Source organism: Lytechinus pictus, chromosome 11 (assembly GCF_037042905.1).
Source record: "Lytechinus pictus isolate F3 Inbred chromosome 11, Lp3.0, whole genome shotgun sequence".
Taxonomy (NCBI): Eukaryota; Metazoa; Echinodermata; class Echinoidea; order Temnopleuroida; family Toxopneustidae; genus Lytechinus; species Lytechinus pictus.
Genome location: NC_087255.1, coordinates 16,400,401 through 16,526,387, shown reverse-complemented (window position 1 = coordinate 16,526,387; position 125,987 = coordinate 16,400,401). Strand labels below are relative to the sequence as shown.

At 37.4% G+C, this 125,987-nt stretch overlaps 5 protein-coding genes across 6 annotated transcripts; 3 read left to right on the top strand and 2 right to left on the bottom strand.

Moving 5' to 3' along the window:
• Positions 1-1,046: 1,046 nt before the first annotated feature.
• On the bottom strand, positions 1,047-6,918 carry LOC129270890 (uncharacterized). The gene has a single exon (XM_054908227.2). The coding sequence runs from the start codon at positions 6,161-6,163 to the stop codon at positions 4,346-4,348; it is 1,818 nt and encodes a 605-aa protein (XP_054764202.2). The 5' UTR covers positions 6,164-6,918; the 3' UTR covers positions 1,047-4,345.
• Positions 6,919-15,046: 8,128 nt separating this feature from the next.
• On the top strand, positions 15,047-44,643 carry LOC129271518 (ciliogenesis and planar polarity effector 1-like). Its single transcript, XM_064106875.1, has 9 exons — positions 15,047-15,260; positions 17,977-18,395; positions 25,055-25,241; positions 34,947-35,181; positions 36,260-36,486; positions 36,899-37,125; positions 37,689-37,856; positions 38,472-38,708; positions 39,485-44,643. Exons 1-9 carry the CDS (start codon positions 15,047-15,049, stop codon positions 41,927-41,929), a joined length of 4,359 nt encoding a protein of 1,452 aa, XP_063962945.1. The 3' UTR covers positions 41,930-44,643.
• Positions 44,644-49,131: 4,488 nt separating this feature from the next.
• On the top strand, positions 49,132-73,747 carry LOC129271865 (uncharacterized). 2 transcript variants are annotated; one of them, XM_064106872.1, is made up of 20 exons: positions 49,132-49,253; positions 52,192-52,336; positions 53,178-54,526; positions 54,979-55,294; positions 55,523-55,616; positions 57,778-58,014; positions 58,608-58,756; positions 60,022-60,145; positions 60,507-60,789; positions 61,419-61,569; positions 63,740-64,041; positions 65,611-65,769; positions 66,226-66,517; positions 67,093-67,151; positions 67,626-68,491; positions 69,016-69,189; positions 69,765-69,902; positions 70,492-70,626; positions 71,321-71,526; positions 72,002-73,747. In XM_064106872.1, exons 2-20 carry the CDS (start codon positions 52,199-52,201, stop codon positions 72,185-72,187), a joined length of 5,358 nt encoding a protein of 1,785 aa, XP_063962942.1. In that variant the 5' UTR covers positions 49,132-49,253; positions 52,192-52,198; the 3' UTR covers positions 72,188-73,747. The 2 variants fall into 2 exon arrangements, with proteins under 2 accessions (XP_063962942.1, XP_063962943.1); XM_064106873.1 differs by having other exon boundaries at positions 49,188-49,266.
• Positions 73,748-82,847: 9,100 nt separating this feature from the next.
• On the bottom strand, positions 82,848-97,500 carry LOC129270887 (HMG box-containing protein 4-like). Its single transcript, XM_064106874.1, has 6 exons — positions 97,337-97,500; positions 91,285-92,639; positions 90,067-90,154; positions 88,499-88,866; positions 87,697-87,819; positions 82,848-85,730 (listed from the first exon to the last, which is right to left on the bottom strand). Exons 2-6 carry the CDS (start codon positions 92,557-92,559, stop codon positions 85,686-85,688), a joined length of 1,899 nt encoding a protein of 632 aa, XP_063962944.1. The 5' UTR covers positions 92,560-92,639; positions 97,337-97,500; the 3' UTR covers positions 82,848-85,685.
• Positions 97,501-104,493: 6,993 nt separating this feature from the next.
• On the top strand, positions 104,494-108,034 carry LOC129270889 (dynein light chain Tctex-type protein 2B-like). The gene has a single exon (XM_054908226.2). The coding sequence runs from the start codon at positions 105,513-105,515 to the stop codon at positions 106,086-106,088; it is 576 nt and encodes a 191-aa protein (XP_054764201.1). The 5' UTR covers positions 104,494-105,512; the 3' UTR covers positions 106,089-108,034.
• The last annotated feature ends 17,953 nt before the right edge of the window (positions 108,035-125,987 follow it).

Genomic DNA, 125,987 nt, shown 5'->3' with positions numbered 1-125,987 from the left:
CAAATTTGAGCGAGAAGTACAAGATGAGAGAAAAACAAAGAAACAAAGCATTGTGGAAATTCAGGAATTTGATGAAATTTTTTGTAACAAATAAAAATTTGCATTTAAGGGTCATTAAAAAAAAAGGTCAATTAGTGAAATACATGTGTATATTGAAACCTAAAGCGCCAAATACCCTCTAGAGGCTCCAAGCGTACAGTATTAAACCAAGGAATCGCTCACTGCATTATAACAAAAAATATTGAAAATTGCCCTTTCCAAACTGTATTGTGAAAAAATAGCAAATCAGCAATGGGTAAAAATCTCTTAAAGTTTCTCTTTACCCTGCCCATGGAACCAATTACTACAACTCATTACAGTTTCGGAGGATGGATTGGGCAGCGTGCGACACTGGCGTGCAACACGGTCCAATGGTCCCAGTCCAGTAAAAATTGCTGTTGGGCCAGTATTTTTTCAGAAATAGCCAGATTTACTGGTACGACATGACCATTAAAAATATATATCAAACTGATACAAGTGATATTTTCTCCTCTTTTGTAACTTATAAAAATGGCTCTGGCATCTTTAAAAATGACTCTCCAAATTTGAGAAATGGCTCTCATGAATTATGTTGTGTGCGTGTACTGTTTGTTTGTATATTTTTTTTGGGGGGGGGGAGGGGGGGCCAGTAAATTTTAGGTTCGGACCAGTAGAAAATGGAAAAAACTGGGTATCTACTGGTCCGACATGAACAGGTTGGACCAGTAAAAAAAAAGGGTTAGGGTGGAGCCCTGGAATAGGGATTTTTTTTAAAAACATGTTGAGGATTATCATGGGACTCTCATACAGGAACCACTTAAACCTCCTGCACTTTCATTCATCTTGATTTTTTGTCTTCACTCTTCCTTCATTCAAATACTAATTAATTTATTCTTTCATTTGAGTCTGTTTGAAATTCTGTCAATTTAAACACCATTGCTTCTCTTGATTTGTTTGAAATATGGTATCTTTAAAACATAACCTTTAGAGTAATAATGGAATACAATAATGAATATGGCATCAGGCACTTTGATTCCAACCTTTATACATTTATTCAAGTTTCATTCTTGCATATAATTATAAATTTAGGTTTTATCAAAACTGCAGTTTCATCAAAAACATGCACATAGTACTGATCAGTGGGAAATATTGTTAATTACACCATGAAATATATTAAACACACAAACATATCCTATGTACACAATCAACAGATTCAATTCTTAAAAATATTTGTAGGAAAAATAAATTCATCTCAGTTTATGCCCTAACCATTTCACATCCACATAAAATTGTTAATTCAAGTAAAACTTTTGAATATCATATCAATTACCCATTTTTTGGTTTTATATAACGTGTACATATCATGACAAAACCAGAAACTAGAAATGAAATTGATTGGTACTATACTTACTACAAATAAAAAGAAAATTATATTAAAGATTGTAAGGTCTTAGGTAGGGTAACATGCAGGCTGGGGTTCAAATGTACAAGGAATGCAAAAGATTATAATTAATATCCAAAATTTGCCATGATGAAGATATATCTGATTTAGTTAACTAATTTTTTTATCAAACTCAAAGTTTTAGTTTTTTTATACTTGATAATTAATGAAATAAATTCATTAACTTTGTATCACAAATTGAATAATTAAGACTTATTTATATCTTTGTAATCACATTGAATGAAATTCCAAAAACAAACTATACATGATGGTTGTTATTGTGACTTATCATTATTGCAGATATTCAATTAATTCAAATCCAATTTGTATGTTCTTTCAAGATATAGATTGACTTCAAATAACTTCAAATATCAAATTAACAAATTGTATGCGTTGGGTAATTTGGCCGCACACAATAATGATTGATGTGAAATATTGGAAAAGCACTTTCAACGACAAATTACTTAAAAGGAAGAAAAGTTAAAATTGTAGGATTGTATTATGATTGCACTATAACACCTCAAGTCTTAGCTCAGGAAACATGGAATGAAATTCCAAGATTTGTTTGTAAACTCCTGAAAAGATGACACATGTAATTTTGGGCTTCCCTTTGTGGTTTGTTTTAGCTGAGTAAACTCGAAATGCGAAAAATAAATTTCAGACTGTCTACTCGGTCATAATCAGAGTCAGTGTCCCAAATGTTCGTCGGATCTTGCCAAGGCAAACTTCTTGGGAAAAGAAACCAATGAACCTTCGAATAGTGCACTGGTCAATAGTTTTGATATTGAATGACTGAGAGGTCAGTGTTTGTGAATTGTTCGTATCACCTGATCTAAAACAATGGCCGACAGAGTGAGATTTCATTAGCAATCGATAAATGTGAACGTGCGATGCAATGATAGTTTTGAGTCAGTTCAAACATTTCAAGGTGTATTATCTTCTTTAGTATCAAAGTGACGTAACATAGTTTACTCCAAGTGTGAGCTGAATGGAACTTTTAAATAACAAATTAACTGTTTGCTAATGATCATCATTGCATTTTTCAACATTTAGGAAAGTGAATTGATTTTTGGCATTTTTGCTTATGCTGATGACAGTGTGTATAAGAACTTTTGGCCAAATGGTACAAATCGTCTCTTACAATATTTTAAGTCTCTCATTTTAATACGTCTATTTCCAACTGTCCTGTGATGCACAAAGGTTTAATACAGTGATTAACAGGTCCACTATTTAAGAAGGATTGGTCAAAATAACAAATCTGTTATATCCAACCCTTCCGAAACTGTAAAATCAACCAACTCATTAGGTCTAATCTAATAAAACTTAAATTAATTTCGACAATATTCCGAATCGGACACATACATGTATTTACCAACATATTTATTTTGGCCAATCCAAACAGTGAATTGGTATTCAATGAGTTAAATCTTAACTCCCATGTGCAGTGCAATGAGTAAGAGGATATGGCACATGATCATAGGTTCCAACAGAAGAGTTTCCAGCTGTCTTCTTTTCACGATGATTAGGAAATAACATTAGGCAATGTGATCAGAAGAAGGGCCAGAAAGAGGATACTTATGATGAAATTATGAATGTTTCCTCAGTTTGGAGGTAATATCATCTACCTTCTATTTATAGTTCTTACACTTCATTCGGACAAATATTATAGACTAGAGGGAATGGCACGGTCCCCTATTCTAGATTTTAATTCGCAAAACATTGAGTGAAAATCTATCAAATATTCACAATATAGCTATTGACATTTAGAGAATACTCTTATGATCTTTTAAAGATTTTTTTTTCAGAAAGAACACCGTGCCAAACAAATGTTGAATTGCCTGTTGACCATTTTCTTCAAACAGTTTGAAACAATCATTTGTAGAAAATGAGGAAATTTTTTGAAATTCATAAGTTAGATATTTGTTCCCCATGAGTCTTTTTTTTTATAGATACATCCTTTTGATTAATTATTAAGCAACATGTGACAACTTTTCACTTGATGTAATATTATCACTCAACTGAGAAGAGAAAGAAGCAAAATTTTGAGTATTGTGAAATAATTGAAAATCTGTTCTTTTATCTCCCTTGATTGTGTGATAAGGAGACTACATGTAGGTGATATAAGACCAGATTAAGTCAATTGCTCTGATTTCAAGCTGATTTGGATCTTTCAACAATTACCAATTTCCTGTTCGCATGATCTTGACTGTACCGACTTTAGGCTTGTAGGTCTCCAATGTAAATATCATGGATGAAACGTATGCTTGTACTTGTGTTCTTATGCACTACATCTGTCTCATTTTCTCATAGTAAACTGAATTTTCCGCACGATGCCGTTGCTTGATTAACTATTGGAAACATTGACAACTATTAAAAGTTTATGTAGCATTAAATATTCTGCTTAAAAATCCATTGGTTAAAAATAATGTGGCAAAAGTGAATTTTGTTTCACTCTTCATTCACTTTATTTGCATGAATATTGCAAGTGTCCAATAATTTTTTAAAGAACAGAATGAATTTTAAAATGTTTAGTCCATATTCATTTGGAATACATCAGCTCTAACATCCTCTGTCTGAGTATTTTTGAACTGCTAAAGACAGGAAAGACATGGATAAAAGTTTTCCAACTTTTCCCCTATTCAATGTATCGTGAAAAACCACTCAAAATTACAGAGATTTCATGCTTGAGAAAAACTACTATTAAAAGAATTGAATTACGAATTGAAATAAACAAATCTTATATTACTTTAACAAATGCACATTAATTAAACATCATATAGAGCAATAGAAACATGCAAAGTGTCTTCACCTTTAAACATCCTAGATCTTATCATGTTAAAAAAATACCCTTTTTTATCAGCGAGAGAAGAGTTACGTTTTTAACAATCACGCTATATTTTCATAAATATGAGAATCATCATGCTTTTGCTTTTGCTTTAACTTGGTGTAGACGGAGTCTTTGCTCTGTATTTCACTCTTATCCAAGCCCTGATAGTCATGGCTTGTCGTGGCTTTCTTGCCTTCTTTTCTTGGCAGTGTTGGTGCCCGATCCTCCAGAGAAACTATGATGGGCATTTCATCGTCAAGCATTGGGGCACTTGTCCGGATTGTTTGGTAGTATTGATGATTGGGATCCACGCTCTTCAGAAGAGTGCTTTCTGACGTGCAAGTGCTGTACGCACTCCCCCTACCGCTGTCTGCGCACGTTGTTTCAGTGTCTTGGTACATACACTCATACTCATCCGTATCCTCACTCGGAAGTGCACGAAGCGCAGGTTTATTCATGTTGATGTAGTCATTCTTCATGCCTGAAGAGACTGTATACGGAGATATATCTTCAGTACTGCATAGTTTCTGACTATCGCTAAGTTTTGAGACACCTGTGTTCAAGTAGGGGAAATCATCGCTCAAGCTACATTGTTTTGATTTCATATAAGGTGTTTCGGCATATTGGTAGATATTTCCTGCATCATCATCTGTATCGTAGGGAATGAGCTCCGGGTGTACAGGTGGTCTGTTGTCAATGTCTGGGGTAGGATGTCTCTGGAATCCTCTGCTGGCCTTTCTTGTTTTTCCTTTCATGAACCAGAGAAGAACATTGACAAGGATCACAAGCGAGAAAGCACCTGCAACCAGAGCTGTGATGAGTGTAGTATTGTAGTGGTTCCCAGATTTATTCTTGAACATGGTGTCGGTGTGGTCATTCTTGATGATCATCATGGCGTCAGCTGTTCCGTTACCGAGAATCGAGGTTACCAGACACTGAATGTGCTCGCTGCCATCCATTTGCGTCACATTTCTCACATGCAGCTCGCCTGCGTGACTGTCTACCAGGAAGCGATCATGAACATCTCGAGGGTCAATCTTTGTTCCATGGTAATACCAGGTCCGTTTGAAGCCAATACCTGGGATACTCATGTTGACGGAGCAAGTGAACGTTGCATAGCTGTCCTCTGGTGTATCCTTGATGTGGTATAAAGAATTGATGACCACTCCCATTGTTGCTTGGATGGTGCAAGATTGATCCAAGCTAACTTGGTTGTACACCACTTCGCAGATGTACTCATGTGTGTCGTTAGGAATGACCTTGCTACCATTCATGATATATTTTGCCATCATCATTCCATTGCTGATGTTAGTCTTGGTCTCCAGAACCTGGTAACCATTCCTCCATCTCAAAGACATACCCTCCTTCATCGTTGCCTCCGACCGACAGACAAAGGCCAGTGACTTATCCCCAGCTTCCGTAGTTGTAATTTTCTTGCTGCAGATTGGGAACTTGGGGTCCGGACGTTGCACAACAAACACTTCGGACATCACTTGCTCGTAGTGGTAGTAACCTTCATACCAAATAAAGATACAGGCGTAGTTTCCAGCTTCTTTGACGCTGATTTCATTGATGTACAACGTGTAAGTACACTGAATGGAATCATTAAGATATTGCTGGTCAAGGGAAGCAGTGTATTGAGGCTTCCGGGGTGCGGTATTGTTCATCACCATCACATTGTTGCCGTGGTACCAGAAGAGATAACTTCCATCGCAGCTTAGCCGATGGTTGATGGTGTAGTGGCACTGGAGCTGGACAGTCTCTGAAGGTTGGGCCAACACCTTGGCTGGAGAAGTGCTCAAGATTCCAGCATGAGTTAATGTAATCACCACACTAATGATGAGTAAAGAGGCACCAATTGATTCCTTGTTGTTCATGTTGACAAACGATTATCAGACTGAAAATTTGCAAAATGTCACAACAAAGTCGACTCTCTATGGAATTGAAAATTAACAGCGTTTTGACATCACCAGTTATTTGTTTGTGTCACTATTTGCCTGTCTTTACTGAATTGCCAGTCACTTTATTCTTGTACAGAGCAGTATTACAACATTCAGAAGATAATGTGATATCCAGGATATCAAAATAACATTGTCATTACAAGTCTGCCGATTGCGGAGTTGAAGAACTAGTGTCTGATTCACTTTCCAGTTAATTTTCCCGTTTCGTTTTCTGACATTCTGTGAATTAGATGCGTCCAAATCAGACGCTAGTGATACATCTGCCTGTGATGATAATTGCCCTTCCCTAGGTCCTTATCTTCCTATCGATAAGCCAGCAGTATGTTTAAGTCATCGACCTTCCAAAGATGGAAGTTAGCACATCGATAACAAGTAGGGATCCTTGTTGGTTGGCAGATAATTAGAGACTGAAGCGAGGGGGTCTTTCTGCTTTGCTTTTATACCCCAGATCACCTGTTGACGATGCTCTTCCTGTACGTAGCGAGACAATGACAACGCAACTGAGAATCCTGACTGATGACTGGACGGTGTCAGGAAATTTGAGTGTGTTGCCGTGTTTTTCTCAGTCTCACTCTTACATGTACCATTGCAGCATGAGGGACGGGGAGGAAGTCGGTTGAAGGGTTTGGCAAATGTGAACCCGCACTCCAGACTGCTGTGCTGAAACTCATAATGAATGGCTATTAGCAGTTGCATGGGTGACACACTTGTTTGTTCAACTCTGATTCCCCACCTCACATAATCATTTCCCATGAGCGCCCTCTCTGTCATGTCTCTCCGTTTGCTTGACAAGCTTTATGTTTCTCTTCTGCTCTTTGGAAAATAAGTCTTTTGCTAATCTGTTCGATAGCTCTTTCTCTAACCTGATAACTAATGATACCAATTAAAATAATTGTTTAGCAATTTCCTGTAGATCTGTAATTTTATATTGCTCTAAAGAGCATAAGAATTCAGAATGCAAGTTGATTCAAACATAGCCTGCAGACACATACCCTGATTGAAACTTGGATCAACAAGTGGGTCTTCACACAAGACTAGCATGTAAACTTTTCAGGGTCTTCGTTACACAAGTCATTGTTGGGGGCATGTTCAGACGACTTGACTAAAGTGAAGGGTTAGCACAGCAAACTAATTCAAGCATACTGGTAGTAAAGTGAATATGAATAGGAAGTATGTACTGGACAATTTTGAAGAAAAAAAAGTACGAACGACTTACTTACAGTAAGAAAATACGAATGGAGATGATAAAGCCAAAAGAAAGGAAATTAAAGAGAGACGTCTAACAGATCATCTATAAAATCAGGAAACACAAGAAGGACATGATTATGTTCTCTTTTCAATTTTCAAAATAAGAGATCACTTCTTGACATGTTGAGATGTTCTGTTTTATGAAGATACTTGCAACATGACAAACTAGCTTCTGAAAAGTGGACATAGTTGAGATAGTGGATAAAGTTGAGAATGATTCATATATATCACACCTTAATAGTCAACACGTCTGCAAATTCTTGATCAATAGAAAATATGTTTTAAAGAGTGTTGTATAACTTGTAAGATAACTAACATAATAAGGTATATTTAGATAACAATTTGCGAGCAGATCTGATAAATTATGAGATTAAACTTTAAATTCTTTAGATGAAAATGAATGGACCAAGTTTTATATGCATTTCACACTGCATTTCCTTAACCCCATACTATCCTTATTACTCCAAAATATCCTTAACCCTATACTATCTTTTTTGGTTTCACACTTTCTTTCTTAACCTCATACTATTTGCTTAACTGGGGTTAATGCCTTAACCCCGGACTATCGCACAGCTCATGAATATTGATGATTTCGACTTCTGTGATTGGCTAATGCTTAGCCCCACTTTTCCTTAGCCCGGTTTGGTTTCGCTCTGCATCTCTTAATAGCACCGCAATTAGCCGGCTTACCCTGCTTTTTTGCAGGACCAGACAGTACCGTACTATTTACCGTGCTAGCCAACTTTGCTAAAAAAAAACGTAGTGTGAAACCGAAATGGGCTAAGCTCAACGATTAGCCCCACCAATTTCCTGGGGCTAAGGAAAATATGTGCAGTATGAAAAGCATATTAGAGTGGAGTAGGTGCTTGAAATAAACTTTGCCCAACATTTTCAATCTCTGTCATTTCAATTACTTAATGATAGTGATCAAAATAGAGAGTCTTCTATAAATATACTTCCTGAACTTCGCCATAAAGTAAATTTAAAGGTAAATGCTAGTTTTGGTAACGATATCAAAATGAGTTCGTACAGAATCCAATGAAATGACCACCAAAGTGTCTGTTTGTATAAATAAAACGCATGTGCCAAAGGATTCTGGAAGAAATTGTGTAATTGCTGAGAAATCAGCAAATAAGCACAGGATTCGGGTAGAGCGTCGGGCCCGACGCTCAAAGCAATAATTATACACTGTCCCACGTGCGCTTATCTGTGTTGGGGAAGTTCAGTCTGAACATTTTTCAGCGTAGATTTCAAGATTTCACAAAGTTCAGTTTATGTAACTGTACCAGATCTAGATCCTCGATGATATACTGACAATTAAGCCTGGTTTTACAGACTTTCTCATGAAATCAGTGTTTACTGCAACTACTGGAATTTCTCTTTAAATGTGGAATTGACAGGATGTATTCTAGTAACCTGTGATGTCAATATTTTTGTTTGTTTACCTGGATCTCTCTCGTAATCAGACATCATTTTTGACGACGTTTAGCTATCATTTTTGTTTTCTTTACCTTGTTTTACTTTACTTATTAATCAGAAATAGGAAAGTGATTTTCTATGGTGACTTAGCATATTTGAAGTTATGCTCCGGATGTCTATTGTTTGCATAGCAATCATTTTGATGGTTAATTCGTTGTTGCCGATGCAGACCGTTTGGCACCTGATGAAATTTCCCCTTTCACATTGAGGATTTAAGATGTGCCTCTTTTGTTGCAGAGTTTGCTGAAATTGTTTTAGTTGATGCTGCAAACCTTAAAGATAAATACCAGTTAGTTGTGGTAACCATCTCAAAATGAGTTCAAACAGAATTAATCCAATAAAATTATCACCAAAGTGTTTGTATGTATAAATAAAAGATATGTGCCTAATAGCTCTGGAAGAAAATGCGTAATTGCTGAGAAATTAGAAAAAATAAGCACAGAATTCCATCAAATGTCTGGTATTTTTCGAAGCAATATTAATACACTGTCCCATCACATGCTTTTCTGTCTTATATTAGAATTATCAAATTAGAGCTAAGAATTCATGATTTTATAAAGATAAGTTTACATTTATCTACCAGATTTAGATGTCTGATAATATTTTGACAATTAATTTTGATTTAAAAAACTTTCTCATGAAATAATTGTTTGCAGCAATTACTGTCTTTTACCTTTATGGCTGTTGTCTTCTCTCCTTTTCCACCACTGAAACACTATTTATCATGACTTCATGCACATTTTTTGAAATCTAACATGCATGTTCTCTTTGCAGATTGTACTGGGCAAACCATAGAGGCAGTTCTCATTACGCTTTCTAAAACTAGTTTACTGGAAACCGATTCAGGAAACCAGTTTGGAATCTATCGCTTTGCTGGCGTTCCCACTTGATAACACAAAAGTGGTTTTGAAAATCACTTCACTTAAAGCAATCTTGTTGCTATGGAAACGCTCTCAGTGGGGTGACACGTTTCGCGCGAGATTCGAACCCGCAGTTTAGGCATTCTACACCTGTCATGTGGAGTAGCGCACTCAAAATGTGCGAAGATTGCTTCCCGAAGAACGGTTGTGTCCTCACTTACGCTAAAACCAGTTTACCGAGGCGAAGCGATCTTGAAAACTACATGTACATCGCGAGGTGGTTTTCCGGACTGGTTTGGAAGATCGCTTCCAAGACTGCTTCGACCGTTCTCACTATGCTTTAAACTAGTTTTCACTAAACTAGTTTTGCAGTAAACTAGTTTTAGGAATGTAGTGAGAACAGTGTCCTTCTCACATAAAAAGAAAAGTATAAGATGTGATATTTTGTAGCACAAAATGTTGTATCCCTCCTCTCAAGATTGACACTCTTTCTCTGTTCTGGCAGGGTCCCATTTCATGAAGAGGTTACAACTTTGGTAACTCTGCCATTTAATTGCAACTACCATAGTAGCAGGACTCTGTAGTAACGGTCACTAATACCCCTACCCCTTTCATAAACCTACCCTCCAATTAGCCGCCTAATAGTAATGCGGATAATTCAATAAAAATTGCGTTCACAAACTCCGAAAATTATCCGCATTATTTTTACGAGCGCCCGTCCTGAAAAAGGCGGATAATCGTCATGACAACTGGACACGCCCCCTCCGATGCGGTTGTGTTGGAAAAGGGTGACCTTGTGACCGCACCATGGCAATTATCCGCATTATTTAGAAATACGTTCATAAACTCAAAATCTTGTCCCGATGCTGCTATTATGCGGATAATTGCAGCATCAAAATAATGCGGATAACTCTGGTCCTCCTCCGATTTTACGACCAAATTATGCTGCTATTAGCCGCATAATTGGGTTTATGAAAGGGGTATAACAATCAAGGTTTCCATGGAAGTTAAACACTGTTCTCACTACCTTCCTAAAACTAGTTTAGTGGAAACTAGTTAAACATGTAGTGAGAACGGTCGAAGTGATCTTGGAAGCGATCTTCCAAACCGGTTCAGAAAGCCACTTCGCGATATAATTTTCAAGATCGATTTGCGTTGTTAAACTGGTTTTAGCGTAAGAGAGGACACAACCATTCTTCGGGAAGCGATCTTCGCACATTTTGAGCACGCTACTCCACACGACAGGTGTAGAATGCCTACGCTGCGGTTTCAAATTTTGCGGGAAACGTGCCACCCCACTGAGAGCTTTTCCAAAGCAACAAGATCGCTTTTTGTGAAGTGATTTTGAAAACCACTTTCGCGTGATCAAGTGGGAACGCTAGCAAAGCTATCTTCCAAACTGGTTTCCTGAATCGGTTTCCAGTAAACTAGTTTTAAAAAAGCGTCATGAGAACGGCCTCTTACAGTAATGACAAAGTGATCAAATAGACACCGTTCTCATTACAATCCTAAAAACTAGTTTACAGGAAACCGGTTCAGGAAACCAGTTTGGAAGATCGCTTTGCTAGTGTTCCCATTTGCTGCATCGCGGAAAGCAAAAAACGCAGCATTCTACACAGAACATGTTAGAAGATCGCTTCCCAAAGAATGGTTGGGTCCTCATGCATAACGAGGCAAAGCGATCTTGAAAACTACATTGCGAGCCGGTGGTTTTCCAAACTGGTTTGGAAGAACGCTTCCAAGACCACTTCGACCATTCTCATTACATGTAAAACTAGTTTTAGGACAATAATGAGAACTGGGTGTTTAATTGTAGGGTTTTTTTACCCCTGGTAATGTGATGACCCTTGCCCCATTTACAATGAGAACTTGGAGTCTATACCTCATGGCGCCAGCTTTTCCAGACAATTAAATTCAGTTGTAGTCAGTGAAGGTCCTTTAGGTGTGGGATATTTGTGGTGTAAGTGGTCAGAATACCTGTCTTCAAGAAGGAAGGTTGGTGGTTTGAATTCAGCCCAACAAAATTTAAAGTAGTGACTATTTAACCTTGGTGAAGGATATTGATTATACAGCAAAACTTGCTTATGTAAGGTTCTTGTGATATTATGTCAGGACCCAGTTTGAACATTGAGCTAGAATCAAACAAATGAAACAAAATATAGTAAACCTGTGTGCTTTTCATGAAGCTGCTTGCCATTGAATTTTACTGATGACTATTACCAGCTTTATTATTGCGCATGTCAGCTGGGCTTGCTCGCCAGTGTCAAGCAGTACCCACTGTATTTGTATCAGGCCCAGTCACGGACTGCGAAGTACTCGATCTGCTGCATGGAGTGTCCGTGGTCTGCTAGCAGACAGCCAACTGCCGCGTTGGCGATAAAGTGCAATTTTTTTCAAAATCAAACTAGCGTTAGTTATGCTTTAGCCGACAGGGGGCGTAAGACAATTTACGGATTTGAATCGAGGTGATCTGGTTTTTCGAGCTCTGTAACGGTACAAATTTGTGGTCATGTTTCATTTATAATTATTCCAAATGTGATAAATATGTCAAATATTATATATTTTCGGATCCCATTTTATATTTTAGTCCTCATGCAAGAATCTATGATCGATAATCATTGGTTTTCTCGTCCATTACCACTAGTGGTTATTACCTTTAAGTGAAATTCTTGTTTTTGATTGGCGGAGAGTAAATTAGCCAGTGAAAGCCGACAATGAGACCACATTAGACACTGCCCTCGTTTAGGTATCCTCTGTGATAAATTTTTACAGGTCATGTGACTTCTCAAAGCTTATTTGATTGGCCAAGAGCAAATTTTTCAATGAATAGCAAATGAGACATCCCTTGGGCCTATTTCATGAAGAGTTATGAGGTATGGTATCTTTTTCATTTTATGGCATCTATTATGGTATACAGGGATCAGCAGCCAATCATGATCAAGTTTTACATGAAACTTGAAAGTTTATAATGGAAAAGTTACAATAGTTGTCTTTATGAAATGGGCCCTGGCCCCGTTGCATAAAAGTTATAACTCTCTTGGAATGCTTGGATTTGACAAGTTGTTGAGCATTGTTACCATGGTAATTACCATTGAATGGCAGAGCTACATGTACTATAATAGTAACGGGGCCTGGTTGATGTATCTTCTGTGATCAATTACTTGTCATATGACTCCTCAAACTGATTTATAGCTGAATCGACGAGCATGCCACGTTACGTAAGATGGGAGCATCCTGGTTGCCAAAGAATCTGTAATGATCATTAGATATATCCTTCCTTGGGTCATAGGCCAATTAAAGCAGTAGTCTGCAGAAACAGACCATGATTGAATCTGTGATCAATGAGTGGGTCTGCGCATTAGACTAGTGCCAGCAAGAGGGCCTTCTGTACACACTTCATCATTGTACATGTAGGCTGCATATTCAGACCATTCTAATTCAAGTGAAGGGTTTACATGTATTTGCACTTTGCACAGCAGAAGAATTAAAGATAAATGCCAGTTGTGGCAACAATTTTCAAATGGGTTTTTACAGAATCCAATAAAATGACCAGCCAAGTGTCTGTATGTACATGTATGAATTGAAATGTGCTATCTTCAGTATAATGGTTTTTTTGGCTAGCTTACAGTATACATGTACATGTATATCTTGATTTCACAAAGTTCAGTCCATATAAGATCTTGGATGATTAGATGACAGTCGACCTTGGTTTTATAGACTTTCTCATGAAATCAGGGTTTACTGCAACTACTTTAATATATCTTATTGGGGTAGCTAGCCCCCCGGGGGGGGGGGGGGGGCACTCACATATATCGGTGGTACAGGGAGGTGCTGCTTTGATGACCCTCTTTTTCAGACCTAATTTTCAGTTCTCGAGATACTCTGAATGACAAAAGTTCAGTTCAGAAGCCGCCACGCTCGCTAGACCCCCATTACGAGACATCTCAGTTCCCCAGCCCTGCCAAAATCGTCAAGCGCAAGCACCGCATGCGAGAGGATGCATGTACGGCTTTGCAACTCCCTGCATATAACTAGTAGCCGCTCCATGCATGGCTAGCGCATGCACAGCGCTATAACAGTGCCGCGATCCTGTTCTGTAGTCACTGTTTTTCACACCGCGCGGTATATATTTAGTTCCCAAGACCCTGTACTCTACCCTTTTAGTCAGTTCCTTAGACCCCCATTTCAGAGTTCCGTGAGGCACACCCCCATCAAAAAATAATATGAGTGCCCCCCCCCCCCCGGGGGCTAGCCATGCAGTGTACATGCTCGTTCTTTTAAAAAGACTTGATTGAGTGATAGCCAGTCTAGTGACTTTACATCTTGTTTACTACATGCAATAAACTTAATTAATATCCCAGGGTATGATTAAGCTACAGTGCATGACTACCCTCTAAAAGAAAACTTTCCTTTATTATGTCTATCCATCTATCTGTCCCCTGGTCTGATAGACTGTTGGGGCACCACATGACCTGGCAATCAGTTTCTGCCATTCTTTCCGTTCCTCTGCTTTCCTCACACTGTCACCTAGCCTAAAGCTTTTGTTCTAAGCGCCTTTAAATGTAATTTCAATTGACAGAGAGTGATTTGACAGAGCATTTACACTTTGATATTTAAAATGAAAGTAAATATTTTTGTGATTAAAGAGATGGGACCCTTTAAATACATCCATCTATTTTTTTTTATTGATATAAGTTTTTCTCTGGTTATTACAAATTTTCTTATGTCCTCCATTCCCATTTGATAATCACATTACAAACTCAGACGGGCAAGAGAATAGTGAATGAAATGAAAAAGAAATTGTTTTTAAGAATGAGCTTAGCCCATGAAATAAAGATTATATGAAAGTAAATATTTGCATACATTGTCCAAGTGCAGGAGCCTCAAATTTCTATCTCCTTTTTTGATTGCTTTAACTTTGATCTTATCAGTTATGAAAACAAAAGGACATCAAGTAGAAATAGATACATATAAACAAAGTCACTTACATAGTTTTTGTTTTCTTTTTTTGAAGATTGATTGGTTGATTGATGAGAAATCAAAGTCGTACAGTGTTTTTGTTTTCTATTTTTGGAGATTAATTGGTTGATTGATGTGAAATCAAAGTCATTTACATAGTTTTTATTTCTTTTTAAAAGATTAATTGGTTGATTGATGTTGAATACAGTTCTCAAAAGACTTTTTATTCTTCCTTTTTTTTTCCTGATGCAGAATGATCCCAACATGGAAGCGACTCTACAGGCATGTTAACAAACTTCTAGGACGTTCCACTCATTCCAAAGGGGTGTCCCATTTCACAAGAGAGCAGAGCGAGCTTCTCCAGCTGTTGTGTTATGTACAGAGAAAGCTGCACCTCCATGGCTATAGTGTTCCTCTCCACCTCCACAGTAAATGGACTCGGCTCTCCAATACAGCATATCTGAAAGGTATAAGTACAGTACTAGATAATATTCATTAGGAGGAAAACATTTACTTAGGTGATTCGATCCCCCCCCCCAAAAAAAAAGAAATTAGACTATTAACCTGTGGAGACTGAATGATTTTGCTTTAAAACACATGTTTCCATTGGCCCGTATTCTGAAGTCAGGTTTGACTTAGACCACGGTCTAACTCTGTACTAAAATTATGGGAAGCCAAGAAATAAAAAATTAAGTTTATATTTTATATTTCTTACATGTATGTGTAGTATTTTGTTTCCTTTTGCTTTCATAATGAAGAAAATACTTCAGTTATCATTCCCAGACAATTATGAGCAATTTGGGTGTGATATGAGTTAATAAACTAAATGTTTACTGTTAGGGATTTATGCTCCAATTGGCTTTCCATACTTAACCACAACTTTAAACCGGGGTTTAATTTAAACCCGACTTCAGAATACGGGCCATAGACTCCATCCCGCAGTTATGCAGGCTCAGCTTCTAATGGGCTTAAATTGATGTATTTGCGATCTGCATCAAAATTGGTTTTGGACGGGATCCTGACCAAAATAGAAATAGCCGCATATTTTTTTTTCTAATATAAAACCACATTTAAAGTGTGGAATGAGCTTAAACTTCAACTTACTTGCTTGTGCCTTTGTAATGAGTCATCACAAAGATACATGTACATGTAAGTTTTCAAAAGGAAGAATGAAAATGTCAGCAAGAGAGAGAGAGAGGGGGGGGGGGGGAGCACTGTATACTCAAATGTATTGTAATTTTCACAAAGAAACAATGTATGTGGGAAAAAACCATATTCTGCAGTCATTACACTTTTGTAAGACTGGTTTGTTAGATGATACTCCAGTATAATTCACATTATTGATTTCTTTTATACCAAAGCTTTAGCCAGGCTTCAAAGGGTGGAATTGTATGTTGCAACCACAATCAGTTTTAGTGTTGAAGAATTTACACAGGATTACACCATAGAATGATGGTTGAGTGGTTAGAGCATTGGACTCATGATTTAGAGGTTGTGAGTTCAAATCCCAGTTTGGCCATTATATCCACTTTAACAAAGAAGGCCAAAGAGTAATTTCCATTGTCTATATAACAGTCAGCCACTATGACAGATTAACCTAGACTCAAAATGTTCAATATAAACTGGTATATACCAGCTTGGCGTTACGTTGGTGGGGCAGAAAGCTGCTTTGCCGAGTTCCTATGGGAGTCACCTCAACAAAAACAAAAATGGTCCACCCCCTTCTACATGTACATGTAATTCTTCCCCATTTTGGCTTGACAAATTCCTGATGCTCTACTTCTATAAGACAAAAAATATGTAGATGTGGAGATCTATACTCATCTTGCAAAATTCTACATTCTTCACACTGAAGTTTCGCACAGCGTACAGATCTAAGAATAAGACAAAGATATCTTACAGGAAAGTAGCGTTATCTCAAACCATAAAGAAAGAATCAAATATCAGAAAGCTAATCTTCAAGATTCGTGTAATAACAGACAATACTTGATAATTCCTGGAGGATGTCCTTTTTATGTACTTTCTTCAAGAAATACAAAGCATTCTTAGAAGTATTTGAATCCTGGGGGAGTGTTAGATTTCCGGATACAGTACTTTAATTACCACTTCCACCCGCAATTGTCAGCATGATTAGATCTAACAATGTCTTGACAGTCAATTCATTGCTGAAATTGATGCTTGTTAAGATGATTTATTTGATAAATTAGATGACATTCCTTCATGCATTTCCTCTTATAGTTGATGATTCTGCCAAGCATTAGATGGTAAACCCTATGGAGCCACTAACCTGTGTATATTAAAATTTGATGGGATTAACAGGTTGTGTACTAGATTGATTACTATTTGAGTCAGGGAAAAATTAACCTTAAATAAATTAACATTTTGTGCCATGAGAGAAAAGGTCTCAAATTCTGTACAGTCCTACATGTAAAAATCTACTATAAAAAGACTTTGTGTAGCAGTCTTCTTAAAAAATATAATTGGAGGAAATTGTGATATGATACCAGGAAAATTATTTCCTAATGTTTGTACAATGTATTATGTTTTTTGTTTTTCATATTTTTATATCTATAGGTGATGGAGCTGTTTGGTAAATGTTCATATTTACTCGTTCTATTGAAAGGTACATGTAGAGCACTGGCACTGACCCTAATGAAACAATTGATATTAACCAAAATTAGTTTGTTTAGTTTTAGTAAATGGTAGGGCTGTTGTCGATAACGTCTTTATCGATAGTCTTGTCGATAATCGCTTGTTTGTGCCACTTAGCGATATCGATAACTTTTCTCTCATTGTTTGTTAAAAGATGTTATGTAATCATTTACATCCGATGAATGCGGATTTTAAAGCGTTCTTGGTACTGTGGCAGATACAAATTTTCACCAACGCGAGTATGTGATATCACTATAATGTATGTAATGTATGTAATGTAATGTGTATTGATTACACTGTATGTTCTTTTGTCGATAGTTATCGATATCGATAATATATTTTTAGCGCGATATCGACAGAGAATTTTCTTAACGATTACAGCCCTAGTAAATTGATGATCTAGACTTAACAAGAAAGTGAAATTTCTAGCAATACTCTGGGAAAAGTTCTGGCTTATCAATCGGATTTACTTATTAACATGATCTATTACTTGGTATGTTTCTTTGTTTAATTCAATATTAATCTGTATAGGATGTGAGTGCTACATCAAGAATCTTCCAACCAAAGCAGTTCGTTTGTGGCACTTGGCCATTGCTGACCCCCTACCCCACCAGTCCTGCAAGAAACACCCATCCCGACGGTTATTCCAAGAGGATGCTTCTACCTCCGGGACCCACCTACGTTCTGAATCCTCCAGTCTTCCAGGAGATGTACCTGCCCAGGGTGAGGCCACAGCTTCAGGCGATGCAGAGGATGAGGAAGCATCTCTTCGGGATCAGATCGTTGAAGCGTCCCTGCTTGCAATACTTTATACACACCTGGTCGAAGGTGAACTCCAGAGGGCGCTTGAGCTTGCGGACTTGCTCATCACGTGTCAGAACGTAGGGAATGTGACGGCCCCTGAAAGGAAAGGGAGGAGACTCCCTGACCTACCACGTAAAGATATGCAGGTTTGTATGTTGCACATTGATCAAGATCATGTACGGACAGTGATTTTCCATTTAAAAAATTGTCTTTTCATTTCTGAAAACCTGTAATTCTGTTTCAAACTTGATCGAAAATGGAATCAATGTTTTGTCATAAAATATGTACACAGCAAAAATATGAAAAACAGATTTTCTGTTTTTATTTACCGGTAAATGGAAAATCACTGTCGATAATTCATGCGCTGTTTGTTCATGTTTATCAAGATTAAGAACAATATTAAGAGACATTTCCTGACATCATGAATCTACTATTGATTGAGATTATAATCATGTATTTGTCTCTTCCTGTTTTTCTTTCCATCTGTCATTGTTTTTCTTGTCTGTTTGCTCATCTTTCTCTTTCATTCCTTCAACCTATCTAAATTTTCTTCTCTCCTTATTATCTGCCCACTTTACTTATAATAAGTGGCAACTTGTGCTGTCGCTCCCTTGTTTTCTCTTCATTTCTCAATTTGTTTTCTTTGTCTCCATCTGTACCAATAGTTGTTGTTGCATGCTATTTTACAGTCTCCTTCCGTTTCACCCTTTAGATCATTTCTCAAAGATCTTTTTTTCCATCTACTTTTCTCACAATGCCTCCCCATCTCCATTTCCAGAACACCCTATCATCAGTTTAAAGGACAAGTCCACCCCAACAAAAAGTTGATTGGAATAAAAAGAGAAAAATCCAACAAGCATAACACTGAACATTTCATGGAAATCGGATGTAAAATAAGAAAGTTATGCTTAATTTCACAAAACAGTTATATGCACATCCTGGTCGGTATGCAAATGAAGAGACTGATGACGTCATCCATTCACTATTTCTTTTGTATTTTATTATATGAAATATTAAATATTCCAATTTCTCCTCATTGACAAGTGAAACAAAGGTTAATTCCTTCCTGAACATATATGGAATTAGCATTTTTTTATATTATATGGTTCAGTCAAATTGGTCCTCATTGTCAAATCTGTAAAAAATGAAATATTGTGTTATTCAAACAATAAAACACAAAAGAAATAGTGAGGGATGGATATCATCAACTGACTCATTTGCATGTCACTGAGTTGTGCAAATAACTGTTTAGTGAAAAATAAGCGTAACTTTCTTATTTTACATCCGACTTTGATCAAATTTTCAGCATGATGCTAGTTTGATTTTTCTCTATTTATTCAAATCAACATTTTTCTGGGGTGGACTTGACCTTTAACAACCTGTTTTGATAGGCTTTATACAGGGGTCACCTGTTTCAAGTTGGCAATGGGTTAGAGAAAATCTGGACCTCTATCATTGTGTAATTTTTCTATATTCTATTTTTGGGGGGTGGTGTGTTTGTGTGGGTGTAATGTGTGTTGTGGGAGATTATGCTACGTGAGTTAATGCATGATTATGTCCATTAACTCTAGAGCTACAGTACTGTACCTTTCTCTTTCATAACTCCTCCCTCGTCTTTTTTCCCCACCAACTTTTACTCTCAAATTCAGTGCTTCCCCCTACATCTTTCCCTCTTTTTCAGTCTTTTTTTTTTATTTGACACCTTATCTCTTCCTTTTGTTTTATCATCCCATTCCCACACCACACCCACATTTCTCCAGTAGCCATGTCATTAACATGTAAAAGACAATTAGGAAAAGTCTATACAGCAGGTGATGTTTTTCACTCATGTAAAGATTCAAGTTTTCCCTGAAAAACAAACATGTAATCAAGTTACATTTTGTGAGTCACAAGGTTGATGTGACAGTACACTCTCACTTCTTTCCTTTTTTCTTTCTTTTAGGCCATTGAACCTACGATGAATATGAAAGCATTCCATCATTATTTCAATTTTTTCCCCCACAAATTTGTTTTGAGGGTTGTTTTTAAAAAGAAAATGTACCTGAATATTTGTGTCGCTAGAATGACGAATTTGGGAATTACATGTACATATGTAAATCAACAAGTAACAGGTTCTTATTCCTCTTTATTCCCAAAACTTTCAGTCTTTGTTGTAAACCCAAAGAAAATTTATAGTACTGTATCTAAAGATCCAGTATACTTTAATTGGTTAACGTCCATTCTTTTCTTTTTCTCTCTTAAAAGAAAAGTACATTTTAAATCGCATCTCTCTTTTGACAGATGGGTTGAATGTTGTTTTAAGATATCTGTAAAAAATTGTGTGATGGTATAAATTCCAGCACTGTACTGAAAATACATTTCATGTGTAGCAATCGCTTGTGCATGCTCGAGGCAGCGTATATCCAGCTAATAACAGACCCTATTCTGTGCCGCCAGAAGGCGTTTGTAAGTACCCTTGCGTTATTTTAGTTGCTTTGCTTCAGTTTATAGCTGGTACTAAGCCTAAATTGTTTACCTTGGCAGCCAATCACAGCTCACCGTTTAACGTCCATTGTCTCTTTCGATTCTATTATATATTGTTTTGCTCTAGCATTCTAGTCATTCATGCAATGTTACTCCGATGAGTGCTTGTCGAAAAGCTTCAGTATGTCCGATTTTAAGGCTATTTTACATCATTCTGTAAACACTTTCAAAATATTAAAGTCAGAACCCCCTCCCCTCACTCACTCTGTTTATCAATACATGATTTTTATTTATATTTATTTTCTGTCATATTTGCCAAAGCTATTTTGTTTACTTCATAACCTCCAAAACAAATATACTTTTGGAATAACTCCAGGGTGATCTTTTATCACGTAGCCTTTGATTTTTTATGTAATAGGTTGAAGTATAAAATATGCTATGGTATTTAATAATAATAATAATATTAATACACAGTTTTTGTATAGCGCATATCACAATTATGAATAATGTCTCTATGCGCTTCCAAAGGACTTGGATATTATTACCTAAGCTGTAGCTTGGTATTTATATTAATTGATCATTAAAATGCAATCCAAATATAAGTTGAGCAGTACATGTACATAATCATAAACCTGATGATATTATTCCACAACCAAATACATGTATGTCAAAGAAAAGCATGTTCATACTTCTTATATCATCATGATATTGATTCAGTGCCTACTGCATGTACATTAATTAATTGTGTAGTTCAGTATGATATGACACGAACCAATATTTTTACAACTTCATTTAGAGATAAAATTAATGCAGATTAGAGCATGAATACAGTATATACATACATGTATCAATACACGTCAACAAGCTGATTGTTAATTAAGAAAGATTTTATGGTTGAATTTTGCCAGTATCTATTAGGCCAAGAGCAAGTAAACAAGTTTTTCATTTCATTAGGGATTAACAAAGAAGTTAATACCCTGTAATCTGATCCACGTTCTGACTTCGAAACCTCGGCTCATTTAAGTTTTCAGGATTGTACTACATGTAAGTTTGAAGAGCCTACAGGAATTAAAAAGTAATTAAAAGACTTATTTTATTCAAAACATGCCCTTGGTTGTAATTTTGTGTGGGGGTAATTATTTCCTTTGCCAAAATGAAGTTGATCATATTAATAGGATTTATGAACAGTGATTCATTGGGTTAGAGTACTGATCCTGTTTTTCTTAGAGTTGACTGAAACATGTGTCAGTTTGTTCACCTTACATGTACGTGCGATTATTATATAGAATGTTTGTTTATTTATTTGTTTCTCTGCATTATAGATAGGTTGGCGGCCATCTTGAATTTACTATAATGTGCAATGTACTGGTCAATACCTTATGTGTTTTTGATAACTTCAACTTTTTTCATATAATATTGCATTCATGTATCTACATGTACATGTATTGCAATTGACCAAATACTAGAGGTTGATTTTATATAGATAGTAATTACAGAGTAAGATTCGTGTTTAGATGCAGAGCAGCGCAAAGAGTAGCCATTCAATTAAATTCCTTACAAAAATCTTATAAAATCCAATACTTTCAAGTGAATGCTGACCATGGAAGGTCTGGTATGTTTCTTGAAATAGAAGCATGGTATTATCTGGGAGCCAATGTACTAAGTAATAAAGATAGCAGGAAACCTTAGAAAGGAAGGGTGTTAGCGTGTAAGAGCATAGATTATCGAGGACTTAAGGTATTCACACCAGTGATTCTAGCCTTTCCTGTAGGTCATTCTACTCTAATGATGATATTTTCATGGGGGCGTGGTGGTCTAGGAGTAACTTCTCTCGTCTTTCAATCGGAGTGACGTGGGCTCCAATCCCAGGCATGGAGTGTCTTTCTTCAGCAAGAAATTCACCCATATTGCTGCACTCAACCCAGGTGAGGTGAATGGGTACCTGGCAGGATTAATTCCTCGAATGCACCAAGTGCCTTTAGCAGCTGGAGCTACAAACAGGGCAATATAGTGCACCATTGAATAGGCAACTAGATAATCACCGCCATAAAATGCTATATTATTTTAAAAGAGATATTCTGACAAAGGAAATAGTGACATTTTAGTGGAAATTTTCTTTATTGATAATTTGCATACAATATGGTTCAAGGCCTACTTTTGTACAAGTCAAGTTTTTCTTGTTGACAAAATTTTTAATCTTTTTTTTTTTTACTTTCAAGTAAGAATTTATTGTACTATTCATGCGGGAATCAACACAGTGTTAGACTTGCAATATTTTTTTTCAAAAATAACAACCATAAAATATGTGTTTTGACCATTCGAGTGCTTCTAAAGTTCAGTTTTTTGTGGTTATAGTATTGTCTCGTCCAAATCTGTGATAATTGATTGCAAAAGTGATGCAAATGGCTAGAATTTGCTTCGAAAAGTTCAATATTTTGGTAAAATTTTATTGAATTTTTTTTTCCGGGATATGTCAGGCTTGCTCCCTGAAAGACAAGAAAGCTGAATAATGTAAATGAATGCTATAAAAAGTATTTGGCAGCCTTCCAAAAGTGACCTCTCCTCTTGTGTGATATCAAATATCAGACATGTATTGCACGTACATGTAGGTACAGATCTAGAGTGCCTGTTACCATGTTACACCTACAAATTAATTTAGAAGAAAATAATAAAATCATTGAAAGGATATACTCTTGGACTCCTGAAGGAGCTATAATTAACGACTTCTCTACTAGTCACTAGGCACATTGCGTAGGGGTAGAATTTCAGCTGTTATTTTTAATCTTGTGACTTTAGAGAAAGAATTGATGTTTGATACGTTGATGTTTATTTTCGGTAACCAGGTTTTATGTACTTAATGGAGGAGAGTTTGACAGCAGGTCATTTATTTGCGAGAACTAAAAAAGCAGAAATGTCAAATGCATGAAATAAAAATTGTATCAGGGCAACTCCCTTCTGTACAGTTTGTTGCACAGCGATACCCCTTGCCCTTGTGCAGTATCCAGATAGAACAATTTTCCTGAGGGCTAACTCTTTGAGCGTAGACACCGTTCTTCAATGACATCTCCCCAGGGACTACCTGGAAGTTGCCCTTTTTTAGGGTATTGTCATGGAACCCATCTTTTTATATGTACATGTAGGTTTATGATTTAGTTTGTAGATGAAAAATGAATAAAAACAGATTTTTCCTCATAAATGTTTCTTTTTCTAAATATGAGCTATTTTTCATCCAGGAAAACTGCATGCATCTATTTGATTATTTTATGAAATTAGGTTGATACAGAGAAAAAACATTTCTTTAGTTTCTTTAGCCATTTCTTTAGCCATTCTGGGAAAAGCGCTTTATAAAAATTGGCTATATATATATTTAGTTTCAATTTCTAAGCATTTATGTTATTTTGATATTTTGTTGAAAGATTAAACCACCATTTTTCATGACAGAGGATCAAAGTTTGTGTTTGGCCCCATAAACTTAAGTTGCATATTAAATCCAAAATGCAAACTACATCAGAAGAAAGAGAACAAATTCTACCAACTGACACCATATGTATATTCCATTCAATGGTTAAAAAAATTGAATTAAATGATCACTAAAATTTCTTAATTGGCAATGAAATTCACACCTATAAATCATTGTTTGCACATGCAAGTTCAAACATTTTAACATTCTCTATCAATCTCTTTTTAGCAATCAGAGAAAATCATTAATGTTGCCAATTTGAAGAATAAAAGCTGATCAAATAAGGATTGAAATAATTAATCGTTCTGAGTAGGTTTTATGGGATTTTTGTTATGCAGAATGCATACCGGTAAATGAATGGTACACCAATCAGAGCACGTTTGCAGAGAATTACTTTTGATCTTTCAGAGGGTGTGGGAGGGTTGATTAGTTAATCTCTAGATTAATATTTAATCTCTCATGTATTGAATATAACACCATGGTTATTCAAGTAATGCTCACCAGTACTTCGGACTCTGACTGCATAATTGATTAATATAGGAGAGTAGGAAGATTACATTTTTTAAAAGAAATTAAGAAATTGATGCATTAAAAAGCATTAAACGCACAGCGAATCAGTATTTAGTACTACCAACTTAATTTCCTAGTGTTGGGTTTCACAAAAAAGTCTATTAAAAACTCAAATGTTCTTAAAACAGGTAGGCTTAAAATAATCCTACATGTACATGTATACATGTATGAACATTAAAGTGATTATCGCACTCTAGTATGTACATGTACCTGTATGTGCTGTCAAGTATGTTATATATGTATACAAGTATTTTTTTAATCTCTGAAATATACTTACATTCCACAATTTTTTTTTTTTCACTCTCTTCACAGAAACTGCCACCTGCATCTCCCATTTCAACTCCAATCTATGTGCCTTACTTAGCCAACTCTTGCCAACAGAGGGCAGTGCAGAGCCTTGCTCGTTTTATGGCCCTTTACTTCACCAATCGGCCACTCTATGTCTTCCCACCATGCTCAGCGAGCCCTCTTCCTTCACTTCATATCCAGGCAAAGACAGGTTTGTAATGTTATTCATAGTTACATAAAAAATTTATTAGCATTAGCAATGTCACTATGCCACACCCATTTTGAACAGCATCCTCTCAAAAAATCCCACATATGGGCCCTGCATCCTAACCGAGAAATGAATTTTTTTTAATATATTTTTTGAAATACATGTATTTACCTATTACAATGATGATTGATTTCCTTCTTATCTTTTCTACATTCACATCACAATATGAAATATTTCTAGTGTGTTTTCAGGCATTTCTATTTATATAAAAAAAATTATCCCAGTGCATTAAATTCACCCTTGTTATTGTGGTGGAGTCCACTGTTTGATTTAATTAATTGAAATAAATAGCAACTCATTAATTAAAAATGGTTGACTGTTGAACTGTAGGATTAAGCGTGAATTTTAATTGCACACTGTAACAAAAGCACATTGGACCCCTTCTCCATACGTGTGTGCCAGACTTCTAGTGTTCATAAAATTAAGTTAATTAACGCATGAAATTTGCATAAACCATGGTATCAGATTGATTGAAAACCTAGTTTGTTTTATTTTAGCTACTAAACTATCTAGTATAAGCCCAAAACTATTATCAAAAGTGGAACACAAACCCTAGACAAACCCTAGACAACATCTTTAGAAAAACAAGACCAGTTGCAGGAGCAACTGTGAAATCAACAGATAAGAGAGAGAGAGAGCTTGAGAAAGCAAGAGAAAGATTGCAAGAAATCAATATGAAGATGTTTCAGTATGCTACACTGTAAGGTTTATTCAGACCGCCTCAACCACAAAAATACCTGTTAGATTATGAGAAGGAGTTTCAGGCCTCAAAATACCAGATAATTATTTTCGCATTCACTGACTCAAAGCAGACCCAATCCAGTTGAGTTTTTGAAGTTACGAGCGTACTCTTTATGGTCTAATTAGCAGGCAAGGCAATGGTATGGTACTCCTGCTGAAATGCTACCTGAGTTGAGAAAGTTGTTGCAAGTTGCTTTTACATTGCCAAAGTATATGTGACCATGGAAAAATCCCTACACAAGTTCTTGTAATTTTCATTAGTATCTGCTATTTAGGAGGTATTTTCTTTGGGGGATATTACAAGTATTTTGCTTTCACATTGGCAAAACTACCTGGTATTTCTGATCAGGGGGATCATGGTAAATTTCCCAATCAGAGAATACCTGGAACTCACAAACTTCCGTGCGGTCTGAATACGCCTGTGGTGTACTGCTAGAGGAAGTGGGCGATTAGTGAAGTAGTGGCAGTGAACTCTTAGCACCCTGGTGGATTCTTACAGCGAGGATTAGCCAATGAACGATGAGGCACCTGTCCTCCAATCTCCTTTACAGAGTAGTCTCCGATTCTGGCTGTGACACAAGTAGTTCATCTGATCCAAACGGTTCTTTTTAAACTCGTCGGGCACTCTGTCCCATAAAATTTACTGTTGATAATGATGATGAAAAATTAAGATAGTAGGCCTATATAAAACAGTAAACTGGGGGAGGTTTCCATTTGAATGAATGAAAACCAAATAAGAAGAATTAATAATGAATATTTACATGTACCCGTAGGTGATTTTGCTACAGACCTCATTACATAGTGCCATCTACTGTAATAATAGACCTCTATTAAAGCAAGGTGATGACATACTGTACATTTTGTATGTTTAATAGACATTTTAATGATTTTTTCTCCTATCTAAATCTAGTTGGTTACATATTGTCTTTTAGCTAACAGTTGGTATGTTATCCAAGCCTTTTTAGAAAGAGTTTGTCATCTTTTGGGAAAACCAAAGTCAAACGAAGTAAAGTACAAAGAATAAAACAAAAACAAAAAAGTAATCTAAAATTAAAACAAGTATGCATCCAAGAATTCTCTTAGACTTCAAGTAAAAGTTGCCCTTAACTGAATATTGAAAAACCCTGACTAAAAGTGTAGGGTATCTCACAATCAACCCCCTTTAACCAACTGATTCTTGTGATAAACACAAGTCATCCCTGAAGACTTGACAAGGGAAATAACATGATGAATCCTACCACCCTAGTTCTTGAAGCAGGCAGGTGGCAAGAGTTTGTTGAAAAACACATTTTTGGCATAAATGGTGCATCTTACCAAGCCTAGACAGATGCCTCCACAAGAGTTCAACGCGGAGTTGAAAAAAAATGCTTTTACGAGTTGTTTGTTTGCACCGCAGACAACAGCAAGCCGCCACCTGTTGGGACTTAATCCCATGCCTTGTTTCTGACGAAACTACATTGCCATGGTTACTTGGGATTGTAGATTAGTGTGGTGTAATGAAGCAGATTTATTTTCCCCCCGTTCTCTTATGACGGTTGAGAACATCGATTGTGTCACATGTTTACAGAAATTAATTTTTGTCATTGAAATCAGATTGTGGTTATTTATGCTTCAGCAATCAAATCAGAAGAGGAACCCTGTTGTAGAAAAATCAGTATTGGTGGCATACATGTACTTTGCTTTGTGGGCGAGTCGTGGTCTAGTGGTTCTGACTCTGGCCTTTCAAACAGATGGTCGTGGGTTCGAATCCTAGCCATGGCATGTTTTCCTTCAGCAAGAAATTTATCCACACTGGCGCTGCACTTGACCCAGGTGAGGTGAATGGGTACCCAACAGGATTAATTTTTTCATGCGCTGGTAATGGTAGCTCAAGCTAAAGCCAGGGTAATAATAGCAGCGCTTTGTATCCTCAGGCAAAAAGCGCTTTATAAATCCAGCTATTATTATTCATTATTATGATTAATATCATAAACCCATTGACCGCAGGATTCTGGTGGGCCCTGGACATGTATTAAACTTACCAGAATTCACAGGTACAAACCCTTATTGTCGTTTTTTGATAAGAAAATGGGTCTTTGAGAAGTCTAGCTCAACTTCTGTCTTGTATAGGCTGTTGGAGAAGCTGCAGTTCACAATTCCAAGCCCTAGTAGTCTGAATATTCATACCTCTTTACCGCAGTATACATGCATTTAAAATCTTGTAAGGAAATAGCAGAGTACATGAATTTTTTAGGAGTCAGGGAGTTCCTAAAAATCTGGGAAGTTTGAAATTCTTTTTCCAAAAATCAGGGAATTCCTCAGTTTCTTTTTAAAAAAGTCGGGGTTAAACATTCATGTACAGTACGTGTAGAGTACACGAGTTTGAGACTGCTCAAGATTATGTTTTCCTTTGATTTGTAGTTGTACTCATATCCAGTTTTGATCAAATTAGGATATGATTAATATTTCAATGCAATCTATTCTTTGGTCTAGATACTGTCATCATTGGGATTATAAAACTGTAACAGGATGAAGCTTTTCTTGGTAAAGAATTTGGTGATATTGGTCTGTATTTTAATATTCAACCTGGGATAATTGCCTCACGTCATTAAGTGGGTTTCATTTCAGGATTTCATGAAAAATGTAATAATTATAATAATAATAATAGCCAATTTTTATAAAGCGCTTTTCCCTGAATGGCTCAAAGCGCGTTACAGCATATTATTACCCCGGTCATTGGATTCATTTCAATCCCGCACGAAAAGTGCACAATATCCACTCCCTGGGGAGCATTCCTTGCATTCATCGCAGCCTCATTATGGCGCTGGCAAAATCAAACATACAATATCTTTCGCATCCTACCGGGTACCCATTTAGCACCTGGGTCGAGAGTGGCAAAGTGTGGATTAACTCCTTGCCAAAGGACGCTAGACCGCGGTGGGATTCGAACACACGACGCTCTGTTTACAAGGCGAGAGTCAGAACCACTTCACCACGGCTCTTCCATTTCCTTTTTATTTAACTGGCATGAGTAATGCTAGGCTTTGTTCTTCTATGGGTGATTTTGAATGCAGTAAAAGTAATTGATTAATTTCTCCCCCATATATGTATACATGTATGTTCATGCATACATACATATACATTTACATGTAGTTACGTTTTATTGTGTGACGAGAGACTACTAATTTGATGCACTATGTCAATCTTCATATAGACAATTTGTAATTAACTTCATTTGCAGTTGAAGATTTAAGTCCTTAAAGTATACACACAAAGAAAATTCACGAAAGTGATGATTATAGACAAATTATATATGAATGGAAAGGTCTTGTCTTTTTATACACAAATATGTCACTAAAAAGTCTTATCGATGTCGTGGAAATGCAAGAAATGAAATTATTAGAGACCATTCTAAGCCCCCCAGCCGCCCCCCAGACCGACAGTTCACGCAGTGAAAACAGTCGAGAATAATGACGTCACACAATAATCGAGCTCATCATCCCTCTGTGCATAATACTCTGAATCACCTTACTGACCTCTTCAATATCTTCCGAATTTACCGTTTTCTTCATGTAATGTGACATCCGAATTCTGTTTTCGACAACTTCAGACTATAAGGGAACCAGAACTGTGTTATTTTGCCCGTTTTTTATTGAATTGTGAACTGGAAAGATCGATTTTGTCCACTCGACAGTCTTCGTTGTGTTGCTCTACTAACTATTGAAAAACTCCAAGCTGCACGGTCCCATTCACTTGCTCCCGATGCATGTTGCAGGCTACGCTGTTTGATCCAGTCAAAAGTCAAGGTAAGCATGTTTGGAAACTGTACTTGTTCTGACGATGCATTCAGGTCAGATGACAGATACAGATCTGATATAAGTTTAGAATCATGCATTTTGGCATAACTACTATTAAAATTAAAAAGTTTTTATTTTAGAAATAATGTTTTTGTACAATTCCACCCAAGGCAAGGGTTCATTACATGCCGCCACGCACAGAAAAATCAAGCCATAGAAGTCGTGTGTTGTGGACCCAAGAAGTGAGATCCCAGACGCCTCCAGGCTAAGCACGCGCGACCCACTAGTTAGAAATCCACTGCCAAACGCGGTTCGTGGTGCGGGGTTAGTATACTTAATACGTGTGAGTGGCACAATTCCAGCAGATTTTTTCTTCAGATTTCTAAAACTGGTCAGGACTCAGGCAGGCAATTAAATTATTTAGGAGCACTGAGACTGAGTGGTATGGACCATGGCTGAAAATCTGCTGTTTCAGAGGAATGTTTAAGTTTTTATTATACACAGAATTATATCACCATGATGCCGATGTCATGAAGCCAGACAAATTTTCAGCAGTGATTACCCTGATTCCTGGCCAAAATCACTCACACGTATTGCGAGGTTAGTATTAGTATACTACTAGTACGTATTGCGAGTAAGTATTAGTATACTAACCACGAACCGCGTTTGGCAGTGGATTTCTAACTAGTGGGTCGCGCGTGCTGGGATCTCACTTCTTGGGTCCACGACTTCTATTGCTTGAATTTTCTGTGCGCGGCGGCATGTAATGAACCCTTGGGTGGGCCAAAATTAGAGTCTGGTGTTTCTTTCTGATTAGAGTGTTGCTGCATATATGTATGCGTAATGCCTTCAACAATGAAGATAAATGCAATCTTTGTAATGACACAGAGACTCAGAGAGCACCGTACCTCAAGTGATGTTCGTGTAGTCTCCACTTCACTACTGGAGTACTGCTACAGCCTACACTACGCTACACACTTACCCGGGTAGGTGTGGCGTACATGTACGGTAGTGTAGCGGTAGTGAAGTGGAGTGGGGCCTACACAAACATCACTTGAGGTAGAGCACCAGTGTTCTGAGTGGAACTTTTCAGGTGTCTAAACCTACTATCATTTGTTGTTGACCGGGAATTACATGCCACCGCACGTCATCAATCATCACGATAATTAAATTCATACTTTGATTTGATTATTTAAACTATTTCTTTTTTTCTCTCTTCTACACACAGATCTGCACAATTGCTAACTCTGGTGACTTCTGGTCTCTGCTTGCTACCTCAATCTGGGAGATTCCATCATGTCCTTTTACTATGATTTGGATATAGCCATTTTTTTCTTCACTCTTTCCAGGACCTACGGTTTGCAAGTTGTGGAATGATAATGATACAAAAGAAAAAATTTCTTTATCAATCTTGGAAACAATTTTGAGCACAGTTTTGGAGAGAACTAAGAAATTTTACTCGGACAGGAATACAGCTTGTCAAAAATAATAACACACAATTTAAAACGAAAGAACAATTTTAATGTTTCTAGGGCATTTTGCGAGAAATGTTATACTCAATCACACGTCCCAAATCAAGGGAAAGTCCTTTGATTAAACATGTAGTTGAATTGCGATTGCAACTCGACCTTATTACGCTTAAATTTGAATTTAAGACTTACGCTTGATTTGCAATTGAACATAAGTTTCTTGCAGTGCCCCATAATTATGTTTTGTTATCAGATATTTAACGTGCTGATTTTTCTCGAAAGGTATAATATATTTGTCCTTTTAAACGGTATTTGAATATGGGTACGCCTTTTATTTGTTTTCCACAATATTTATTGCATGTATGAACAGAAGTGAAATATTTATTGTGAAGCACTGTGAATGTTGTGTGATGGTTCATCATCAGACTGAAAGCCTGGTGGATGTGAGGAAGTGGCCTGGATGAAAGAAAAGTGAACATGTGTCCAATTACTGATTTGCATATTCTAAGACAATTTTGTTTCTGGATAAATTTTGCTATGCATTCCCTACATTAAGAGTAAAGGAGAAGTCCACGCAATCAAAAATTCATTTGAATTTAAAGAAAAATAACAAGATATTGCAGGAAATTTCATAAAAACTTTGATTCAAATTTATATAATTACTATTTTAACAGTTCCGTAAATATAACCTATTGTGATCAGATGAAGAGTTTCCTATCGTCAAATCTGCAAAGAATAAAAAACAAAATGCCACAAAAAATAGAAACGAATGTGATGTGAGTGACAACTCTAATTGGCATATCATTGTTTTGTGTATATGACTGTTTTGAGTAAAAACACAGGCATGAAAATTCTCCGCGTTCGCGTTTTTTGTTTGCTGAATTTCCCAAAAAAAAAAAAAAAAAAAAAAATCATTTTTTTTAATTTTCATTACAATCATTCAACTCAAACAGGTTTTTGGAGTTGTAAAATTGATAAAACCCAGGAGCTTAAGGGGGCGTTGCCCCCTTGACCCCACCCGTTAGCAGCGAGCGGCAAGCCGCTCGCCCGCGGTGGGCTTCGCCCACCGTCTTGTCAACGACATTTCCAAAACCCTTTCAGCTTTTTTTTTCATACCCAATTTTCATGCCTGAAAAACAACAAGGGAAATCACTCTATTCAAATAATTTTTAGTTGATGTGGACTTGACTTTTAACTCTACCCCTCCCATCCCAAATAAGAGTAGAAATAATCTAATCAAGAACTTGAAAATCAAAAGCAGCAATTAAGAAGCAAGATTTGATAAATACAGGTCTGAATAGAATTTCACAAGAAAATAAAAAGAGAAAAAAAAGATGGGTAGGGACGGGGAAGGAATAAAAAAAAAATACCCAGAAAAAAAAAACCGAGTTTTGAACCAGGGTCCTCGCACATGACAAAACAATGGCCAACGCATTTGGCCACAGACCATCGCCCTAACAGGAAGGCATTTTTAAGATATATGAAAGAAAGTCCGCTCGCCGCTGTTTCCTAATAATGCTTCGGCAATTCAACTGCAATTTCAGTCATTTCGCGATGGATATTGCCGTGTTTTTTTTGTGATTCCTGACTTTGCTACTTAATGAAATTTCATAATTTTTGTTCAGTCATAAAGAAGAATGTCTATGCTTTATATTGACTATAACATTAATGTGACGCAAGTGTGATTTCTACGTGAAAATATGCTTTGTTTATTCACCTATATTTCTTGAAAAAAAAAAATTCTAAGCTAAATATCGGTCACCAAAATACGTTAAATGTGCACTTTTTTTCACTGTTCAGTAAATTCAAACTTTTATCTATATAACAAGACCAATCTTAAGAGGAATAAACAATTCTAAGAGCAAAAAACGCTGATTGGAAAGATCGTCTCCAATGGGCTGGTGTCAGCTCAGCTACTCACTGCTCATTGTGTGACGTCACTCAGCTGGAGCTCGCAAGAGGACCGGTGGAAGGCAGAAATATGGCATGAAAATAAATCATTTTTGAGAGCTGATTTCTGCAATCTCTGATCACTATTTTGAAAAGTGAAGTTATATATCTGATTAGTAATACTTCCCCTTTACAATGATGACCACATAAAGTCATTATAAAATACTTTTGATTCTTTGGATGTATACTTTAAGGGTTTTGTCCAAGCACCAGATACTAAAATGAATATACATGTTGTATTTGTCTTTGCATTGTGATGTTTTTGGAAAATGGATGCTGTTTGTTTTATGATGTGGCTTTTTTTAAGAACTGAAGTTTGCCATTTTCAAGGTGGTGCAAAATTTAGTCAGCATTGCTCTATATGATGATATTAATATGCAACATTCATATGCCACTGCAACTTCACATCAAAGTCTCTTTTCCAAGGAAACAGGTAAGAGAACAGGAAGCGTTGCTTGAACTGTGAGCTTGTGCCATCAGAGAAAACATCCATGTGCTGGATCTCGGGGTACTTGGATTTTAGATGTGGAAAGATGGACGACATGAAGGCATGCACACCAGGCTTGGTGGGCTGTGGTGGGCTGTAGTTCACTTGAAACAATTGTATTGCTTTCACGGACATTTGCTTCAATCCATGCATAAGCTATGAAAAGGGTTGCCTGCTTGTGACCCCAGTGGCCTGAGTTGACTTCATTTTGTAGAATGAGGGATGCAATCTCAGCAAAGTCAAGCTGAAGGACGATATTGACTCCATTTGTGTCAGCTTTCAACTTTTCGAAGTGTGCTGACTGCTTCCTCTTTACATTGACATGTACCTGTATTAGGAAAGATTTCAATTGGTGCTTCAATTCACTGAATACATCTACCACACCTTTCACAGCTCCCTCCTACATGTACATGTACAGTGTATGTAGCAGCTAGCAGCTCCATGCACTGCTAGCGCCCACATGCACAGCGCTAGCGTGCATCATACATGTACATGTACCTACTGTACAGTACCGCGATCCCGTTCCGTAGACCCTGCGTTTCACACCGTCTGGTATATACATGTATTTAGTTCCCAAGACCGCGTACATGTATATTACCCTTATGGTCAGTTCCTTAGACCCCCATATCAGGGTTTCGTGAGGCACACTCCTCATCAAAATATAATTTGAGTGCCCCCCCGGATGCAAGCAGTCTGCTCAGAACACCACACTACAGTACATGCGTGATATATGTGCTCTTAGGCTGCATTCCTCAGGCCATTTGCTCTTCCACAATATACATTACCATATGACAACATAACATTTCCAAATTATGTGCACTTGACTTGAACGTACACCCCCTATGTGTGAAAAGGGGCGGGACGTACTTTTGAAAGTACAAAAAGTTAAGAAATTCTAACTTGTTTTTTAGAAACCTGACATAATAACAAATTGGGCAATATCCAACTTTGATTACTAGTATTTCAAAGTTTATATCAGATTTGAAATGTGTTGCAAACTTGAGCTATTAATATAAGTAAAATTATATCTTGTTGCTATGGCAACTTCAATGCCTTGCCAAAATGAAATGACACTTGGTTTGACATTATTTCTTTCAGATTCATACATGTACATTTCACTGTCTTAGCTGCTTTCAAGTGATATCTACATGTTATTAGTTCTGTTTGTAGGTTTTTGCAATTTTCTGGAACAGCCCATTTGTATATCTCTCTATTTTGCTTGTAGGAATTACTGAAAGGCAAATCCAGATAACCCATGAGTCTATCACCTCCAGTGTCCGGCAGCAGGAGCTCTCGGACAAGTGGACAGTCAACATGACATTGAACCTGTTGCTGGTGTCTGGGCTGGTACCCGAGGCTGTCTGGCTTGCTCACGAGCTAGGGGACTGGAAGAGTGCCTTTGCGTTGTCAGCAATTTATTCAACACAGATTCAAAGCCAGCTTGGAACAAAACCTCCAAGGTATTGTTGGAAATAAGTTAAATGTTTAACTTGCATAGGTTGACCTTCCATAAGTCAAAGTAATTTTTAGACCAAAATTTAGATTAGATTGTTATATGGAGTGAAGTGGCCCAGTGGACTAGTCTCCTGACTTTCAAACTGAGGGTCGGGGGTTCGAATCCCAGCCATGGCATAATTTCTTCGTCAAGCAATTGATCCGCACTTTGCTGCATTCAAACCAGGGGAGGCAAATGGGTACCTGGCAGGAATTTATTTCTTAAAATGCAGTGCACATGTGAGGTGCCCGCCTATAGCCAGGGTAATTATGCTGCATTACTGTAGAGCGCTTTGAGACTTCTGATAAAGTAAGTGTTGAACGCCATATGAGCAGGTATAATTAATTAAAAGGTCAAGTCTAGCTCAGAAAAATGTTGGTTTGAATCAATAGAGAAAAATCAGGCAAGCACAATGCTGAAAATTTCATCAAAATCGGATGTAAAATAAGAAAGTTATGACATTTTAAAGTTTGGCTTATTTTTCACAAAATAGTTATATGCACAATTAAGTCACATGCAAATGAGAGAATCGATGATGTCACTCATTTACTATTTCTTTTGTTTTTTATTGTTTGAATTATACAATATTTCATTTTTTACAGATTTGACAATAAGGACCAACTTGACTGATCCATAGAATGTTAAACAATGGTACATGTAATTCCACATTTTCAGGGAGAAATAAAACGTTGTTTCACAGGACAATGGGGAGAAAATTAGAATACTTCATATTTCATGTAATAAAGTACAAAGGAAATAGTGAGTGATGTCATCAGTTCCCTCATTTGCATACCGACCAGGATGTACATATAACTATTTTGTGAAATTGAGCAAAACTTAAAACGTCATAACTTTCTTATATTACATCCGATTTTGATGAAATTTTCAGTGTTGTGCTTGTTTGATTTTTCTCTTTTTATTCAAATCGATTTTTTTTTGGGGTGGACTTGTCCTTTAAGTCAAAGTCTCCACAGTCAGGCAATCAATTTTTTAATATACAATCTGACCTTTAACTTTATCTTCCCTGTTTATTTTCATCTCAGCATGCTTGATGAATCCCTCATTCTACCACCGAACCTATCTCCCACCAATCTCCTAAGGGAAGGGCTCAACTCCGTCCTCCAGACCCCTATCCTGGACCCCCAGGCATCCCCTACTCCAGGGAAGAAGGTCCAGAGAGCCGGATCCTTCTCAGGGAGCCAGAGACGAGGATCCTATGGCTCCCTTCTAGACTTGCCGGCGATGCCGATGAGGAAGAGCTCATCAGTGTGTAAGTGCAGACAGGATAAATGTGACCTGCCAACCCAAAACCATCAATAACTTTCCCAAAATGAATTTTGTGATTTCCATTGAGCTTGAAAAGGCACATCCTATTCTTTAAATATATTATACAGCTTGATTGATTAAAAAACCCTCGCAAGCATTTGATTGAATGCAGAAGAAATTCAGTAAATGCTTCAAAAATATATAACTTGATCGATCAACAAATATCCGCACAAGTACTTGATTGAATGCAGAAGAAATTCAGTGAGAGCTTCAAAAGTAAAGAGAGAATAAGGTCTATTTGACTTTATACACTTTCAGTGGAATCAAGCAAACTTCAAATCTAAATTTGCTGTATGCTTAAAAGGATGCATAAACTGGTAAAACTTTTCTCAAAATGTGATTAAAATTATATCCAGGTTCTTTGGTAGAGGAGGACAAGCTGGCCCAGGTTCAGTTGAGCCAGACCTTGACTGACATCCTGACAGCAGCCACCTTGAGCAGGCAGGACCCAAGCCACTGGCTCCTTGAGAGTATGATGGAAGAGTGCCTCGCCCTGGCCAAAGGCTTCACTTCGTTGGTCCCAGAAGAATTCTACCTTCCAGCCCCACCGTACTACTGCCCACAACCTGATTACATTCCAAATGTAGGTTGAAGTCATGTATATTCGTAAACGTCTCCTGCGACCTGTAACATAGAGGTTTGCAATGAATTGCAAGTATGAAAGAATCTCTCTGATTGGTTCTTTGTCAGTGTTATGAACAAAGTGCGCAAACAACGATGATCTTGATTGGTAATTGGCCTTTAGTGATTGAGTGCAAACATTTATGTTACAGAGTCCTAGTACATACTCTATCTTCATAGCCATTACATCTTTATAACAAATTTGTAGCTGAGCAAGAGTCAAAGGATTCACAATCGCCTCACCATTGATGTTGGCAATATCAGTCTTTTGCTTTAAGGTTAAATCACAAAACTTAGATAGATGGGAGTGTAAATTGCACAAGATTTTGCAATCCTACTATGGCCTCTTAGTAAAGAAGCACAGTCTTGTTTCTTTTGAAGAGGATGACAGGAGACGTGACATCAATGCTGATCCCCCACAATGCTCCGGACTGATACGACCAATGATACCCCAGTATCATACTGTTTATGAGCTCTCATGTAAAATAGTCTTGTACTGAAACTGTTTTTCTTTATTTTGTATAGGACTCTGATCCTCCAGAAGTTCTTGAAGAGGATGACAGGAGACGTGAGATCAACGACCTGGTGCAGCTGATCCTACTGGTCCTCAATGCCTCTCACTGCAGTCTGCCGTGTGCCAGATGGTATGTGGAGCAGTTGAGAGAGGTGCAGGAGAAGGAGAAAGCATGGAAGGTTAGTTGATTTACCTATTCCATAACGATCCATAGAGTATTTGGTATACATGTAGCGCCTTTTCCTTGCAGTTACAAAGTGCTTCAGAATTGTCTCCACTAGATATGCATATTGGTTTATCAATATTGATAACATTTCAAAAGAGACCGGCAGGTGTTTCATAAAGCTGTTTGTAAGTTACGAGCGAAATTATTAACGGTTGGTGATCCTTTCTTAGGCGCTAAATCACTATCGATGTGAAATTAATGTATATCATCTACCACAACAAAGAATCACCAGTCGTTTGTAAAGTTGCCTGTAACTTACAGACAGCTTTTTGAAACATGTACCAGGGACCCAGTTCATAAAGAGTTACAACTAGGATAACTTTGCCATTATGACAACAACCATGTTAATAAGGCTCAGCAGCCAATCACAATCAAGGGTTTTTTAAGTCTTGATGGAATGGGCCCCAGATGAACAATAGTAACAGTGAAAGTTCATTTATGCTTTAATTTTTGAATTAGTGAAATGAATGGGAAAGATAGGTGTAGTAGACTGGAAGAGAGAATGGAACAAACATCATAAGATCATGTGATTATTTTAATATCTTTTATTCCTGAAATGTCCCATCAGCCCAAAGAATCTTCAGTAGAGCTACCAGCTCAGCTTCAGGCCCACCTGTCCTACCCAGTGGACATTCTCTCCGGTATGGATGATCCTAACAACAACCTTGACAGCAACACCAAGGGATCGGTCTTGAAGTGCTTCAGGGATCTATGCTGTCTCCTTTGGATGCTGTATGTGAGAGACAAGCTATCTTTAGCTGTCCGCAAGTATCAGACAAGCAAGGAGAGATCCACTCATGTTCAGGTAGTGATCCATTTCCTTTCATATTTCCATCTTCACCTCTATCTTTCACTCATATTCTCTAAAAAGGTTTCAATTGTACCATGGTACAAAATCATAGACCATGCAGATTTTCTACATAATTACACTTATTTCATTGCTCAAAGTGTGTGCTAAAAGGGAAGTGTGATAATATGAGAAATATGCTTAAGCCATGGTTTTGTACCATGTCGCAATCAAAACCTCTTTTGAGAATATGGGCCTTTTGGTCCAGAATTATTCAAGTATATACATGTGCTAAATACATGTATGTCCCTTGAAAAGCTCATGATCCAATCATCTAATGGCAAGAGTTAAGTTCCTAGAAGCCGAGAATCCCACTTGAAACTCCATAGATCTTTGATGCTTCTGATTCAATTTACTTCATATGTTATTATCATGAAGCTGCAATCCGTCCTTTGAAATTGAACCTATTTGAGTATACACAAACAAATGCTCATTAAATGAAGCAAAGAACCTTTTAATTTTTGTTTTATTTTCTGTAAGGATATTTTTGCTGGATTGTCATTATGTGGGCATTCATAAATGTGATGAAAATACATGTATGTGTAACCATGTAAATGTAGGGGCTTTGATACTTTCTTTTCAATATAAGCTGTACTCTAATAATTTATTCAAACTGGCACTTTTATAAGTTTTCCATCAAAATAAATCAATAATGTGATGTATCCGTTTTCAAGATTTTTAAAGCCTTTTGTTTTAATTTATCTGTTTCATGTATCCTTTGATATTTCGTATAGCAAACTGCTGATCTGAAGGAACATGAGAAGACAGAGAAATTACTGAAACCTGTCCTAGACTGGGCGGAGTGCCTCTACCCATTCTCAAGATTTCTTCAGCTGGAGAATGAAGTCAATGACATCCTCATGACAGCAATTGCTGAGCTCCCTCTCACTAAAGAGACAGTGTCAATACTAGGCAGGCACTTCTATGACACACGCGATCTCCCACCTTTCCTGGAGGAAAAATTTGGACGGCTGAAGGAGAAGCTGAGGCGTAAGAAGGTCCCTGCGGATCAGAAGCATAAGAAAAAGAAAGACAGCAAGGAAGTCCCTCAAGGTGAAACTACTTCTTTAGTCTTTGAGACATTGATGGCTCACTACAAGAAGCAGAGCAAAAAGAGGATGCTGGAGCGGAACATCCGTAAATCTTCCTTCAGGAGTTTGGATGACAGTGTCTTTGAGGCTAATGAAGACACGGCACCAAGAAACCGTATTATGTCCAAAGCAGAAGATGATTCTGTATTTGATACGACAACAGAGAGTAATGGTGCCACTCCTCAGAAGAATAATGGAAGCCGTCTGAATTCTGAGGAAGTGAGGCAGTTCCAAGTCGGTTCCAGGGAGTTTGAAGGTAGTTCTGCCTACCTTCACTTTCTGGAGACTTTCTATTTGGTGACGTTCGGAAAGCAAGTTCAAGAAGATGCATTCATGTCTCACACTGAGCTCCCCTTGATTAGGTCTTTCCACAAACAGGTGTTTAATACAGAAATAAAAAAGAATGCTGGTAGACAACAGAAAGTGAGTCTGCCATCCTTGAACATGAATGATCTGCAGTTTGGACATCAAGCTTTAGATGTTAGTGTGGAACATGGTGAGATGAAGTCGGTTCCATCCAAAATTCATGGTCCAGGACTATTCAAAACGCTATTTGGTGGGCCTCTTGAAAGGGAAGATGTCACAGAAATACCCAGGTTACCACTTCAGCGGAGCAACAGTCAGACAAGTTTGTCTGGATCTATTAGTGAAAGCCCAAGGAGACAAAGGGAAAGGCGATCATCAAGAAGTAGGAACACTGTCCAGCTGAAGAAAAAGAAAGAAGACTCCTGCTTTACGGGCATCACTGTTGCCGAGGGATTTAAAGTAATCAGGCTGGGCTTTGGGAAGGAGTTTCAACAGCTTGTAAAGCTTGTGGATTGGTTGAGCAAATGGTCAGGAAGACAACCTTCTCAGAGATTCCAGAAATTGGACAACCCTGCAGAAGAGTCCAAGGCAGTCATGCAGGTTAAACTTCCTCAGCAGCTGATCCTAGTGAGCATGTGGCTCCTGCAGCAGGTGTATGCACCTGGTATCTTGCAAATTGAAGAAAGACATGCTCATATATCATCAAAGGATACATCAACTCATGTCAAAGTGCAATTTACCTTTGCTGGTAAACGTAGTAAAAAGAAGGATTCAGCGTTATCAGGGAGACATAGGCATTCTGGAAGGCGAAAGAGAGTCTCTTCGGTCAGTAGACAAGACAAGACAAAACTAACGGGTCATGAGAAGGCTTCTGTAGAGGATGATCACCTTCTAGGGGAAGAAGTTGCACCAGTAGATATGTCAAGACCCATCAGTGTTGGGAGTATACCTGCAATAGTTATCGAGAAGTCAGGTTCTAGTGAAAACCTTGTAGACTCTCTTCCATTGGGTGCATCAGTCAATGCAAATGACAATCATCCTCTGTTGGAGAGATCCCCAAATGAAGTTGGAAGCGAATTCTTGGATTACACTGAAGCAACCAGTTGCAGAGAGATCACTCCAAAGGTTAAAGAAACTGGAAAGAAGCGTCGTCAGCTGCCTGTAGTTAGCGAGGAAAAGCGTAGGAATTCCCCAAATATCAGCCAGTTACTCAAAGGAAAGATGACAATGTCTATTACAAAAAAACCTAAATCAAAAGCCAAATCTATTGATGTAGAGGACAGAAAATCATCGAAGAAGCTGACTCATAAAAAGAGAAGCAGCAGTGACCCTAGAAGGATGAATGACGTCACTGAATATGAAATGGCTGACTTCAGTCATGAGAGGAGGAACAATGCAAGTAAATCTGATGCATCTGATGATGTTTCCCAAACACGTCAAGACCAAAGTTATCCAGGTTCTGCAGAAACTCCAATTTTGGGCAAACTGCAGGTTGATTCCAGGAACAACCTACCTACATGTATGGCCAGTGATGACACTCTGTTCTCTAATCCGCACCCTGATCTATCAGACGGAGTAAAGATGAGGAGGCCTTCTGTGGAGATCCTCAGGCGGAGTCCCAGTGGGGGTGGTATCCTCAGCACCGAAGGCCACTTCTACCAGAGCTCTTCTAGCACCAGTTCGCCAGATGTAAGTTCTCTTGAAGATTCTGACGAGGACGAAGGTACCCTTGGTCATCCCCATTCGACCGGTGAGACACCCAGAAAGTCCGAGATGAAGTAAGTAGAACTCTCCTCCAAAAAGCTTCAGCTTCACCACAACCAACACACCCCCCTGGCATCTTGTTCGAGTCTGCATGAATAACCAACCCAAGCTCCAAAATCCATAGAGTTCATGTGCCTAACGAATGTCGGCAATCAGCGACACTTGTTGCCACTGCACCACCACACTCCCCAATCCTTCATGTGTTCACTGTATCATTTTAGTAGTTGAACCAAGCATGTTTCGTGTAGTTTTCTGTTTAGTTATGTGTATGTGATGGTGGGTGATTACAGATTCAATGTTTCCTGAAAACAGAGTTTATCTGATGGGTGACCCTTACCTTACACACTTCTTAACTCATGATGATCAAGATAAACATATTGTACCTTGTAACAAAGTTACTTTCAATGGCATGAAAATGGCTTTGAGAGTATGGGATCGAAGATCTGTGAATGAAACAATATGTACTCAATATTCAATAGATTTCTCTTATAAAGATTGCTGTTGGCTTCAAGTTCTCATAAATTGAATACGGGCAATTATGTTGATTATGGTTGAATTTAGAAAGTGGGTGGTCTGTCGAGGTTATTCTTTATGGTTTATAAGGTATGGAGCATGGCATTTTATAAAGCATGAATCAATCCGCTGCAATCTACACATCACTTGGTGTTTAAACATATGTTTGACATTCATGCAGTCTTTGGCGTTCCCCACCCCTTGATACTAATTTCTATTCCGTAAATAATTTGTGACCAGGAGCCATGAAACCGCAAAAGGGAGCCAGAAATTATTTTTTAGGAATTGATTGTGAAAGAGGAGATTCTCCGCTACAAAAATTATGATTTAGCAGTGGATTATCCCAACCCAATTCACAAAGAGGGGAATGATCACTGTCATAGAATGTGCAGAATGTACATGTACCTTTTGAGGAAGATGGAATTCAGTGTTGCCAGTCACTTAAAGTATACCGACTCTCTCACTCTATTGTTCAAAGGTGAATGAATTAAAGAATCTTCAAATTTCCCCAAAGATAGCATAGTACAGTGGATATTGTTTTAATACTAAAAAAATATGACTACTATAAAAGAAATACTGTTGTTGAGCTCCTACTGAAAATCACATAGAACAATATTTGGGTTGTTTTATCGTGCTGGGTTAATTGCATCGAGTTTGAAAATAAAAGTTTGGTACAAGAGAATTTCATCAGGAGAGCATTTCAAGCAGAGGTGTCTCAGTGATTTTCTCTGATAACTGTTATAAGCTTCTGAAATCCTTGCATCTGATTGGCTGAGAGCAAATTAGTCAGTGAAAATCACTGATAAGACTCTTCTTGAAAGTGTCCCCTGAAATTTGCAGCAAGTAGATCCCCGATTCTTTGTTGGGTCAGAAGAGAATGTCATGAATTCAAAAAGTGGTTTCCATCAGTGAAGAATGTATTTGCTCATAGTCATTTAAAATCAGTCTTAGGGGAATTAATTTTCAAAAGTACATGTAAGTCAATGATCATGTTTGATAACCTTCATTTATATCATGAATTAGATTATCTCCCTTGTAATTTGAAGGTAAAATAAACCATCTCCAAATTTTTTGTTACTAGTCCATTAAAACAATGGATTACCATCTATTCAAGTCATTTAATTACCTCTATTCCTTTATGTAAGCTTTCACAATTCATATTTGATCAAAAACATAATAAGTTATGGCCCTGTCACATCGTTCTGTGCAAGCCTGCATGCGTGTGACTTGCAGGTAACTATTTTTGCTACCTGCAAATCGCCTGCAATGACAGTATCTCGCACGCATCTCACACGCAGTTGCCCACAGAAGCGCACACAAGTCTGATTTGCATGCAGAAATGTTTTGAACATGCTCCAAACTTTGTTACAGGTGAGTTGCGGGCAATCACTCGCAAGGCTTGCACGGAACGATGTGACGGGGTCTTTATGATTCATTACATGTATATGTTTGCAGTAAATCAATTAGGTTAGCAAGTACTAGTATACTCACATTTACATAATCATACTCCCTTTCCAAGGTACATCATGTACCAGGGGCGGATCCAGCTTTTTATAAATGGGGGGGGGGGGTTGGGGTGGTATGCGAGGGAGCGTAGCGACCGAGTCCAAGCGAGCGGAGCGAGCGAGGGGGGAGGGTGTGGGAGGGGGTGTACAGTAGGGAAAATTTTTGAAAATCTGTGTGTGAAAATGGCGTTTTCTTGCATCTAAAAAAGATAAGATTTAAAAAAATGGTCCCCGGATTTTTTTTTTTTGGGGGTTGCAACCCCCCCAACCCCCCCTCTAGATCCGCTTCTGTGTACTGTATGTGTGTCAGAACTTTCAGAGTAACATGAAATCAACCTACATGTATCATGTGGATGACCATTTCTCTACCTTCAAGAGAATATGGATACCCATATGCAATTTGCAGGTCCACATTTTCTAGCTATGTAGAGAGACATATCACTCTCCTTTCACCATCAAAATGGACCAAATTAAGACCTCGAAATGCCTTTCACAAACCAACAATTTTGTGCTACATTGTATTCATATCACTCATGTCATGTCAAACAGAAAATTGAAATTATGTGAGATATCACTCATACTTTTGCAGGTTATAAAATCTCATTTTTTTATGTTGCAGCCCTGTATTGAGACCATTAGATATACATGTAATGAATGATAATAGTAATAAAATTTCCAAAATGCTTTATATGATTTAAAAAAATTATAATTAGACAACACAAAAAAAATATCAAATTACTCTTTAAAAAGCATAGCAAATTGAGCCAAAATTATGTATATGTTCTTCTCAGTAATGTGCCTATTCCAGTGACTCAATATCATGTACATGTAGGTTCATTTTGGAAAATTCTGAAATATAATGCTGGGCCTAACTGAACTTAACTGTATGTGTGGATGTGAATGCCAAATATAATCTGGAACTTGCATATTCTTGCAGTATAATTTGAATATATACTTCTATTCCTTTTTTTATATTTATTTTGATTTGTCTATGAGACAAAAATATGTAGTACTGTACACTGTGTTGTAAATAATTTTAGAGGAAAGCTTTCTGCAACATTTTTTTTCATATACACCACCTTTTGTGCTAAATTATCATTTATCTGCAACTCTTGTATAAGGCAAGTTCATATAATGTAAATATGAAATTAAATTCATTATTAAGTAAATTATAATAAGTAAATTATTATTAAAGCTTCAAGCAAAAACACTGAGACATTGATTTGTACTGCCAACTATATATATACTGTACTAGAGTATGTACAATACTGTAATACGTTTATTTTATCATGTACATGGTGTACAACCTGTATAATTGACATACAATATATACCACGGAGATATGAATCATCTATTTGAAATTGGGTAGTAGAATGTAGTGTCTAGAAACACATTAAGTGCTATATACATTTAAGCATTGCATAATGTTAATTACTATCATTATTATGTTTTAGTAACTGCATTTTCTTAATTCCTTTGTCATTTCCATACGATTGTTAACCTAAAAGATTGCTGTGTAGACTGTGTAGTAAATGGTATACTCACCATTTATACTTTTACTTTTACTTGGGAAGTAGTCAACCATTTTCACAAAGTGCCTTTTTGAGAAAAAGAGCTAATAAGTGATGCTGATGATGATCCACAGCATTTATATTGCGCCATATATATTTTTTAAACAGTCATAGGCGCAGGCTCATCAAATCAAGCTACATGTAATTACTTCACATCTGCTGTTGTCAATTTCATAAGTATGCAACACTTTAAAGAACAAAACTCGTATGGAAATGTAGAACTTTGTTATCATGTCCATCTCATTTTTTTTTTTTTTTTTTTTTTTTTTTTTTTTACTTTTGTTGGGTTATGCAAGTGTCTAATTTTGTACTATAGTATAGAGTATATAATTTCATACTATAGATATAATTTGTGCATCTTTGCTGCATTAACAAATTTGATTTGTGCAATATTAATGGCCATGTTCATGTATGTGTATTAAGAAGTGAACAAAACAGCAACATTGTTTGTTGCAGGCACTTTAGTTGATATTTTATTTGTTCATAATTTCAGCAGATATGCTTTATCAGGTTTCGTTGGGTTATAGCTTGTGAAGGAATTGTGAAACAAAAAATATACTTTTTTTTCGCAGTAATGTTATTAATTTGGGTTAAGGCAAAGTCACAAGATTATTACATGGAACATTTAAATATTTAATATTTTATTAAATGAGAAGAACTTGACCTTAAATTACACAAAAGGACACTATTAATGGAAACTTGCATGTATGGGAATCATGATTATTAATCAACAGGTTAATTGATTTAGTAAACTCTCTACTGTAATTGGGTCTTAAAGATGACTAATTTTATGATTTTATTTGAACTTGAAGTAGACTTTCCAACAGTAACTAATTAAACAGTACAACTATATTTCATGATGATAACAGTGCCTGTAAATAGGCTTGAGATAGATTATATTCATTGCTGAGACTTTATTGTTAATTAAGTCTTGTATTTGTGTACTAGTGCCCAGAGACACCAATTGTGGAACAGCATTGTAGAATATGATTTAATTTGAATTTGAAATCAAATCATTCCTAAGAACATATAAAAGCATTGCCATTTGAAATGTGCAAACATTGCAATATATCTACACATTTGTTTGTATGATTTAATTTTCCCTACATCAAATGTTTGTGTATTATTGTGACTGTGACCTTTTGAAGTAAACAGTCCATTGCTTCAATGTTTCCAAAGAAGAAAAGTCAAAATAGAAAAGATGCTTTGCTTGCCTGCAACACTCATTTAATGTCCAGTAATGGTTAATCTAATTATTTTCTTTATTCATAATTTTTCTTTCTATCTCTTGAGATCCAAGAGAATATTGTGTATTTTTTGTTGTTGTTGTTGCATGAATAAGGAGATTTGTGGAAAACAGAAAGAAATCTTGTGATATACATAGACCCATAGCTTGTCGATGTGATAAAGAAGTACATGAGATATTGATTGGTGCTGTATAAAAGATGAATAAAATTCAGCATGTTACAACCCACATGTTTAGTATACATCATTTCACTTGGTAGTTTGTGAATCATGGTTGGCCCTTGTTATGAATTGCACTCAGTCTAGCTGTTGTTTGTCTTTCTCTCCTTTACCTCCCTTCCTCCACTTTCTTATCATTTTCAATCCCTTGCTTGTTTTCCTTCTTTTTCTATTGTTCTTCACCTTGCTTCCTCCTCATTTTCTTCTCATCTTTTTTTGCTGGTTCTCCTCCCTTTTTCTCCTTCTCATCCCCTCCTCTCCTTCTTTTCTACCTTTTCCCCTTCTCCCCATTTGTGTTCTTCTCCTTTCCTTTCCTTCTCCTTCTCATCCTTCCCATTCTCCTATGCTCCTTAATATTCCCCCATTTTCTTAGAGTTTAATTGTATTCTTTCCTCATCATCCTTTCCCTTATCCTAATGTATTAGGATTGGCCTTCCCCCTCCTTCCTCTTCCTCCTCTTCTTCTTCTTCCTCTTCCCTCTCCTCTCTCTTAATATTGTTCCCTTTTCTTAGAAATCCATATTATTCTTTTCTCTTCCACAACTCCCCCCTCCTTTTCTTAAATATCATATGCTAGCTTCACTCATGCCACACCTCTCCCATTGAAGCATTGTTCAAAATTAGCTCAGTTGTGAATTGACTAAATCGGTCATTTGTTTTCATTTCTCCCAAAACATATTTAACCATGAACACAATATGCAGTTTATTCCAAACTATGCTGACTTTTATTATGGTAACTATGCACGCAGTTCTGCGTCAACTACTAAAACATCCAACAAGTCCTGTCATGGAAAGCTCTGAAGGTCCATCAGCAAATGGATGAATCTAATTTCAGGTATAAAGATATAGGTCAAAGGTCATTTTGGTTCAATCCATGGTTAAAGATTTTAAATGAAAATTAATGAAAAGGTTATAGTTTTGAAATTCATAGATTTACATGTATTTTTAAATTATAAGTCATGATTCTGTTAAACTTTGATGTGGCTAACAGTTTTTATTATCCGGTCAGTGTCGAAGGTCATTCCAGGGGAGTGTTTCATCAACATTTTCATCCGACAAGTTGTCAGATCTGACATCTTTCTCTGATGTTGATTGGCTGAGAGGTACTGTTACTATGGTAACTGTCGGATAAAATGGGACTTGTCGGATAAAATGTCCGACAAGTCCTTTCATGAAACGCCCCCCTGATCAATTTACTTTGATAAATATCAATATCATGTTTATTATGTTAAAAGTATTTAATCAAAGTAGAGGGTTTGGGATGATAATTTGATGTCACAGATGATATGAAATGACTTATGTGAGGGGGGAAAAGGATTTAAGGTACAGAAAGTGGATCAAGGTTGAAGGTCCTTTCAGGTGAAAATCTTGATAGGAAGTTTTAATATTCTGTCCAAAAGTGAATGTTCGTATTCATCATTTCCCTTATTCCTTGTGTTTCAAGTATGTATGTTTCCATTTCAAGGGAGGGGGAAGGTAGGGGTGTAGAATGGATATGAAGAGGAGAGGGGGACTGAGAGTAGGCCTATAGAAGTGAAGGATGAAGTAAAAGGACCGAGATAGAGAATGAAGACGTATGAGGGAGGAGGTTAGGGAATAGAGAGAGAGAGAGATTCATGGAGGTGGAGGGGGGGAATATATTTTGCAATTAACATACACAACAGAAGTATAACAAGTTAAATAAGATTTTTTTAAAGACAAATTAAGCGCATTTATAATCTCTGGTTTAATATTCCTATATATTTTATGATGCTGATGATGGGGGTTGTGTTGGTGGCGATGATGGATTTTGTATTGGTTGAAAAAACTGTAAAAAAAATATGGGTAAAGTTTTAACCAGCACGAGGGTGATTATGTGTCCAACCAATTATTTTGGGTAGTATTAAATACCCACTGAATGCGGGAAGCGTATTGCCTTCCAGTATAACTATAAGGTTGAAAAATAAGCAGCAATTACTTTAGAATGGGCAAAATTTTAATCACACTGGATCAATAAAAAATGCCCCCAAAGAAATGCCCAATGTTGGTTGGACACATAATGATAATTACCCTCATGGAGCATTTTTTGCCCAATATTTTTTTTAGAGTGAATTTGGGGCGGTTCGTGAAAACAATGTAATTTTGCAATAATGAGCTTCGATCATACACGCCCTCTCGAGTTTAGAACAGTATAACATATTTGACAACCGACGTAAACAACGAACAGTTCAGTTTGACTTGTCACGGAGAAAAAAGTGCCTAAAATTTCCGAATGAACTATATTTTGATAAGCTTTGTAGAGTAACCAACAGTAAGTTGTTGAGGTATCACTATCAGTTGATAAATTGCATCTCAATAGTTTGTTGCGTTATTGTGTAGAATGTGATCCCGAGACCGTGTCTGTGATTGAGAATGCGGCATTCCTGTTTGGTCCCATCTGTTATGATTTATGTAGTGTTTGCCGAAGTTAGTGGGTGATTTCAAAATTCAAGCCAGGTGTTGGCCTTGGTGTTGGTGTACCTCAAGTGATGTTCGTGCAGGCTCCACTTCACTTCACTACTGCTATACTACGCTACACCTTCCGGAACATCAAGGTCCAAAATTCGCTCTGATATTCTGAGTGGCAAAAAATGCATACCGTATTGTAAAATTAAAAATAGGGCCTACAGTGTCAGTAGTACAGGCTACCACCGAAACTAGCCAGTTAAATTTTCATTAAGATTTATAAGATTAACTCATTAAGAAGCTTAATTTCTTATTTTTCATCCCAATTTCACTCCATATCCATCCTCCAGTTAGCCTCGAAATTGGTGATTTAGAGCCAACATCGAGTTCCTCACACGTATAAATAATTCGCTGCCGATTTAAAAACAATGCGCGTGCGATGTTTTGAAATCGGCAGGGAATTATTTTTTACGTCTGTACGTCGAACTCGATGTTGGCTCTAAGACTAAATCACCAATTTTGAGGCTAACCGGAGGATGGATATTCAGTGAAATTAGGATGAAAAGTAAGAAATTAAACTTCTTATTCTGTTTAAGCTAGTTTCGGTGTAGCCTGTAGGCTGTAGGATTTTTACAATAAATATGCATTTTTTCCCACCTTTGCCACTTGGAGTATCAGACCGAGTTTTGGACCTTGATGTTCGGGTAGGTGTAGCGGTTGAGAAGTGGAGTGGAGCCTGCACAAACATCACTTGAGGGTTGTGTTGGTGTTGAAATTTGGATTGCTTCCCCTAGCTCCAAAACTTATTCAGAGTTTGTAAAACCGATCCAGGACATCTCAACAACGAGTGACTTTTCGGGACCATCTTCATTTTACGTTTGGTGTTTAATCGTGTAAAAATTGACCTAAGTAGGGCAAGTCCAAGAAAAGGTCACCCTAGGCCTAGAAGGCAAAATTTCATCTTTAATTTAAGAAGTTATCTTTGGTGGGGTAAGAAAGCCCAAATGTTGAATTTTAAAATTTCATAAAGAAAAATTTGATAATATACATATTTATGCTAATTTGGGGCACCTAATTTGCATAATTGGTAAAATGGGCGTTACGTATGGGACAATTATAAAAACTCATAGAAAATCAAAACAAAACTTGTAAGATTTAGTCATAGGTGGGACATGGACCCCATAACAATGGGGAAAAAAGTGGTGTCATCTAATTAAATATGCAAATTAGGTCTTGTCCAAGGATGGAATGTCCCATACGTAACATTTTGAGGATGTTTTTTTAAGTTATTTCTCATAATACAATACTTGTATTGTTGTATCTCTGGGAAGTTCTAATTCATTAAGTAGGAAATTGTTATATATACCACAAAAAGTTTCAAAAATAAAGATTACTTTTTAATTAAAACTTAATTTAAAAATTGTTACGTATGGGACAATATGTTACGTATGGGACATTTACACACAATGTCAATGGGGAGATTTGTGTACAAAGTGAATGGAGAAAAACCAATTTCAAGAGTGCTCTAAAAAGTGATTATTTAACTTTTCTTTAGTGTTTAAAGACTAATTTGTTATGAATACTGATTGATGAAAACAATCAAAAGTGAAAAAACTGTGAAAATGGAACAATATGAAAAAAATAAAAAACAATAGAAATACATGAAACCATGAAAAACAAGAAAAAAAATTGTTGAAATGGCTAATTTTCTTTTCAGTCATATCAAATATGTCTCAATAGAACATTTTAAAAGAAAAAAACTCTTGTTATTTCCATATTTTTTATTATTTGGATTTTTGAAATTATGGGGAAAATTATGTACGTTCTCTATGAGGACAAAATGTCATGTCATTAATTTGTTTAATTAGAGTCTGTAATTAGAGGGTTTGGGCTTATGACATGAAACTTGCCATAGATATACTAGAGTGTAGTGACTTCTATCACACTAAGTTACAAGCTGTCAAATGAAATACTTTCAGAGAATTCTCAACTTGAAAAAAAGGTTATAAAAATTGTCTTTTTTCTGCGTCCCATACGTAACGGCACATCTTTTCTCTCTAAAAAGTCAAGGTCAAGGCCATATGACACAATTTTTTGCATGATTATTCTTCTCCTAGATGTCTACCATCATGAGGGTATTCAATTTAATCAAAGTCATTTAACACTATTTTTCAGGTCATTAAAGCCTCTGAAATGTCCCATACGTAACGCGCGCAAATTCTTGGACTTGCCCAGTAACACACCAACATCAAAACAAAGGTCAACACCATAGGCCTACTTGAAATCACCCAATGTATGTTCAAACTTCATGAATTTTTAATAAAAAGTCAATTCAACTGGTGAAGGGGGGGGGGCGGACGACAACCTGAAATTGAATGAAAGTAAAGTTACATGCAAACATGAATTTCTTTTAAATTACACAAATCGTTTCAGTTAAAATCGGTTCTACTTCTGATATTCCCAAGACATACTTAGAAAAATTAAATGTATGAATTTCATGAGAAAATCTATACTTGATTTTTGACGTCATATGTGAGCAGCTTCCCCAAATATCGCGTAGCAAATGCAAAGAGTCTACATAATGAAATCCTTGCGAAATACTTGGACATTTAATGCCCAGGCAAACTGAAATAAGATGCTTTATTTCAAAATATATTAAACTTGTAATGATTTTCTGAATATCAATTTGCAAAATTAGATAACTAATAAAGTGCACTCGGAATATCATGCATGATTCTGAATCCTTTAGCTTAGTTTAGAGGAAGCTGTAATTTGATTGTTTTTTTGTTTTTTTTGTCTTTCAGGAATGCAATGCAAGAAGATGAGAGGAGTCGGATGTCACTGTCAGACATGCAGTCTGAGGCTAAGGCAACTACTGCTGGAAGAGGGAAAGGGAAAAATGGAGATATCAAGAAGCTAGTTAGATCTGAAGTCAAAAGGATTATGGAGGTGAGTGGTTGGTAATGAAGACATTGACAATGACATTGCCTCCAGAACCACCTATGGTTTTTCTGGGGATTGTCTGTCCGTCTTTTTTCTTGTGATAACAAGAACCATTGATTTGACGTATCAATTTCAAACATGGTCGAAGTATATGTACATGTATAGTGACATTGATTTGATCATTTTTATTGAATATATATAATTTTGGTATGGGGGGGGTGTTGTTGAGGTCAAAGGTCATGCATAAAAATACCTCTTTCTCTTGGTAATTGAAGAATGTTTTGAGGGATGATCTTGCTAATGTGAGTGAGGATGATTTATTCATGTTATGTGTAGAATAACCCACCCAGATTTCTTTGAGGCATACAGAGACTAAATAACTTTCATTAAATATCTACACACTCCCTTCTGCTATTTATCTTATTTTGAAAGTTAATTTGAACATAATTTATACATTTGTGATATATGTAAGGAATTCTATGCTTTTTCTTTTGCAGGTGGTGTCAGGAAAGAAAGTTGGGTGGAATGCGTATCAGTTGACCCTTCTTTATTCTTTCAAATTTATTTACAGTAATTTTTATCATTGTTCATACCCAAGTTTTTGATAATACGCTATCCAGAATCAGAACAGAGGGAGTGAATGCTCTTTAATACCAATCCACTTTGAGTAATTTAATGGCCATTAACCATGCCTACAATATATAGGGTGAGGGTTAGTTGATGTTACTTTAAAAACTTGATTTGAATAGTTTTTACTGTAGTGAAACATTTGATAAAACACTAATGTCTGGTCCAATTCTGTGATGGTATAATCCTACATGTACATCTTTGTTTATTCCCTTCAAAGGCACAACACCAATCCATGATGAGTATGCTCGACACAGCAGGAACATTAATACTGAACAATCTAGAGCAAACGACTGATGGACAGCATCATGCTTGCACAAATGGTTCCATGTCCTCAAACGGAAATGAGGGCCATCAGAACAAAACTGATCAAGATTTACCAGACCAGGCTGAACAACAATCAATAGCAGGCCCTTCATATGTAACAGAAACAAAGAAAAGTCACAGTGTTGGAGAGGATAGTTCTAGAGACAAAGGTTCACGCACTCCTGATGGTGAAGTTCAGGTTGAAACTTTCGCTGATTCTGCTGCCCAGGCGAGTAAAGGAACTAATGGAGTTCCTCCTTTGAAGCTTGAGGACCTGGCTAGCTCTAGAGAACCCAGTTACCATCACAAAGGAAGACCTCCAATGTCTGCAAGAAGCATTCCAGGAATGATGACAGGATTTCCACTTCTAACCATTCCAAAAGACGATGGTAGGGGTGAGCAGGGTGCTGTGGGCATGGTAGGGGGGAGTGAGTATGACTTGATACCCACCAGGGAACGGGACAGTGCGAGAGGTCCCAGTCATGACAGAAAGGACATAGTTCTTTTGAAAGTGTTACCAGAAAGGACAGTTGCTTCCTCACCACCAAGGAGGGGTCGAGTCGAACCCCCTCAGTACAAGCAATCTTTTACTTTTGATAATCGTACACCGCGTGGCCCACCGAACTATGCCCTTCAAGGAATACCGCAGAAGGTGATTAGTGGGATGCCTCTGCTGAGGATACCCCCAGAAACAGATTACAAATTTCCTGTCCCTCAACATTCCAATGTCCCCTACTCACAAATGAATCAGCCTAAGATGATGCACCAAGGTGACCAGACACATGCTCCTCCATACGCGATTGGTCATCATGGCCCACCTGGGCATACTCCACGTGAAGCATGGGGGAATCGACCGGCAGAAGGGGCATATTCAGTGTACCCTCTACAAGGGAAGATTGATATCCCACTTTTGAGAATTGACAGTGCCAAACCTACCATGGCTGCACCACAGTCGATGCAACATGCTCCTGTGCGAAGTCAAGTGCCATCAAAACCTTCCCAAACAGAAAGAACTAGAATCAACCTCCCGCTCCTGCATCTTAAAAACCCCGAGCCGCAACATCTACTGCAAGCGAACTTTAAAAGGCCTCTCCAGCCAAAGCTTCCAATTGTTTCTCCAGAGGAGATCCTTGCTTACCAACAGGAGAAAAGGAGGCAAGAGCTGGCAAGGGAGGAGGAATTTAGGAAGCAAAATGGGGGACAAATGCAACTCTTGCATCTGGAGCCAGAACAAACTACAGATGTGCTTGCCACAACCTCTAGGTAACATTCAATATCTATTCTTCCATTCATAATTGTAGCGTATGATAAGTTTACATGAGAATGCCCTTTTGTTGATATAAATTGGGCAATTTGTCTCACCATAACAAATATGAAAATGTTGATGAGTTTAAATTTTAGTCATGTACAAAGTTAATGCATAGTATTCTTGTGGCCTTTATGGGGTGACAGTTGTAAAGTTATTCATCAAGTTAAAATGACTTTAATCCTGTTGTGGAAAGTTGTCCCAAAATTAGATTTTGTTATGAAATGAGAAAAAAAAATTGAGGAGTAAACAGTGTATTTCAATAAATCATTGTCTTAAATCATGAATGTTAAAAAGAAGAGTGTAGTCTAATTTTTTCAACCAGAGATAAAACTGGGTTTCATTAAATGGGAATACCATCCACTGTTATTAATCAAATTGTTTGTTAAAACCTTTTTAATGATCACAGACAGAGAAGAAGAGAGAGATTGGAAAGCAAAGAAAATGATTCCAGGATGGACCTCGAACCAGGACAAAAGAATGCAAAAATCAGGAAATCAAATACCCAACCCAAACACTTCCAGAAAGGCAGGAAGTCTTCAAAGGTTAATGATATGATTTTGAAGGAAGTTTCGTCTGATGAGGAGGAGGTGATGGAGAGGGTGCCTCCCATACCATCTCCGAGAGGAAGGGTTGTTATGGTGATACCAAAAGAAGATGAGACGGAGCCCTCCAGGCAGAAAGAGGCAGAAGAGAAGGTTATGCAAGTGGGATCAAACAACAAGGTTTGTAAACCCTCTCCATTCTTAAAGAAAGTCTTAATGCATTCATGTACTGAATATGTTTCTATTGACTACCAAGAAGCAATGATATACATGCAGATTCTGATGGATTAACTGAAAGCTGTTTCACCTAACAATGTTATTGTTATTTAAGTTTTGTAAATTTTTTGGTGGTAAGTTATTCCATACTACAATTAATTTCTAAAATTTTCTTCCATTTTTTTTTCCTAGATGGAGACTGATGTCAAGGAAAGACCTAAACTGACCACACATGATGTAGAGACCCAAGTATCTGCTGTAGGAGCTGGCTATGCCATAAAACCAGGTAGGGTTTCATTCCTCAAGGATATCCCATGTCTCCAATATTATTCATGTAAAGACAAATATATATATATGTACAAAATGTAGTTTATATGTAGCAGATATATTTGCCATATATATGGTACAACATGGCACTTACAAGGACTTCATAGAGTCAACAACATTTAGAATTTCGGACTCTGCACAGGTGCCCCTCCAAAAAATATGAAACTGTTACCAAAATCTGGGTTACTCTTGGGCAACACAACCTATGGTACATGCAGACCTGCCAACCAGTACGTTTTAGACGTTTTTTTTTTGTTTTTTTTTCAAAATCGTAATTTATTGAGAAAAATCATCTCTATATGTCTCTATTTTTATAAAACGTACACAAATATGGTTATTAGATCAATGTAATTTCAGGTAACTTGTTTTTTTTTCAATCATTTTGTAAAAACCAGGGTGAGATATACCGTAAGTAACGGTGTATTAACCGCACCTTTTTCTCGGCGGGATATAAGCAAAAGTCGGGGGTGCGGTTTATCCACGGTGACGGGTCTGAGCCCGCCCGTGTAACCCCTCCCGAACATGTAAGAAGTCTGCCAGTTCACAACACATCGAGTGGCCGGGCGTAGCCGCCCAGGGCAATGTCGTTTAGAGGGGTATGAGCCGCGGGTAATGGGAAGCGATTATTACGATCTTAATCAAATAGTGTCCATAACAAATGCACCCACCTTCATGACACTAATTTCGACTTTATTCTCAATTCAAAGCAGTGAAGTTCCCTGGCTAAGTTCAAAGAGACGCCAAGCATTCTCGGTAATAATTTGTCACAGCTGAGCAAGAGCGCGAGCCGAGAGCTAGCTTGCGTTGTATTGTGGTTTTAGTGCGACTTAAGCTGTCGCTATTCATTTTAACCCCTCAATGTCCCGTTTCGCGCCAGCTTATTTTTTTCTTTCCTGTTTGCTTTTCATAAGATACCATGTACACCGTGCACTACCACTACTGATGGAGAGATCAGTGTGCACCACGTATGAGAGAGACGGCACGAAGCCGCAAAACAAGCGGGAAAAATGCAAATTTCTTTGTTTCTTGAACCTTCCTGTAATCCTGTATCCAAAATTTATGCTAAGCCATCGAATGCTAGACAAATTCTGAAAGTGATTGTGAGGTTGTGATGCAAGAAATGTGAAAGACACAGTTCTCAATTTGATAAGATGTACTGGTAGTGGTACCGTATCGAAGTTTGCAATGCACTACATGTACAAGAACGGCAGTGCTGTGTGTGTGCATGTACACTGTGACTGAGTGTGTAAGTGGCCAATATTGTCGGGACCTTTCTTTCTTGCTAACATTTGTAGATGAATTGATCAAGAACAGCAGATTTCCGCATACCGGTAATCTCTTTGAATACTTTGAAATCTTTAACTTAGTTTTTGTTTCTTCGTACCTCAAATATGCATGTAAATGTGAGAAGGATTTTTTTTTTTTTTTTTTTTTTTTAGTCCAAAGTTGGGGGTGCGGTTAATACACGGGTGCGGTTAATACACCGTTACTTACGGTACACAAGTTTCAATGGTTTTTTTTTTCATCTGCAAGAGCAGTGCGCATTTTAGCTTGCATGCAGCTTGAGCGCAGTGATGGGCGAGTGCGCCAAGCATTTTATTATGAAATACACTTTTTGGGGAAAAATACAAAATATTTATCTCACACGGTAAAAATACTGATTTTTTTTGTCAAAATACTGATTTTGGGGGATAAGAATACTGAAAATGTAAAATACAACTTGGCAGCTCTGTACATGTAGTTTATGCATATGGTTCTCTCTTAATCAGCATACATTCTCAAATGAAATTGGGTACCCACTATGTTCTTTAATAGTTCCATAGATTATTCCAGAGTGTCCAAAGTGTTTTCAGACAATAATACATGTACATATATATATATATATTTTTTTTTTTTGGGGGGGGGGCTCTGGAGATGCTTCCCCAAAGAATTTTACTCTGAACAGACATTTTAGATGTTTGGGTTTGGTCTATAGAGCTTGCCACATGCTCTCTCTATACCACAAGATGTTTACTCCATCGTTACAGGGCTGAGTATTATAGATACATATATCATATGTGAGATGTTAGATATCGGCCTGTTTAAAAAATAAATTGGAATATCTTTGTTCGTCTTTTTAGGAACGTATGATGAAGCACTTAGTGACCCTGATGCCCGCCCTCTATTGCCAACCTCTGCCCAGATCCACTACGAGACTGTCATGAAGCTTCAACAACCCCCTCCTGTGGTCACAACAAGAGAGGCTGAGACACAGGTGAAGGATGTGAGGGAAACAGGCACATCGACGGAAGGCAGAGAAAGCTTGGATATCATACAGGAAAGACTTGCCAGAAGGAGGACTGATCGATCACAAGAAGGTACTTCATATAGGATCTGTGTCTTGAGACTTTTTTTTAATTAAAAAAATGCAATCAACTTGTAACATTATTCTACACATTCTTGTTGATGTTATGCATGCAGCAATTCTTAGCTTTGTATCTTTCATGATAACCCATGCAATAATAGGTTTTTCTTGACCAGTTATCATGAGAAGATTGTCATCAGCGATATACATGTACATGTATATTACTACTGTAATTTCCAGATTTTGTTTTAGACATTTTTTGGCACTCACTACAAAGGAAGAATATGACTCTTAGATACTTTGTCTTCATCTCAAATAACTCCTTTTTATACATGTGTATGAAGGACATTTCAGGCAAAGTTGTGGTTCGTGGTTATTGACCTACTTATTGATGATTGCTTCAATTTGGAATTGCATGTGCCCCATGAATTTGTGAAAATAGTGATCCTATGTTGCTTCAATTAATGATAATTCTGAGCAAGCCTGATTGATACTGAGTTGTTGGAAAAAGATTGTGTAGTACATCATACAAGGAAACTCAATACTGTTGCTAATATACATGTATAACGTGGTGACAATTTTTAATGTACTATTGCTTTAACATAGCTAAGCCCACCATTGAAGAAGTAGAAGAACAATACACCCAAGTTGCGACAGGTCTTAACAAAGCTGGTAACATCATTGCACCGGATATCTTCTTTGGACTAAGATTCAGATCAGGAGAAGAGCAGACATCCAGTGCAACAGGACCTGATGTAAGGAATTTAGTCCTATTAATTAAAAAAAATATAACCATTATAAACTTTCATTTCAACAAGTGCAGGGAAAATATTTGTGTACTCTATTTAAGCAGGTAGTCAGTTCCATAAGGTACGTGCAACCTTTGTTCTATGGAACTACCTTTATTATTTGTCTCTATTTTCTAGTTCATAGTTGTAATGATCTTAGATCATCATGGTTTGAGCAGTTTGGGATGTAAGTATGAATGGAGGTCAGGCGTACTAATTGATGGATTATTTTATTTGGAAATGCGCAGATGCAAGCTGTTTCTATGCTTTAGTCAGTGTATAACTGAATTTACTATCTGTACATTCTGTAACTTTAATCAAATAGACTTGTTTATGATTCTTTTCTAGTCTTAAATGTATGCCTCTGCTGGAGGAATAATGTTTTCGGGTTGTCCTTTTGTCTTTCTGTCCCATTCTCATTAATAATAATAATATGCAACATTAATATAGCACTTAATACAAGTGTTTCTAAGCGCTGCATATTATTACCTCGGCTACCGTGAATGGACGCTCGAGCGCTCAAGGAATTCCTTCCTACCGGGTACCCATTTACTGCACCTGGGTGGAGAATGGCAAATGTAGATGAACTCCTTGCCAACGGATGCTAGCGCTGTGGTGGGCTTTGAACCCCAGACCTTGTGGTTTAAAGTCCAGAGACTTATCCACTGAGCCACAGCACCTCTTATTCTTGCAATAACTGAAGAACTGTTTTACAGACAAATTTCAAATGCTGGCCACATATGCGAACATAAAAGGAGTGATGCTAATGATAATAATAGCTAGTTTTTTTTATAGTGCTTTTCCCTTAACGACTCAAAGCGCTTTACAGCATATTATTACCCCAGTCATTGGATCATTTCAATCCCGCACGAAAAATGCACAATTTCAACTCCCTGGGGAGCATTCCTTGCATTCGTCGCAGCCTCATAATGGCGCTGGCGAAGTCAATTCAAACATACAATAACTCTTGCATCCTACCGGGTACCAATTTAGCACCTGGGTCGAGAGTGGCAAAGTGTGGATTAACGCCTTGCCAAAGGATGCTGGATGACCCTCTGTTTACAAGGCGAGAGTCGGAACCACTACACCACGGCTCTTCCACCGAGTAGATTTTTGGTCAAGAGCTCAAATGTAATATAGAAATGTATATAAAGTCATTCATGTTTTGATTCACAATGCTCCAGTATGTTGCTTGATAAAATAGAAAACATTATTTCTCCTTCTATTTGTAGACCGGTCAACCAGGCTCATCGGGGCGAGATTTCATTCATGTTGCTGATATTAATGCTGATGATGTATTCAGAGATATACCTCAACATCCGGACTCCAAGGATTTCAAAGGGAGACGGAGAAGAGGTGAGATAAAAAGGGAGTTATAGTTGTTGTAATGGTGGTGATGATTGTGGTGGTGGTGGAGATGATGATGGTGATGGTAATGATGATGACATTGAAGATGAATGTTGATGGTGAGAGATGAGGAAGATGATACTGAAAGATGGGTGAGAGATTAAGATTTTGACGATGATGGTGATGAATACGATTGTGAGTATAATGGTAAAAAAAACGATTAGGAATATGATTTTAAATCACGATGATATAGATTTGGTGATGATTATGAAACCAATGACAAAGAAGATGATACAGATAATGTCTTCAGTTTCTAACATGCGCACTTCCAATACACTCTTTGCCACCATTGGTTCCACCCATCTCACAGAGGATGACGACTACCAATACCCTGAGAAAGATGGCTCAACCAGAAGATCATCCGGAGAGAAAGGATCCAAGAGAAGGAGAGAAGACGATGGCACGGAGGAGGAGGATCAGGCGACCATAGCAGAGCTCCACTATAATTCCCTTTTCCACCGGGATGCGGTCCCTGCTGATGGGCTAGCTCTCCTGGAGGATGATGGGGATGGGATGGATGGGGCAGAGAGGAGGAAGAGGATTGGTGATGAAGTGACGAGGAAGCTGCTGGAGGCAAAGCTAGATAAAGCAGAGTGAGTGGAAATACCAGGATATTAAAAATCTGTTTGAAATGAAATTGTTTGAAGTTCCCCCTGAATCATAGCTACAAGTCATCCACAATCCACCATTTCTTTGAAAAAAAAATCTTGGATCAAATAAATTAACATGGATTATTATGAAAATATGAATGATGGGGAAAAAATTATAATAATGATGGGAAAAATAATAAAGTTAAAAACGATATTGCAGCTTATTTTCACACCTGTTAAATATGAGCTTGAAGGGTCTGATAAAAGTGTGAAACAGTTTATTCTCATTTAAAGATTCGAGGATATTACAATTTAAAAGATGGGTTGGGTCAATTTGAGTGCCTGCATCAAATTTATGGCATTTCAGGACGGACGGCTGAAAAGGGAGAGGGGGGTTCAAAAGCCTAGATAAAAAAGGGTTTGGTTTCGATGCAACTATTTCTTGTGATATTTTTAATGCTAGTGCATATGAAGACTGACATTTTGCCATGGAATTTTTAGCTATGGTATAAACTTAACAGAACTTGAATTCTCACATGTTTGTTTCTCTTAATAGGTCCCTTTATGAAATTACCTTCATTCTGCTTTTAATACTAATTTTGAGGACCCTGTTTTCCTTTCCCTTACTCTAGGAGAGGAATGAAGCTTGCCTCAGAGATCAGTTCTTCTCGCAACCAATCTAAGAATCGTATCCAGAATCAGTTAGCCAACATGAATGAGCGATTGGGAGCTATTGATGAGGTTTCTCAGTCCATGCAGAGAGATTTCAACAACACCAAACTGGTAAGGTTTCTCTTCTGTTTTCACATTAAAGATATACGGCAGAGTTGCCAATTCGTGTTAAACTGTTGCTGTTCCCTATTTGACAAATATGGTTTATACATCACAGTACATTTTTATTTGATCATGAATTTTAACAGAAAAAAAGGGGGGAATAAATGATTTTCAAAGCTTGGCAAAAAATAGTTGCCTTAAAGGTCAAGTCTACACCTACCATTAGATTATTATTAATTAGTGGAAAAAGAATCAAACAAGAAAAACAGTGATTATTTTATCAAAATTGGATGTACATGTGTAAAATAAGAAAGTTATAACATTTTCAATTTTCCCTTAATTAAAAAATAAATAGAAATAGAAATAAATATTACAGTAAAGAATGAATAAATGAATGAATAAATAAATGAATGAATAAATGAATGGATGGATAGATGAATGAATGAATGAAAAGAAGACAAGACAAAACCCCAACAGATGTCTTTGAATTGAGAAAATCACATGTATATGACACAAAATGACTACATGTATTTCATGCTTCTGCAAATCTCCGAAATAGATGTAAGAAGTTACCCTAAATGTAGTCACGTGACCTTCTGTGTACTGCATTTGATATGCCTCTCGGTCATAATAGTTTGTAATCGATGATCAGAGTGCTTGGAAACGGTAAATGTTTACATTTGTTTACCAGTTTATAGACCTCTTATATGCTTGTAAATCGGCCATAAAGTAAATATACAATGTCATTTGCAAGGTCATCTACATGTACATGTAGGTGCTATTACCTGAAATGTCAACAGTGTGGATTTGCTAATTATGTACTTGAAAGAAATTTTATTTTTACCATTGTGATTGTCATAAAAATGAAAGCTTACAGGGTGTGGCATCTCTTGCTTGTTCAAAGTGTTTTAAAGTATGTATGTACCAGGCCTTTTTAATTATATGCACCTCAAAAGCACTGTCTATAGATACAGGTGCAACATTACAGGCAATACTCTTCGGGGAATACACATCTTGTTTTGTATTTCATCCTAATTTCTAATAATGAATTACTAGAATTAGTAATAGTCTTATAATATCTGCATGCAGTTTTGAAATGCTATTGATCATTGTAATTTCCTTGAGATATTTGCATGATTCAGTAGAAATACCATGCACCAAGGAGATGAGTTTTCTGGAAGTCTTTGACATGAGATATGAGTTGTGACATCAAATATGAGATTTGTCATCTGATACGAGACATAGCTATTTTGGAAGAATTCATCATTGAGGTTATGCCTCATCATGTGTATGCTCTGTAATGGACATATTGGACTTGACTTTGTGCCTTGATATCAGGATTCAAAGGCGCTAAGCGTCTTTTACAGCAACCTTCCCGGATCCCCCATTGGTTTGTGTGTGTTGAATGTGTCAATGTGAGGATTGGTGATGGAAAGACGCTTGCGGGATTCCTCTGGGAAAGACCTGGCTCTGCTTATGGGGAGTTGCAAGAAAATATTTGCAATCAATTCAGTTTCACTTCTGTTCCTAATTTACGATTGATGCTTATATTGTAACTACACCAAAATTGATTTTGACATTTTGTTGCAAGAAGCAAGCCAGCAATCAAGTGCAAATTTGCAATCAATCACCAGACTTATGATTGATTTTGGGACCTAAAATTGACTTGCAATTCGGTGGATTCACAATACAGTGCGCCATCTATCGGTTGCCGAAATTCGCAATGCCTCATAGGAAAAAGTCGACATCTGTTGCACGCGTTAGTACTAAAGTGCATGCATGCATGCGATTATTCAGTGCTGGCCGACGTGGCTCAACTGGATATGCTGTTTGCTACGGTCCAGGAGGTGGGAGAGAAATTTTGCCTAATATTTCTTTGAAATTTAGACTGTTTTTGATGGATTCTTACCGTATGGTTTTCATTCTTTAAGCATCACAGTCACATTCAAATACACAAGCACTTTGCGCTGTGCCTGCACGCGATGTAGACCCTGGAGTTACAAGTTTGGCCTGTTCGCTGCACCCGATAGATGGCGCACCATTTTGTGAATCCACCAAATTGATGGTAAGTTTCTTGTAACACCCCATAAGATGCCTAAAGTGAAAGCAGTTATACAATTGTCTTTTGTCATGAAATTTTTCATTTTTAACATATTTTTCCCTTACATTTTCTCTTCAGCTGCTTCATACTGTTGAAAACCTGTCTGAAGCCATGGCCCAGCAACTGGGCGACGCAAGACCAAGACCTGACTACTCCCTTAAAGACTACAAACAACCCAAGACTGTTGTGGAAAGCCCGAAGACACCTCCACTGTCAACGGATGATCTACCCATTGATGTGGATGCTGAGAAGGAAGAGGAGAGAAAGAAGGATGAAGAGACGAAGGAAGATGAGAAGAAGGATGTCAAGTTTGAAGTGGAGAAACTGGAGGAAGATGGAGAGGTGGATGAAGAGGAAGATGATCATGGAGACATTGAAAGGTAATGATGATGATATTGATGATGATGATGATGTAATGATAATATTGATGATGATGATGGTTATGGTGATGATGATAATGATAATGATGATGATGATGATGGTGATGATGATAATGATAATGATGGTGATGATGATGATGAAGATGATGATGACGATGGTTATGGTGAAGATGATGATGATGACAATGATGATGATGATGGTGATGATGAGGAGGAGGAGGAGGATGAGAATGATGAGGGTGAGGAAGAGGAGGAGGATAAGAATGATGATGATGGGATAAGGATGATGATGATAATTAGGATCATGGTGATCATAATGATAGTAATAAAAAATACTACTATTCTACTACTTCTGCTTCTTCTACTTGGGTAGTTGGGAATTTCAAACCGACTTCGGGATTGACATAAATTTCTGTGACCAGTTTGGGGAATGGATGTGCAGTGATGTAAACAGGCACACTTACGGAACAGGTCCATTCGCGAAGCTAACCGACCTTATTTCTTGTCAAGATTGCAACCGGACTCGGGCCGGCCCTGGGCCATTGATTTTTGTCTCGCCTGCATAGCAGAGCGAGACTATAACTTCAAAAGTATAACTTAAAAAGTATATGGACCTAGTTCATAAAACTTAGACATAAGGGTAATAGTGTATCACTGAATATCTTGCCTGAGTTTCACGTCACATGATTAAGGTCACTTACATGTAGAGTCAACAAACTTTAGCCATGTTGGGGTTATTTGAGGGATTGTCATCATAACTTTAGAAGTTTATGGATCTAGTTCATGAAACTTGTACTTAAGAGCAACCATGTATTCCTGAATATCATGCCTGAGTTTCAGGTCACATGACCAAGGTCAAAGGTCACTTAGGGTCAATGAACTTTGGCCATATTGGGGGTATTTGAGGAATTGTCATCATAACTTTGAAATTTTATGGATCTAGTTCATGAAACTTGGACATAAGAGCAATCAAGTATCCTTGAACATCCTATGCTAGATTCAGGTCACATGATCAAGGTCAAAGGTCATTTAGGGTCAGCAAACTTTGGTTAGGGGTATTTGTGGAATTGTCATCATAACTTTAAAAGTCTATGGATTTAGTTCATGAAACTTGGATAAAAGAGCAGCAATGTATCCCTGAATACCCTGTGTGTTTTTCAGGAACATGGCCAAGATCAAAGGTCATTTAAAGGTCATTGAACTCTGGCCGTGTTGGGAGTATGTGTTGAATTGGCATTATAACCTAGGAAGTTTATGGTACTTGCTCATGAAACATCGACATAAGGGTAATCAAGTATGAATGATTGTTTTGCACATGTTTTAGGTCACATGATCATGGTCAAAGGTCATTCTGGGTCAATCGACATAATATTTTATTATCATATTAGTGTTTTCTTCTGTGAATAATTATTCATAAGCTGTTTTTCAAAGGAAGCACTGCTGCTATATCGAATTGCGTAATGCAGGCGAGACTGCCAGAGGCGTTCCATTTGTCAGATGTAACATTGGTTATAGTGTGTTATGAATTCTGTATATCATCTAGTTTGAGTGGCGTGTGTCTCTTTTCAGGACGTTGGTGACGGAGGGGAACCTGACCCTCGGAATCTCAGGCATCAGTGGGGTCAGTGACATCATCGCTGAGGTCATCGCCGGGGACGACGTGGACGCTGATGAGTTTGGACTCACCGAGCAGCAGAAGAGAGCTGCCAAGAAGCGTGTTCAGACTCGGTAAGCGATAAAGGGACTGTAGCAAAGTCAGAGTGAAGTCTTTTCCCACAGGAATCATGCAAGCATCTTTTCATTGTTAATCCTCATTCATCATATCCAAACTATTTGGAATATAGGGGGAAAGATGCCAGGTGACTTCATAGCGGATTTCATCCTATAAGAACCTGGGCAGACTTCAGACGTGATCAAGTGTTTGTTGTGTGTAGGCTACGTGTTAATTGTGTTTTTGAAAATGAGTAAGGCTTGCATGGCATCATTTCACTTCCTATGCAATAAAAAAATGAGGGATTGAAATATAAAGATGATATCAGTATGTAGTGATCACTCCTCATGTAATTTTTTCCTTCTTCTGGGTTTAATTAAAAAAATGAAATTAAATGATAAGACAATATTGACTATAAACAGCATTTGTGAAAATATTTCACCATCCATGCTTTTCACTGAATTTTTTTCTAGGCATGACAGCTTCACCGAAGAAGACTTGGTTGACATCCCCCTCACCAGTCTGACGGACAGACAGCTCCGACAGATCTTCTCCCCTCGGTCGGCCTCTTCCCCCGAGGAGAGGACCAAGCCCTGGCCCTTCGCTGCCAAGCCTGAGGGGCGCTCTGCTGAGGAGAGACAGAAGATCAAGGAATGGATGGAGAGAAGGAGAGTTCAGCAGATAGAGGATTATAAGAAGAAGAGGGGAGAGAAGAGTGAGAGGGAGCATAGGCCGTTCAGACCCAAAGGGGACTCCTTGAAGCAGGTGAGCGTGGTTAATCCAGGATTGACTGGTAGGAGGTGGGCAGGAGAAAGTTGCATGGGGCCTCTGGGTGATTTTTGCCCCCCGAAATGCTACCAAAGTGCCAGAGAAATCAACTAAAAAGAGCACTCGAAAATCCCATATGCTGCAATGTTGAAGCTTATCCAGTTTGTCAGATATAGGCATAAAGTTTTGAAAAGTACCCCTCAAAAAGAAAAAATCTCAGAGGGTGGGGCCATCAAGGGGTCCATTTTAATTCGGAAATTCTGTGAGAAGCATTAAAGAGAAGGTCCTCAATGTTTAGGGAAGAACTATTGAGAGCATAAATGTTTCCCATAAACATTTACTTAAAGTGAAATTGCATTATCTTTTACAGTGAGTGTAGCAGGTGTATCAAACTTTTTGTGCACTTACAAATTTGCCTTCATCCAAATCTGTACTTCTTTTTTCGTGTATTTGTGTTTCTGTTGTTCAATGAATTTTTTTTTTTTCATTGGGATTTGATTTCTCTTGTTGGATCATAAAAAGTACATTTGCCAATAAGAAATAATATCGTTGACATGTATTTTCCTATTTAGATTCCAACATCAACTATAGAAATCAAAAGGGCAGAGGTCGAGAAGAAGACAAAGAGGCAGTAAGTTTTATATTTTCAAATCAAGCTTCATTTCTTATTGCTATAGTCTTTAATTGCTAAATTTACATATGATTAAAGCAAGAAAAAAATGTAAGCCCACATTTCACACCATGATTTTGCAGAAAAGGTAAAGGCATGAAGGAATACACTAATACTATGTGGATCTCGTAAAAAATCAAAGTCAGACCAAATCTTAGTGTGTTACATTCTATATACTTGTGTACATGTATGCCTTTAAATTTTCTGCTTAACAAATTGTTTGACTTTGGCTCTGTGATTATTTATGATATTGCAGCGTGTATTTCAATAGCCAGAAGTAATTTTTTTATAAGCTCATCTTTATTGAATTTAAGAATTGTATGTATCAGGAGAAAAATGTACTTTCTTATTTGCAAATTAAAGAGACAAATCGTGATTTCCACAGTGTTTTGTAAAGATGAAGACTGGTCATTTATTTCATTTCTCTTTGGACAGAATCAAGTCTCATGATCACCATGAGGACAGAATAGCTCAGGCTAAGGACCTGATGGCAGAGATTTTTGAGGACACACCAAATCTTCCTCTCAGACCCTTGATAGAACCGCCGTGTAAAGACCGCTCTGACAAGCTGAGAAAGCAGGCGACATCAGTGCGAGGTACAGCTACTCCAACAGCCAGACAGCCGTCATCCAGAGCAGCCGCAACTCCACAACCGTCTACGAGAACTGTCGCAACACCACAACCCAGGGCTGGTGCTGACTCCAGAATGTCAGGCACTCGGGTTCTTGGCGATAGAAGCAATGTGGCGAAGAACGATGGACGAGGTCAGCAAGGTGGAAGAACACTGCCCAAAGGAACCTACATGTTTATTGACAGTGAGGCCTATCAAGGTCCTGCTCGGGAAAGAAACAGACATGATGATTATGACCACCACCAAGAGAGAGATCAGACCGAGAATAGGCAACATGAGCATCCTGCGTTCAGGGGAAGCACCGACAGGAGACCTCCTCGAAGATCTTTCCAGGCTAGCATGGAGCGCTCTGTCCAGTTTGCGGATCCCAGGCGATCAAGCGATGAAGACCTGCAGCTGGTTCTAGCAGAAATGTCCGACTTGGTCACACCACGTAGCGAGGACAGTGACCATGCAAGCAGCCATCACGAACTTGAGTCTGCGGCTGGGACGTACTACAAACCCAAGTCGTTCACCGAGGTTGTACGGGTGCAAAGACCGGAGGTGACAAGGAAGAGGGAAGGGACTCCCAGGAAACCAAAGACCTATACTGATATGCTGCAGGAGATGAAAGCTGAAGTAAGCTCTAGCAGAGCTCCATCGTCTGTCAAGTCAAAACAACGGCTCTATGGTATATAATTAGTGGTCCACATCGTACTTCAAATCATGTTTATGCAAAAAAAAAAAAAATATGCAGTTATACTCCATAATTAACTTTAGTCAATATGTCTGTTCAACTTTCCACACTCTCTTTCTCTCTATCTCTCTCTGTTAATTTCCAGTGAAAATATGAAATGGTTAATTTTTCATTGGCTAGTTGTTTTGTTGCCTACAATAGTTATTTCAGTTACAAAGCAGTGTATCACTGGTGTACTAGTGGGGAATTTTAGGGGGCTCCAACCACCCCCCCCCCCCCCTCCCCGAAAAGAGAGGGGAAAATGTTATATTGGGTAAAATCAATGTATCAGATTTCACAATTTGATAATTTTTTCAAATTTCCTGAAATTTTTTTCTTGCCAATTAAACCCTTCGTTCACTCCCAATTAAGAAAAAAAAAATTAATAAATGATGAAGTAATTGGTTATTGGCTCATTCGTTTTGCTCACTTGCAAATTGAGAATAAAAGCACCTTATTATATATTGTTGTTGATTTAGGTACAACAAGATTGCCAGGATGGAATAAGAACAGAAAGCAGTACACAAAGACACCCAAGACATACACAGAGAGGCTGGCAGAGATGAGAGGCGCCCAAGGCACAGGGGGTCAGGCAACCAGATTGGTCCAGAGGCCCAAACCGAAACCACGTCAACAGGAGAGACCAGGCACAGGTATATTAAAGCATCCATGAAATCATTCTTAAGAACCAACAATAATCTTTAGTGTTAGAATGTCAGATGATTTGATTTACCTCCTTTATTTTGTAACCTTCGCCAGCAGGACGTATTTGAGGCAACCTTCCACAAGTCAAGTAAATTCCTCTGTTGGTGCTTCTTTTCCAGACCAAGATATGCAATCATTTTATTTTATTTACATCTTACCAAGTTTAACAGATTGAACAGATTCCATTGGTATATCCCAGTATTATTGCTAAGTGTGTCATTCATTGTTAGGAAGCAACCTTTATAATTTTAGTGCAGTACATCAACATGAATAATGTTATCTGGTTCACTGGAGCCCTATTTTGTGAATATTTTTTTCAGTTGCAAAGCTACTACCAACTGTTATAAGCTACTAAATTGGTGCTTTTGGATTGGCTGAGGGTAAAATTTGATAGAATTCTAGCACTTTGAACAAGTTTATGAAAAAGGGGGCCATGGTCATTGTATTAGTGATTGAGGATTAACAGGAACATATTCATGGAATATCTCCTACATCTTTTTTCTGTTTTCTGCTCATTGTTCAGCTACCATGACGATTGGACCCAATAGACGTCAGCAGGTCGAGAGACGAGGAATCACTCCTGAACCAGGACCAAGATCTTCTACTCCGTACACAGCCATGTTGGCACAACTCAGCAACTCAGGAACTCTCAGGGGCAGAGGTATGTGATACTCTGAAGCCCTTCTAAATTGTATATCAGCGGTTCATGATTTCGATATATGTATTCTATTTTCCTTATTGTATGGTTTAAATAATTAAAAGTACTTTGGAAAAGGAAGGTGTGTGTTTTTATTTTGACATATCCACCCATATGTATATATTTCAATTACCGAGGAACCCCTATTATATATTTGAAACCATTGTTTGTGCTTTGAATAGATCATAAAATGTATTTAGTGTTATGATGTTTACTTCTGATAAATACTGCCCTCTTTTAATTGTTTATATTTCTGTAATTTAATTTATATTCTTATTGAACTGAACAATCTACTCTGGATAAAGATTTGTAATAAATGAATAGATAAAATATGTGTATATAATGAGTTTCTTGGTATCACATCACGGTTTGGCCCACTTTTTAATGACTGCTACACAAAATGTCTTTTAGTGTACAGAACATAATTGGAAGCTTTTTTTCTTACGATCAGAAATGGTAATCAAATGTAGAAGATGAATTATTCCCCGAGTCATCACATCCATTTAAAAATTTAGAATACCACTTTTATTCTTGTCCATTTTTTTCCTTACAGAGCCCGTAGTGAGTCCTCGTATCAATCCTGGTATGAAGGCTAAACCCAGAGCTCATGAACCTGTGCCTTATGTAGATAGACTCAAACAGAGCGCAGCTGAAGCTTCACCGACGACTAAACACAAGTCTGTGTATGGTGAGTATACTCATGTGGCTAAACTCTGCTGTCGAATATTGGGGAAAATAATTATGTACCTATTTATTTATTATGACCGTCAAGGATAATGTTATTTTACAAAGAACGATCGAAGTGAAAAGTTTCTGAATAGGATTCCTGCTATTAAAACCATATGTATTCATGGCACAAATTGTTGTTGGATAATATACTTCTCTGTTTTGAAAAGAGTCTGAGAAAATCTGAAATGTATATTTCAAAGTTATCTTCAATAACTTTCAGTTAATTTGTTCTTCACTCCGTAAAGTGGGATTCTTTGTTATTGACTCTTTGCATGCCATGGACATAATCCCACCTGTGCCACTTTAATTTTAGGGTGCAACTGAATTTTTGTTTTTTACATGTGCTAACTCAAATCATAACATTTGATTGGGTAATTGTATTAAAAGAAAAGTTTTGTGTGTACACTGTGCAATGCGATGCACACATCACTATTGTGTATGTGCGTACATGTATATACAATTGACTTAGCACACTCTGTGTATTTTGTGAATAAAATGTGACTTGGCAATCCGCTGTATGTTACTCTAGTCAAACCAAACGGGCACAGAGTTAACATGGATCAAAACCGAGGAAACCATCAATTCTTCTTTTACTGTTACCCTTAAATATTTTCTATATACTTTAAATCATTTACCATATTTTTCTATTACAGGTACAAGACCAGTACCAACAGGAACCTATTACACCCGTAAAGCAGCACCCCTCCGAAGCCCCTCCCCGAGACACCAGCCATATGAGATGGGTACGCGACAAGCAGGAAGGGGGGAGGAAGAGATGTCTGATGTGAGCGCGCTCAGTCCATGGAGTGTCTCGGATGACGTGAGGAGATTGTTGGAGGAAGATGATGACTTTGATGAAGTGATTGTTTTCATTTTTTCTTATTAACAAAAATAATTTCGGGAATTTTTATGTATATGTGAATGGGTTGATGTGTCTTTTGTAAGCCATTAGCATTTTCATTTAAATAATGATGATTATATTAATATGCAACATTTACGCTTAAACAATGTTTCTAAGCACTGCATACTATTACCACAGCTTTTAACGATTTAAAACATTTAATATGTATGTCCATCCCCCTATGTGGGACCTTATTGAAGTTATTTGTCTCTTCTCCAGTTATTACATGGAAATTTATTTGCTCCGAAATGATCGTGACTTAGGTAGTTTATGAAGTAAGAATGAAAAAAAGGGGGGATGTATTTAGTAGACACGCATTGCCCATAGACACCATGGTAGTGGTGGTTTGGTAGCACTTTTTATAGAAAGTCTACACCTATGTTCTGATAATTCTTTCTGAACAGATTGATTTTGATTTATTATATTTTGTCAGGGTCTACCCACGATTACCGAGCCCCAGTACGAGATGAGTGACCTAGGTGAGCAGGACTATGATGGAGATTACGCTGCCTCCGTTGATGTCCGTGAACTGGAAGAGATCGCATCGATTGGAAGCGGTAGCATCATGAGCAACATTGACTGGGATGCTATTGATGAGATGATACAAACCGTCAAGTGAACAATACCAACCATTACAGACCCCAGTACAAGATGAGCGATGTCGGTGACAAGGGCTCTGATGCCGCTTCCATTGATGTCCATGAACTGGAAGAGATCGCATCAGCTGGCAGTAGCATCATGAGCAATAATGACTGGGATGCTATTGATGAGATGTTTCAAGCTGTCAAGTGAACAGTGGTAATTCAGTGCATCTGTGATCCTGTGTACACCGGAAACTGGAAAAATGCAAGCGGACACTCCTCAAGTTCCATACTGCCTTTTTTTTTCTCATGCATCAATGAGTCCTTTCTTTTACTCATAAGTTATGAAAAGGCAAGAGATAATTCACAGTGTTTATATGAGCCCTGTTGCAATTGAGAATGTTCCAGCAATGCATTTTATCACACCAACTCGTAATTTCCCAAATTTTCTCAAACATAGCATCACAGCTCCCAACGTATGTATGATATTGCAGCAAATTTCTCATGTATATTTTGTCGCATAAGCCCCATGTATACTAAAATAAATATCACAGTTGCAGTGATATTTCTTCCACGACTAAAGTCACAGATGAGTTTAAAATATTTTTTTCGATCAAAATTTGTTCACGAATTGCTGGTGGAACAAATTGAAATTGAATGTGAACCAGGCATGTGCATGATCGATTGATGCCGCTTCCGAGGTATGGGCTCACGACCAATTGCCAATTGCCTCTTCGATCAAACCTTTTTTTTCATCTGTGTATCTACATCTCATACTCCATCAAACATGACCTTGTAAGGTTGAGCTCTGTATTTTCTTTAACAATATTCAAAAGAATCAAATGTGAAGTAAGGTCTTCCCAATCGATCTGAGTGTGAGTTTGTTTGGCCTCCTTGGAAAGCAATAGACTTCAGAGAGCTACTCAGTGGACAAACTTGACCTCATCGTCTGTCTGAATGAGACTCCACTGCCTTTTCCCTAGCTCTTTTTAGCAGTTTCAGTTCTACTTGTGCTTGACAACCCAATAGTATTTGCTAGTTTAGGTATCACAAAGGTGTCGGTGAACTGATTATCACTAGTCATGCCTGCAAAGCCTTCTCATTCACCTCCAACCTTGCTGTTTTTCTGTGCATTCTCCAGCCTCACTTATGTGCTGGAGGCCCGTACCACCCTGTGGATGCCCTCCAGTGAAAACACCGTATTCACTGGACTGGAGGTGATGTAAGCCTATCTTTCAGGTCCCTAAATGCTTGTTCTTGCTTTTAACCTCAGTGCCACCGAGGAAGGACTGGCCGACCTGCAACCTTCCTTCTGAAAGTAAGGCCAACATGGTTACTCTCAAGGACACCTCTCTTAGCCACTTTGAATAGCCATCTTATAGCCTAAATCAATGAATGCAAGTGAAAAATGTTGCTTGCCTTGACTGACTGATGCATCACTTACCTTTCGTTTTACCAATTTTATCAAAACTTGAAAAAATGGAATCCATACCAGTTAATGTGTTAAAAAATACATACATTAATTAAAAATGTATCTTCTTTCTTTATTTTTTATTGATGATAAAAAAAATCAATATATGAATCAAACAAAAATGACCCCCCCCCCCAAAAAAAAAAAAAAAAACCAGCATTACCAACATAATACATTTCCCCTATACATGTACAGGTACTATTCATTCAAGTAAACTCGTATCTTGTTGGTCAGGCTTCCTGCACTCAAACAGGCTGAACGATGGAAGAGGATTAACGTCTGGGTGTACACAGTTAAAACTGAGAATTCACAGCACACCTTAGCATGTATAGGAAATCTGCTTGTGTGATCTACCAGATCTACTTCTGATGACATCAATCCTTCTACCATCATCTGGTGTGCTCTTTAATTCATAACTCTGTAACTCTCTATAAATGCTTGAACCTGATGACCCTTCCACGGGATGAGTGAACATGGTGCGATGAGTCTCAGCGAGCTGTGCCACCATATCTTCCAAAGCTATGAAATGTTTGTCAAATTCAGCATTATCAGTTTTTGACAATTATTATCAGGGCTCTCTGTGGTATGTGCTCTTCTTCATGCAATTCAATCGGGTTGCTTAACAAAATCTTGTGAGCATCAGAATGTTCATGGCTGCAAAATTCTTGGATCGCCTTTTCCATTTTTAGAAGCCTTTTGAGACAAAAGCATTTCCTCTGTATTTCGCCATTGCCATTAGATTTTCCTTTGATGCTTTACAACAGTTGTAGCACAAAATTTCCTCAACATTTGTCTCAAAATGTAAGTCGAATGGATTTTCTATTCACAATGTCATGTCTGAGAGCTGTGGCCAAACAATGAATACTGTGACTTTGTAACTGATCAGCCATTGCTTCAAGTTGGCAATTGCCTCCTGGTTGGTTATACCCATAGGGTCGTAAAATATCAGCTAGTCTGTTTTTGTGTGTTTTAGCAATGAGAAGAGTTCCCTTTAGATTTTCTCGCTAAGACGTTCCATAGGTCTGATGTTTTCCTTGCCTCTTTCCATTTCATTTTGTCACATTGGTTATATCCTCAACAGGAAACCACATACATTTCTTCTTTGTCTTGGATATGTGGTGAAACACACTTTGTATCTGTGGTATTTTCTGTTATGCTTCAGAATAACTCCTGAGAGCACTCGATATCTTCTAGGCTTGTGATGTTTGCAGTGCCCCATGTTCCCAAGGATTTCTGTCCGCCTTTTTGAAGCTACATGTAGATCGCTGCAAAAAAATTTGTTTGATCATCTGCTTGGCAATATGATGACTAGCTAGCAACTGCTATTGTGTTCATCATATTCTTTTCTGGAATTGCTTTAGCATTCATCGTCTTCTTTACCAGAATTGCTTTACCATTTGTCAACTTTTTTTATTTCCTGGAGATTAAGCATTTGTCTTCTTTTCCGCAATTTTTTTTTTGGTATGGTTAAATTTTTTTTTTATTTCATGATCAGCATAATAACAAGCAAATGAAAACTAAGTTAGATCTATGCCTTGGCTTGTTGAGGATGATAAATTACCATTAATGTGAATTCTACATGTACAAGCATAAACTTTAATATTTTTTCACAAAAAATAACAGACGTTAGCCTAGATTAGATTTAGTTATATGTAGGTCTATAATGTTAAGAGTAAAGGAATTTACATGGTCACTTTCTGCTTCTGCCAATTAATTTGGCCCAATGCCACTTTGGACCAAATTTTACCTCGACATCCTGCCCGATTTCTGCCTTCTTACATGACTGTCATAGTGCCAATGTTTTTAGGATTGACAAGGTGTTTTCAGCAACGAAGGCAACTAGGATATACGTTGACGTTGTGCCACAACTTGTGGGCTCTGGGCCACAGCCCCATGTTGTCGACCTCGAGCGCCGCATTTTAATGGCCGACAAGCAATGCACGTCTTTCTTGTGTCGGGGGGGGGGTGGATTTCATTGAATCTATTTTATTTCAATTTCTGCGTATGTTGTATATTGTCTTTTCACTTAATCAACTTATTTTTTGTATTTCTTTCCCCCCATTTCCCTTCATTTTTCTTTTTACTTTTTAGGGGGTGGGGGGGGGGGGGTTGGAGGCAAGGCCCCTTCGGCCACCCCCTGGATCCATCCATAGTCGTATACAAGTAGTATAAAAGGAAAGGAATTCTCTAGGTTGCTACTGCTCAAGAATTGATGTTGAAGGAATTCCTCATCATGTCAGTGAACTGATCATCACTAGCCATGCCTGCAAAGACACCTCATTCACCTGTTTTTCTGTGCATTCTCCAGCCTCACTTACCATGTATGTGTTGGAGGCCCGTACCACCCTGCGGATGCCCTCCAGTGAAAACACTGTGCATTCACTGGACTGGAGCTGATGTAAGCCTATCTTTCAGGTCCCTAAATGCTTGTTATTGCTTTTAACCCCAGTGCCACTGAGGAAGGACTGGCCGACCTGCACCCTTCCTTCTGAAAGTAAGGCCAACATGATTACTCTCAAGGACACCTCTCTTAGCCACTTTGAATAGCCATCTTATAGCCTAAATCAATGAATGCAAGTGAAAAATGTTGCTTGCCTTGACTGACTGGTGCATCACCCGATGCATCACTTACCATTCATTTTACCAATTTTGTCAACACTTGAAAAAATGGAATCCATACCAGTTAATGTGTTGAAAAATACATACATTAGTTAAACCTGTATCTTCTTTCTCTATTTTTTATTGATAAAAAATAAAAAATCAATATATGAATTTAAAAAAAATGAAGAAAAAAAACCAACAAACGCAAAAACCCAGCATTACCATCATAATACATTTCCCCTATGTATGTACAGGTACTCTTCATTCAAGTAAACTTGTATCTTCTTTGTCAGGATTACTGCACTCAAACAGGCTGAATGATGAAGAGGATTAATGTTTGGGTGTATACAGTTAAAACTGAGAATTCACAGCACAGCTTAATTAACACGTATAGGAAATCTGCTTGCGTGATCTACCAGATCTACTCATGACAACATCAATCCATCTACCATCATCTGGTGCGCTCTGTAATACATAACTCTTGTAACTCTCTATAAATGCTGGAACCTGATGACCCTTCCACGGGATGAGTGAACATGGTGCGCTGAGTCTCGGCGAGCTGTGCCACCATATCTTCCAAAGCTTTGAAATGTTTGTCAAATTCAGCATGATCAGGTATCATTTCTTTCACTTATTGACAATTATTATCAGGGCTCTCTGTGGTATGTGCTCTTCTTCATGCAATTCAATCGGGTTGCTTAACAAAATCTTGTGAGCATCAGAATGTTCGTGGCTGCAAAATTCTTGGATCGCCTTTTCCATTTTTAGAAGCCTTTTGAGACAAAAGCATTTCCTCTGTATTTCGCCATTGCCATTAGATTTTCCTTTGATGCTTTACAACAGTTGTAGCACAAAATTTCCTCAACATTTGTCTCAAAATGTAAGTCGAATGGATTTTCTATTCACAATGTCATGTCTGAGAGCTGTGGCCAAACAATGAATACTGTGACTTTGTAACTGATCAGCCATTGCTTCAAGTTGGCAATTGCCTCCTGGTTGGTTATACCCATAGGGTCGTAAAATATCAGCTAGTCTGTTTTTGTGTGTTTTAGCAATGAGAAGAGTCCCCTTTGGATTTTCTCGCTAAGACGTTCCATAGGTCTGATGTTTTCCTTGCCTCTTTCCATTTCATTTTGTCACTTTGGTTATATCCTCAACAGGAAACCACATACATTTCTTCTTTGTCTTGGATATGTGGTGAAACACACTTTGTATCTGTGGTATTTTCTTTTATGCTTCAGAATAACTCCTGAGAGCACTCGATATCTTCTAGGCTTGTGATGTTTACAGTGCCCCATGTTCCCAAGGATTTCTGTCCGCCTTTTTGAAGCTACATGTAGATTACTGCTAAAAATTTTGTTTGATCATCTGCTTGGCAATATGATGACTAGCTAGCAACTGCTATTGTGTTCATCATATTCTTTTCTGGAATTGCTTTAGCATTCATCGTCTTCTTTACCAGAATTGCTTTACCATTTGTCAACTTTTTTTATTTCCTGGAGATTGATTAAGCATTTGTCTTCTTTTCTGAAAGTTTTTTTTTGTATGATTAAATGTTTTTTTTATTTCATGATCAGCATAATAACAAGCAAATGAAAACAAAGTTAGATCTATGCCTTGGCTTGTTGAGGATGATGAATTACCATTAATGTGAATTCTACATGTACAAGCATAAACTTTAATATTTTTTCACAAAAAATAACAGACGTTAGCCTAGATTAGATTTAGTTAGATCTATAACGTTAAGAGTAAAGGAAGTTACATGGTCACTTTCCGTTTCTGCCAATTAATTTAGCCCAATGCCACTTTGGGCAAAATTTTACTTCTACATCCTGCCCGATTTCTGCTTCCTCACATGATTTCCTGAGTGCTGTTGTTTTTAGGATTGATGATGTGTTTTCGGCAATAAAGGCAACTAGTATGAACATTGATTTTGTGCCACAACTTGTGGGCTCTGGGCCACAGCCCCATGTTGTCGACCTCGAGCGCCGCATTTTAATGGCCGACAAGCAATGCACGTCTTTCTTGTGTCGGGGGGACTTCATAGAATCTATTTTATCTCAATTTCTGCGTATATTGTAGACTGTATTTTCACTGTATCTCCTTATTTTTGTATTTCTTTGCCCCCTTTTCCCTTCATTTTTCTTTTCTGTACTTTTTTTAGGGGGGGGGGGGGTTGGAGGCAAGGCCCTTTCGGCCACCCCCTGGATCCATCCATAGTCGTATACGAGTAGTATAAACGGAAAAGAATTCTCTATTTTGCTACTGCCCAAGAATTGATGTTGAAGGAATTTTCAAACTAGTGTTGTCTGAATTTACACAATCATTACACAAGTTTTCTTTTCACCCTATCTCTACCTCAATTCCAAATAATCTATAAATAATCAGCCACTTTGATTGATTAACCTAGACTTAAGATATTTCCTAGGTACTGTAATTGGTGATATACCAGCTTTACCTTTAACAGCAAAACGCTGTCCTGCTGAGTTCCTACAGGAGTTATAAAAAAAAATAATTATAAAATATTATAGTTAACTATTGAAAGAAGGTGGAGGGTATCTTTGTACGTAAAACTGACAAATATAATAATTGTGGTAAACAAGTGTCTTAATTACACATATTTTCCCAATTAATGAGAGGCTTCTCATATGCCAGCAATTGATAGTCTGTTTGATTTGCTTAATTTAAATGAGGACGAGCTGGATACTCCATACAAGTCAACTTCATTTCTTGTTCTATGTCACCAAGAGTTCTGGTCATATGACGGAAGTAAGTCGCAAAACTGTTTCAAGCATTCACCAACCATACATCGATATAGGAGATTTACCTCATTTGGGTCCAAAAAGCTATGATTTCTTACTGCCTGATCAGCATGACAGACAGCTTTCAGGGATATGTGTCCTTACGTCATGCCGTAGATTACATCAATTAGTTCCTTGGACACTGGTGTGACAGGCATTTTTGGTGAGCACGCCCACAGACTGAATCTCACCAATGTGAAAGCTGGTGGCTGACATGAATGGGTAATCAATGCTGTATGAAGATGACCTATGTGCGGATGGATGATCATTCAACAATTGTAGGGAGCATTCTGATGAAGACGATTCCAAAATTAAGTAACATCAAGGCTGAAGGCTTCTTTGGGGTCTCTCTTCAAGATTCTTCTTGAGACAGCCTCTTCTGATCCATTATGTTAAAAACTCACAAACCGTCACGTCAGATTCATCCTCTTCTGTCAAGTCATTTTTCCTTGGTGTGTGCAGAACCCTGTTATTGCAGCTTTCTTGATAAACTTTGCTTTTACCAATTTCAGCAGATACGAGGCAATTGTTTTCTCAGCCGAAATATACTTCAAACAGAGTTCTCCGTAGTAGCTTTTTTGCGAGCATCGTTATTCAAACACATGTCGTATTTCGGGCCGATGACTTGCCTAGTTAACTCCCTCTTTTTTCATTATGCTCTGTGTTTCAATGAAAAACTTGAATGGTCCTTGTACTAAGTTCAAGACTTGTTCTATAACTATGCCAATTAAACTCTAGAGAATGTAGCATAAATAGACCTTTCTACCAATCTGAATTTGAGCCAAAACTTGGAATTTTTACCATTCGGAGCTTGTGTAGATAGGATATTCCTATATTTTTACATACCTGCCAGTCTTGTAAGGCTAGAAATAGCTTCTTTTTTTTGGGGGGGGGGGGAGGAGGGGTACATACACCTCCCATGATAGAAATTTATTCTATTCTAATACTGTATGAAAGCCTTTTTTTCTTGTACTTTAAAAACTCCTTTCAACAGTATTTGATCCCTAACTATACATAAAAATGATAACATAACTGTTGGGCCACTATTTTGAGTGATCCTATCTAACTAGAAATCACTGTCTTTGTGGTACTGCTGTGACATGCTTGGGCTTAAGACATGTGATGTTATGTGTGACAAATTATCTGTGAGGTTATTCATCAGATGTGATGCTGTGTCTGAGAAAAATTTGGAAATATTGCATTGGTGTGGTACTATGCGACACTGCAACATTATTGTTTATAATAGGCCCTGCTAAGCTATAAAGAACTAAATTGGGTGTTATCACAGGAATTGATAAAACAAAATTATTAATAAGCATGACTAATTCTTGAAAAGGCAGGAAGCATATTTGGTGAAATTTATTTGCCCATTCATCTGTGTACCTTTGTACATATTATGGTGCATCCATTCTTAGCCAAACCCATGACAATTTTTGCTTCCAGTACTACAGTATTATTCCATTGCCATTGTACAGGAACATTGTATATGTTCTATTTAATCTTTTGAGGAACATTTTTTTTTGTTCTTTAATATGTACAGTTATTCTTCAAGTTTAAATTTTCCACTGATATATCTGTTTGAAATATATGTGTGTGCCTTCAGCCTATGATTGAAATATTTCTGAAATATCTGAAATCCATAGACTTTTAATAACGTTTAATAGTCAATTTTGTCGCATAGCGTCTTTAAAAAAATGAAACTTAAGGGCACATTTTACGCCAACATGATATATCAAAGGTTACCCACGATTCAACCAGGTGCCTGTATCTTAAAACTCGTAACAAGTTTGCCATAATAGCGATTCCATGCTAGAAAAATCAGCCATTTTCACAACACTTTTCAACCTGCTGTCCAAACAAGGAACTTCAATTTGTTTTGTGGTAATATTAAAGTACTACTGGGTAGTCTTTTAAAAAAAAATGACAACCAACAAAAATATATTTTCCATTGATGAATTGGGGTGAAATTGTTTCTTGTCATATGGGACATAACTGAGTCCCGTACGACACACAACATTTTCACCTTTGATTCACTCGTACGTAACTATTTTTTTGATTGGTTATCTGTTTTTCACATCACTACTTGCTTTAACTTTATCATTGACAAAAAAGGAAGTTTTGATGCTCAAGCATTCAGTTAAGAGACTATAAATTGTTGTCAAAATGTCTCGTATGGAATCACCCTTAAAGCTGCTGAAATCAATCTGATTGGGCGATAGCAAACTTGGTTACAGAAAATTGTGCAGTTGTTGTTATAACAGGTCTTTATGGAATGGGACCTAGCTCTGAAAAACACAAATGTCCATCTCACCTCCATTCAAGGTTTAGAATCAGTTCTTGTGTATACAAAAAAAAATTACAGTGTAGGTTTTCACTTCATAGATATTTTCCTATTAATAAGCTTGAACAATATTTTTCAGGATATAAACAGTTCAATTCATATTTTGTTAGCCTAGTTGGGGGGGCATCATGGTCTAGTGGTTCCGACTCTCATCTTTCAATCAGAGGGTAGGGGTTCAGTTCCCAGCCATAGTGTGTTTTCTTTCAGCAAGAAATTTTTACCCACATTGTGCTTCAGTCGACACAGGTGGAGGTGAATGGGTATCCGGCAGATGGCTGCTCGAGCTGAAGCAGGGGAAATAGTGTGTCTCAGAAAAGATTATTTCTAGATAGATGGCGCTATACATGTACAAATGGTGATTATAAGTCTGTGTCAAGGAAGGTGTGATTTTGTCCCAGGGGGGGGGGGGGGGGCCACTTTCATTGACAAGTGGATACCATGCGTGACCCAAAAAACATGTAAAAAGGATGTCTTTTTCAAGATAGGGCACGTTACGTACGTAACGTGATAAGGGCGTCAAAACACAAAAATAATGAAAAAAGGGTATCTATTTCGCTAGGAAAGCTACGTGTTTAGGGTCAAATTTGCGGGGATAAAACAAAATTAAAATATTTCATTAAGGATGTCCTTTTTGCCCCAACACTACATGTTTAGAGTCCGATTTGCGCAAGGTGGGGCCGTACTTAACCAAATGATGTGTAAAGGTAAAACCGACGACCGACGGACCCGTGACATATCACTGTATTGTTTAGGGGTTCATTTCAGGGAAAACTTGTCAAGAGTATCGTTTTGTTTCCAATACTAGTTAAGGGTAGGGTTTCACACGCCAATACTTGTTAATGGGTGCATTTTCAGAATATGGAAAATACGTGTTTAGGGTGCTTTTCGAGACCCCATGGTCGCGCATGGTATCCACTCGTCAATGGAAGTGCCCCCACCCCCGGGGATTTTGTCAATTGATAAAAGTACCAGAGGATATTGATGGAAAAATTCAGAGTACTAATAATATTAATAAGAGAAGTTCTACTAGAGGGCATGAATTCCATAAAGTACATATTACTCGAAAATAGAATTTTACTTCACCAAGGACATTAATTGGTTGCCGTTTCTACAGAACTACACCCGTATCCTCAATCTCTAGATGGATATCGAAGTGGGAAGTGCTTCATGAAAGAATTAGTCTGTGATTTTCTCTAATTTGCTCTTGGCCAATCAGCTGCAATATTTTCAGTAGCTTATAACATCTGTCAGTGAAAATGACTTGACAAAAGTCTTAATGTCATGTTTCCATGGGGAAGCCTTTCATGAAACAAATACATAGATCAATCTTCACCAACTCTGACATGTTATAAGCTACTGAAATCCATTCAATTGATTGGCTCAGACTGTCAAATTTGTCTACGGACATGACAGACAAGGTGCTTTAATGAAACACTCTTGGCCATGTTACATTCTAACATACACAACAAAATAGGTACAAAATATTTATAATGTACAGATTTAATATTGATCCAAGGCAAAGTAACAATGTATATACATCCAGTTGTACTAGTAGATTCTTCTGTACAGTACTTACAGTATAGGAAATGTGAAACCCAAAATAATGTACATGTGCAATGAAGTGAGATTATTAAATGAAATAATATTTTACCATATATATCACTATTTTTGTCTCTCTTTCTTGTGTAGTCTCTTTGCTCATTGTGATTTAAGGGGAAGTTCACCCTGATGGAAAGTTTATTCTTAAAATGGCAGAAAAAATAATTTAAAATAATAGTGAAAGTTTGAGGAAAATCCATTAAAGATAGAGAAAGTTATTGCAATTTTAAGTTTTTGATTTGTGATGTCATATATGAGCAGATGCCCCTTTTGTAGTGTGATATAAAATGGATGAATTTCATTGTCATAAAGATTCATGACTAAAAATTTTCTTCTTTTAGGAGCGGTTGTGAAATAATTTGTTGATATACTAAAGGTACAATTTAAAAAAATCAAATTTTTTGATAAAATAACATTTTACTGATTTTTTATAATTCAGTACATGTGAAGCTGCTCACATATGACGTCACAATTAAAATAATTAAAATTTTAATAACTTCGACGGATTTTCTGAATATTACTTCTAATAATCTTTGATGGATTATCCTCAAAATTCACCAATATTTTTAGATTATTTTTTCTATATTTGTACAATAAACTTTTTGTCAGGGTGAACTTCCCCTTTGTGTAGCCATTACATTCAAATTAGTTCAGAGGCAAGGCTAGTGTAATGTAATGTAATACCGGAGGAGAAATGCTCATATGAATTATAATATATGGTGGGTGTTTCACAAAGTCGTTTGAAACATACAAGTGAATTCACAAATGATTTGTGACCCTTACGAACTAAAATCTGGCAATAATACTTCACCACAAAAAGGATCATCAGTCGTTTTTTAAAGTCAACCATACCTTACGAACAGCTTTATGAAACACCCATATTGGCACAGGAACACAAAGTTTAGCACTTGATCATAGAGCTGATTTTTATGATCGATCCATTGGACATTATGTATAATAAAATCAAGTGTACAATCAATCGCCCAGCTTTTGTATTTTGGGTGTTTCATGAAGCTGTTCGTACGACTGGAACTGAACATGTTCTCAGGTGCTGCATGTAAGTCAGCTACACATATAGCACAAGAAAGGGTCACCAGTCATGGGATAAGTAATTTGTAACTTACAGTTTTATGAAACACCCACCTAAACAGCCATCAAGAAATCTGATTAATTTATAATCAAATAATGTTGTTAAGATTGACAAATTATCTCTTTTGGTTTTTTGGAGGGGGAGGTGGCAAATTCTTTAAGTGATTCAACTGAAAGTTCATAATTTTCATTTAAATATTTTCTTCTACTATTCTACCTTTTCTGAGAAACATATAGTTCAAATATCCAGATATCAAATTAATCAAACTTTGTCAATGGTTAAAATGACCAAGGCTGCCAAGAAGGTAAGTCATTTATCCTGATTACCAGGGCCATGTTGCATGAAAGTTACCATTATGGTAACTTTGCCATCAAATGTCAACTTGCATGGAATCCTTGTTTATAATTGGCTGTTGATCAGCGTTACCATGGCAGTTGCCATTGGATGGCAAAGTTACCATAATAGTTACTTTTATGCAACAGGCCCAGGTCCCTAGGAGAGGACCTTACGCAGTTGTTCCTCTGGTTGCTGGCTTACATGTACAAACATTCATGCTTTCTTAGCAATCAGGTGAAAAAAACAATCACCACCACGATGTATCAAGTGAAAGAAGTGAGAAGGCTTGCATAGAGAAAGAGGGAAACAGGAAGAAGATAAATAAATGAATGGAATCACAGAAAAAATGAAAATGAAACACAAAGGTGAAGCACTGAAGGTATGTGAAACGGATGACAGGTAGCAAGAAAGATTATGGAGCATAAAGAGATAGGTGGACAGAAATAGGGGGGAGGGGAGGAAGGGGCAGGGGAGAGAGGGAGGATGAAAGAGGGAGAGATGTGAGAGGGAGGGAGAAATGGAAGGAGAAAGAGAGGGAGGAAGATGAGAGGAAAAGAGAGAGAGGGAGAGAGAAAGGGAGTGTGCCTTGCAAGTTACATGTAAGTGTAATGGTAAATCACCACTGATTTTGTCAATAAATGCAGAATTCTTTCACCCTTGAGAGAGACTAATTTCTTCAATGTTTCCACCTGCGTTTCCATCTTCTTACATCAAAGCTATCACCAGGGGCCCGTCTTACAAAGAGTTACGATTGATCCAATCAATCACAACTATGGACGGCCAGCAATGTCAACATCTAAAATGCATGTTTGTTCAAAGTATTTTCGAACTATGATGTGTATTCATGTTTTTCTTGAAAATTCACTGTGTTTCTCTTTGTTTACGAAGGACATTGTGCAAATTTCCTGTAGAAAAACTTATGACACTAATGGATTTCCATAGAGTTACGATTGATTGGATCAATCGTAAGTCTTTGTAAGATGGGACCCAGGTGTCCCTGGGTACATCTGCTAATTTCTCACAAGCAGAAGGGCATCGAAGATAAAAACATGGGGAAGGCATAGGCTAGACTCTATGGACTTACGGAAAGTAATGTAGGGAGAGTGGTATGGCATATATGTTTCCAGTCCTTGTTTCCTTGGATGAAGACCTTCGCACATTGACAAAATTATCACGAGAATGTGATATTAAACTTGGAACATGCGGCGAGCGGAAAATCAGGATTAATCATCATCACCATGGAAACACCATGATAGCTTCTATTGATCCAATGTACAGATGGCCTTAGTGGGTACAATCACAGTCCGGGCATGATGTATGCTATGTTCTCGAGTACACCAGCCTGAAAGGGAAAGAGAGATACATAAAAATTCACTTTACACAATGTTCATCTTGCAAGAGATGTACCTGTACGTGTACACTTACAGTTGTGCTCAAAAGTTAGTGAACCCCACCAGAAAATGAACACATTTAAAGTGTATAGAGTACCGAAGCGATTACGTCAGTTGCCATGGTGTCATGGCAGCCTGGTTCTGAAAAAATGAATCCTGGGGCTGTTTCATAAAGCGGTTCGTAAGTTAAAAGCCACTTTATGAATGACTGGTGATCCTTTCTTACGCGCTAAACCATCGCAAATTTATTATACCACTTTAATACGAGAAAGGATCACCAGTCGCTTTTAAGTTACGAACAGCTTTATGCAACGGCACCCTTTTATGACTCTCAGAATGATGGTAACAACCAAGGACAAAACACATCACCATTTTTGCAAATACAAATGTGTATAGACGATCGTGCAGCTGCGACTCAGTTTAGAACCAGCCGGTTCATTGTCATGACATCGTGACATCACACTCCGGTACTCTATAAGTTCTGCTATGTTTCAGATATTCAACTTTGAAGTCAGGGGTTAAAATACATGTTCACCTGTATTACAATCAGTAAAGTTAATTTTCTGGGCTCGCCTATTGTAGTGATGTTGTCTACATTGAACACTCAGCATGAAGGAACGTATTTTGTTGTTGGGGTCCACTTACATGTACTTTTGAGTACAACTGTATGTAGTTAAATGTGAAAACACTGAATACCAAAATATCAGAGCCATGTCTTTCCAAGTAGATTAAAATTAAACTCAATTTGTGACTGATCTCAAATTCCATCCTCTCTACTACACAAATTCAGATCAATTCGGTGGATTCACAATAGGGTGCGCCATCGATCGGGTGGCAGCAGACTGGCCAATTTCTAACTGTTGGTCGACATCACGTGCAGTCTTGGCGCAGCCAGCGCATAGTGCTGGTGTAAAGATGCTTAATAAAATTGAAATCAAACAGCATGATTTTATGCGAGTCGCGTCGGTCAGCGCATAATCACATGCATATGCACTAAATGCACACAGCAGATATGTAGACTTTTTCCCATGAAGCATTGTGAATTTCAGCCTGTCCGCTGCAATCGATACGTGGCGCATCATATTGTAAATGATTTCAATGCATTGCAACTCTTGTACGATGGGAACCAGTTAAATCATTCTTAATACTGATGCAATGGGTCATAACTTTAATAATACAAGATGAAGCACAGAGTGGCCAATGTGCATATAATTTTGCAAGTTTTATATCATTGAGATATGATCAATGCAGTCAGAACAGTCAAGAGAATCGCTTTCACCTTTTCCTGCACTTTCTGTATTTCCTTCGTTTTAAAGGATAGTATTGAGGATCCAATTGCATGCTGCAAGTGTACTAATCAAAACCCTCTACCTTGTGTTCACACCTGCAGTCAAGTGTTGAAATATTAAAGGGATAATCTAGACTGAAAATAATAGTTTCTAAATAAATAAAGTAAAATTCATCGAGCATAATGCTGGAAATTTCTTCAAAATCTGATAACAAATAATGAAGTTATCGAAGTTATTGAATTTTCAAGTTTAGCAATATTTTTGTGAAAATCTAAATAGCATGGACCACATGACCCAACCCGAAAACAGTTACTTAGTATATGCATATTCATAAATTGGGCTGATGATGTCACATCCCCACTTTCCTTTAATATTCTTCTGTCACTACGTGAAATCATAATTACAGTGTATTATCTGATTAATTAAATCAGTTGTCAATCCAATTATTTTAGTTCTTGGAGGACAAAATTTGAATGATACATAATTTCATGTAATAAAATATAATAGAACAAAAGGTGACATCATCAGATTACTCATTGAATATTCATGCCTTTCACTGGTCTGGTTTTTTTTCACTCATTGCATTGTGCAATCACGGACATGTTGTTTTCATAAATCATTCACTCACCTTTGTTTTCTTATTGATGGCATTCAGCTCCGGAACCTGTTCCGTAAGACACATTAGAGGGCCTAATGCACACAGCATGGAGTCGAGTAGAACGGACACACTGCCATGAACCTCAATATCATCCTGTATGAAAATGCAAACACATTTTTTAAATACATGTACAATAAACAGAGACTTCGGAATTAAAAACAGTGCCACAACATTTGACAATTGCTCCAGGCTTTTAAGTTGGTAGGGTTAGGGTTGCAATGTATGTTAGGTTTAGGGTAGAGTATTGTATTAAATCCGGGGTTGAAGTTAGTCATTTGATTAATGTGTGGAATTCATAGCGGAGCAATTGTCGCCGGAGCAAATGTCATGGAACCTGTAAGCTACTTGGCTGACAAAAAATGGTCTCACATGCCAATATTCTCAAGTTCAATTAAAATTTTTGCGATAGTATATTTCTGTCAAAATGTTGTTTACATTGTATGTTTCATATCTTTACTATGCCCTTTCCTGATGCTGTAATGGCGATTGTATCATCATCATCATCATCATCATCATCATCAACATCATCATCATTGTCATCATCGTCATCATCATCATCATCAACATCATCATTACCATTATTATTCCCAGATATTTTAGGGTTTGAACGTCAAATGAGCTGATATACTGATCCTGTATTGTAAGAGATTTGTGTCACATTTTGGTATCCATAATCACAAATTCATTAAGACCGAATGGCACTGAATTCAGAATATGAATTACCCCAGCTGAACTTCATTGTGTCAGGATAGAGAATAAATGAGCTACTCACCCTGTGAACCTGCAGCTTGCCTCCTACATCACTCAGTGACTGCCCGAGCAGCCTCAGGTGTGCTGCACAATCAATGGGACTCCACTTGGGCGGGGTAATCCTCACCGGAGTGTTGACCTTCTTCTTAGACACCATCTTCTTCTTCTTGGCACCGGCAACCTTCTTAATCTTGGCCCTGGACTTGTCCGGTGTTTTGAGGCGGAAGGGCGGAACATCCTGATGCGTCGTCGTCCCGCCCTTGCCCTTGGTGAGCCGCTTCACTGGGACCCTTGTGTTAACAGTGATCTCTCTCTTGCGCCAAACTTTCTTTTCCTCTTCGTCCAGCGTTTGCCAGAGAGCCCCCATGCGACGGCTAATGGTGGAAAAATCTACATTGCATACACGAATAGAGAATGAAAACGAAATACATCTTGAAATCTATTTAACCCTAAAATGGCCGGGGGGGTTGAATCAACCCCCCCCTCAACATTTTCTGCGATCATTCCGCCGCGCAAAATTTTTTGACCGCGCCACTCGCAGAGTTTATACTTTTAAGTCTCACGCATCTTTTGAGACCAAATTTACGATGCACGGGTACGCGATTCCGAAATTACGCAACATTTTGTAAGTGCATGTCAGACCAAAAATTGTTCCAAAACGTGATTTTGTGTACAAAGTCAATGCAAATTGAGTTTTCTCATCTTATTCATAAAGATATGATTATTTTTACTTTAAACAGCTGAAAGCAATTGATCTTTGCATAATTATGCTTCAAAAAGGTTGTGCAATAAATCTGGTGAAAAAAACAAAGAAAAACAAAAGGTTGAAAAACAGAGAAATACATAAGAAATTCATAAAACAATAAAATACATAGGAAATTGATTTCCAAACCGAAGTTTTTTTCAATTGCCATTGTGAAGAATGCTACAAAGAATATTTTAACCAAAAATTAGCATTCTAGGAGCTTTATTTAGTGAATTAGAGCAAAAAGAATGATTTATGCATAAATTAGCATAATTAATTCATATAAAATAAAATCTCATTATTTTGGAAAATTTTACCATACAGCCTTGTAGATTACATCGCACACTACCAGCATGCCAATTTTTGCGGCGCTCGCACAATCGGCGGCCAAGATCTCAGGGGGGGGGGGTTGAATCAACCCCCCCCCCCCCCCCCCCCCCCCCCCCCGGCCACAGAACAGCCAAAAAAGCCCGGCCTAGTTAGGTTTAAGAGTTTCAATTTTGCTGTTTTGGTCATTTTTTCTGTTCCACAAAATTTGGTGAGATTATCACATTCCAAATACTGATACTAAAATTACTAAAAAGGTGTTATAATAAAATACGATGCAGGTTTGTAATTGAACAACTTATTGGCCTTTCGTATTAATCATGCATAAGTATGAACTATGAAGTAAAATGTTAAATCATGACCAAGTGCAGTAAATGTATGCAATAAATTATTTTGTCAGTCAAACCATTTAGTTTAATACCTTGATGAGATGGAGAAAAAAATAGGGGAAAGAATATACTTCATACACTACTGAAATCCTCTTAACACATTTTCGGGGGAAAAAAATCTGTTCTTACCGAGTCCGGGGTTCTGTGAAACAAATGTTGATCTGTAGCTTCTGCACCATAACATGTATCCAGATAGTTTGGTTTTCCGCATAACATACTGTAAAATGAATAAAAGGATGTGTCACGCATCTGAATTACATGTACTTGTGGAATAATTGTACGACTTCCCACATCAGGGATGCCCCTTAGATCTGACAAAAAATCTGAAATTCACCTAGAATAACCTTTTCCTACAAGAAAATTTTTTCTAGAGCCGAAAATATGTTGACCAAGTCTAAAATCAGACTTCAGTCTGAAAAGTGCCATCCTTAACAAATGTCAATCAAAACAAGTATGTAACCAACATCACCCAACAGACTCAAAGCAAAAAAATACAAATAAATAATCTTGAATCATTATGTACACAAATGCTGTCTCCACGAGGATGTTGTCATCATACTTAAATATGATTGTGCTAACTAACAATAATATCGGCAAGAACGAAAAACTTCCAACGAAAATGATGCCCAGAAATATCAAACGAAACCTGAAGAATGTTTTTTTAGCACTCACAAAGTTTACCACTTTTAATTGATAACCTTCAAAGGAGCTCCATATAATTCCTAATAAGAAGATGTTGGACTTGAAGTACAGTGCATCCTGATAAATTAAAAGAGCAATCTACATGTACACCCTCAGAAAAATTTCTTAAATCAAGACACATCAAAGGAAATCTTTGTATAATGGGGCAGACGTAACAATGGTCATACAAAAGAATATTCCTTAAAGTCTACTAACTTTTGTCTCTTACATTTTTCCCTCCATAATCTGAGGAAATAAATTTCTTCTATAAAAGGTAATTTTTTATGGTGACAAGAACCACATTATACCAGGTAATAATTTTCCTTGTATCGCATCGTAATTTGCTCCACATTTTTGAAAGACTGCTATGCCTTAAGTATTTTGTATAGCATATTTTTACATAGGACTGTACACTACTTATACCTCGGTCACATTTGCTCTACGGTGGCCATACGGCGAGTCGAAACAGCCGTTTTAACATTTTTGTACTTGCTGAATATCGGTGGTTTGAATAAAAAAGGATAAAATGGCTGTTTTCGACTCGGCGTACGGCCGCCGTAGAGCAAATGTGACCAAGGTAGTAGTTGAGAGCTTTTTTCTTATGACCAAAAATGCTATTCAAATTTGTAAAGTAAAATTATTCTATTATTCTGAGTTACATCTCACCTTCACATTCCCATGTTCATCCCTCTCAAAAAGATTTGGTTTCTTCTTCTTTTTCTTCTTCTCCTTGAGCAGTTTCTTCTTCTTCTTTTTCTTCTTGATCCAACCTCCATCCTCTAGCTCCTTATCCTCATCCGGAGCCGTCATGTAACTTGGATAGATCGTCTCCATATCAGAACCAAACGCTGTAAGCTGGGAGATGAGGTCTTCGGCGCGGGACGACTGAAGCTCACCCTCATTCCTATAATCTTTCTTAGACTTGGATTTGATGCTTGATGAAAAGCTCTCCGCAGCCTGCTTCTCCAAGCTGTAATCTGGCACCGGCATTTGAGGCATCATCATCCTGTCCATCTCCTTGGACTTTGTCTTCTTGATGCTGCCATCGTATTCATCCTCAAGATCATACGTGCCTCCTAAGCTGTCTTCATCCTGGACTGACCTTGAGAAACTATCATCGCCTTCATCATCAGAGGAACCCCTGACATTCAGAAACCGATTACGATCTCCTTTGAACTTGAACATCTTCTTCTTCTTCTTGTCCTTTTCCTTTTTCTTCTTCTTGGGAAGTGAATCCCTCGACACGTCCGAAGCTTGTGGACTGGGAACGGGTTGTTCCTCTAATGTCTGCAGCTTTGCTTTCAGCTTTTTAGACTTTGCCGAGACTGGAGGGGTATCGCTGTAGCCACTATCAGATTCTACTTTGATGGATTTAATCTTGGACCGTTCAGCACTCTTTGGCACCTTTGTAAAAGGTGGCATCATAGGCTCTTCTTTGACTTTGGACTTGTCAACCTCCTTCTTTTTCTTTTTACTCGACTTTGTGTCTTCTACAGTCTGTTTTGTAGTTTGCTTTCGTTTCTTGCCAGGTGTTATCATATTTTGGTGAGTCACTGTTTCGCCATCAAGCGTAAGCACCTGATCCTCAAAAAACAACTTTGCTTTGATCTGCTTGCCCTTTTTCTTCCCCTTGGCAGTCCCTTTAGGAGAGAGCCTCTCATCTGTTGTATCGCTCCTTGGCGATGCGTCAACTTTTGTCTTCTTGGGTGATAAAATAAACTTCATCTTTAGTCCTCCATCTTCGCCCCAATCTCCGGTTGGTGACACACTTGTGGTAGGTATCGGTGAGACATCTTGTTTGCGCTTTTTTGCAGATTTCTTTCCGCTGGAGGACTTTTCTGGAGGAATTTTTGGCATAGGTTTAATCTTCAACTTTTGGATAGGAGGAGGACCTGGTTCAGGGGATAAAGACCTCTTCCGTTTCTTACTCTTGCTGGCCATGTTCCTGGTGCCAAGAGAACAGGCAGAGACTTGTCAGAAAAGAGGCACCTTCTTTCAAACTTCTTATATCCTGTCCACGTCTGTAAAGAAATACAGGAAATGCAGAAAATAAAAAAATAGTCCAGGGACACAGGAAGTTCGTTGAACCATGCATTAATTAAAAAATAACTCAAATAAATGGAGCAATTGTTATACAATGTCCTCCCTCTGAGCCAAATTTTCCTGATATGCTGACCTGAAAAAGGGTCATTTGCTGTAGGAATTCATGACAGAGATCTCTGTCACAGAAAATACGAGTTGATTTTCTTTCACTGTGACCTCCTTTTACTTTATATTTTCAATTATTTTATACCCCTGGGGCCCATTTCTCAACACCTGTACAAGTTAGTCATATCTTTATCCACCAACCACGGAGTTAATTTCAATCTTGCTAAACCTGTTTCACAAAAGGGTTCCTAACTAGAATACCTTGATATCGATACTATCGGTAAAAAGAGCAGACGAGACGTAGCCTTAGTAAAAAAATAGCATAATTTTCAAAAAGAAAAATTATGACAAAATTGCAAATATTGTGATGAATTGGGAAATACATCTTTTCAAAATAATAGCACAGGAAAAATTATACATCAAAAATACTTAGACCATGAAGACTGGAGCATTCAATTGCTGATGAAATTAAATTATGAATAATTTATTTCATGACTAGAAAATCACATTAGAGATTTATCCAAAACAAATACGAGTCCAGTTATGGATGGCCTGACATGGTGGAATCTTTATTGATTAAATTATTTTAGTATTTCAAAATGAATGGTTTTGTGGCGTTTTACCACCAGTTTTTGTAGTTTCTTTGTATTAAATTATCATTGAATGCACTTGTTTTGTGATGTAATTTCAACCTCTGTGATTGATTACTTAAGATTATCATTTTTAAATTTCTGGGCACTTTTGCATCTCATAGTCTACTCAAGTGATGCCACTATGTCATGAAGATAGAAGTTATGACAGGTTCGGAGGTGTCATAAATATTTAGTGAGGTTGTTGTACCTGATCTTGGCAAAGCAAAGAGGGCTTCGTGAAATGGTTAGCGGACAACGGTTTAGTCAAGAAGTCAGATGGTGTTGAGAAACAGGCCCCTGGTCTGGATTCTTTCCCTTCCTTTGTTTCCCCTAAAAAGGAGGTCTGTTTTTCTTTAATTTATTTTGCTGCTGCCAGCAACAGGCCCGATCCAAGGGGGGGGGGGGATGCAGCCCTTCCATATAATTTCCACCCCAAAGTCAAAGAAAAAAGAGCCAATAATATCCTCATTTAAGAGTGATGACCTAAATGTATCTTTTTTAATGCATTTCCTTCTCACCGACTGTGTCTGTGCTGGGATGTGCATTTCGTAACTTTAAAAAATTAACAAGTTTGACTTTGAAGTTGAATCATTAACTTTATAATATCATGCCGTCTTCATTGACATCGTCTTAACTTTTTTGTAGATCAAAAAATTCAAATGCACTTCCTTCATGTCCTTTGTGAATGATGACCATGATGACCTTTTCATTGGCTTACCCGATCCCCTCCATGGACCCGTACCTGGGGCGGTATTCTGAAAACGTTCTTATCTTTTTCTTATCTTGCTTTCCATCTTATGCTGAGCGCGTAAATTTATTACACGCGCATATAATACAAAATAAAGATAAGTGGTATTCTGAAAACGTTCTTATCGTATATCTTTCTTATCTTTCACGATATTTATGATAATATTTAAGATAGCTAGAGGGTTATCACATCTCACGATGTTCGTGTTCTTTCTTGCTCAAAATAGATGGCCACTGGTAATAACAAGTATTCTTTCCACCCTTTCTTTCATCCACCCTTTATTTTGTTTTTGACCTTTTTTCTATCCTTTTTTTCTTTATTTTTTTCACTTTTCTTCCTTTCGTTCATTCTTCATTTATATCTTTTGCTTTATTCTTTTGAATTTTTTTAATATCTCCCTTATTATTATTTTGCTTTGTTTCATTTATTCTTCATCTATCTTCCTTTTTTATTTTCCCTTTTCGTTTTTTTCTGTTCTTTTTTTCTTTACCAAGTCTTTATTTTTGCTTTTTTTCCCCCTTTTTCTGTTTCTTTTTTCCCCTTTTTCTTTCTTCCTTCACTCTATTTTTTGCAATTTTTTTTCTTCCTTTATTTTCTTTCTTTCATTCATTCTTTCGTCTTTATATTTGTTTTCCCCATTTTTTTCAATCATTTTCTTTTTTCCTTTTTCTTTCTTCCTTCCCTTAATTTTTAAATATTTTTGTTTCCTTATTTTTCTTTAATATCTTTTATTTTTTGGTTCATTTTTTTTTCTTTTTCGTTCATTTGTTAATTTTTTTCTGCTTTCTGTCACTTTCGTGTCTTTCTTTCTTCTTTTTTAAAATTAATTTTCGCTCATTCTTTTTTCGTTCGTTCGTTATTTACTCTTTCTTTACTTTCTTTCTTCTCTCCGTCTGTCTTCTATTAATTTCTTAAAATCTTTTTTTCTTTATTCTCTCCATTAATTTTTCTTTGTTTCTTTTTGTTTTTTGATTCATTCTTCATTATTCCTGCCTTTTTATTTTCCCTTTTTCGTTCTTTCTTTGAATCAACATTTCCTTCGATTTCTTTCTTTAGTCTTTATTTTTTGCTTTAATTTCTTTATTTCTCTCTCTCTATGTTTCATTTTCCTTTTTTATCTCTTCCTTCACCTTTTACATTTTTTTATTCCTTCTTTTTCTCTTTCTTTCTTTCACTCGTTTTCTCCGTTTTCTTTTTTCGGTTCTTTATTCCTTCATTTTATCCTTTTAATCTTTTTTTTTTCCTTTTTGGTTTTTTTCCTTTAAGTTTCTTTCTTTCATTTTCTTTCTTTAAATTTACCTTCATTTTTAATTGCTCACTTTATCATTGATAATAGTTCTATTTATCCTCCTTTTTATTTCATTTATTCATTCTTTTTCCTTTCTTTTATTTTTTAATTTTCATTTAATTTTTTTTTTCGTTTACTTTTTCATTATTTTCTGCTTTGTTCCTTTCATTTTTTTTTTTTCTGCTTCATTTTGACCATTTTCTGTCTCCTTTCTTACCTACTTACTTTTTTTTCCTGTTTTATTCTTTATAATTCGTACCTGCTTTATTCACTTTTTTCTTTCTTTTTTTTCTTTATTTTGTGCACGTGTCTCGAAATAATAATCAGTCATTGCGTATAAAATGCCTATTTCGCGCAATGCGCCAGAAACAGTGTACGCGCAGTGCCCACGATTGGTAATATCCTAAAAATGGGCGTGTTGAGTATAAGAAGGAGGCAGTCCTTACAGACATAGGCGGCAGAAGCGGGGGGGACACGTCCCCCCTAAATTTGAGGTGGGGGGGACGATCCCCCCTAAATTTGTACTTTGTAGTTGATAAACTTTTTCATTTTTTTTTCCTTGTCAATTTTGTTTCCTGCGTCCCCCGTAAAATTTTGATTGATTACCTTTTTTTTTTTTTTTTTGGCTTTTAATTTTTTTTATGGTCCCCCCCCCTAAATTTTTTGGCTTCCGCCGCCAATGTTTACAGAGATAAGAACGCGTTAAGAAGATTTTCAGAATACCTATTTGCAATGATTTTAGTAGACTGAAGGGGATGGGGCCCCGTACCTACAGCCAACGTATAGTGAACTAGCGTTTTATAGATCGCGATTTAAAACTGTTTTTTAAGCAAAATTGAAAGTTTCATGGTTTCCATTATCAGGGAAATATAAATAACTTAAGTAATTGCATACCTTGGGCCGGAGTTATTGAAAAAAATCCTCTGGATGATTGAGAAATCTGTCATCTAAGACATTTTCACCTGACCTGACGGTTTTTCTTGCAAGTTGCCATCTTGAATGACGTCATTATCGTTATTAACTTAATGTCTCGAATCGATATATCGCGATTATAACTAGTACTAGTACTAGTATAACTAGTATCGTTTATCTTCGGTTTCGTTCGCATATGGAGCAGATCGTATAATATCGAAAGCAATATCGATATCACATTCGTGATTGTTGACATTCGTTTGTAAATATTTTATAGTTTGGCTGCCATTTTGACCATTTTTATCGTGTTCAACCCAATTAAACATCGGTAAAGTATATTTTGCATGCCTTTTTCATCTATATCGTTTAAAGTATTTAAACATTGAAATATCAAGTTTTAAAAGTTTGTTGTTTATACATCCTTAGATTGTAAATTTGATGTGTAAAATTATTTACATCAAACTTTGGACTGTGAATTGACAAAAGGGAGGGAATGAGAACACATGCGAGCCCACACGTACACCCTACCGTCGGTAAATGGGGATTACAGTAAAATGTCAGAAATTGTTGAATAAATCCCCAGAAACGACGGTTATTCCCATTTCCTGTCTATGATTTTAGCGTCTTCTTATCTCAATGAATGAATGAGATAAGATAAAAGATAACAAAGATAAGAAATTAAGATTAAGAACGTTTTCAGAATACCACCGAGGAAACAACCCCGGCCCGAAGAACAACAAAATGTCAATATATCAATATCATCTAAGACAAGTAACGTTAATTTCTGAATTCTGTCAATCGCTCGCAAACACAGATCGCGATCGCTCTATGATCTATCTATAATCTAAGCTATCTCTTCACAACAAACACAAAGTCTCGCATATGGGACCAAGCAAACGCAAAGACACAAGAAATCCACTCATGCAATACAGCTCATTTGAACACCCTTGTAACTCATCTCTAACGGCGCACTCAACCTTTTTTTCTTACCTACACCTGTGATATCTGCATGTGGAGCTAAATGTCGCTAATGTGGAGAATTGACGAGGTCATTATGCTTGTTAAATTTTCTTGAGTTTCCAAATATCTGTCAGACTCAGTCAGAGTCAGAGAGAGTTTTTTTCGCAAGATCAAGAAGAACGAAGACTAGACGTAGACGCGAAAATCGGCGCGTTTAATGGGACGCCCTCTGTCGAGCATGCCGGCCAGGCAGCGCTGCTGCTGGGAAAAATCCAAGGAACTGTCAGATCCCACCCCCCCCCCCCAAAAAAAGAATAAAATAGAAATAGATAAATAAAATAACGAAATTAAAAAAATCGGACACTTTATGAAAGTGTAAATAACTTAATTTCATCTTAGCCATATAGTCCAGTCAATATAGGGTTTGACCATAGAGATGTATAATTAGTATACATCTCTATGGGTTTGACCCACCACTAATTGCAACACTGGATATTCCACTGAAATGCTTTCCAGGAAGGTCCCCTTAACAACATACTAAAAGTCCCCAAAAATCCAAGCTGTGGAAATTTGCATATTATGCAAATTAGCCATAAAAAGTTAGAAAAATAAGGAAAATAGTCCAAAAATTACAAATTAAGTGTAAAAAACATTTTTATTTGAGCAAAACTAAACTGTATTCAATGTTTTTAATCAAAAGTAGGCCTACAAACAAATCTACCTCATTTGCATAATATTCAAATAAGCATCTGTATATGGAAAAAATCGCAAGATATTGTGATTTTTCTCACATTGACTGCTTGGAAATGTCATTAATGTTCAAATTTACATGCTGCTATTACTTATATTAAGCTTAGTGTTTGTAGTGTAATTTGCATATTATGCAAATAAGTATCTAACATGCTATAAATACTCAAGAAAACGCACTGGTGATACATTCCTAAAAAATTGCAAGTTGATCATTAATTGAAATTGGAATATGGCAATGCCTTATATGAAATTTTCCTTAACACCATATTAAAAGTCCTAAAATAGACAAGCATAGGAAAATCACAAAAGTTGCATTTTATGCAAATTAGCCATAATAAGTTGCAAATAAGGAAAATAATCCAAATATTGGAAATCAAGTGCAGAAAACAAAATAAATTGATTGGAAGCTCATGATAAGTTTTACAAATTTATTTATTCTTTCAATTAAACAAAATCGTAAATAAATCTACCTCATTTGCATATATATGAGCATCCTTATATGGAAAAAAATCCAGAAATTTTTATTTTCAATATGATGTGATCACTAAGAATGCCCAATACATTACTAATCAGCTTCATATCTGAAGTGTGATTTACTTATTATGCAAATAAGCATCCGGCATGTTATAAATATTCAAGAAAACTCGTGATACTTTCCTCTAAAATTCCATGTAGATTATGTGTAACCATGATGACCATCCCTACACTTCTTGCTTGGTTGATATTGACTTTTTTTCGTGAGCAGTTACCCCCGGGGCAGTTACTCCACTCATATTGTGCAATGATGAGTCAGTTCTACACGGGTATCACTGCTTGAATGCTTCGTATTTCTACCCAAGTCTTGCTCTCCTCTTGACTTCAGGGGCGGATCCAGCCTTCGCCAATAGGGGGGGGGGGGGGGCCCGAATTTTTTTCAGCCATATTTTCCCCGATCGGCCGCTCGAACATGATTTTTTTTGTTTCTTTGAAGGGGTAGTCGTAATAGTTACTTCTTCGCTTTATCCTTATAAATCAACATAAATTTATATCATCAATTCCTATTTATATAATGCGAGCGCGAATCGCGAGCAATTTTTTTTTGTAATTTTATGTATTTTTTCCTAAAATTTGGAAATTCTAGGCAATGATTGTTATCCTGAAAAAGATGTGTATGCAACTATACTACTACAAACGCGAAGCGCGAGCAGAAATTTTTGATACACGTTTTTAACTGATCGAAAAGGTAGGCCTACCTACTGCTTGCAGTTAGCCATGAAGACGTTACAAATTTCAACAATCAAATAATGCGAGCGCCAGGCGCGAGCTGAAAATTTTTGACACTTTTACCTAAATAATGGTAATTTTTTGCACTATTTGTAACTTAAATAGAATAGATATATAACTTAACAATTGATACGAGCGCTAAGCGCGAGCCGACAATTTCGAGATTTAGACCTAACAACGAGACACTCTATTCATGTTTTGTAAATAATGAAAAGGATGAGTAATTGGGATCTTCCTTACATCAATGATGCGAGCGCGAGCAGAAAATTTTTAGATACGTTTTGAACTGATCGAAAAGTAAGGCCCTACCTGTTAAGGACTGCTTGCATTTGGCCATGAAGAAATTAAATATTTCAACAATCATATACTGCGAGCGCGAAGCGCGAGCTGAAATTTTTTGACATTTCTACACAAAGAATGGAACATTTTAATCAATATTTGTAATCGTAAATAGGATAGCTATAAAACTAAACAATTGATGCGAGCGCGAGCGGAAAAATTCGAGATTTAAACCTAAGAACGGGACACTCTATTCATGTTTTGTAAATCATGAAAAGGATGAGTAGTAGGGGATCTTCCTACAATAATAATGCGAGCTCAAAGCGCGAGCAGATGCACGTAACGTCGACAATAAGAAAATGAATGGACTTATCTTCCTCGATTTACGTCGAGCATTCGACACTGTGAACCATGAACTCCTTTTAGATAAATTAGAAATGTATGGTTGTAGTGCAAGTAGTCTTAAATGGTTTCACTCGTATCTTGCTCTTCGCAAACAATATGTTTCTGTAGAAAATAACAAGTCCACAATTAAAGATGTTAATATAGGTCTTCCCCAAGGGTCGGTACTTGGCCCACTAATGTTTGTTTTATTTATAAATGACCTACCAAAGAGTATTCCTAATGGATCTGTGTTCATGTATGCCGATGATACGACCATTTCTGTATCAGGTACATCTAAAAATGACATTGAAACACAGCTTAATGAAGTAATGAAGCAAACACATGAATGGTTAATTCGAAACAAGCTTATTCTCAATGTCGATAAGACTAAGACAATGCTACTTTGTTCACGTCAAAGAATCTGCACATTGCAAGATAAAAACTTAGATATTATTATAGACGGAAAATCCATAGCATGTGCAAATGAATAGAAATGTCATGGGGTCATTATTGACTCATACCTAGACTTTAGAAGTCATACAAACAAAGTTGCAAAAGATGTTAAGCAAAAGTTGGGTATTTTGAGGAGACTGAGATCTACCTTCTCCGCTGAGCAATTGTCACAGATTTACTGGGGGTATATAATGCCCCATAATCTCTATTGTTGTAATGTATGGACAGGCAGGGGCGTCGATCCATTTTTCAGATTGGGGGGGGGGGGCGAAATCATTAACGTTCCAAAGGCGCTCGATCGTACAAAACACCCACCCACACACACACACACACACGTACATATATATATATATATATTATATACACACACACACACACACACACACATATATATATATATATATATATATATATATATATATATATATATATATATATATATATGTATATATCTATATATATGTATGACTCATGAGACACAGACACGTATCTCACTACACAGATAGTACGAGTGCCGAGAGTGAGCTCAAATTTCTTTATATTCTGAGCTGAAAACTTGATATTCTAAGCATTTTTGGTACCAATGATTAAGATTTGTATCTAAAAGAGAATAGATGCGAGCGCGAAGCGCGAGCTGAAAATTTTGATATTTCGATCTGAAAAAATGACAGTTTACTGGACGTTTTTGATAAAGAACAAGCTATATATCCAAGAAAAGATTATTGCAAATTGAAGCAGTTCTTTTGAGGCTTAGAACTGAAAATGGGACATTTACATTCACCAATTTAATCATGAAAAGTATGGGTTTTTGCTACAGAAATGATGCGAGCGCGAAGCGCGAGCTGAAAATTTTTATATTCCAATCTGAAAAGCGGACATTTTGAGCACGATTTTAAATAAAGAACGAGTTGTGTATCTCAATTTCGCTTGCTGAACATTACAATCTTGTTTTTTTTTAATGCATATCCGGAATTTTATTGGGGGGGGCAAAATGATATGTTTGTCCCCCCCCCAATATTTTCATTGGTGGGGCGATCGCCCCCCCCCCTGCCCCCCCCCCCCCCAGGATCGACGCCTCTGTGGACAGGGAGAAGTGATGCCAATTACGATATCCTTAATCGCCTACATAAAAGGGCAGCATACTTAATTTCACACTTAACTTGGGAAACCCCGTCCAATGAAGTATTTAATAAATTATCTTGGCCAACATTGGACAAACTCTTTTGGAAATCTGCCTGCTGCACAATGTTTAAAATAATCCATGAACTTGCCCCACTTATACTTTCACGTATAATTGTATGTCTAGACACCGTACTAATGAGGAACTCTAGACGATCAAATAAAATGAATTTGAGACTCCCAAAATGTTCCACCTCTTTCTATCAAAATTATTTCCTTTATTCAGGTGCCACAAAGTGGAACAACCTTCCGGACGCTACGCGGCTAGAAAATCGACCAACTTCCTTTAAATTACTCCTAAAATAATATAATGCAATCACAGATAGGAATATGACATCACTTCTCATACTTACAGCCCATGTATTAGGTTTTATTATGAATGCATGATCATTTCCTCAATTTAGTTTTTATCCTATGCTATATATACATAAGAATAGATTATGCTTGATATGTCAAATATTACATAATATTCTTTGCTCCTGAACTCTCTCTCTGTATCTCCCCCTCTCTCCCTCACACATTTTTCTTCCCTCTCTCTCTCTCTCTCTGCCTCCCCCTCCCTCTCTGTTTGCCTCTGCCCCCTTTCTTTCTCTCTCTCTCTCTTTCTCCCTCTCTTACCATGTCCTTTTACTCATTCTGAATCTTATTTTGATGTGTATATATGTCTTCTTTACTTATGTTTACTTTATGTTATGAATTATATGTTTTTAGGTATTAATGCAGAGCCCTGTGGAAGACCAGCGATTTTTAATGAACGTTTTAATTGTATATATTGTGTAATTTTACATATTTGTTTGTATAAAGCTGAACAGGCTACTCTGGATAAAGATTTGAAATAAATAAAAAATAAATAAATAATTTAATCCTAAAATCTAGGCATTCTAAATACATCTTTTATCATGAAAATCAAAGCCAGCGCGAAGCGCGAGCATAAAATATTTGATATTCCGATCTAAAAAAGGGTTAATTTCAGCTCTATATTTTAAGCACTTTGTAGGAAAATTGTGGGTTTGATATGGATCGCACTTAATAAAGAGCTGATATTTTTTATTATTATTATTTTGAGTTTTGACATAGGACCGGGACATCCTTAGGACATGTCATCATATATTCCTCTTGCTAAGCGCGAGATGAAACAAAATGTACAATGTAATTATTAAATTGATATCTTATTTATTAATGCATAATGAGGGCGCGGAATTAATGCGAGTGCAAATTGCGAGCCGAAATTTTCGATTAACTGTCATGAAAAGGGGATTTTAAGTAGTTTGTTGTGTAATCGATACTGACACATACATAACTCGCCAATCAAAATGCGAGCGTGCAGCGCTATAGCTGATACGTGAAAAGGGATATTTTGAACACTTAATGGAATACACGAAAATAATAAGTACCTGATAATAAAATCAAAATTTGCGATCGCGCAGCGCGAGCAGAAAATGTTAATATGCAGACCATAGAACTGACATTTTTGCAGAGCACTTTATAAAAATAAATTTGTAAATCACACAAAATAATGAAAGTTCGATTTCCAAGGTGAAATATGTTTTGTATATTGACTTCCAAACTTGATATTTAAGCTCCATATTGAACAAGTTATGTAAATCACCTAACAGGCAATGCGAGCGCGAAGCACGAGCGAAAATTGTATATAGTGACATGAACGATTTTTTTATTTTCCAAGTCTTCCCCTCATTTTAATATTTTTTTCACTCGTCTTCCAATCCCATCATCTTGTCAGACTAACAACATGGCTTTAGGAAGCGAATAACATAATTATTTCCAGTATTTTTCCTTCAATATATAAATTATATTAGGATAAATTATCATGCTTAGTGAAAGCAGCATGTTAATTTGAACAACTGAAATGTTTTCACTGCAATCAATGTGAGAATTGTATTTGACATTTTCCACTTATTTGCACAATACGCTAATTAAGCAGATTTGCTAGCTTTTTAAAACTAAAAACACTGAACTTATTTATTCATCATGAACTTTCATTTAAATTAAATTGTTTTGGACACTTAATTTGTAATCTTTGGACTATTTCCCTTCTTTTTCTAACTTTCTATGGCTAATTTGCATAATATGCAAAGTTCATAAATTTCAACTGCTTGGATTTTTTGGGACTTTTAGTATGTTGTTTAGGGGACCTTCCTGGAAAGCATTTCAGTGGAAACATCCAGTGTTGCAATAAGTTGTGGGTTACCTCCCTTTTCTGGCTAGATTGACTGGACTAATAGATAAACCTGGGTTGAGTGCAGCACAATGTGGGTAACAATTATGCAGCACAATGTGGGTAAATTTCTTGCTGATTTTTTTTATACTTATGATTTTCATTATAGATCGAGCATGCGATCTTAAACATAAAGGAGTAATGCCAAAAATTTGTTTACAAATTATAATTTATAAGTTTGATCTTGCTTTCTGATTATTGTGCCTTTTTTTTTTTTGGGGGGGGGGGTTAAATCTAAAGATGAAGTTTTTGATGGGTCACTTCGCTTTCTCGTAGCCGTTTAGAAAATCTGCCCCTCTCGAAATATCTTGTCCCTAAAGATATTTGGCTCATTAATCCCACTTTTTAGCAGTTAGTTAATCGTTACTTCAATTTCAACTTCGGCAAGTAGAAGAAGTATCAGGCATCGTACAATTTCTTTTTAATAAGTTTGATTTAAATTTCGCACTCTCCCAGTGTCACTCTGAATGTTAAATATATATTTTTGGGTATATCGTTGTCAATGACATAATGCAGAATGTTCATCCTTGAATCACTCAGATATTATCGATCTATTTTCTTCGTAAAATGTAGTCTTTCTAATAATCAACACACTTAGATTGTCATTTGAAAGGGAAACCGCAAACAAAATGAAAACAAATGACACAGTTACAATTTGCCGGGGAGACCGGGCAGGAGGACGGCTTCATGACTTTGTGTTTCGTTGCAAGAGGGTAAAACCGTGAGCATTATAAAACGAATCCTATGCAATGCGTAAACAAGGAAAGCGAATGTCTGTGGAGAATTGATAAAGATGAAGACAGAAAAAAGAAAGTCTGTATTTTTGAATTGTGCCTCATTATTTGTTCAAGATCTCATCGCCCATCGATTAGTTGTGCCGTAAACTAATTCCAGATACTCCACAACGGGGTGCCAGAAATATACCTATTGTTCACTCCCCTTACATAATAGTTTTGTTCTGGAGAGGGGATTTGACCAATCGAATCTTCATTATGCAAGGATAATAGAAATGGGTGCAATCGAACCGAAAAGGATAATCTCAGTATTGATGGACGTTAAATGGAAATGTGGGGCTATTCGCGCTAAGTTGGCAACGGGATAAACATCGCGTACTCTTTAAGAAAACTCGTCAACAGCTTGTTAGCATAGTAGTTCTATATTTACCATCAGTGTATTAAGTGAGTGTTGGAGACATTAGTTTCTCTTTCTCACAGTGTCAACCCATTTTTCTCGTGAAATAGTCTGGATACTAAAGGGATAACGACCTAATTAGACACGTGGAATCTATTTTTCAAGACTATAAGTAGAGAATATATTCTAGTCATCTGTCTTTGTTGGCATGACCATTTAACAACTGTTTATTCTTATATCAGTTAAGATCACGCCAGTACCACCGGCACAAGTGCCAATCTTGAACAAAACTATTATACCACAATCTGTGGTTTGGAGAGGCGATGTGACTTCATTCAACGGCTCATTATACGTTCCATGATTAGTGATTAACACTGACATTGAACAAAGTGCATTGATTGGGATTTCTAATCTGAGTGGATCCTTTGTGACGCGCGAGGACCACTTAAAGTGGAAATTGATATAAGATTGCGAAGTCCATCTAGGTTCTTCTGATAATACTTCTTGAAGACTAAGAGAGTATAAAGCACGATGTTGGCCAAGAAGCTCCTGAAGATTGTTCGAGAACCCTCTGCCGTTTCCCAGAAGAGCGGTGAAGGCAACGATTCTAGTGGCGACGGAACCATCTCAGAGACGAGTGTGACCTCTACCAGACTCGGTGGCCTCTCTCGGAAAGGTTCGGTGTGGTCACAGGTAGCCAAGAAACTCTCGCAGAAGGAAACGCAGAAAGCCCTGGTGCCACGCGTCAAGTACGAGAACACCTATCAACTCTCCCCGGAAGACAGCTGCAAATTTGACGCCACCAAGGTGCAGAACTTCGTCGAGGAACTCCTGGCGATACGCCTGAAAACGGAGGAGTACAACCCAAGGACGGTATCTTCCCTGACGACGAACTTGTCGGACGTCATCAAGGGGCGAATCAAGAAGATGGGGTTCAAGAGGCACAAGATCGTCTGTCATCTTGTTATTGGAGAACAAAATAGTCAAGATATGCATGTCACAAGTCGCTGCGTCTGGGATACTAACACGGATAATTCAGCAACGGCAAGGTACTCGAACACATCACTTTTCGCCGTGGCGACTGTTTTTGCTGTGTACTTCGAGTAAAAAAAAAAGATCTCAACAACCAGAGGAATAATTGCCAAGAACATGATCTTGAACCGCACATTCACAGTACCGGTGAGTGTGACACACGGGTATGTGCCCTATAGATTGGACGTCTTGGTAAATGTTCCTCGGAATATTGAAATGTCAATGAATAACAGTGGCAGATATCATCTACAACTCCTTTCTGTACAGTGTTGTACTATTGTTACGTTCGTGGAATTCTTTGCATGGGGTATCTTTCCACTGTCAAATATATTATTACAAACTAGGATGAACTTTCCATTTAACAGCCGTTGGTGGCATATAATTCATGAAAATAACCTACATTATGACGTTTTTAGTAATATAATTATGTTCTCATTTAATGTCTTCTAAATTCTGATTTGTAATATAGCAAATTATTTGTTCAAATCATTGTGAAATCGAATGTTTGAATTGTAATTATTTATGATATTGTCTATTCGAAGCTAGATTTTAATGTTATATATTCCGATCTGGAAATTTATATATAAGACTTCCGATTCTTGTCTCATTAAATTCGCCAGCAAGAAATATAAGCAGAGCGCCACCCTTTAAAAAAAAAATCATGCTGGCATGTAAGTTGAATTGAATTTGGATAAAGTTAATAACATATTGAAAGTAATTTGGACTCATTTGAATTTTATTGACAAATAATGCAGAAACGAAAAAATTAAATACAATGAATGATTTCAAACCGAGGTTGCTTGAAACTGTCTTTGGCTAAGGACCCTGAATTCCCAACTGAATCCGACTCAAGATCTGGAAGTCGGGTCATACCGGAGACAATACATTTGATATTGTACTTCTGCCTTCTAGTCAGGCCATCGGCATTTCAAAATGTAGGGTGATATTAATAACATATTATAATAACCCTTTTATATAAAACATTTATTACAAATGAAAAAATAAACAAACGAATGACGTAATCTGCTTGAAGTAATTGTCATCATGTTAATATTATTCAATGAAATATATGTGAGGGAAATCATCATCATTATTTTTTTTTGAGTAATCAAAGTCTTCAAAAACCTGTTCAATAGATAGTGAAAGTGATCCATTCTAAAAAAAAAATGTATGCTAAAATCTGGTTCTATGTTATGATGAGATTTGCTTCAAAACATCAAGGCCTATTCCTATTTTGCCATTTATCATGCACTGATCGACGAACAAATGGGTAATTGGGGGCCCCATGGCCCCAAAAGTTTCACGACCAAGAAAGAGAAGGAGAAAATGAAAGAAAATGTAAGGGAAAGAGGTGAATATATATAATATAAGTTTATGTATATTATGTCAATATCTGTACAAAAAGATATGTATTTTTGTAGGCCCTATATAAAGTGGTGCTTAAATGTTAGTGATCTTCATCAGAAATTGAAAACAAAGTTTTCAAGTTCTACCATGTTTTAGATATTTAATTATTTAGAAGTCAGATGATAAAATATAACATTTAATAAAGTATGTTTCGCTGAACCTTGTTGTTGTCTACATTCAAGGAGTGCATTTTGTGGTGGGGTTCACTAACATTTTAGCACAACTATACGCCTGGCCCCCTCAAAGTTTTTGTCTCATTACGCAACTGCTTTTATGAAAAAAGTTCCGGATGCATATCAAAAGAATCAACGGATTATTGAAGTCATCACTACTTTTGGAACTTTCGAGATGGCTTTGGGAAATATATTCAAACCCACATTGAGAAATACATTTACCAAGCAGGCCAACAGCATGTGTGTGGATCATATTCCTAATTAATTTGTATAGATGCATAGAAGCCATAAAAGCTTATTTTAAATCAAATACTGATCTATAATAATTAAATCGAATCATATATCCTAAATGAATATCATAAATTTCTGAAAATGTATTTTGGCTGTATATATGTGTAATCCAATCGGCTGAATATGAAATAAAGAAAATTCGAAGATAAACACGGCGGTTAAGAGATTTCTCTGTTAGAGTTGTTTGACTTTTTAAATCACACGCAGGGATAATAATAACAATAACACTGCATATATTTTCATTTATATCCCTTACTGACAATTTGTTGCTATTTGATTGGTCGAGAGCCATTCACGTAACATATCATAATGGTAGTTGTTACAGTAGTAGTAGCAGTAGTAGTAGTAGTAGTAGTAGTAGTAGTAGTAGTAGTAGTAGTAGTAGTAGTAGAAAGTAAAAGAAGTCATGGTGGGATGGTAGTGGTGATATTGGTAGTGTAAGAGAGAGACAGAGAGAGGGGGGGGGGGGAGAGGGAGCGAGAGGGGTGAAATAAAGGGGGGGGGGGGAACTGCCGACTTTCACCATGTTGCAGGTGCCAGGAGGGTGCTTTGTAAACTGCATCCCAAAATGTTTCTCTATTTATTAGCTGACTAATGAAGAGCAACGTTAATTTGTGTGAAACAGCTATCGAATGTTATAATAACATGGAAAAATACGTTTCAAAATCATGATAAGTATGATTTGAAAATTGGGACAGAGCAAAACAAAATCAATCGAGCTTATGATTATACAAATTTACGTAGAAAAGAACTAAAATCGAACGATACTAGTCTGTTTTAGCTCAAACCTGCAGTGAATAAACATGATAAAGGAACATCTTGACATGATCCTGATTCTGGTGCTAATAATTGGGGTTCTTTTCTTACGTTTTTCCTGGGCCCGTCTTACAAAGATTTGTGATTGATCCAAACAACCTCAACACTATGGAAAGCCATCTTTGTCAAAATTTTCCTTCTAGAAAATTGCACAATTGTAAACAAAGAGGAAGCACGCTGCAAAAGCAGGCAATGGTGAAAGTACATGAAAGTACATATATTTTCATTTATATCCCTTACTGACAATTTGTTGCTATTTGATTGGTCGAGAGCCATTCACGTAACATATCATAATGGTAGTTGTTACAGTAGTAGTAGCAGTAGTAGTAGTAGTAGTAGTAGTAGTAGTAGTAGTAGTAGTAGTAGTAGTAGAAAGTAAAAGAAGTCATGGTGGGATGGTAGTGGTGATATTGGTAGTGTAAGAGAGAGACCGAGAGAGGGGGGGGGGGGAGAGGGAGCGAGAGGGGTGAAATAAATGGGGGGGGGGGGGAACTGCCGACTTTCACCATGTTGCAGGTGCCAGGAGGGTGCTTTGTAAACTGCATCCCAAAATGTTTCTCTATTTATTAGCTGACTAATGAAGAGCAACGTTAATTTGTGTGAAACAGCTATCGAATGTTATAATAACATGGAAAAATACGTTTCAAAATCATGATAAGTATGATTTGAAAATTGGGACAGAGCAAAACAAAATCAATCGAGCTTATGATTATACAAATTTACGTAGAAAAGAACTAAAATCGAACGATACTAGTCTGTTTTAGCTCAAACCTGCAGTGAATAAACATGATAAAGGAACATCTTGACATGATCCTGATTCTGGTGCTAATAATTGGGGTTCTTTTCTTACGTTTTTCCTGGGCCCGTCTTACAAAGATTTGTGATTGATCCAAACAACCTCAACACTATGGAAAGCCATCTTTGTCAAAATTTTCCTTCTAGAAAATTGCACAATTGTAAACAAAGAGGAAGCACGCTGCAAAAGCAGGCAATGGTGAAAGTACATATATTTTCATTTATATCCCTTACTGACAATTTGTTGCTATTTGATTGGTCGAGAGCCATTCACGTAACATATCATAATGGTAGTTGTTACAGTAGTAGTAGCAGTAGTAGTAGTAGTAGTAGTAGTAGTAGTAGTAGTAGTAGTAGTAGTAGTAGTAGAAAGTAAAAGAAGTCATGGTGGGATGGTAGTGGTGATATTGGTAGTGTAAGAGAGAGACCGAGAGAGGGGGGGGGGGGAGAGGGAGCGAGAGGGGTGAAATAAATGGGGGGGGGGGGAACTGCCGACTTTCACCATGTTGCAGGTGCCAGGAGGGTGCTTTGTAAACTGCATCCCAAAATGTTTCTCTATTTATTAGCTGACTAATGAAGAGCAACGTTAATTTGTGTGAAACAGCTATCGAATGTTATAATAACATGGAAAAATACGTTTCAAAATCATGATAAGTATGATTTGAAAATTGGGACAGAGCAAAACAAAATCAATCGAGCTTATGATTATACAAATTTACGTAGAAAAGAACTAAAATCAAACGATACTAGTCTGTTTCAGCTCAAACCTGCAGTGAATAAACATGATAAAGGAACATCTTGACATGATCCTGATTCTGGTGCTAATAATTGGGGTTCTTTTCTTACGTTTTTCCTGGGCCCGTCTTACAAAGATTTGTGATTGATCCAAACAACCTCAACACTATGGAAAGCCATCTTTGTCAAAAATTTCCTTCTAGAAAACTGCACAATTGTAAACAAAGAGGAAGCACGCTGCAAAAGCAGGCAATGGTGAAAGTACGAGTAAACATGAATATCTAGAAAACATTTTGAGCAAACGACCAGTGTAGATGTTGATGTTGCTGGCAGGCGCGGATCCAGGGGCACAGGGGGCACGTGCCCCCCTTTTGAGAAGCAAAATTAAAATTTGAAATGTAAAAATGCCATTAAAACCGAGGTGTGCCCCCTCTTTTGATATTGAATACCTTTTTTTGTGTGTGTTTTTCAAATTCTTTCGGGGACGAAATATCCTTAATTTGTGGTTGAAACCTTTTTTTTTTGGCAAAATTTTCCTATGAAAAATTTGCCCCCCTTTTGGAAAATCCTGGATCCGCCCCTGGTTGCTGGCTTTCCATGATTGCGGTTGATCGGATCAATTGCATCTCTTTGTAAGACGGTGCCCTGGATTCCAGACTGCAAGCATCCCTCGTTGCAATGTCAGGCATGCTTTAAAGCTTCCCAATTCAAGACGAGTTTGTATTCAGAAATCCACATTGTATTATATTTTATAACATATACTAACTGTCTTACAAGTTACATACGGTATCTGAAACAAATTATAAATTAATTACGAATCTCTATATCAAAAGCAATAGTTCATGGAATGTAGGTCTCGGGATCACGGTGAAGTTATTTTAGTGGGTTGCATCCAGGTAAGTCCATACATTACCAATATAATCCTCACCGGGAAATGGGTTATAATTAGACTTCGAGTTTGGTCAATCGGCGGAAATCTCGGTTAAAATTACGACCGATCCTTTTCCTTAATATGTTGTTATGCTTTAACCTTTGAATTTGAATATGGAAAATGCATGGAATGATTAATGGGTATCTGATCTACGTAGGTAAGCCAAAGGCCCAGTGGCGTACCTAGGATTTTCCACAGGGGGGGGGGGCAAAACCGTCCGCCAAAAAATTTGACAAGCCCCCCCCCCCAAAAAAAAAAGGTCTTCAATCACATATAAAGGATTTCGTACCAGAAAAAAGATTTCGACATTATATATATCATGGGTGTCCACGGTTGGGGGAGAGGATTACTGACAAAAATTTTGTTCTCTGTGAGCAGGGGGGGGGGGGGGGTCAGTGGCGCAATGAGTATCAATTTTTAGGGGCAGACGTGGCATAAAGGGCTTCATAACATAAAAGCTGGGAGCGAGCGAAACGAGTGAGTAAAATGTTGACCATTTTAATACATAAATATATGAAATTTGCCATATCTAAAATTTCATATTTCACCCATTTTCTTTTCCTTTTCTTTCTTCTCATTTTAGGAGGGGGGGGGGGTGTCTAGGACCCCAAGCCCTACATAATATGTACGCCAACGGGGGGGGGGGGAGGCCTTAAGACATACGTCTTAACTATTTGTTAGCTGTATTTTATACATCAAGACTATGTGCTATATGTACATGCCAAAAGACTAGATCAAAAATGCGAGCGCGAAGCGCGAGCTTATTTTTTTTAATGAAAATTGACGTGTATGCTCTCCAATTATCATTATCATTAACCGGGACAACGAATACTAAAAACAAGTACGTGGCAATCAAACTTGTGGTAAAATATACGGGGCACACTCCATGCGCTTGGTTGCGATTAGGGATACACTTTTAAAAAGACGATGTTATGTAATAAAACGTTAACATGAACATGCTATTCTATTTCATCCTGGATTTTTTTTTACTTTCTCCATCCGTCTGTTTTCTAATAATTTCTGAAAGGAATACGACAATCAATAACCATCATCACGATCATGATCATACTGCATACTGATCTTCATGATCAAAATGGTCATATAGAGCGTTGTGGCCCAGTTGATTAGTCTCTTGACATTTGAAACACAGGGTCACGGTTTCGAATCCCAGCCATGGCGTAATTTTCTTCAACAAGATATATCTATACACAATGTGCTGCACTCTCCCAAGGTGAGGTACTTGGGTAACCTACAGAAAGTAATTTCTCAAACAGCTCTGAGCACTGGAATCGGTAGCCAAGCTAAAAATTCCATAGGAGCACCTTCGGCACATATTGAACATGGATACGTGGGATATAAAAGTAATCTTAATTATTATTATTTTTATTATTTATTTCTTATTATAATTATTTCATTTATTTCATTTCTCATTATAATTCATTCATTTTTTCATTATTATTATCATCATTATTATTATTATTATTATTATTATCATTATTATCATTATTATTATTATTGTTAATTATTATTCATAAATATTATGATGTTCGACGGTAAATTGTGGGGGGTTGATTACACTGGCCATCCGCCAAATGAAATACTGGGGGGGGGGGGGGGTATATCCCCAATCTCCCCCCTCCCCCTGGATCGACACCCATATTATACATCATCCCTATTCTTCTCCTTTTCTTTAATTTTCTCTCTTTTTTGCCGGGGAGGATAGAGGGGGTACATTGACCACAATCAATTCCCTTTTAATTATACGCGTCATTCAGTTTAATTATGCCATTTGTGTTTTTATTATTTATTTTGGCATCCCCCCAAAGGGGCGGATCTATTATTGTCCAATAGGTGAGGGGTTGAAAATGTTATCAATCTTTTCCCTTGAAAGCCGCCTGGGAGGTTTTTCTGGAGCGGGGATAGTTCTAAAGACTAAAGTTTAAATACATAGAAACTTTACCAACCCGATTAGGTATTTCATAATGAATGATGCGAACGCGAAGCGCAAGCTGAAATTTGTAAATATTTATGTATAAAAGACATAAACGGAATTATTCAAGATCTGTTTCTGATGAAGAGGATATTTTCACTAATCAAATAGTACAATCCTGAAGCACAAAGTAAACCCTTTTTATGTTAAGTCCTAAAAATTTGACATTTTAAGCACGTTGTGGAGACCTAATCACGAACAGGATCCGAATCTCACTAAATTAGTTATGCAAGCGCGAGCTTAAACGTTGTCATATACTGGCCTAACCCTACGGAACGAATTAATAACTGGTTGATATGTAAAAAAATCATGAAGAGAATACGTACGTCAGTAAATTGATAGTGCAAGCACGAAGTTAAAGCAAATTTTGTAGACTACGGCCTGAAAATCTTAATCACTTTTTGCCTGCGTGATTATGGCCATTTTGCCAGCGTGTACATACATGATCCATACCCTTCTGAACATGCTAAACAAAATAATGAAAGCTCGATGCACGAGGACAGTTTATATTTTATATGTTGACCCGAAATGTTTTCTTCCATTTTCCAATCCCGCTATCACTTTTTTCTTCATTTAGTTTTCTTCTTCGTATTAATATTTCTTTTCCTCTCCTTCCTAATTTTCTTTTACTTAATTTTCTCTTCTTTACTCTTTTTTTTATGCGCCGCCATTCCGTTGGTGGTTGGGGCTTTTGCCCCTGGGTCAGCCTATGTATCAACTTTCTCACTTTCGTTCTCTTTATTCACCCCCCCCCTCTCTCTCTCTCATTTCCCCGTCTGTCTGTTTTATTCTCCCTCTCGTCATCACTGTCATCGTCTGTTCCGGCCCCCTTTTCTCTTCATTCTCTTCCCTCTCCGTCCTCCCCCTATCTCTCTGTTTCCCTCCTGGCTGCATGTCCTTGTCTTATTCATTCTCGATATGCTTGTTGTTTGGTTGTGATGTTTATGAGCGCAATCACTTCAAAAGGATACAAAAACGCTACGCCATTGATTCCATCAATATAATTCCTGCTCTAGATCTCATAATTCGTTTCACCCGAGATGTTATTCCATTATTGTCTTCATGCATCAAAACCATGACGTTAAGAAGTAGAAAGCGGAGCTCAAAAAATTAATCGAATTAAACTCTGCGCTGGAAACTCTTCTTCTTCTTTGGCTTCATTCTCGAGGTTGGGAAAATAATATCCGCAGAAACGACCTTTTCCCTTTTTCATCGCATTTTCCAGGGGTATAATTAATTATTTTTTTTAATTCATTAAAGCAATTATTCTCATCTCACTCATAACTCCCAACCTCTTGATTTTTAGTCTGCTTTGAGGAAAATAGGTCCAAGCCGCTCTACATTGCAATTAATATTTAACATATAGGCCTATGCAGGGGCGTCGCCCAAGGGGGGGGGGGGGGGTGAACAGGGACCACCCTCATACTTATTTTAACTGGTGAAAAATAGAGGAGAAAATAAAAACAAAAGAGGGGGACAGGAGGAAGAAGAGTATAAAAAGGAGATGACTGGGCTGCGTAACTCTATGATAACACTATATTATTCAATTGAGAAAAATATGACGTCACCTTTATAGAACGTCTTGCCGCTATACCTTATCAAAATATCCTTGCGCCCCCCCCCCTCCGTTTATGCAATCGGAAATGAACTGAGAAATTTGCCAGTTTTTATAACCACGTTGGATATTCGAAATTCTTTTTAAAGCAGAGAAGGTCAAAAATAAAAATATAAAAAAATCAAATTAGCAAACATTCTTGTATGTGCAGGTCTTGCCGGAAATGTATTCAATTTTTTTTTTGGTATTTATGTAAATAGTAAGGTACGGCATTATGGGTATCCCATAGGTAATACACGCGTTTTGAATTTCCTAAGTACACAAATGAATGGGGCAACTTTTATTAGGAGATAGGTAATCTGGACTTAGAAAAATTAGGAGGGTATTTATTTGTACACGAGTGAATGGGGCAGCGTTTACTAGGAGAAAGGTATCCTGGACTTAGAAAAATTAGGAGGGAATTTTTTTGTACACGAGTGAATGGGACAGCGTATATTAGGAGAGAGGTATCTGGGCTTAGAAAAATTAGGAGGGTATTTTTTGTACACGAGTGAATGGGACAGCGTTTATTAGGAGAAAGGTATCCTGGACATAAAAAAATTGGGATTGACCCTAACCCAAAGGATTGAACTTTACCCTAACCCTAATGAAATGGACTTTAACACTAACCCTAATGAAACGGACTTTTCCCTAACCCTAATGGAATGGACTTTAGCCTTTACGTAAATTAAACGCAACCCTCAACATCAGTATTATCGCAATTTTTCCACACATTCGTATTCTGAACATTGTGTGATATTTAGAACATCAGCATCATCAGTATTATCGCAATTATTTTTCACATCAGTATCATCAACATTTCTCAAGTATTCCAAACACCACTATCGTCAACATTATCACAGTTATAATTATTACTATTTGTTTGGCGTCACCTGTACCTGGGAGGCGAATTTTAAGCGAACTGAATCTCTTCCCGATATAACTGATTTGGGGAATGCAGGTGGACCACTTCAACGGGGTTTCCCCCTACTCTTATACGACTAGTGCAGTGTGTACTTAACCTGCAAAGTTGGTGACTCTCCTCTACACGGGTCCTCCGTTTAACGTCCTATCCGAGGGACGGTGTGTTTTCCACTGTAACATAGCCTGCATCTATGGAACAGGGGAGAGGCGTTTACACACAACGCAGGCTTCGGTCATCCGCCTTGCCCACGACCCTTGGTTCGACAGGCAGACGCTTAACCGACTGAGCCAACCTCGCTCTCAATTATTATTTTGAACATGAGCATCATTAACCTAACACCGTTATTTCAAACACCAGCATCATTAGTATTATCAGTATATGAAGAGTTTAGTTGCAAAAGGGCTTAGGTACACTTTGGACCATTCTGAGAAAAACCGTGTTTTTGATTCTCACTTGCTGCAATATTCTTATGAGAAACTAAATTGTCATGATGTACTACCCTATCATGTGAACATAAGATTGGGTATAAAAGAAATCTGCCTGTCTTCATTTTTTTTTAAATTCTTTTAAAAATTATCATTGTGGACCTAAGCCCTTTTGCAAGTAAACTGAAATGAATCCAATCTATTTTGATAAAAAAGTGATTTTTCTTTGCCACTTTTTTCACGTTTTCATGTAAATTTCAAATTTTCTTTGTTTTCATCAAAGCGACTAATAATTTAGAGGTTTTGAGACAGAAAACAATAAAATTTATGAACAATGGACCTAACCCCATTTGACAAATGAGCTCTTCAGAAGAGTTTGTTTGCAAAAGGGGTTAGGTCCACTCCAAGAAAATCATTTTTTTTTAATTCTCCTATATTGCATATTCTTATGCGAAACTTAATTTTCAAGATTCCCTACCATGACAACATAAAATTGGGTATAAAAGAAATCTACCTTTATTCATATTTTTTAGAATATTCTTTTCCAAAAAATTCGGTGTGGACCTAATCCATTTTGCAACTAAACTGAAATGGACCTAACCCCTTTTGAAAAAAAGTGATTTTTCTTTGCCATTTTTGATCACTTTTAAATAGGAATTTCAACTTTTCTTTGGTATCATCTTATAGAGCTACTAAAAATCTATACATTGAGACAAAAAAAAAATCAAATTTGATGAAAAATGGACCTAACCCCTTTTGCAAGTGAGCTCTTCATATATCAAACATTAGCATCGTAAACATTATCACCTTTATTTCAATCACCAGCATCATCAGTATTACTACAATTATCTTTCACATCAGAAACATCAGCATCGTCAACATTATCACCGTTATTTCAATCATCAGCATCATTTCCATCATTATCGAGCACATACGTCTGTCATACGAACACATAAACAAGAAATAAAGCAAGAGTCTTACGAAAATGTATTATCTCCAATCTTCCTTTTATTTTATTCACTACGATACAAAGCACGCGTAACCATATAGACGTTTTTAGCTAGAGTTAAAAAGATTTACCGTAAAGTTAACATCAAGTTTATAAACAATCTTCTGTATGAACGATCATTCTTTAAGCTCTATCAAAGAAATGTACCGACTTTGATTCCATACTGCCCATAAACGTTCATTACACAACCATAATTATACATCATTAAGGATAATACTGTCATACTATAGACACTAGTATCCAATCTTTCGTTACGAATCACCAATAAATAGCATTATTACTACATAAACACGTATCAGATCATTTTTCTTAAATCAGTAACGTCATTTTGCGGCAATATACCTTAAAGCATCATTATCATCACGTTATTACTCTGCAGACAATGTTTTAAAAATATTATTAGGAACTTTAGTATCATCTTGTTATGCCATTCAGAAACCGGATTTATATTCACGATAAAAATATTAGGGTTTAGTTATTAATGTTGTCTTGAAGGTATTTTGTTGTCAAGGTGATGTGACATCTTCAGTTGTGCCGGTTTCCACCGGTATCATCCGTCTCTTAAAGCCCCTTTCACAATTGACGTACGACCATTTGCGACCTTTTGGTCGTGCGACAGGCTGCAACAGGCATCAATCTCTAGTCATCTCATAAGATCGCACAGAGGCTTTCACAGTTGCAACAGCTGTCGTACAACAAAAACAACCAGTAAACCCCGTTGCACGAGTAAGTCGCATATGCTCTTATTGTGCTCGTGGGATCACATGCGAGTGTTGCACGAGGGATTGCGAGTGGAACGGTCGCATACATGCGAATGAAACGGTAGTGCAATGTTGTAAGCCGTTGCGATCGGTCTTGCAACAGTCTTATGGCCAATATTATTATCGCAACCAGTCGCAAGACAGGTCTCTGTACATGTAGGTCGCTTGCACATGTGCAAGTGTTGCACGACCTCCAGTCAAGTAGATGCGACTACTTAGTTGTGCCACCTCTCGCACCAAGTCGTACAACGTTGAACAACACTCGCACGAGGATCGCCCGACCGATGGTACGACCCCCGGTACGGCCTGATGCGAGTGAATCGATCGTATTTGATCGCGTTCGGATTTTGAACATGTTCAAAGTTCAGATGTGACCAGTCACGACCACCTCGAGTTCGTGCGACCGTCTACAACGACTGCGAGTGCTCGCAAGACACCAAGAGATCGATCGTGCAACAACAAGAAAAAACTGTTGCAGGCGGTCGTAAACTGGTCGGACGTCAATTGTGAAAGGGGCTGAACGGTCGCATACATGCGAATGCAACTGTAGTGGAATGTAGTAAGCCGTAATTTCGATCGGTCTTGCAACAGTCTCATATTATCGCACCCAGTCGCAAGACTGGTCTCTGTAGGTCTCCAACACATTTTCAAGTGTTGTACGACCTCCAGTCGACTAAATGCGACTATACTTAGTTGTGCCACCTCTCGCACCAAGTCGTACAACGTTGAACAACACTCACACCGATGGTACGACCTGTTGCGAGTGAATCAATCGTATTTGATCGCGTTTGGATTTTGAACATGTTCAGATTCAGATGCGACCAGTCACGACCACCTCCGACCACCTCAAATTCGTGCGTTCGTCTACAACCACTGCGAGTGCTCGCAAGACACCAAGAGATCGATCGTGCAACAACAAGAAAAAACTGTTGCAGGCGGTCGTAAACAGGTCGTACGTCAATTGTGAAAGGTGCTTTTATTTGCAGACGAAGTTTGTTCTGGGCAAGATTGATCATCACTTCATCAGTATTTTCATTAATCGTTTCGGGAATTCCTTACACCCACACACGTTTTTCCGAGAATATTGCTCAGCTCAGTTTCTATCTCGGCGATTTTTTTTGTTCCATTTCCTCCGAACTACGTTGATATTTTGCTTGAATTTATTGTAGCGGGACAGCTTTGCGAGACGGCGGTGGCCGCCCACCTCGCGCAGTTGAACGACTCCTCTCACCGCAGTGTAAAGAGAACTCACCAGAGTTCGCCGACGTCAATTAATCCGGGGGTTTTAGCGGAAACCAGCTATGCCACCCCGTCAGGTCTAAATGCAGCGGTTTCACAGGTCCCTCGACTTCTCTCTACAAGGCAGCCATGCGTGAGTCTCAGGACAAAGGGTTCTTTTTCCCGGGCCCAACGACATTTGCAAGGTCCCAACGTCGACAACCTGAGCGATGTGGGCCTATTCCTACCCCTACAGCTGAATTTCTCTCTCCAACGTTAAAACAAGATACAGGAACAAAAAATAAGTCGGAGCCGGTGACACGAAATAAAGCTATACATGCTGACTTTATTTCGATGACCGATAAAAATCTATTCAAGTTCAGCTGGGCTGTCCATAGATTTTATTCAGTACACTCTACTCTTCCAATTCCATTGAGTCCCCAAAAATACCAATTCTAAATCACAGACAGCCCAAACGCCTAGCAACCATTCAGTTTGAATTCCTTCACTACACATTCCAATTAACACAGCCGGCCTGACCCAGAAAAACCGGCAACTAAAACACATGGAATGTAAACAGTGCAAGGCAAGCGAACAATTTACCAAAACAACCAAGTCTCTGTTTTCCGCCCCGCTATATGATTCTAATGTGTGGTCTTTTTTATGAGACTGAAGTTTAGATTCTAGATCCATGACTTTGCTCTCCACGTTTTCAAGGCGATCATACAATCTCTTCTTTAATAGCATCATTCAATATAGACTGAAAGAGATCCTTAAATTATTGTCTATTAAAATAGTATCTAACTTCATTTTTAAAGTAATCAATGGTTTCTGGATAATCATTCGAGTGACTTGCATTATCTTTCTTTCCTTTCTTTCTTTTAATAAGTCCTTGTTTTAGGGTATTGTCCCTGACAAACTGAAAAAGCTAATGTAGTCCCAGTATTTAAAAATACTGTTACCTATATTCTCAAAATAGTGTACAAAGATTGGATTATTTCCGTCAACTTCGTAATATCATGATACTACAACAATTTGGCTTTCGAAAAAAATTACTCCACAAGTATGGGCGCTTTGAATTTAGTAAATAGTATTATAAGTACAATTGACAGTGGAAAATGTTGTATTGGTGGGTTTCTAGATTTTATCAAATGTATTTGATACTATCGATCATGATATGTTATTGTACAAGCTTGATCATCATGGTGTTCTTGGGGTAGCCTTAAGTTGGTCTAAAATTACTTAAAGAACAGATGTCAGTATGGAATGATTAATGGAGTTAAATCACAATCTAAGGAGATAAAATGTGGTGTACCACAAGCCTCGGTTCTGGATCCCTTATTGTTCTTGATTTATGTTAATGACATTAATTCATGTTTACTTATTTACTATTTGCAAATGAGACTTACTTACTTTCCCATCACAAAAATATGCATACCCTTATATTCTCAACTAACAATGAAGTCAAAAATATATTTAAATGGTTTTGTTGAAACAAGTTTTTATTAAATGCAAGTAAAACTCAATATGTTGCATCTAGAACAAGGGGTAAAAGAGTCCCCTAAGATACGAATCCATTATCAATAGAAGGCCATCAGATCAATCGAAGTCAATGATGTAAGGTTTCTGGGAGTTGTAGTTGATGATCTTTTATCATGGAAAATCACCTCAGTTATCATGGTGATATTTGTAATAAGGTATCAAGGAGTTTTGGTAACATTTATAAGTTACTTTTCTCTCTACCTCAGCAGACCTTTAACTCTTTACAATGTTATTATTATGCCACACTTAAATTATTGCAATGTTGCATGTGGAAATAGTACATACATGTACGATTAAAACAAACTGCTAACTCTTCAGAAGAAAGTTATGAGGCTCATAACATATTCGAATTACAGATTTCCAAGTATTCCTTTATTTCTGCAATTGAAGATTTTGCCTCTTGATGATTTAGTCTCCTTGAATTGTTTGATAATTTTATGTACAAATCACAATCCTCTAAAAACTTATTTTTTAAGGAAAAGATGTATTTGTTGTTAACCTAAATGTCAATTTATACAATACACGGCAGAAAAATCATTCCCACCAACCACTTGCAAGAACAAATACTGCTTTGAATTATTTTGTAATATTTTGTATCAAAGAATTGAATAAGTTACCACAAAGCATTCGATCCAGTCCAACACTACCCATATCTATAAAAAAAAATACATGTCGAAAATGTTTATTTGAAATATTACAAAATATGTTAAATTGGAATCTTGATAAACCATGTGTGTGTGTGTGTGTGTGTGAGAGAGAGAGAGAGAGAGAGGGTGTGTGTGTATATGTGCGTGTGTGGTGTGTGGGTGTGTATTTTGTATTTATTTTTCTTATTTACTCTCTAGATTATCATTGTATATATTTTTCATCACATTCTTTTGTAATGTTCTATATAAAGGGCCCCTTTCACAAGCTCTGCTTCTATGGTGGTCCCAAACCTATCATGCATTCTCAGTTTTGTGTTAAACTGTGCAATATGTCTATTGTTTGATTGATAAAATTAAACTTGAACACCATGCGTAAAGTCCAGGAGGGACGTAGCCTGAAGACGACAGTCAACCTACACGGAACGTCGAGTCTTCTCTCCTGCTCCTGCTATTCTCCATTCTCCGACCCAAGCCAGCTTTCTCTCATCTACTCAAGCCTTCCACCCTGCATACTACTCGGCTTTCCACTCCTTCATAGTTTACAGGACTACACTCATTTCGAAAAGAATACTCTACTTCCCATCTCCACTCTCTAGCCTTTTCTATTTCACCTCCATCATTTCTATCCACTTTTTTTTTTTAATATCAGTCCCACATGGACATTACCGTAAACCACTTCGGCGATTGCTCATACCACCATCATGACCATGTAAACCTTCAAACACTATCTTAGTCATGTACATGCTGTAGACAATTTATCAAGCTTTTCATCTTTATTTCATTTTTAGATTCTTATATTTTGCAGTAGGAACTAAACTCCAGCGCACATTTCTCAATGGATCTGGAAAGTTGGAAAATATATTCCGATACGCGGGTATCCGATATATATCAGGATTAAGCATTGATATTCGCCGTAAGTATAACAAGACATAAGAGATGTTGTGTTTCGTCCACTTGTTCAAATAACCAGAAATATCCCGATTTGCGACGGAATACACCAGAATAGTATCAAAAGTTTGTAATAAATCTTTGCACTACATACATGTGTATTGTAAGGAAATGTGCCATTTGGCTCTAATTTTGAGAATGATTTCTATTAGGACACTTGAAACGCATAGTAGACATTAAACATCAGTCAAGGAAAAAATGCACTAAGATTTTGAGTGATTTGAATGTCATATCTGAACATTGTCAGTACATGCACAGACTATAATCAATTTCCATATAAAAAAACAGATACAGAACGAAGTATGTTGTCTGAGACAGTATATTATCAATGTAAATGTAGTGAACTATAAGTAAGAAAAGTAAAGAACTGTAGAAAATAAGCATCAGTCAAGAAAAAGAAACGTATTTAGAGTGCTTTGAAACTCGAATGTCGTATTTATTTTTACATAATACATGTATCGAGCACAGGATATTGTATTTAAATATCATACTTACACAAAGTTTGGTTGTTTTGTTGACTTGAGATCACTCTAGTTCATAAAACTTGGACATAAGAGTAATAAGTATCATTAAACATCCTGCTCGCATTTCAGGTCACGTGACCAAGGTCAAAGGTCAATGAACTTTGGCCCTATGGGGGGTATCTGTTGAATTACCATCATAACTTTGAGAGTTTTTTTATCTGATTCATGAAACTTAAATATAAGAATAATCAAGTATCTTTGAGCATCTCGTCCGAGTTTAAGGTCACATGTTCAAGGTCAATGGTCATTTAAGGTCAATGAACTTTGGCCATAATGGCGGTATTTGTTGAATTACCATCATAACTTTGAAAATTCATTGGTCTAGTTCATAAAACTTGGACATAAGAGTAATCAAGTATCACTGAACACCCTGTGCGAATTTCAGGTCACATGCCCAAGGTCAAAGAACTTTGGCCATATGGGGGTTATCTGTTGAATTACCATCATATCTCTTTAAGTGTATTGGTCTAGTTCATAAAACATGAACATAAGAGTCATCAAGTATCACTGAATATCTCATGCGAGTTTCAGGTCACATGACCAAAGTCAAAGGTCATTGAACTTTGGCCATTTTAGAGGTAGTTATTAGATTGCTGTCATAACTTTCAAAATGTATAGATATAGTGTATAAAATGTGGATATAGGAGTAATCAAGTATCACTGAAAAGTTTTAGGTCACATGATCAAGGTCAATTACCGTAGTATTGTATCATTATATGAATGGTGTTTTTTGTGAATAATTATTTTATAGTAGTTTTCAAAGTCAGCACTGCTGCTATATTGAATCGCGTGATGCAGGTGAGACCGCCAGAGGCATTCCACTTGTTTTGAAATGTGTTATAGTTGAAAGAGACATTAATTTGTGCTTGTTCTGTTCGTATGGAAATAGGCAAGACTATGGGAGACACTTATCTGCTGTATGCTAATGGCATTTTATTATCATAAAATACTTTAGGCAAAACGGTGTAGTGGAATGATTAGATCAAGAAGTAACATACGAATCATCTCATGTGAGTCTTAATCATGGAAACTGCAGTACCTTACAGGCTATTATTATAGGATGGAGTATAGAAGTACAGGAAGAAGACAATGTGAATCAAAGAGTCTTAGATGAGCCTTGGCATGATCTTTGTGGCGATGCTTGTGCAGCAGCTGCTGAATTACGGGTTGTCAACGGTTGTGATGGTACTGTGTCTTCGGGCATTGAATGTTCAGGAAATAATTTTTGGCTTCCACACACATAGTGCATGATGAACAGTTGTTTTGGTCTATAGTAGTATATTTTGTCAGCCATTCAGTGTCTACTCAATTCAGTACATGTGATTTATAAAGTGTTTTTTTTTCCACAAGATATTTTGTTGCGGCTAGGCATTTTGGCGGTCTGATATTTGGTACATTACATGTGATTTGTATCTGAATCGTCTTTTGAGTTTAACCGGATGGTTGTTTCATAAAGCTGTTCGTAAAATTACGCACGACTGTACGAACGACTGGAACATGTTCTTAAGTCATAAATCAATTACTAGGAATATCACATAGCACAATAAAGGATCACTACTATTGCGTAAAGTCATTCGTATCTTACGAACAGCTTCATGAAACACCCACCCGGAATGGTTCCTGAACCACCCAGACGTCTCAATAAAGAAGTTACACAAGTGGAATTGTTGCCTGGTACGTAAACAACTTTGGCTGTTAGCCCAAATTGGCCACCTCTTGGAAGTTCTTGTATCTACATAAATGGATTTATCGTGGAAACAAGTCTTTCTTCTATTAGTTCCTGAGGTTATGAGGAAATGGCAGTAATGTGGACAAAGGTGGAAGTGTATTTCGTTTGATATGTAATACACATCTGCTACACATCCACTAATTGACGTCGGCGAACTCTGGTGAGTTCTCTTTACACTGCGGTGAGAGGAGTCGTTCAACTGCGCGAGGTGGGCGGCCACCGCCGTCTCGCAAAGCTGTCCCGCTACAATAAATTCAAGCAAAATATCAACGTAGTTCGGAGGAAATGGAACAAAAAAAATCGCCGAGATAGAAACTGAGCTGAGCAATATTCTCGGAAAAACGTGTGTGGGTGTAAGGAATTCCCGAAACGATTAATGAAAATACTGATGAAGTGATGATCAATCTTGCCCAGAACAAACTTCGTCTGCAAATAAAAGCCCCTTTAACAATTGACGTACGACCTGTTTACGACCACCTGCAACAGTTTTTTCTTGTTGTTGCACGATCGATCTCTTGGTGTCTTGCGAGCACTCGCAGTGGTTGTAGACGAACGCACGAATTTGAGGTGGTCGGAGGTGGTCGTGACTGGTCGCATCTGAATCTGAACATGTTCAAAATCCAAACGCGATCAAATACGATTGATTTACTCGCATCAGGTCGTACCATCGGTCGGGCGATCATCGTGTGAGTGTTGTTCAACGTTGTACGACTTGGTGCGAGAGGTGACACAACTACGTATAGTCGCATTTAGTCGACTGGAGGTCGTACAACACTTGCACATGCGCTAGATACATACAGAGACCAGTCTTGCGACTGGTTGCGATAATATAAGACTGTTGCAAGACCGATCGAAATTACGGCTTACAACATTCCACTACCGTTGCATTCGCATGTATGCGACCGTACAGCCCCTTTCACAATTGACATCCGACCAGTTTACGACCGCCTGCAACAGTTTTTTTCTGCTGTTGCACGATCGATCTCTTGGTGACTTGCGAGCACTCGCAGTCGTTGTAGACGGTCGCACGAACTCGAGGTGGTCGTGACTGGTCACATCTGAACTTTGAACATGTTCAAAATCCGAACGCGATCAAATACGACCGATTCACTCGCATCAGCTCGTATCCGGGGTCGTACCATCGGTCGGGCGATCATCGTAGGAGTGTTGTTCAACGTTGCACGACTTGGTGCGAGAGGTGGCACAACTAAGTAGTCGCATTTACTCGACTGGAGGTCGTACAACACTTGCACATGTGCTAGCGACCTACATGTACAGAGACCTGTCTTGCGACTGGGTGCGATAATATGATGTGCCATAAGACTGTTGCAAGACCGATCGCAACGGCTTACAACATTGCACTACCGTTGTGTGCGACCGTTCCCCTCGCAATCCCTCGTGCAACACTCGCATGTGATCGCACGAGCACAATAGGATCATAAGCGACTTACTCGTGCAACGGGTTTTACTGGTTGTTTTTGTTGTACGACAGCTGTTGCAACTGTGAAAGCCTC

What these genes read in the sequence shown, in the direction of transcription:
- LOC129270890 (XM_054908227.2), bottom strand. Translation starts at nt 6,163, where the DNA reads ATGAACAACAAGGAATCAATTGGTGCCTCTTTACTCATCATTAGTGTG.
- LOC129270889 (XM_054908226.2), top strand. Translation starts at nt 105,513, where the DNA reads ATGTTGGCCAAGAAGCTCCTGAAGATTGTTCGAGAACCCTCTGCCGTT.
- LOC129271865 (XM_064106872.1), top strand. Translation starts at nt 52,199, where the DNA reads ATGCAAGAAGATGAGAGGAGTCGGATGTCACTGTCAGACATGCAGTCT. An exon ending in GTGCTTGCCACAACCTCTAG is followed by an intron (nt 54,527 to 54,978) that starts GTAACATTCAAT and finishes TAATGATCACAG; the next exon opens with ACAGAGAAGAAGAGAGAGAT. An exon ending in ATTTCAACAACACCAAACTG is followed by an intron (nt 61,570 to 63,739) that starts GTAAGGTTTCTC and finishes TTTTCTCTTCAG; the next exon opens with CTGCTTCATACTGTTGAAAA.
- LOC129271518 (XM_064106875.1), top strand. Translation starts at nt 15,047, where the DNA reads ATGATCCCAACATGGAAGCGACTCTACAGGCATGTTAACAAACTTCTA. An exon ending in CAATACAGCATATCTGAAAG is followed by an intron (nt 15,261 to 17,976) that starts GTATAAGTACAG and finishes TAATCTGTATAG; the next exon opens with GATGTGAGTGCTACATCAAG. An exon ending in AACCTGATTACATTCCAAAT is followed by an intron (nt 37,126 to 37,688) that starts GTAGGTTGAAGT and finishes TATTTTGTATAG; the next exon opens with GACTCTGATCCTCCAGAAGT.
- LOC129270887 (XM_064106874.1), bottom strand. Translation starts at nt 92,559, where the DNA reads ATGGCCAGCAAGAGTAAGAAACGGAAGAGGTCTTTATCCCCTGAACCA. An exon ending in ATGAACATGGGAATGTGAAG is followed by an intron (nt 90,155 to 91,284) that starts GTGAGATGTAAC and finishes TTCATTTTACAG; the next exon opens with TATGTTATGCGGAAAACCAA. An exon ending in TTCACAGAACCCCGGACTCG is followed by an intron (nt 88,867 to 90,066) that starts GTAAGAACAGAT and finishes TATGCAATGTAG; the next exon opens with ATTTTTCCACCATTAGCCGT.